Source organism: Sciurus vulgaris (genome assembly GCF_902686455.1).
Source record: "Sciurus vulgaris genome assembly, chromosome: 10".
Taxonomy (NCBI): domain Eukaryota; kingdom Metazoa; phylum Chordata; class Mammalia; order Rodentia; family Sciuridae; genus Sciurus; species Sciurus vulgaris.
Genome location: NC_136470.1, coordinates 82,261,998 through 82,406,176, shown reverse-complemented (window position 1 = coordinate 82,406,176; position 144,179 = coordinate 82,261,998). Strand labels below are relative to the sequence as shown.

The 144,179-nt window shown below is 34.4% G+C and overlaps 2 protein-coding genes across 3 annotated transcripts; one reads left to right on the top strand and one right to left on the bottom strand.

Annotated features, from left to right (window-relative positions):
* Positions 1-53,250: 53,250 nt before the first annotated feature.
* On the top strand, positions 53,251-94,369 carry OSTN (osteocrin). Of its 2 annotated transcripts, XM_079101562.1 has the most exons (5): positions 53,251-53,409; positions 65,692-65,790; positions 67,301-67,515; positions 87,108-87,204; positions 91,045-94,369. In XM_079101562.1, the coding sequence occupies exons 2-4, from the start codon at positions 65,692-65,694 to the stop codon at positions 87,190-87,192; spliced, it is 399 nt and encodes a 132-aa protein (XP_078957688.1). In that variant the 5' UTR covers positions 53,251-53,409; the 3' UTR covers positions 87,193-87,204; positions 91,045-94,369. The 2 variants fall into 2 exon arrangements, with proteins under 2 accessions (XP_078957688.1, XP_078957689.1); XM_079101563.1 differs by lacking the exons at positions 87,108-87,204; positions 91,045-94,369 and adding an exon at positions 69,956-70,049.
* Positions 67,467-117,487, bottom strand: UTS2B (urotensin 2B). Its single transcript, XM_079101564.1, has 5 exons — positions 117,369-117,487; positions 108,863-108,929; positions 104,665-104,763; positions 101,966-102,059; positions 67,467-67,490 (listed from the first exon to the last, which is right to left on the bottom strand). The coding sequence occupies exons 1-4, from the start codon at positions 117,450-117,452 to the stop codon at positions 102,016-102,018; spliced, it is 294 nt and encodes a 97-aa protein (XP_078957690.1). The 5' UTR covers positions 117,453-117,487; the 3' UTR covers positions 67,467-67,490; positions 101,966-102,015.
* Between the last annotated feature and the right edge of the window lie 26,692 nt (positions 117,488-144,179).

Here is a 144,179-nt window from a genome sequence, read left to right as displayed (position 1 = left end):
AGCTGGTTGGCTTGTATGTTCCTTATCATATTCCTATATTAATGTTACCTTAAAGTAAGCTTTCAAGATGTGTATGTGGATGTGTATATGTAACTACTTGTGTGTATGTATGTTTCAAATATATATTTTATCTAGCGTTTCAGTTGCTTCAGTCATGAGGGCCATTCCAGGTATTTAAGCTGCTATCTGATAAAATGTAGAAATGTCTCTCTTTCTATTACTAATTTTTTCTATGCTTTCCATCTGTTGTATAGAATCTAATGGAGTAGGTTTTTGTTTTGTTGATTTTTTAATTTCCGTGAACACTGGACCCAGTTTATTCTGCTGATCTACCACTTAGGCTTCTGCTCCTCATTCTTCTAACCTTCCCAGCAATCCTGAATCCAGAACCAGACCTTATATTTTTATCTTAGAACTTGTATTAGTCCATTTTTTTGTCACTTTAATGAAATGCCTGATGCAGGATTCTTTATAAAGAAAAGGGGTCGTTTAGCTCACAGGGCTGGAGGCTGAAAGTTGGAACAGGATGGCACTGGCTCTGGCAATGGGCTCATTAGCTGTATCACATCGTGGCAGATGGCAGAAAGATGGATCGCATGGCAAGATAGGACACACAAGGGAGCAAGCGAGAAGAGGATTTTCACAGCAATTGAATTCAGGATCCCAAGATAACTACCTAATCTCTTCCAAGGACAGTGTCACCAAAGACCTCTTACCAGGCCCCACCTCTTAAAGTTACCACCCCCTTTTAACATCACCACATTGGGAGCCTAGTTTACAGCACAGGAAACTGTGGGATAAACTCAAACTGCAGCAAAGCTTTTGAAAGAAGGAAGCCAGAGGGCAGCTTTTATTAACTGATAAGTGACTGCATATTTTCTAATCATGGTTTTGTATTTTTTTCTTTAGTATCTTGCCTTTTCATACATTTTTTTTTCATTAGATTTAAAACTGGTTTGCAAAAAGTGAAAGTTTTTCTCACTGAAGTTTTATTCAATAATTGCAGGATTTTTATCTCTTTTAATCAACTCTTCAACAGTTTTTTTTTTTTTTTCCTGAACTGCTAATGATTTTTCCTAGTGACTATGTCACTATTTTCAAAACAATCTATTGTTCATCTAAACTTTGAATTTTTTTCAATTAAATCTTTCTTGGAAAATGATTTTAAAATAACTCTTCTATATGTGTAGAATTTAAAATATTAGTTTTATTAATAACATGAAATTAGGTGCTTTTTTATCCTGTTCCCTAGCTCAGATCTCATCATTAGTTTCTAACTGACTTTGGTTACTTGCTAAATCAATAGAAATAATCAAGGATTTGAGTGTAAAAGGTATTTGACTTAAAATCTAGAGGCTAGTCATGACTTATGATAGTTCAATAAAAATAATTAAAAGAAGGCTTACTGAAAATAAAGAGATCTGGCAAAAAGAAGAATTAACAAGTAAGGCAGAGCTGACTAGCTGCTGTAGATCTAGGTGGAGGGCAATTCTGAATAAAGTCAGTAATCTAATAAATGGAACCAAAAGAGTAGCTGCCAGGAATAGCCCAAAGCAGGCATCAGTACTGATGTTAGAAGCTGTCAACACCAGCTAGGAACTGCTTTTGCTGAGGAAAACAGCTCTCAAACCAGCAAGAGCCCGCAGGCACACACCACTTCCTGATAAAACAATTATTAAGGCAGAAAAATCAAAACTATATTAAGTACCACTTTGTAACATTAGAATAGCTATTTTCAAAAATAAATAAGTCATGGGAAAGTTTGTGGAGAACTTGGAACTCCTGTATATTACTGGTCCGAATGAGAAATAGTACAGCTGCTGTGGAAAATATAGGGTGCTTCGAAAGTTAAACATTAAAGTTCTAGCAATTCTACTTCCGCGATATACCCTAAAGAATTGAAAGGAAGAATTTGAGAAATGTTTTTACACTCATATCATTATTTTACTCTAATAGCATTATTTATAATAGTAAGAAAAGGAAGCAACCCAAGTGTTTATCAATAAAAGAAAAGATAAATAAGACATGGAATATATATACAATGGAATATTACTCAGCTTAAAGGCAATCATGACATAGCCACATGAATAAATATTGACTACATTATGCTCAGTGAAATAAGCCAGTCACAAAAGGAGAAATATTGCACGATTTTAATTATTCAGAGAGCATAGAATAATCAAATTATGGGGACATAAAGTAGAATGGTGGTTGCCAGGAACTAGGAGGAAGGAGGAATGAAGGGTTAATGACGAGAGTATACAAATTTCATATAAGGAAAATAAGTAAGTTCTTGAGATGGATGATGTTGACAGTTGTGCAACAATCTGAATGTATTTACATCACTGAATTATACACTTAAAATGGTTAAAACGGTAAATTTACACATATATTATATGTATTTTTTTACTACAATAAAATTATGTTTTAAAAATTTAAAGTCCATGATCAAAGAACTAAGGAAAAGTGCATATGACCAAAAAGGCCCCACACCAAAAATATTGTTTATAAATAAGGATAAGGAAATAAGTAAACAACAAGTTAATGCGTAATTTGATGGGGTTAAAACATTAAGTTAATAAACCTAACGAGAAACTTATCTCGTCTTCCTTAGTTGCTTCAGCATTTCTCTTGGCAAGATACTTTACATAAAATAAGGGTTCAGAACATGCTTGTGATTCAGTAAGAGTTTAGTAAGAAAGACTTCTCTGTGTGCCCAGCTCTGTGTTCTGTGCTGCAGAGAATGCGGGAAAAAAAAAAAAAAATCGACTATTCCTAAGAAGTATTAAGATTTTGAGATGTTTGCATACTACCATCCCACATATGGTAGAATTGTAGGCAGAATATTTCTTGCCACCTGTTTTTCATTTAAGTTCCCCCAAATTGTGTGGAAATCCTTTTCCGAGGGTAAACAAAACATTGACATAATTACACAATACTAAGTTGTTATCCTTCATCAATTGTCACTAGCACCTTTACACTAGAAGCTCCTAAAAAAAATAAAATTGAGTAAAGTTTAAAATTGATTTTGTGACCAGGGTGCTGAGTCTTATGATCTCATAAAACAAAAATGTTCCAATAATTACATCTGGAAACCAAATGATCAGAACAATAGCCTGTCAAGTGCTGTACTCTATAAATCTAAATAGTCAATGTTATTTCTGAATATGCACAAATACACAGACAGAGAGAAATTATGCATATATGATCCTTGTCTGATCTTCTTTTTTCCCTTAGGTGACAAACAGACACATTTTTGTTTATAGATTTTTTCATAGGAAACAAACACTACCTAGAAAAAGCCTCTGAAAAGAAAGGTTTTTCTTCTCCTGGTTATTTCTAGCCAGCCTATCAAACATAAACTTTCTTCTCCCTAAGGCACAGTTTTGATAATGTCACTGTTCTGCAGACACTGTCAAGAGTAACCAACTGCCAAATAAAGCCCCAAGCCTCTTACTCAAACAGTCCAGGTCCCGTGGAAGTCTACAAATTCCTTTTTAAATTACCTTGAACTATTTTTCTTTATCCGTCCTCCTCTCTAAATGGGACAGACAACTTACTCTTCCAAGAAAAACCCTAAAATTTCCCTCTCAAGACCTGTTCTTATGCCACACTTCCTGACTGAAGTACAACTCCAAGGTCCACACTTGTACTTCCAAATATATTAGAAGCTTCTTGCTTAGCATTATACTACACAACAGGAAGGAGATTTACATATTTTGATGGGTTTTCCACCATTTGTTTATTGGTGAATACTAAATGCCTTGGTGGTGTTTATTAAAAACTTACAAAAAGCAGACATTTCAGCTTCTTAGGAATCTAGAAATTGCTATTCTGCATCATTGCTACTCCTAGGAATCTAGAAATTGCTATTATGCAATCTAGAAATTGCATATTCATGCATCGCTATGTAAATGTGTTTTTCTGGAAATAGATTATTAATTTAAAAGTTTGTTTTATTGTCCTCTTATTTCTTCATAGGTACTCTGACTTTCAAAATGTGCCAAAGAATTTTTTGCACAAATGTTGTTTATTCCATGAGCATTTACTGAATAACTTCTACATACTTCAAATTATAGGAGGCAATGGGAAGTGATAAAGAAATACAGAAGTTATTAAGAATTTTCATTCTTTTGGAATAATGAAGCATAACTATAATACAAGGTAGAAAGTGGCCCATTATAAAAAGAGAAAGAAAGAGATGTTAAAAGGGAGAAGAGATTACTCCTGCTTGGGAGTATCCCAGAAATGTTCATGTTAAAACAAAATGTTTCCATTTGTCTTCAGCAAATGTAGACCACAATGGAAAAACATTAAGACAGCTAAGTATAAATCCCTTCAACATGGATCTGTTTCCATGGTGTCAATTCTATATGTTTATATAGATTTTTTTCCTGTTCTCATGAAGATTTTAATAAATCTACACATGCACAGCACTGAAAACCACATTTGCCACAAAATACCAAAGTTCTTAAACATCAGTGATTTGGAATACGTCTATGTATATTCCCACCCTAGAAGACTAGCAATCTTTAAAGATTTAAGGAAATGTTTTCAGATTATTCCACCTTTAAAACTATTGATGCTGGATCACTTCATCAGCATAACGTTGTTTCCTGGGTAGGAATATAAATTCTTATTTTAAAGACTAAATTCTCTTTCACAAAATGAAAGGGATAGAAATATGAATCAGCATTAGTTTGTTTCAGGACTACTACTGCCTTCAATATTTGTCTAGACATGCTCTAGAAGAGTGTTTTATTACTATAAATGAATACATGGATTTCTGTGGTTGAAAGGAAAAGGAACAAAGAAATCCTTCTCAGTTAGTGTTGCTATTAATGAAGGCTAAATAAACCAAAGTGGCAATTATTTGAGAAGTCAAGCAAAGCAATGGATTTTTTAAATAATAGATGTTTATTTAGTATCGACAAGGTGCCACAGTTGTAGGAATGGTACATAGAGCCATAAAAAAGACAAACAAATGTCTTTGAATATCTCATGTTCTAGAAGTATGCAATATGGATTATGGGAAAAGATAAGAAGTAGGAGACAAGAGGAGATTAATTACATTTGACTGATAAACAAATAAAATAGCAATTTCCAAAGTATAATTTCAAATAATGATAAGTGCTATAAAGAGGATAACTTAAGGTGATTTGATAAAAATGGAATTGGCAGTGACTTTAGATTAGATTAGTTTCATGGTCCAAAGTGAAGCCAGGAGCAGTGAGTGGTACATGCAGTAACCCAGTATTTCTGGAGGTTGAAGCAGGAGGATTGCAAGTTCCAAGGCCAGACTCTGCATCTTAGCAAGACCCTGTCTCAAAATAAAAAAAGGTCTGGGAATGTAGCTCCGTGGTAAAGCACCCCCCAAGTTCAAAGTCAAACACCTAAATAAATACATAAAATTTTTATGTTGAAATCTTAACCCCCAACATGATGTAGTAGGAGGTGAGCCCTTTCAGGATGTTCTTAGATCATAAGGCTAGAGCCTTCAGGAATGGAATTAGACCTCATAAAAGAGGCCCAAGGGACCTCATTAGGCCTTTCCACTAGGTAAGGACACAGCTAGAAGCCTATGAACAAGGAAATAGGCCCTCACTAGACACTAAGTCTGCTGATGCTTTGACCTGGGATGTTCCAGCATTCAGAACTGTAAAAAGTAATATTTGTTGCTTATGAACTCCCTAGTCTGTATTTTATTATAGTGGTCTAGGCTAACTAAGACAGACAGACACACACACACACACACACACACACACACACACACAGAGATTTTGAGCTTATGCCCGAGTTGCCAATTTACAAAACAAAATACCATACAAAAATCCAAGCAACAAAGCAGCAAAGGCAAGGACCCAAGGTAGAAACAAGCTTAGAGTATTCTAGAAAAAAAACAAGAAGGCCAATATAACAAGCATGATGACTGAGGTGGGGGTTGTTGCAAAATGAAATTTTAAGGATTGGTGTCATAATCAATTTTCTGTTTCTATACTGGAGCAACACAAACTGGGGGATTTATAAAGGAAAGAATTTTATTTTTAATTTCAGAGGCTGGAAAGGTGAAGACCTAGGGCCTGCATCCAGTGAGAACTTCCTTCTGATAGGACTATCTAAAGGGTACCAAGAGGTTTCAGGTCATTACAAAGCAAACAGAAGGAACTTAACAAAGAGAGCTTGATTTCATATTAATTCCATCCTTTGATAACCCACTAATGCATGAGTGGATTCATTCATGAGGTCAGAGCCCTCTTGATCCAGTCACATACCACCTCTCAAATATCTTTAATGTATGACTTCAGAGAATATGTTTCCAATACATGAAAACTGGGATCACATGAAATTCAAACTATAGTAATTGGTAAGACCATTTAACAAAGATCATTTTTTTTTGTTTAGTGTATGGAAGCAGTTTAGATTTTATTTCTTAAATTGGGGTTTGAAATTATGGTAAGGATTTTTGTATATCTTTGCCATTTATCAGTGACATGAAAGTTAATTTTTATTTTGACTCAAAAAGCAATTACTGAGTTGCTACTATGTGCTAGGATCTGGACAGGTGAAATAAGGGACAGAGATAGACTTGGTACAGACAGTCCCTGACTTACAATGGTTTGATTTTAGAATGGTGCAAAAGTGATATTGTATTCAGTAGAAATCATACTTCAAACTTTGAATTTTGGTCTTTTCCAGGTTTGCAAGATGCAATACAATACTCTCAGGATGGTGGGCAGTGGCAGCAAGCACAGCAATATGATCACAAGAGTAAACATTCAACACAGTAAACTGTATTGCTCAGACGTGGTGTTTAGTAGATGAGGAGTATTCAGTGTATTTTCAGCTGGTCATGGTGGTACACACCTGCAATCCCAGGGATTTGGGAAGCTGAGGCAAGAGGATCACAAGTTTGAGAGCAGCCTAAGAGGTTTAGTGAGACCCTAAGCAACTTAAAGAAACCCTGTTTCAAATTTTTTAAAAATAATAAAAAGGTCTGGGGATGTAGCTCAGTGGTTAAGTGCCCCTGGGTTCAATCTCTGCCGCACACACGCGCGCACACACACGCGCACACACAGACACACAGTGTATTTTCAACTTATGATAGTTTCGACTTACAAAGGGTTTATCAAAACACAACCTCTTCATATGTCAAAGAGTACCTGTATTTGACCTTAAGAAGTTGTAGAATGATAAAAGAGAATGTACTAATTGCTCCAATTTAATTTAATTTAAGAAGTATTAAGAAGTATTGTGAATTTTTGTTTGCAGAACAGGGATCACAACAGGGTCTCATGAGTGCTAGGCAAGAGCTCTACCATTCAGTACATACCCAACTCGGAGAGTACAGATAGTATAAGGATATAATTTCCAGTAGGTAAAATGTTTGCATGTGATATAGCATGTAAAATAAGAGGTGAAATACAAGTATGGTTTGAGTGAGTAGAAATGTTATGGAATGGAGGGAATAGCATTTAGCCAAATGTTGTTGATATGTTCCATTTATGCAAAGTTGTGGTGGGAAATTCATTCAGTGAATACTTACGGAGGATGCATGATGTGGGAAGGGAAGTACTGTCTTACCTACTGATCAGTAAGAGATAGTCTCTGTTTTGTGGCTTAGTCAAGTAGGGAGAAACACAATAAATAAGTAAATACAGAGAACAAGATTGTGATAACTCTACAGAAGAAAATAAGTAAGAGACAAATGGAAGGCAGGTCATAGGTGGTTAAACTTATTGAAGGGTGGGCAAAGAAGGCCTCTCTAATGAGTTGACATGAGAGAGATGTGAAGGACATGACAGAGGACTCATGTAAACATTTGGGGGAAGGATCAGAGCAGAGACAAAACATAGGTTGAAATGTCCTGAAGTGACAGCATACTTGGAATGTTCAAGTAAAAATTTAAGAGACTTGGATCACTGAAATATTGGAGTAGGAAAGTGGCAGGAGATGAAATCAGAAAAGTGGGGTGGGAGGAGGGGCTGTAAATACACAGCACCTCCTAGGTAAAATGCAAGCTGCAAGTCCTTGAACGAAACAGTCCAACAATCTGGCTTTGATGTCCAGGGATACTGTGACTGCTTTATTAAGAAGAGTCAAAGAGGTTAGGACAAAGAAAGAAGCAGAAAAATCAAACAGAAGCAGAAAGATCATAGTAGGGGGTGGTGGGAGTGGTCAAATTCTGGGTATACTATCAACTGACTGGATTTGAAAATTGATCAAGTAATGCATAAGCAAGAACTCAGAATAACATTTTTAGATTTTTGAGTCCAAGCAACTAGAGGAATGGAATTGTCATTCACTCACATGAAAAAGATTCCAAGAACAAGCATTTGTTAGGTAATCTAGATGCCAGTTTCAGGCAACTAGTTGACATTTAGGCATTTAAGTTGGCAACTGCTAAAAAAAATTACAGTAGAGTGGGTAACTTGAACAGCAAACATTCATATCTCACTGTTTTAGAGGCAGAAAAGTCATGGCCAAGAAACTAAGAAGTTCTTGCGCACGGTTAGGACAACTTCAGAATTTGCAGGTGTGACAGTCTTCTCATTGTATCCCCACATAGTTGAGAACAGAGAAATACCTTGTTTCCTGATCTTTTCATAAAAACTCTAATCCTATCATGATAGACTCCCTTTGGAACTAATCTAACTCTAATTACTTAAAAAAAAAAAAAAAGCCTTACCTCCAAATGGCATGACTTTGGGATAGTATTTTAACAGATGAATTTTGAGGAGAACATGTCATTCAATCCATAACAGCCATCATAGGTTTGAAATGCCAATTAGTAACTAAGTGAAGATTTTGAATAGGAAGCTGGATATATGAGCCCAGAGTTCTAGAAAAAATGGAATGGGATGAAAACAAAAATTGGAAAATCATCAGAGGATAGAATGTATTTTCATGTCTTGTGACTGAACTTTGTGAATCATAGCGCACGTTAATTGAGAGAACAGAAGAAGATCAAGGATTGAGCCCAGAGACAACAAGTATAAAGGTCAGATGGGGGACATATTCACCAAATGAGAGAAGAGGCCAATGAAAAATAATGATAATAGGAGAACCAAGAATTATTAGTTTCCCAAACACAAAGTGAAACAGAGAGTAACCAACTGTGACAAATGCTTTTAATTAATTTCAGAACTGAAAAGTGAGCATTGGGTTAAGCAATAGGGAAAGAACCTTGGAAAGATCAGTTTGAGTGGACTAGTAAAAATTAAAACCTCATGGAAGTAGTGTCAAGACAGAAAAGATGGAGACTCAGCCAAGATTGATCTGTACAGGGTGGCAAAGAAATGAGGACGCGGGTAAAGAAGTCACAGTCAACAAAAGGTTTGCTTGAAATGAAGATATTTATTTGAAAGCTGGGGGCAATAACACAGCTGAGAGAGAGAAAATGGGGAGATAGAGAAGGAGGACTGCAGAAGTAATGCAATGAGTGTTCACAGAGGTTGGCATCCAGAGCTCTAAAGGTTTATCCATAGGAAGAAGAAAAGTAGAATGTATTGGTAGTGATGTTTCTATGTGAGTAAATATTTTCACAGATGGTTGTGAAAATTTTTTTCCTAATTGAAAGAAAAGATAACTTCATTAACTACAAGTAAGGTAGGGAATGAAGTAGTTGTAGTTGTTTGAAGAGACAGGAGGTTTAAAAGAGTCCTAGAGTCCTTTAGGAGAAAAAATAAATGAAGTACATTTCCCTGAGTAGATTGTGGTTCAGGACAAAGTGTCTGTTTGAGGTTAGCAAGTAGGAATTTTAAGTGGCATCAGTTAAGCAAGGTGTACATGGTTTTCTTCAGCATAAGTGATAGAAGGCATAAAGTATAAAATCAGACAAGACTTTTAAGTTCAAGACAGTTATAAAAGACTGAATATTGGGAATATGAACTTTTTCTGTGGATAACAAGTATTTACTGAAAGTGTTGAGTGTGTACTTTGAAAGGTTTCGTGTGTGTTTTGTAGGAGGAACACTGAAATTAAGTAACTTTAATTTAGTTAGAATATTTTCATAGGGAGCAGGATGACATACGTATAGATTCTAAGCTGGGTAGGTAACATGTGGGCTATAAATATGATGAACCTAATGAAGATTTTGCAATTGATTTGGTAATTGATAAAGTCTCATAATCATTGAAGTGAATGGTAAAGTTAAGATGAAAACAGTATCACTAAGATGAGGAAGAAAAGAAAATAGGATAAAATTATTAAATATCAGTAAATAAGTAAATAGGAAATAAGGACCCCAAGCTTGATCTTAGAATATTTGAGATGCTCTTAAATTTTAATAAGGAAAGTGTCAGGACTGGCAATTTGAAACAGGTCATCAGAGAGGAGCATGGAGGATGATTAGAATTAGGTTGCAACTGAAGGCAGAAGAAAAAAAAAAATGATTAGTATCCAGGCAGACTTCAAAGCAAAACAGATGGAGGCAAAAAAATGAGAAGAGGTATATAGGTGAAACTGTGCTCTGTTCTAGGTGTTTAAAAAAATACAATACAAGATGCATTGCTTTAAGGAGTTGACCTTCAAAAAGGGAGATAGGCATGCAAATAGATAATTTTGATCAAATATGGTGAAAAGTTCACCAACCAGTATGCACAAAGTATTATAGACACAGAGAAAGAATTGAATACTTCTGATGATTTTGCTATAAGAAAAAATAAAGGATAATGGAAAAATGTAATTGAAGACAAATATTTTAGCTGACAGGTGAGTATGAATTTTATAGGTTGAGAAGATGCAACTGGTCATACTAAGTAGAGAGAGGAATGAGCATAAAGTCAAAGAATCATAAGGAACATGACAAGTCCAATGTGTGATGATGTTTTGGATTAGACTAAGCATGAGTGTTAGAAGGCATATGGTAGGACATAGGCTAGACTTTTAAGTTGAAGACAGTTATGAAAATCTGAACTTGGACTTTTTTCTGTGGAGAATGAGTATTTACTGAAAGTGTTAAGTGAATTCTTGAGGCAGTTTCATGTGTGTTTTGCATGCAGTAAGCATGTGCACATGAGTAATGTTCTTCAGTGTCTAAAAATATGATGACTGTGCTAAGAAGGAAAATGGAAAACTATAACTAAAATTTTACTGTGAACATATACATACCAAAAAGTAAAAATGTCTATTTTTTCTACCTTGGGAATAAAACATAAGATCTAGGTGCTCAAGATGCACGTTGCTTAAAACATTAATAGGTTAACATTGAAGAGGTAAGTAATTTTAATGCATGCTAGTATAATTGTTGTGGTTTGAATCTGAAATGTTCTTCAAAAGCTCATGTGTTGAAAGCATGCTCCCCAATGCAGCAAAGTTCAGAACTGGGGATTTTAGGAAGTGAATGAGTCATGAGGTCTCTAACTTTACTGTGGGTTAATACATTTGATTGATTTAAATGGGCTACTGGAAGAAGAGAGAAGCAGGGCACCGTTGGAGGAAGTCAGTCACTGGGGAAATGCCAATGGGGACTAGATCATGTCCTTGGCCCCTTCCTTATTCTCTGTTTCTGCTTCCCAGTGCCATGAGCTGAAAAGCTTTCCTCTGCCATGCCCTTCCAACATTGATGTTCTGCCTCATTTTTGGCCCAGAGCAACAGAGTCATCTGAGCATGAACTATTGTCTCTGAAGCTGTGAACCACAATAGATCCTTTCTCCTTTAAGTTGTTTATGTCAAGTGTTTTGATCACAGCAATGAAAATCTGGCTAGGATGTGCATCTAAACTGACCTTCAAAGACACTGTGAACCACTGCTGGCTGGTCTGGTTAGCATAATTTTGTTAATGTTCAGTTCTTACTGAATGCATTTTATTTTAATTCAGAGGAATAAAACCAAAACTTTAAAACAAAGCCAGCGAGTTTTTCATCTGTTTATATGTTTATATAATTTTTGTGACAAAATGTTGTGACAAAACCACAGCTCTCATTGGGTGCATGAGGTTTAAGTGGTTTCACCTCAAACTGGAACCAGATGTAAGGAGTGGTGAAGTTACCAAATGTCATATTACAAAACCAAAACAAAACCACTGTCAATGTCTTCGTCTTTGCAAAGCACCAAAATGATGTGTTTCAAGGATCAACGAAGATGTGAATGAAACTTGTCTTCATCAGGAATTAGGATTTAAACTAAGAGTGGCAAAAGATTAAATCATTAAGGGATTTTGGTGAAATATGTGCCTCAGAAAATTCAGAGAAAACTCTGTTAACTATTGACCAAACTCAATGAGCCTGATAACTAATCCGATTGAGTTATTTTAACTCTATGCAAATACCATGCTCATATCCAATATGATATTCTGCTTCTTTGGTATCAACCTGAGAGACTATTGTTTGCTATTACCAATTAGTTTTGTTACTGCTTATCATTCATCATCCAGCTCAAATTCATCTATAGTATAGCACCTGCCATGAATGCTATACTCGTTCCTTAGAGCTCACCTAATGAAAACTGTATCCCTTAATTTTCCAAATGAGAAAAATGTGCCACAGAGATGAAAAGATTTAGTAAAGTCATACAGTTTACTTGTTTAGAGTTCCTCCAAAACTCTACAATTTTATGATCTATAATACAGTAAGTATAACTAGAGAAGAGCACCTGCCCCCTCAGTTTATGAATGTTTAATATGTCAATAATATACTTGCACGTTGAATATTGGAGGAGCCATCCATGAAAATCTCTAGTATGTGAGAAATGTTCCCTGACTATCACAGTCTGTTCTCTAGATTGGTGATTCTTTTCTAGTTCTATAAATTTGGAAGGGAATAACACTATTTCAATGTCTTTTAAGTGGTGTCAACATCTGAAATTAACATTTTAGTTTTATAGGTTCTCTATTATTGCATCATAAATCATTTTTATTATTGTGGTGTCTTATTCCATTCAGGCATCTATAAGAAAAATGTCACATATTGGGTGGTTATGAGCAACAAATATGTACTTATCACAATTTCAGGGGCTTAAAAGTCCAAGATCAAAGTATCAGCATGGTGGGCATCTGGCAAGGGCTCATTCCACACCAACCTTGCCTTCTTGCTATGTCCTCAGATGGTGGAAGGGGTGAGATAACTTCTTGGATCTCTTTCATAAGGATCCTGAAACCATTCATGGGGTCATTGCTCTCATGAACTAATCACTTTCCCAAGGCCCATCTCCTAATGTTATCACAATGGAGATTAGGTTTCAATGTATAAATTTTGGAGGAGAGCCAACATTGCATGTGGTATTCAAAACCCTGATATTTCTAATTCCTTCTTATCAATGATTCATCCATAAGAAAAAAAAAAAAAAAAGATAAATTTTACTCTTCTCTGGCCATGAATGAAGATTTCAAAATAAGTAACGTCCAACTTACTTGGAATCGAAAAATAACCTATGAGGGAAAATAAATGAGTAGTCTAAAATTTCTTCATGATGAATGAATATATATAAGTAAGTATATATACGAACATTCATATAAGCCTGTATCAGTTAAAACTCAGAAAACTAAAAGAATTTACATATGATCAGCTAGCATTTAGCTAAGTTCTCAGACCTCAATGGTCCAAGTCTAAGACCATTGTTATTCCCTTCACAACTAAAAGGGTTAGCATTGGCATTTATTTCAGTTCCTCTGGCCAAGATTCTATCTTCATCTTATCATTTCCTATCTACAATGTTGACAAATTCCTTTGAAGGCTATAATTCATAAAAGGTTCTAAATAGAAGGACAAAATAATTGTCTCCTCTCAACAATTTAACATGGCATGGAATAAAGACATACAAGTGACATCCAAATAGGACCAGATGAGTCAGCCTTCTTACTCACATCCTGAAAGCCATGCTCTGATGTATTCAGGATGTTGTTGCATCCTTAAGCTCTCATAAATATCACCTAAGTGACTGTTTACTTCCTAATTTCCCCTAAGGGTGATTGGCTCCAGTATGTAACCTTTCAGCAGATTTAGTGCACATCATGGTTAGCAATAGTCAAGTAGATTAAGGATTTAAGGTAATAACACTATAAACAATGAGGAGAGGTCATATATGAGGCCTTTAGGATCAAGGATGAACATTTGGAGATATTGACTTCTTGGCTCTTCTTTTTATTCTCAAATTTATAATTTTAGTAAGTATATTTCATTAAAATTATGTCAACTATTACTCAGCAAATATGAAATCAGCCTTTGATCCTTTTTTTCAATAGCTTATAGTACAAATAATAAGCACATGTTGATTACACAATACATAGCAGTTACCATGCTAACTTGTGAGAATACAAGGAGGGAAAAAAAAAAAAAAAAAAAGAAAAAGAGAGAGAGAGAGAGAGAGAGAGAAGAGTTTTACCTGATGGCAATTGTAGAATATTTTGATAATCAAAGACAAACTACAACTTGCCTCTGTTAATTAATCTGTAAGATAAAGAGTCAAAAAAAAAAAGCCTTATTTCCATAAGGCATAAATTTAGTTACAGAAATCAAATGTCTCCTGAACAAAATTTTTGTAAATTATTTCAAATCTCTTTGCAGTGCAGAAGATTTTTTTTTTAATTTGACTCCATCCCACTTACTAATTTTTGGTTTTATTTCTTGAGCTATAAGAGACTTGTTAAGTGGGTACCTGCACCAATATATTGGAGTATTGACTCTATATTTCCTTCTAGTAGTTGCAAAGTTTCTGGTCTAATTTGTAGGTCTTTGATCCACTTTGAGTTGACTTTTGTGCTGGGTGGGAGATAGGGGTCTAGTTTCATTTTTCTACATCTGAATATCCAGTTTTCCCAACACCATTCGTATAGAAGACTATCTTTTCTCCAACATTTTTTTTTTTTAGTGGGGGGCATCTTTATCATGTATCATCTGTATCTATGTGGGTGTGTCTCTGTGTCTTCTATTGTTTTCCATTGGTCTTCATGACTGTTTTAATGCAGATATGATGATGCTTTTGTTACCATACCTTTGTAGTATAATTTGAGGACTGCTGTTGCGATGCATCCTTCATCACTCTTCTTGCTCAGTATTGCTTTGGCCTTTCTGGGTCCTTTGGTCTTTTTATGACCACTTTTTTCTAACTCTTTGAAAAATGTCATTGGTATTTTCACAGACATTGCATTAAATCTGTGTAATTCTTTTAGTAGTACAACCATTTTGACAATATTAATTCTGCCTATTCAAAAATGTGGGAGGTCTGTCCATACACTAAGATCTTCAACTTCTTTCCTCAGGGTTTTATAGATATCATTGTATAGGTATTTCCCCTCCATGGTTAGATTTATTCTCTAGGTTGTTTTTTGTTTTGTAGGTTATTGTGAATGGGATATTTTTCCTGATCTCATTTCAACAGATTCATTACTGGAGTATAGGAAAAAGAGAGAGTTTACAGACTGGGAGAAAATCTTTGCCAGCTACTCCTCCAACAGGGGATTAAAATCCAGAATATATAAAGAACTCAAAAAAATTAATGCCAGAAAAAATAGATAACCTAACCAATAAATGGATAAAAAAAAAAACTAAATAGATATTTCTCAAAATAAGAAATACAAATGACCAACAAATATATGAAAAATGTTCAACATCACTAACAATTAGGGAAATTCAAATCAAAACTACATTGACATTTATCTTACTCCAGTAAGAATACAAATAATAATAAATACTAATGAGGACCTGGGGAAAATGCCACACTCATAAATTATTGGTATGACTGAAAATTAGTACAACCACTTTGGAAAGCAGTATGGAGATTTTTCAAAAGACGAGAAATTAAACCATCTTATGACACAGCTATCCCATTCCTTGTTCTATATCAAAAAGAACTAAACCTTAGTGCACATATACATGCCACACAATTCACAATAGACAAGTTATGAAGAAGCCCAGGTGCTAGTAAACAGATGAATGGTTAAATAAAATGCAGCATACAAACACAATGAAGTTTTATTCATTCATAAAGAAGAAGGAAATTATGAATTTGCTGGTAAATGAATGGAACTGGAGAACATCATGCTAAGTGAAATAAGCTGCAAAGGAAACTGTCGGTAATGTGAAGAGAGAGCCTACAGAATGGGAGAATATCTTTGCCACTCATACTTAGATAGAGCACTAATTTCCAGAATATAAAAAGAACTCAAAAAACTCTACACTAAGAATACAAATAACCCAATCAACAAATTGTTTAAGGAAATGAACAGACACTTCACAGAAGAAGATGTACAAGCAATCAACAAACATATGAAAAAATGTTCAACATCTCTAGTAATAAGAGAATTGCAAATCAAAACTACACTAAGATTCCATCTCACCCCAATTAGAATGGCGATTATCAAGAATACAAGCAACAATAGGTGTTGGTGAGGATGAGGGGGAAAGGTACACTCATACATTGCTGGTGGGGCTGCCAATTAGTGCAGCCACTCTGGGAAGCAGTGTGGAGATTCCTTAGAAAACTTGGAATGGAACCACCATTTGACCCAGCTATCCCAATCCTTGGCCTATACCCAAAGGACTTAAAATCAGCATACTACAGAGATACAGCCACATCAGTGCTCATAGCTGCTCAATTCACCATAGCCAGATTGTGGAACCAACCTAGATGCCCTTCAATTGATGAATAGATAAAGAAACTGTGGTATATATATGCAATGCAATATTACTCAGCCATAAAAAATAATAAAATTATGGCATTTGCAGGCAAATGGATGAAATTGGAGAATATCATGCTAAGTAAGATAAGCCAATCTCAAAAACCAAAGGACGAATGATCTTGCCAATAAGTGAATGATGACACCTAATGGGGGGTGGGAGGGCGGCAAGAATGGAGGAAGGACTGTATAGAGGGAAAAGAGGGATAGGGGGTGGGGGGAAGGAAAAATAACAGAATGAGTCAAAAACTATTACCCTAGGTAAATGTATGATTATACAAATTGTATGCCTCTACTTCATGTATAAACAGAGAAGCAACATGTATCCATCCTATTTGTTTACAATAAAAATAAGTTTTAAAAAAAAAGAAAGAGATAAGCTAAACTCAAAATTAAGGGTCAAATGTTTTCTCTTATATGTGGAAACTACAGTAAAATAAGGGGGGAAAAGTGTGTGTGTGTTGGGGGAGAATTCCATGAAAATAAAAGGAAAACCAGTGGAGTAGAGGAAAGGGATAGAGGAAGAGGTAGGAGAGATGGGAAAGAGGAGGATAGTTGAATGAAATGATCAAATTATGCTATGTATATATATATATAAATATACTACAGTGTATTTTGCCTTTCTGTTATCCTCTGGATGTACTTCATATATTTATATTACTTAACATACACACATATGTGTGTATATATATATATGTATATATGTTATAAATATGTGTATATACATCCTTTTGATGCACAAATCTTTTCTCAATTTTATACCCCCCCACACACACACACACACCTCAGATAATTCTCATTTTAGAGCATCTGGAAACTTAATTGTAGATTTTATATCAGTTTTCATAGTATTATTATTATGTAATCTATAATTTTACTGTAAATTTTACTGAGATGTTTGTCTACCAAATTTTACTGTACCCTACATCTTCCCTTTCTTGGACTAATTTTTTTTCCATATTAAGGTAAAATTTCAATCTAGTCCTTTAACATGTTGCAAACCCTTGATAATCTAAACATGCCTGTTTTGCTTTTTCTGTCCAGTGCTATTTTCAAAAACATTTACTCTCATAAGTATCAAGAAATGACTCCATGTTCTCTTAGAATTGAGGCTTGCGAGTAAGAAATCCAAGGCCAATCAGCTAGCTTTTTTGGTAGGTAACCTGTTGACATCATGGCTGTTGCTCTTTTGCGTGTGCTTTTTTGCTCCCTAAAAGGGTTCCCTGTAATTCCATCATTCTAACTCTTGTGCTCATTTATTCTAATTGTCACTAGTCATCTTCAAGACAAGTCATCAGCTGTTTTGTTCTTTCTTTCTTTTTCTTTCTTTCTTTCTTTCTTTCTTTCTTTCTTTCTTTCTTTCTTTCTTTCTTTCTTTCTTTCTTTTTCTTCCTTCCTTCCTTCCTTCCTTCCTTCCTTCCTTCCGTCCTTCCTTCCTTCCTTCCTTCCTTCCTTCCTTCCTTCCTTCCTTCCTTCCTTCCTTCCTTCCTTCCTTCCTTTCTTTCTTTCTTTCTTTCTTTCTTTCTTTCTTTCTTTCTTCTCTTACTATTAATGAATTCCTCTCCTTCCTATATTTCTTTGTCTCCCTTCAAAACTTTAAAAGAGTTGGTATTTCAGGATCTATGTCTACATTTTATTCACGTACTGGGGACTTTTTATCTCAGAGTGTAGACAGATTTTACAAAATGTTAGACACGGAGTCCTTTTCTGATCACAGAAATAAGCTTAAAGTTTTTTTTTTTTTTTTTTCTTCTTTAAGAATCTAAGAAGGGATGAATCTAAAGGAGATTTAAGAAGGACATACAGGAAAAAGTATCAGATCCCAAATTTGGATACCTAGGTGCCATCCAAGGAACAGTGCAGAGATCAACCAGTGACCTGCAAGCTCCAGGACAGTGGTCTGGAAAGAATGACAGAAGGACAACTTGTAATTTCCCAAGCCTGAGCAGGCCTTGGGCAATAATTCCAGGACAAGTGCCCAAGACCTTATTAAGCCAAGATAAAACTATAGTTAAGTTCTCCCCTAATTATCAAACTTCTGCTTAACCTCACATACATAATTTTATACCTTTTTAAATTTCATCAATTAAAGTGATGATCTCAATGATTCTTTAATTGTCTAAAACCAGTACAAAGTTCCAATTTGTGACAAAATTTCTTTTTTGAGCCTGTATAACTTTTGTTTATCACTTAAGGCAACACAAACTGGAAATTCTCTTGGAAAGGGAGTCATTAATTAGGCTAGTTTGGATTCATTTCACCTTATCATCACTCTAGTCTACATTTGCGAAGCCAGAAAAGTACCTGGTATAGCATTCACTGTGTCCTGCTCCTTTTAGGTAATGTTGAATGATTGCAGCAGACACAAGTCACATATCCTGCATAAGTTTTCAAACAATACAGCTGTAATTTTAGAAATGGCAGAGCAGTTACCCTTCTTGTTCTTCAATTAGCTGGGATGTTTTGGGCTGGACCTCTTTTTGGAACAATCCTTCATGCCTAGTTAGTTTTGCTTGTCAGTTTATATGATAGGACTTTGGATGCCAGATGGACATGTCAACCCCAGAAAACAATTTTATGAAGAAGTGCATTTAACTTTTGTATTTTTATTATTTCTACTAGTAAAAGATGTGTAAATTGGCATATGATGTCCAGTTTTACATTAGGATGCAATTGTTTGGTGGTCTCAAGAGTGAATAAAAGGGTGAATTAATCATAATCCTGTGCATGCAGTTTACATTGAGCTGACTGGCTTGAGAGCGTGGCATACTTTTGAATGTCAACTCAACTTGTAAAAATAACTTGGACTCTTAAACACTTAGGTCTGTATAATAATTTATAGACATCAGATCAGAAACCCATAGAGTGCTTTGGAAATTTATTTTGGTAGACTTTATTCCAGGAAAATCTCATCATGTCATTTTGATAGCTTAAACAGTATGCTAAATGTTCCAGGCAATTGCCTGCTAACTTGAAATCTTGTACACTCAATATGAAAATTATGACCACTGAATTTTCAAGGAAAAAAGTGACAAGGTCTTTATTTTCTTCTAACAATTACACAGTATATTTATACTCAAAGCTCATAGGTCCAAAGAATTAAGAGCAAGAAAGTTCAGATCCATTTAACCCAATCTCCATTGTTCATATATGACATTTTAAAGGGGGATAGTAGTTAATGTAGTTATGAAGACTTTTATTGAAGACCTAAGAATAGAATACAACTTCCTCTATCCAATACTCTTCAACTGCACAACAGATCATGCTGAGTCTAACTATATCTGGAATATACTGTGGTCCAAGATTGCAAACTTTCAACCTCCACTCTGGTATGTTAACTAACTAAAAGGAGACAAATTCTCTTTTCACTCAAATAAGACTAAGGCAAAGAAACAGTTTGGATAGAAGTTTATAATTACAAGCCAATTTATCATTTGAATGCTAATCAAATTAAGTTTTAAAATGATGTTTTTCAAGTAGAAAAGGAAAATAACTTTAAAAGAGAGGAATTAAGTAGCCATATAGAAATATTTATTTAAATTTAACCAGATAGTCTTTTAACACCAAAAAAAAAAAGGAAGAAAATGGCCTCTCCATTGAGGAATTGATTCGATTATACTCTCTCACATCTAGTTTTAAATGCCATCCTCAGCAATGTATGAAGCAGTTAACTTTTTTCACATTTTATAATTAAATTAGATTTCAAATTTGTTAAATTGACCACAAATCATCCAGTTTAATTTGGATTCAAACTGACTAAAAGTTATTTTAATTTCTTCTGTGGCAAGCTTTTAGAATAAGGAGCAGTTTATGTGGATTAACACCACCGAGGATGCTATTTTTATCAATTAAAGACTATAAATTAATATTTTATCATTTTTAAGTCTACAAAATGAACAATTGTCACTTTTTTCTAATTAGTTATACATGACAGTAGAATGCATTTTGATACATCATAAATAAATGGAATATAACTTCTTATTCTTCTGGTTGTACTTAATGTAGAATCACACTGGTCCTGTAATCACATATGCACATAGGATAATAACATCTGATTCATTCTACTATCTTTCCTACCCTCATATTCCTCTCCTCCCTTCACTCCCCTCTGCCTAATCCAAATTACCTCCATTCTTCCCTCTTCCTGACAGATTTACCATGAATTAGCATCCAAGCATCAGAGAAAACATTGAACCTTTGATTTTTTGGGGATTGGCTTATATCTCTTAGCATGATATTCTCCAGCTCCATCCATTTACCTGAAAAATGCCATAATTTCATTCTTCCTTAAAACTGAGTAATATTCCATTCTATATATATTCTTTCTTTATCCATTCATCTGTTGAAGAGCATTTAAGTTGGTTACATAGTTTAGCTATTGTAAATTGAGCTTCTATAAACATTGATGTGGCTGCCTCTCTGTAGTATGCTGATTTTAAGTTCTTTGGGTATAAACTAAGGAGTGGAATAGCTGGGTCAAATGGCAGTTCCATTCCAAGTTTTCTGAGGAATCTCCATACTGTTTTCTAGAGCAGTTGCACCAATTTGCATTCCCACCAGCAATGTATGAGTGTACCTTTTTCCCCACATCCTGGCCAACATTTATTGTTGCTTGTATTTTTGATTATTGCCACTCTGATTACAGTGAGATGGAATCTTAGTTTTGATTTGCATTCTCAAATTGATTAAGAAGTTGAACATTTTTACATATGTTTGTTGATTGATTGTATTTCTTCTTCTGTGAAGTGTCTGCTCAGTTCCTTAGTCCCTTTATTGATTGGGTTATTTGTTTTTTTAGTGTTGAGTTTTTTGAGTTCTTTATATATCCTGGAGATTAATGCTCTATCTGAGGTACCTTTGGTAAAGATTTTCTCCCGTACTGTAGGCTCTCTCTTTACAAATAATCATCACTTCTAAATGGAATAGTTATAACATACTTAATCTTTCTCCCTTTTTAAAAAATATGTTCAGACTATCTGTGTGGTTATGATTTTGAAGACAAGAAGCCTGAGAAAGATTCTGGAACATAAAATATAAGTTTCCATAAGAATTTTCAGAGAAAATTATTTCTACTTTAAAAAAAAAAATGCTGCTTGCACAATTCACAGTAGCAAAACTATGCCTGTTAGCAGATAAATGGACCAAAAAAAAAAAAATGTGACATATATACACAAAGGAATATTATTCAGCCATAAAGGAGAATGAAATTGTGGTAATTGCTGGTAAATAGATGGAACTGGGGACCATCATGCTAATGAAATAAGCCAGACCTGGAAAGTCAAAGGTCGAAAATTTTCTCTCACATGCAGCAGTTAGTCCAAAATAAGGGGGAAAAGGGAAAAAGAGGGGATTCCATCATAATAGAAGAAAGACCAGTGCAGTAAAAGAAGAGAATTAAAGGGGAGGGAAGAGAGATGAAAGAAGGGAAGAACAGAGGAATGAATCTGGCCTAACTTTCCTCTATATGCATATATCACAGTGAATTTCATCATTATGTATATCCACAAGGAACTAATTTTAAAGAAAAATCTGTAAATAAACAGCAGAAAGATTAGTGGAGTAGAGGGAAGGGAATAGGGGGACGGAGGAGGAGAGGGCAGGGTAAGTACCAGGGACTGAATTAGAGTAAATTATATTCCATGCTTTTACAATTATGTCAAAATGAATCCTAATGTTATTTATAACTAAAAAGAACTGATAAAAATAAATAAGAAGAAAAATGGAAAAGAAAGAAAATGCTGCTTGAGAATGGCAACTCCCTGAAAAAGAACTTCTCAGATATTCCCTTGAAGACAGGAGAGATTTCTGAGCCATGGCTGTGCTGAGTTAGGTAAACCTACAAATTCTAGAGCTTAGTTTCCCACAATATGTAATATTAAAAAGGAAAGTGAAGAAAGAACTTGTATCCAGGATTCCAGCTTCCTTTGTTTTCATGAATTTTGAACTTTCCTTTTAATTGAAGACCATTCAGATTCAAAACTATTTAATTTCATCTGATCCATCAAATTATGAGTGAAACCTAAATTGTAGATGATTTCCATATTATTTACATGCTGATTTATACAGCTCAAAGAACAATTTCTAAAAGTGCTCTCCCTTTTCCTCTTATTTTTTTTATTTAGCTTATGCAACCAACTCAAATAAATAATACAATAAGGAGTTTTCAATAGAAATTTTAAAAATTTAAAAACCTAGACTGACAAATTAACAAAATGGAAAATTAAAAAGTTGACATATATAAATACAAAACTTAAAATATTCAATAATCATTCTTAAACACATTTTCTTCTTTACCAGAAAAAAATTCCCAAACCAAAAGAATTTTATGATCAATTATCACAAATTTGGCATGAGCACATTGTTTTCTTTAACTTATAGAAAGGAAAAAGCTGTGTAATTTATTTCAAAGGGCCATATGAACCTCTGACTTAAAGTAAAATAAGATGGCACAAAAAGCAAACAATGGCCCAATATAATCCTAAATAGAAAAATTTATTATATAGATGTCTGTGAACTGTGGATTATTTTAAATATAGTTAAGATGGAACAACTTTGAAAGTATGGTTATTTTTTCCAGTTTTATTGAAGCATGATTGACAAATACAACTGTATATATTTAAGATGTAAAATGTGATGTTTTGATATACATATACATTGTGAAATGATTACTACAATCCAACTGACTGACATATCAATCACCTCACATAATTATGCTTTCTTTTTTCCCCTCCCATGATTAATACATTTGAGATTTATTCCCTTAGCAAATAGCAAGTGTATAATACTATAGACACCATACTCATCTTGTAATTAGAAATTTATGCTCTTTTATGAGTATCTCCCCATTTCCCTCATTCCTCCCAACCCCTGGTACTATCTACATTTAATCTGTTAGATATTTTTTAGATTCCACATATACATGACATCAAGCAATATTTGTTGTTTTTTTTAAATTCTGGTTTATTTTGCTTGGCATAATGTCCTTCAGGTTCATCTATGGTGTCACAAATGGCAGACGTTTCTTTTCTTAGCTGAAAAATATTCTACTATATATGAATAATATTCTATTATATATATTGCATTTACATTTTCCATTCATGAACACGTAGGTTGTTTTATATTTTGACTATTGTGAATTAGCACTGTGATGAACATGGGAACACAAACATCATCTTAATAAAGTAATTTTATATACTGAGAATGAGAATTGGTAGATAATAATAACATAATTGTAATTTCAGGTTTTTTTTTTTTTTTTTTTTGCGGTGCTAGGGATCAAACCCAGGGCCTTGTGCTTGCAAGGCAAGCACTCTACTGACTGAGCTATCTCCCCAGCCCAATTTCAGGTTTTTTGCAGGCTTGGTGGTAGTGCCTCATAATCTCTGCTACTCAGAAGACTGAGGCAGAACGATTGCAAGTTTGGGCCATGTGGGCAATTTAGCAAGACCCTGCCTCAAAATTAAAGTAAAATAAAAAAGAGTTGGCTATGTAGCTCAGCAGTAGAATTGCTCCTGAGTTCAATCCCCAGTACTGAAAAAATAATAATAATAATTTTTTGAGTAGCCTCCATACTGTTTTTCATAATGGTTGTACAATTACATTCCACCAACAGTGTATAAGGATTCCCTTTTTGCTACATCATCACCAACACTTTTTATCTTTTGCCTTTTAGAAAATAGTTACCTTCATATGTGAGAAGAGACATCACATTGTAGATTCTATTTCCATTTTCCAGATAAATGAGCACACAATCATATACTTTTGGAGCATTCAATATGTATTTTTTGAAGACATATTTATTCACTTCATTTACTCACTTTTTATTCAGCTTATTTGGAGGTCTTCATTGGTTTGATTGTTCATTTGCTTTGCTATTGGGTTGCAGAAGTTGTTTATCAGATATATGGTTTGCAAATATTTTCTTTAATTCAATTGATTGTCTTTTTTTTTTTTTTTTTTTTTTCTGTTGATTGTGCCCTCTGCTGTGCATTTGCTTAATTTATTTTTGTCACTGCTTTTGGTTTCATCTCTAAGAAATCATTGTCAAGGACATTTTCCCATCTCCTCATAGGAGTTTTCTGGATTCTTCGATTAAATTTAACCATTTCATCCATTTTAAAATGATTTTTACACATGGTAAAAGAAAAGGACCCAATTCCATTTTTTTGAAAGATAGCTTTCCTAAACTCATTTATGAAGAAGTCTATCCATTTCCTATTGTGTGTTCTTGGCACATTTGTAGAAGAGGAGTTGACTGTATAAATGTCGGTTTATTTTTAGACTCTCTATTCTGTTTCATTGGTAAGGGTACTTGTTTCTATGCCCAAACCATACTCTTTTGGTAATAACAGTTTATAATATAGTTTGAAATCAAGAAGCATGCTGTTTTTACTCTTGTACTTCTTGCTCAAAATTTCTTTATTATTCACTCATTTTTTACTTCTTACAAATTTTAGGATTGTATCCTTGTCTGAAAAATTCCACTGGAATTTTGGTAAGGATTATATGTTTAAATCTATAGCTCATTTTTAGTATTGTGGATATTTTAATGTATTAAATCTTCTTATCTGTGAGCATTGAATGTCCTTCCATTATTTGTGTCTTCTTCAACTTCTTTTATCATTTTCAATAGTTTTACTGTAAACTGTTTTAAGTGCTTTTAGAATAATAGTTTTTAGTGGTAATTTTCAACTCCTTGACTAAATTTACTCCTAAGTAATATATTCATTTTGTGTTAATGTAATTAGGATAGTTTTCTTATTTTCCTTTTTGGTTAGTTAATTTTAGTGTATGAAAATGAAAATAATTTGCTTGTGGATTTTGTAAACTGCAACTTTATTGAATTTGTTTATAATTCCAAAAACTTTCAGTGAAATCTCTAGGGCTTTCTACATATAAGGATGTGTCATTTGCAAACAGATAATTTTACTTCTTCCTTTTTAATTTTTGTCTTATATTTATTTGTTTTTTAATTTTTCCTACACCTGTTCCACAGAAGTGGTTACAATTTATAAGTAGAAAATCCAGGTGATGTACATGTGCAGTTTTAGCTAGCCAGAAAATATTATATATCAGTCTTAATTTTCTTGATGTCTGTCCTCAGCAGGAGGAAGTATGTATGCAGAAAAACAATTGTCAGGATGCTGACTTTAATTTTAAAGGGGTTGGTTTCTAATCTATTTAGTTTACCCCTCAAACTTGGGGAATTTGGAGCTCCAAGTTATTGTTAGATTGCCATGCTGCAGAACCCAAACACACGAACTCACATGCTTAACCCTGAAGGAGGTAAATTCTGAGATATTTAATAGATTTGTCCAAGGGAAGAGTTTTAATGTTAGTTCACATAAGAACTCTCTCTCCATAACCTCCCAGCTGTTTATTTTTGGTAGAGTTTAACAAATAACTCCATGTAAGTTTTCCCGTCTCTGAACAATTGCTTCTTAAGACATGGCTGATTGTTTACCAAGGATCTTTGTTTCACACTGTAGGAACATTGTCCCTTTCTTTGATCTGAATCCCCCGTCAGCAGGGGAAGTGAGAGTTTATGAATTAACATCAGAGGACATCTTTTTAGCCAATTTTAAGCAACAAAAGATTTTTGGAAAGGTTAGCTCTTGGGTCAGAAAAACTGAAAACTTTAATAACGAAATAATCCAGTCTGTATAGTAGATTTGAACTAATGAGCAATGATCTCTTTAGTTTTATCATCTTTATCCAATCAAAGAAAAGCAACTTTTCTGTAAAATGTAGTCCAGTCAGATCTACAGTAACGAGTGCCTGTCAGAGTCCTATGTCAATCGGGTTAATTCTCATTCTGGTAAATTGTTTAACCCACATGACATAACATCTTTAGAATTTAGGTGCATTTAACAACTAAAAACTTTGACTAAAATGTTATTTTACCAAGAACACACACACACACTTTAATTGTACTGTAAGCAGTACAATTGAGAAACCCTTTTTAAATATAGCTCATCTTATACATATTCTATATCAAAATCTTTAACCTTGAATCTGTGTTGAAATGCAGGATGAATAAAGCAGGATTGCCCATGTTAACTACAGAGACATAGCTCATGTCACCTAAAATGACTACAAATAATATGTAAGGCATAATTATGACTTAGAGAGCTCAGTAACTTAGCAAAATCGTTTAGTTACTTCTACAATGCATTAAGTCAACAATCATGGTTTACATCATTATATCCAGACTATCAGATTTCTAAAGATTTAGAGCATTTGTATAAATAAAATACAACACTTCATTGTAAAAATAGAAGTTCCTTTAACTAAAATTACAAAACAATAAGAATCTTTAAGTCAAGATTGGGGGGGTAGAGATATAGCTCAGTTGGTAGAGTGCTTGCCTTTCACGTATAAGGTCCTGGTTTCCATCCTCAGTGACACATACACACACATAAAACCAAGATTAGAACGAACTAGTTCTTGTAGGACTTAATTTCCTTTTAAGTAATCAAAAACCTAACAAAACCAGCAGAAAATATAGAAAATCATCTTGATAAAACATAAAATCTTTTTTCCTTAAGTCAGTTCTGTTGTAAATTTTGCTAAGAGAAGTCCAGTCACTGTCAAAGTGTTGGATTCTACCGATTTATGCATTTTAAACATCACTTTAAAAGTTTCTTTCAGAATTTGTTTAAATTTACTAGACTTTTAACATTAGATACGGTGCAAGATTCAGTTAAAAGCTTTGAGGGACATTTTAGGAAGGTAATGAAGTACCTTAGGATTAGAACACCATATAAACTCATTTAACAGCCATTTTTTACCCCAGAACACAGGAAGCATTGAACACAGTATCTTAAATACATAGAGACAAGTATCTCAATTGGTTGGCAGGCCAGAAAAACGGCACACTCAAATTGAGTAATGGGAAGGGAGTTTTCATGAAGTGATTTTTGGCAATGCTGACTCTGGTATAGAGAAATTTTAAGAGAAAGCTCAGTACTCTAGTACTAGTAACAGTGGAGTACCATTACTATCCTGTGTGCTGTGAGAGTAAAGTGAAGGGGTGGTTTGGGGAAGCAAGAGAGAAGTCAACCTGGATAAGAGCTGTGCCTTTCCTTGTAGATGGCCAGCCCATAGCAAACTCTCTAGAAGCAGAACAGAGGAATAGACTCTGACTTTACTTCCTGAAATGACTCATTGGTCAAAAACCAACATGATGCTAAAAAACAAAGGAACCACTTGCTGCACCTTACAGGGTCTGCCACTCAGAAAGGAAAAGAGCAGGCAGAAAAAGGGAGGTAGAGCCTCTGAAAGGACCAACAGAAGGTGTCCAACACAGAGACCTTACTTCCAAAAACTGAGAACATGGCCCACGTCAATATTTTTCTGCAGCAGGCAGATAAACATTTATTGTAGTAATAAATGTTGCATGTTGATTCTGAGTTTCCACATGATCCATCATCACAATTTCTATCTTCTAATGTCTTCTAAATGTCATTCTATCTTTCTAATGTCTTTTGAAATAAAACTGAAAATGGCATTCCACACACTCAGATAAAGAATTTCAGTCACCTGTCTTATTTTGATTTCCCTGTATTAGAAATTTGGGTGTACGATTCAGCTTCTGGTCAACAAAAATTAAGTCATAAAAGAATAAGATAGTTTTCTTTTCATCAATCATTTTCTGACCAGGCATTTCTCAGTGTTGCAAAGATGGATTTATTTCTCTTCTAAGCAGTTTCAAAGAAACACCTAAAGAATATTTTCTGTGTTGGCTTCTGGGGTAGGTGATCCTTCTGTGCCTGTATTACATGAAATTTTTTACCACGACATTAGTAAGTGCAGATGTTTTGAACTGACATCACATAAAGGCCAAAATTTGCCACTGACTTTAAAAAACAGGATCAAACTCCATTGTACTGCAATGCTTTTTTCATTAAGAGACATTGAAGAATTCTTGTTGTGATATTCAAATTTGAATGTTACAGAAATATTTTCAACTGGTCTTAAGACAGGCTGAGAGTAGAAGATATTCTTGCCACTGAACTAAAGTTTAGGCTGCGTGTGAAAGCAACTAGAATGCCACAGTATCCTTTCACAACTTCGCTCGTTTTTACAAGAGTTAACATAAAACATGTGCCAAATGGTGGTTCCTTGTAGTAAATTTTAGATCTTAAAATGTGTTTTCATTTTCTAGCCAGTTTATTTTCCCATCAACCCTTTCATGATTTCAAATGTGCAGTCTCTAATTCCCATGCATAATGCCTTTACTCTCAGCCACCAATGACTTTTCTCCAGAGTGCCAATCTGCAAAGTTAAGAGATGCCTGAACAATTCCTCTCGGATATCATGCTGGCCTCTGAAACTTCTTTCTATCTTCAATTTGGCTTTCATCTGAGAGTTCCTATCTCATTAAATGGCATATCTATTATCCAGTTCTTCAAAACAGAAACATGGGAGTCCACTGTACACCCTCACCCCTTATCTGGCTTTCATAGATTGGGCTTCCTGGGAAGCAAATACTGAGGCATAAATTAGTAGAAAATTATTTTGGATTACTCAGGATCAGCAGCTGTGAAAGGAATGAGAAACTTGTAGGACTGGGTAGAGAGAGAAATTGAGTTGAGATGCCATCCAATGGAGACCTCAGCTAATCCTATGGCCATTCCTTAGCAAATAGTTGCAACCTCATACTGATTAGTCACTGGATATGGGCCTCCCCAGAAAGGGTGCAATCTCAAGAAAGGGAAGGACTTTCTAGCTAAAGCTTGGACTTTTTAGCAGCAGTGTCCTAGGAAGGGTGAATTGAGTGACAGTATGTGCTGTAACAATAAATCACCTTATCCTATCATTTCATTTCTTCAACTGTCCTTGAATCAATCCACTACTTTGTGTTAACACTTCCACTACACTAGCCCATCATTAACATCTTTCCTCTGATGTCCACTTTATAAAGTGTAAAGGGTTTCAATATACCCAGTGCATCTTTCTTCTAATTTATATTCTACCAAGTCACGCAATCTCTACTAATCACTTACTGAACTCTCTCTCCTCTGCTTAAAAACCGTCAATAGGTCTTATTGCCTTTATGAGAGCATCAATTCCTTGCTAGAACCAATAATGCTCAAATGACCTTTCCTCTGCATTTCTCTTCTTTAACATGCTGATGCCACTCATCTCCACTCAAACTACCCTCTGGCAATTCTTAACTTACACTAAGTTTCTCCAGTGTACCAGGTCTTCATCTCTCAGATTCCCCACATGTCGCTTATCCTGCTCGTTATACATATCTCTGCCTCTCTTTACCTTTATGGCTGATTAGGCTTAGTCTTTTCCTAATGGAGTTATTCCTTGAATTCTTCCACTTCTGTTCCCTTGGGCCATTTTATTTCCTCTGTGATAAAATTTCTCCACTGTAAAAATGTGCTATAATTGTCTAACATTATTATTTTAATTTGTATACATTGCCTGCTCTAAATGGTCTCATAAGGATAGAGCTTGTGTTTAACTTACTAATCAACACTGCCCAGTCTATGGCACATAGCAAATGTTAATAACTTTTTATTGTAGGAACATACAAAGGTTCAACTGAAGTGATTATTGAAACTGTTATAGGAGAATAAACTTCTGAAACTTTGAGAACTACAGTTCAATAATGATTCCATTCTTATTTAATAGAAGATAGATTTTCAAACTTTTATCTTTTGTATTTTTATTTTTTTCTTTTTCTACATAAAAATTAAATCAATTTACAGAATAGTTTATAATAATAGTCGTGTTCTTTGGTAGACTTCATCTGTTTGCACACAAATATATTATCTACTGCTTAAGATTTGGGGAGGACTAAATAAATTCATCTAGAAAACATTTAGCACAATTTTGGATACATACATATGTATATATAGGCATTTACATGTTTGATATTGTTTCATACTTAAAGAATAAACTCTGAAATAGCATCCTATTGTGTGGATTTGCCTATTTAGTGTCTGACATTTCATAAGTAATATTAGTAACTTACAATCACACAGTCTTTAAAAGCTTACCAAGAACTTCATATCCATTATCTTTAATTTTCACAAGAACCTTGTAAATCATACAGGGCAAAGACTATTAACTTTTCTGTGACTCACTCTTCAATTCATTAAAATAAAACAAAATGTTTAGCCCAACACATGTACAAACTAGGTTAGATAGTGGTAGTTAAAATGGGAAGAATTGTGGAATGAAATTGACCAAACTATACTATGTAAATTATGAATATATCACAATGAACTCCAATTTTATGTATAACTATAATACACTAATTTTTTTAAAAAACAATAACTAGAAGGAAGACCAATATAATAAAAGAAGGGTTTGAGGAAGGGAGGAAGAAATAGTAAGAAGTACTGAAATGGAGCATTCATGAATATGTCAAAATGAACCCCACTATGATGTATAATTATAACACACAAATGAAAACATTTTTAAAAAGTTAAAATAGTGGTTAAATGTATATATTACATAAATTTGCATATATGGAAGATAAGTTTATATATATACATATTTGCTATATGTATAATATAAATTATTTTAATTATTCAAGCTGCCCTGTACCAATTCTTGCATCCACTATTTCAGGTCTCTAATAATAGCTATAATTAGTTTTCTGGTGTTTCATTTTGTTTTGTTTTGTTTGATACTGGGAATTGAACCCAGGGATGCTTTACCACTAAGCTATATCTCTAGCCCTTTCTATTTTTTATTTTGAGACAGGGTAAGTTACTAAGGGTCTCACAAATTCTCCCAGGTTAGTCTCAAACTTGAGATCTTCCTGCCTCAGCCTCCTGAGTCTCTAGTATTACAGGTATGCTCCACTGAACCCAGATATAATTAGATTTTTATAGTTTGTTCCTTATGCTTCTTTTTCATCAACCACAGACTCAGTAACAGGAGCTTTAGAGTTCCTTACCGAATGCTGATCTCTGGAAGTTTTGTTGCAAATGACTTGATATTTCTTTATATCATGTACATGATGGATACAATACCTAGGACATTGATTAATCAAAGCATGATGCAAATAAACTGGGAGATTTATATTTATGCTTTCTTAACATTCTTTGGTTTTCAAATACATTTTCTAAGGAATTTGGGGGTTTGCTTATTTGTTTTAATGATCTAAATGATCAACTGTGAAGAAATAACTACAACAGAAATGTAATGGGGTCTTGTGGGCAACCTGACTTTTATGTAGTACCTTTATAAGCCAGTCTCAAATTTCATAACACTAACAACAAACAAGTAAAAAGGAAATATTTTAAAACTACGCATACAAAAACAAAACACAAGTCAAAGTATTTCGTCATAAACAGTATTTTGTTGACGTTTTGGGGGGAAAATAGAAAGATTGAAACTGCATATAACTCATCAAATTTAAGAAATTCTTTTCCCTATGGCATGGCAGCTGTTGTCAATCACCATTCTCTCTCTCTCTCTCTCTCTCTCTCTCTCTCTCTCTCTCTCCTTACTTTCTGTGAAATCCCTCTATGTAGAATAATTTAGTCCTATTTATCATGTTCCTTGAGCAAGAAAATATACCTGAATTCCAATTCAAATACATTATATCGAGAGAGTTAAGATTCAGAATACCATGGAGATATTTACAAAGCTTATAACAATATGGAATCTCCACAACTGTTGAGGGATGTTAACGTTGATAGGAGAGTCTGAGAGTTTGCATATTCCCAATTACCACCCATTTCTCAATTACTGTTGAAAGTATGTTGAAATACTTATGAGTGTACATGAGATCGTTCCTCATTCAACAAAAATATGTCAGTGGTCTCCAAGTGCGAGTTTGGGGAAGACACGGAAGCAAACAAAAATACATAATCTTGAGTTTTATGGAGTTCTTTGGTTTTTCTTCCAAGAAAGGAGAAAGGAAATACATAAAATGAAAACTTAATTTAAAAGGCGATGTTACAGAGAACTTGCAAGAAGAAAATAAAACCGGGTAATAATAATAACCAAGTGGTCATTAGATTGGTTGGCCATGGGAAGTCTCCCCAAAGACAGTTAAGAAAGCTAAGGAATAAAGATTTGGCTTTGCAGATATCTGAAGAAAAAGTATTCCAGGCTTCTGGAATACTGAATGCAAAGGCCCTGAGGACACACTGTCATATAACCCCTTGCTATAAATTAGTTTCATTTTCATGCATAAAAACAGAAAAAAATATCAAAATGGATCTAAATAAACATTACTATATAAAATAGTGCCTTAGGGTACAAACACACACACACACAGAATAAATGGATGGAAATATAGTAGTAAAATGAGAAAAAGTATTATGAATCCCTTGGATTTTTAAGCCTAAGGCAAAAGTACAAATAAATATTAGACAAAGTCAATATTGTATTTCTACTGTACCCACCCAAAAATTAAAAAGTCTTTCTTTTAAGAGAGTAGAGAATGGAGTCAAGTAAATACGTAATCTACAGAAAAGAAACCAAATGAGGAGCAAGAAGAGAGATGGGATAAATAGAAAGCAAAATAGGAACATGACAGATGTAAATATTAAGCCTATCAAAGATGATATAACTTAGGACTTGCCTAAGTGCTCTGATGAAAAGAAAGATATGGCAGAAGTAATATGTTACTTACAAAGCAAGTCTCATCATGATAACAGCAAGTTTGAGGTTAAAGTTCGGGGAAAATGTGGAGTAAAAGCATAAACCAAAATAAAGTTCTTAAATTTTATGTTAATCAAAGTTAATTTTTAATACAAAAATTATTATTAGAAATATAGACAGCCCTCAAGAGGTTAAAGGTTAATCCATCAGGATTAGATAGAATGAAAACTTATAATGTAGGTATGTATAAAAAAATTAATGTCATTGTCTCAAAAAATATGATGAATAAAATAACAGAAGTATGGAAAGATCTAAATGAATCCATCGACAGGATATTTTAATGTAACTTATTCATAAACTAATAGAACAAACAGGAAAAAAGAAAAGCATAACTGGCAAAATTGTGAACAATATGACTAGCAATATTGACCCAATTGGAATATGTAGAACACAGCACTCAAACCCTGCAGAATGCAGGTTCTAAGAACACAAGGAATACCCACAGAATATTACTAAACAAAGTAAGTTAGAGAACATGCCTAGCATTTCTACTAAAATCAAAAACATATATAACTTATGAAAGTGGAATTCCAATCAATATAAATAAAAAAGTATACATGTAATTATAAAAGCCAAAATTATTCATAGCAACAATATTAACAATGGAAAAAAAACAAACAAACTGGGAAACCCCAACAGACCATAAGCAGAAGAGGAATGGGTATTTAACTTATAGCATATTCATTCAAGGGATTACCACACGGTAATGAAAATAAAGTTATAGCTAGCAGTAACATTGGAATCTCACTAAACTAATATTAATAAAAATTACTGTTATGAATGACATATAGTTTTTTCATGCATATTAAATTTAAAAAATAACAAGTAATAAACGCAAAAAAAAAGAGTTTTAGTGGGAGGGAAGGGATAGTTAGGTGGTGGGGAATGGGTATTCATTTATGGAGGTGTTTCATTTCTTGAACTGGATGATGATTACATAAATGTCCTTTCTGTGACAATTAATTGAACTCCGTAAACATATTTCTCTACATTCACTTCCATGTGTGTATTGTACATTATATGCTTATAGAGAAAGGTATCATTAAAGAAGTATCTGCCTATACATACAAGTACATATAGTCAGAAATTGTATTATAAAAAGCATATAACTTTATTTTTTCTTATTGAAGTCTACTTAGTTTCAACTCCCTATAACAACTGATAAAAGGTGGTATTTGACCTTGACAAATAAAGGTATCTCAGTCTCTTCTTTTTAAAAATGGTCTATTTTGGGTAGTCAGTCTGAATATAGCTACAGCTGTTCTTTCTTCTTTGGCTCAGATCCCTCCACCATCAGTGCTCAGTACCTCTTCTAAATTAATATTGAACAAATATTTAAAGGATATAATATTGAACCAGAGCTAAAATAGTAGACTTCATTATATATCTACACAACTCAGTTGTTCCTGTATATCAACTGTCTGTATGTATCTGTTTCGTTTCTCAAAATCAATATTATTTTCTTTAAAGGTAGGTTTCACATATAACTCTCCTGTTTTTTCCATTGTATAAAATAACATATTCCACAGACTAGGTATATTCATTAAACTTTCATGAATACTACCGAGGTCATATTCTTTTCAAAGTATTAGTATCTCCATTCTTCATACAAAGAAAATGAAGTTTTGAGAGAGAAATTAAACTACCCATGGACACACAGATAATCAGGAAATGTCAGAGTTAATATTTCAAGAATGATTCCAAAGCTGAGGTTCCATCTATCAAATTCTCCCTCCTCACAGAATTCAAACACCATTTTAGATTAACTAGAAGGTCCATTCCAATTCTGGTTTGATTTTGTTTTCTGTGTGTGTGTGTGTGTGTGTGTGTTGTGTGTAAATGCTGGTTTAAAATAAGAATACTACCAGACAGGTGCAGAGGCACATGCCTGTAATCCAGCTACTTAGAAGGCTGAGATAGGAGGATGGCAAGTTCCAGGTCAGCCTTGGACATTTAGCAAGATCCTGTTTGAAAATAAAAAATAAAAAGGTGTAGTTAGAGTTCACACCCCAATACCACAAAACATTAAAAAATAAAATATGATTAATAAATTTCAAAAACATATTTATTAATGTGATATTGCTGTGAACCTGTTAATGAGATTATTACCTAAAGCAGCTTGGCAATCAACAGCCTCAAGGACAAATCCAGCCAGCTGACAATTTTTGTAAATAAATTTTTCTGTAACCCAGCCTCTCCTATTCAGCTTGTATTGTCTAAGGCAGTTTTAGCAGAGTTGAATACTTGCAAAAGAGACTATGTGACCCACAAAGCCTAAACTATTTACTACCTGGCTCTTTATAGTAAAAGTTTGCCAAACCTAGTATAAGGATTCCATTATTTTTCACCAACATGTATCGGGCACAGTGAGTTTCCTAGATACCAAAATAAAAAGTAAAATAAATGGATTTCCATTATGCAATAAGATGGGAATTTATTTTTATATGTGATGCTTAATTTGTTACCTGGACATTCATGTGTTACATTGAATAACATAATAGAAAATGAGATGTGTCCACCAGGGAGCGATCAGAAGATTAAAAACACATCAGTCATTTACACAGAGAAATTTTAATATAAAGAATTCTTAACTATAAGATGATAGTTAACTATTAGAAGAAGTAAAAGAGAACACTTACAAGGTACAGAAGTGACAGGTGCAAAAAAGCAGCTCTTACTCCTCCCCTGAGAGAAGCACACAACAAAGGAATTAAGAATGAGCAGAAGGAGATGCCCCGAGAACTGACATGCTGGCCTCAGGGGCAGAGCAGGTCATGGCAACCACAGAAAGATACGAGCCTGCCCATGGCCAACACACCTGCCACAGAGTTCAGCTTAGAGTGGTTCTGTTGCAGTGGCCGGCCACTGCAGAGAGAATCAACAGGCCAGAGCTGATATTTGTAAGCACTGAGTTGCGTGGAAGTGCTTTCTTCTGGGGAAATATGGTCTGAGGATGAAGCTGAATTTCCCTTCTCTGAATAATAATAGTAGTGGAGGATCAACCAAAAGAAAAGAGTCTTCCTCCCTCCCTCCATCATCTTGCAGTTTCACTCCCGTGCCCTTTATTGATGACGACTGACTTACATTCCACCAACTGACAAAATTCACTCTGGTACCCTAAAGCAGGGCTAAGAAGCGTGTACGTAGATATGAGCTACAATAAGTTGGTAACTGGCACAGTTGAGGCAGAACAAATTAAGAGAGCAGATACAAATATCTTGTATGGCTCTTTTTGAAATGGGTTTGATTAACATTTAGGTCATAAGATTGATTAGCTTCCATGAAGGAATTTTTCTGGCAAGGACTAAATTTTTAAGGTACAGGCTTGTTAAGCTTCTTAGAGGCCTAATTAAAAATAGGAGTGTTTAGAAAATACGAAAGGATGAATTTTAAGTATGTTGTTGTCATTTATAGTTTATTTTTTCTTCACAGAAAAATCATCTTAAAGAAATTTAAAATGGGGACATGTAATATAATAATAGTATCAAATTATGCCCTGTTTGTCTTTTGTCTGGTGTTGTGAATACTTCCAGGATCCTTCAGACTCTGCCAACCAAGTGCTTGATGTTCGCAAAGGATATCATACTCGCGCTTGCAATAATAAAATTCCTCTCAATGATCATGTGCTATTTGCCACTTTTCTCCTCCACTGTTCCAGATAAATAAATGGAAAGAGATTGTTGCTGAGACTGCTAAAATCACCACTAAGCCACAGAGACATTGCCAAAGCAGCCAGTACTTCCAGTACAAGGGCCAAAATTGCTAGTGCCTATGCAAAAGATGACACGGTGCCTATATTACTGTCAGAATTGCCCCATAAATGCTAAAGCATGACATCCTCCCCTACTTTTATTCTGGCCCATTAGCTAGAGAGTTTTGACTTCTTGAGCCACTGCCCTTACCACTCCCATGAATTGCAATGTATTGTACATCATGTATGTCTTTTATGGGGATTTATAAACTTAAATCTTCCTTTTCTTTTATTTTTTCACCTTTTCTTAGGACTTGAGTATGTGCTTGCAAGGACTAACTGTGCCCACTTCCATTGTGTTAGGGACCTATTTTTTATATGCCTCATCCATTCTGATACTTGGATTTCTTTCCTGTAAAGCCCTTTGGTCTCTCACACAAAGAAATCCCAGATGAGTCCCCATTGTCGAACCTTCAGATGTGTCTGAACATATCAAAATCTCTAGTGTCTATTCACACTAAGATTTGTGAGTCCCTAAAATAAAGAATGAGGTTTGGTTTTCCACTCAAAAAACTGTAGATTTAACATTGCATCATGCAAAGTCTTATAGTATCCTTATGCAATCCATTTTTTATGTGTCTCTCTTTAACTGGTAAATTTCTTAAGAGCAGACTTTTTGTTCCTATTTTTACAATCATTTTCTAAGTACTTAACAATAAACATTAGTTAATGTTTACTGCTCAAGTTTTTATAGCAATGAAGTTAATTAACAAGTCAAGTCAAAAGGTCTAAAAGAGAAATCCAGAATTGTATCCCTATTATTAAGGCTCTTCATTTTGGCTTGCTTTACACTTAATAAATAATTATCTTGATTTTTGTCTCCTTTTCATGTATTAACATGTTGAAAAAGAAATCCAAAGGTCATGTCCACTAATCTGTGTGGAAAGGTTTCCCTAGATTATTGCATTTGCAAGGTTTTCTACTTTTGCGCTAAAATTTGGTAACTAATGGAACACTAGGGCCAGTAATTGCAGTTGCTAATGGAAACAAATCCCAAGGATAAACAGGAGGAGATCATGGGAAGTAGCATGGAGAAAATTGTAGAGTTTCAGGGAGGATATCAAAGTAAAAATAGAATAATTTAGAAATCACCATCTTTCTTTGAATGGATATCCTGGCAGTCAAAGTTCCAAACAGAGGCTACTTGAGCCAAGTCTTCCTTTGAAACCACTTCTATTTCATGGAAACTAATTTTTAAAATTCTCAGTGGTTTGGGAACATGAAGAGTCAGTTTACAAATCATCATCTGCTTCATGAAAAGAAAAAGAAAAAGAAATCATCAAGAATCCAGATTTTAAAACCATATAACAGAGTTAAACATTAAGTCATGTGACAAATTAGAGGAACGTTGGAGTAATTTCAACACAGTCAGATCATCAGCCCATGATCCTCCTAGTGATTATGCTCTCGACTTACATACATCCCTGCGTTACTGTGGTGTCTTAATAACATCTGTTAAAAGTCCTGACATGTCAGTAATGTGAGGAGAGGACATCCCCCAGTGTACCTATGCCAATAAGCAGATGTCTGTTCTAGTTACTGAGGGTTTGAGTCTTTTTGACTATATATAGCTCACACTTCTCAATCTTCTTGCTTCAGAATGGGTTATATTTAATAGCTTAATGAAATTAAGCCAATTGTGATCACTAACTCTAATTTGTGTGTCACTTTAAAAAGTAAGTCTATGATAAAGTTCTCTACTAATAGGCATGAGGCTGGTGTGTATTAAAACTAGACACGGGAAGAAAAGTACATTAATTTTCTTTCCAGTATAGGATTTCAATCAGCGTCTTGAACATGCTAGGCAAGCACTTCACCACTAATCTCTAGCTCCAAACCTAAAGGTACATTAATTGTATCTTAAATATGAGTTACCTACTTATTAAGATGACATTTTTTGTTTTTGTTTGTTTTCCCATTTCTAAGATTGAAAGATTATGTCTCCACTTACTTTATGCCCCAACTTTAATTTTTGCTTCTCCTAGAATATGCACTTTGATCAAGTAACACCTTTACACATAGTCTTTACTCATCACTTGGAATTGTTACACACCCTTCAAGTCTGAACTCCAGTATCTCTTTCTAGTATCTTCTTGATGGAACTTTCCTCCACTGCTCTGGGCCAAGGCAGTTAGGACTCTCTTCATGCTCCCCCTGAAAATGACAGTGTCCATTACACGTTAAAATAAGGTACTTATTTCTCTACTCCTCTCTTGGATTGCATTTGTCAATGGCAGTAGACCTTCTTGTTCTCTTTAGACTTCTGTTGTTTAGCACATCCTGGAACACAGATAAGAGAAATAGTGAATCGTTCAATGTGTGAACCTGCCTTCTAGATCTTACCCTACCACACCTTGTTCCTGTACCATATATGTAATTTATGTTTCAAACACATAGGACTATTTGCCTTTCAAATCTTTTCACATTTTTTGTCACACTAGCTTTATGCAAACAGTTAAATCAGTCTGCTTTGCTCTTCCTTGGCTGAGACAGAAGATATTCATAGACACACAATATAGGAGAGCTATTCCCTGTTGTATTTTAAGGAATTCCTGAGAACTGCCATGGCTGCCAGTAACTCTACCAACAAAGAATTTTCATTTACCTCACAACCCAGTCCTATTTTAATTCTCAAGTACTTCTGGAAAGATCAGACATTCGTCTGTATATACATATTTCTGATACTTTCCATTGAGTAAATTATCTGAGAATGAGAGAACAATTTTCTCAAAGTTTCAAGACAATCTCTGTGCTTCTGAGATTTTGAGCAGAACATTTAACTTCGTCTCAAGCCCTCAACTGAAAAAATTATGATAATGATAATAAATACCTCAGAAAATTACTATCTATTTATAAGTTTCAATTGGATGTGAAATTGTGATGATAGTCACTATCTATTTGCATTTACAGTTGATTTACATAAATTATTAAAGGTAATCATCCCTGTACCAGTACAGAATAAAATGTCCATCTTATACAGAAAACTTACTCCAAGTCATGATTGTGTGTGTGAGAAAAATATGACCAGTGTAGTCATCCAATCAAAGAGAGCTGGAATAGGACAGGGAAACAACTAGAATGTAAAAGGGAGATCAGACAACCTGGTTAATATGGGTTTTTACCAAATATAATGCTAAGGTTGTTAAGAAAATAAATCAGAAATCTGCTTTTAAGTAGAAGCTACTACTGTCTTTACAAAATAATACAAAGTCAAGACTATTTAGCAAATGCCAACAAGTTCTTATAGATGAAATCTCAAGAGACCATAAATCTTAGAAAATCTGAAAATGAATCATCAGTTTGATTAAGGGAAAATTTATCATTTACCTTAATACAAGTCAGGTATCAAGCAAGACCACTGTGATGAAAAAATTGAATATATAAATAACTTTTCATATAAATTCCATATATAGTTCTCTTTTCAATAGGGAAAAATTTTTATCTTGATAACTTAAAAGTAGACGACAGATGCCAAAAGTCATGTGCCAAACATTAATATCTAGTGGCAATTACAAAATTAATTGTCAAACTAACTATTAAAGTCACTTTTAACACTTTCAACATAGAAAAGTATTTCCAGCACATATTTATTTTAGGTCAATTCAATATGTCAACAATTCTTTTATTTTAAATCCTTAAATATACAGAAAGATTTCTCCAGGAGCTTTTGAATTCTTTTGGGATAAGGCAACAAATACTGGGTCAGATTTTATGGCCCTACCTCCAATTTTTCCTTCCTTAATCTGGCTAGCCCTGTTTCCAAAAATAGATTTGTATACATGCATATCATCAGCATATCCTCTTCTGCAGACTTTCACTGAATTTTCTCACATATATTTTTCACCCTAGCAAAGGTTTCTGGAAAATAAGAATACAAAGGTAAGAAACAAAAGATAGGTGTGTAACGAGAAATTAGAAATTTGGGTTTGGGCTCTGAATACATCCGGTTTGAATTCTACTTCTTCTGCTTACCAGTTGGATTAACTATGGTAAGTCACTTAAGGACTTCATTCCAAGGTGATCCCATTTTAAACTTATGGATAATAGTGATAGCATGTGAGAGCTAAATAGGAAAATGAATGTAACACTATTAGCAGAACTCTGGCTTTTAGTATATATCGATGTTAATAATTATTATCATTATTAGACTTCATGTTTTAGGAATATGGAAGAAAATGTGCCATTCTGTTTCATTTTCCTTCTACCCTAACATTACCTTACAGGAACAGAGAATCATAAAGTTGTCTGGATTAATATCCATAACTAAATAAATAGAGACTTTTTATCCAATGAGGCAAGTTTCAATAAATCATGATTTTTTTAATGGTGGTAGGCCAAAGGATCCAGGAATAAAATAATCCAAGGAAACATTTTGTTGAGAGTTCTGTTGCATAATGAACTGAGACTCTTTGAAAGCTGTTTTAAAACTTTTAATAAGTAAAGAACTAACTACTTCCATCCTTTTTAAAATTTTTAATTAAAGGAATAATTTTAACACAGCACTATTTAAACTTCAATGAGTGGTTATTTTATTTCATCCTGTCCATTTGTCTTATGTCAGTAATGAAATTTATTCTTTTTCCATTAGTATAAGGCATTTTTGCTGTTATTTCATGCTAGATTTTTAACATATGTAAAAAATAAAAACAAGATGGTAGCACTTCAGTGCTGCTTGGAAAAGACTGGATGAAGTTGGAAGTGTTGTGGAATGAACTGGGGAAGCTCTGCTTTCACCTACATATCTTTATTTTGGCAACTGTGCACCAGGTTAATTTGGAATTTTGCACTGATTTTCATGTTATCATGTCCACAATTTTAAATTATATTTCAAACTAAAGTTTACATTTTAATTAGAGCTCACCTTGGTGGGCCAGTAAATTCTAATACCTTGGCAGATGTATAGTAAGCAAGATCAGTGCAAATGTTGAAACAAGGTCACAATGTGAAGAGTAAGAATTTGTTTTTTTCTTTAATATTCTTAGAAATATAGAGAAATAATGCTAAGCAGGTGCAATTTCTATTCAAGGAAAAAGTTCATGGTGAAAATTGTAGATAGGTCATTTTAAGCCTGGATGTTGATTTATAGCTTCAAAATAAAAAAAAAGTTTAACATCCATGGAAGCTGAAAGAGAATGTGAATCTTAGATGTAAAAATAAAATTGCTGTTATCCCCTTAAGATTTTAATGATATAGACACTAAAGACCATTTCTAATCTTGGCCTGTGGCTGGTAAGATGCATCCTTATTCAAAAAACATGTGTGCACATACTTAATGTTAGGGTGAGATCTGTCAGCCACTCTTCAGGCACGCTGGCAACTAAAATATATGACAGAAGGTAAATCTCTTAAACCATTTTTAAAATATGCTTTCATAAATAATTATTTCTTTATTGTTTGTAAAGAACAAATTACATCAAAGGGCCACTATTTTTAAAATTAACCTCTCTTTTGCAAGACCTCAAGTTGCTTTATGAGAGCTATTTTCTTACAAACTTTATTCTAGAGTGACTGTCTCAGGACCAGGCACACAATGAACCCTAGGGAAATATTTGTGGAAGTGAGGCACACAATATTGTACTTAGTGTAGACACATTCTCAAATGAGCAATTGCTTGACTTAGTAAATCTGGAAAAGGCCATAGGGATCACATGAATAAAATTCTTATTTCACAGAAAAGGAACTGGAAGCCCAGAAAATGTAAGATTTATCCAAGACCAGCACTGGATCACAGAGAACCCAATTACACCAGTCTTTGCCTATAAAGAGTCCCTGATGCAAGGAAGTCATTGTTTTAGCAAATATTTTATTTCAGATCCACACACAAAAAAACCATGGGATACTCCTAAATTAATTAAAGATTTGCAACCAAATGCCAGGTTCTATAGAAAGATGTGACTAAAGACTCTTCATGAAGTAAAAGACAAATTGGTACTGCTGCTAAATATCTATTGACTTTTTGTTCACAAATGTGCATAACAACTAAAATTGTTAGTGTATATTTATGAAAGAGAAAGAGTAAGAGAGAGCAAGCTTTGGATGAAAAACAATACTCCCAAGAAAATTATATTAATTATTTGAAAAATCTAAAACTAAGTGTAGTAACCTTTACATATAAACACTTTTTTTAAAAAAAGGAACCATTATTTTCACCAACAGACTATTTTTATGATTACAACTTAATGCTATTAAAGCTAAAGTTGATACTTGTCAACAACTTGACGCAACACACTTTCTCTATCAATAAAGACTAATAGCCAGGCATGCGGCCTCTGTAGCAAATATAATCTGTTGACTAACTTCCGGATGTCTCAGTTAATCTATTTTAAAATGAACGTCACAGAATATTCACTTCATAGTATCATTGAGATAATCAAATAAACTGGTACATGTATAACACCTTAGAACATCTTGTGGTTCAAGAGTGCTCAATGAATGTAGCATGTGTGTTCAAACTCCGGGACACAAAGTTATGAACTCTTCAATGTGCCTTCTAATATGAAACATAAAATAAAAGGAAATTTAAAGTTAAAGGAAATAGCCAAATTACTTATAAGTCATTCCTTCTTGCTTCACAAATTTGAGTTTATTATTAAAATGGATAACAGAAAACTGTTTAAAATTTTTGTTTGATAAATCAATTAATGAAAAGTATTAAAAAGCAGAAAGTTTATAATTCTAAAACCATTCATCTGTGGCTTGAATAAGTCAACTGTAATTTAAAATATGGAAGCAACAACTAGAGAAATGAATGAAAATCACCCAAAGAATATGCCTGATCAGGATTTAAATTCACACCTACACCATGGTATCTTCATTTAAAATAAAAATATGTATAATTTTGTGAGAAACTATAGTATAATAATATACTTAGTTCTGAAGAAAGATGAATATCAAATCATATTTTATAAGTATGCATTTGTTTAGCTAACAATGTAAATTAACAATAGAGCAAAGATAAGAATTATCAAATGAAAACATTTTTATTTGCCTTGTAATGCCCCACAAACATGCTAGGGTATGAAACTTGTAGTTCAAAAAATTTTAATGGTAATAACTTTGATCAATGCATGATGAATTATTGAAACAACTCACTCTTTATCAATTTGATGTAAATATGTATATAATTTTCATTTTCATTTTTGTTTATAGAATAACAAAGCATAGAAAGGTGTCATTAGTTCCCTAATCTCACTTCTCACTTGTGATAATTCTTTCTTTGGGACCCCTTACAGATATACTTTTACACAAATACCTTATGGTGCAAGCATTCACTGTTCCTTGAAAGAAACAGTACTTTATCAAAAGTATTAAATAAAAATATAATTGGTAGTCTTTTGTTTCTATTTAATTCAAGCCTGTCTTCCTGTTATTTACAAACCAAGATCATTATGAAGATCATTATGAAAACTCTTAATAGTTTTGGTTTTTTTTTTTTTTATACCAAATATCCCAACATATTTAAATTGCCCTTAGATTAACTATGGTCCAGTCCCCATTCTGTCCTGGGTCCTATTTGGGTTCCTCACTTGTCTTTATATCTCTCTTGAACAATGATATAATTTGACCACTATAAAGCAGAATAGGACTGTTACTTCCATCCTTTGGATTTCATATCTATATTTTCATATCTATATTTCATATTCTGAAAAGTCTAATCAACATTTTCACAGTATAGATTTGCACTAGGTATATAAGCTTTTTGAGTTCTTAGAGAATTTAATTATCTTGTTGGTAGCATTTTTGTACTTGCTTGAGAGGTTCTAGTTTACTTATGTTAGCAGGGAAACATAAGTTACCTTGAAGATCCTGTCCATGTGTATTCATACATGTGAGTTTATGGGATGCATAGCTCACAGAGACACTACTCCTCCACATGGTGGAAGCTGACAGACTAAGCAGTTGCACATGAAAAGAGATAAGGACACTGAGCTGTTGAACTGAATTCTCAGTGCCATTGGTGTAGTACAGTTAAAATTGATGCTTAGAAAACGTTTGGGAGTAGTCATTCATGCACACAAATAAATCCCAGCTTTGATCTGTAGACCTGAATGACTTTGAACATATTCCAAATTTGGTTCCCATGATTTAATCTTGGATAATACCTGTTTTGTATGATGTTTTCTAAAATTAGAGGAAGAGACAATATCATGTAGTTGCTAAAAACATAAACTTTAAGATTGGAAAATTTTGATTAAACTTATGGGCTCTACCACCAACTAGTTTGTTGATCTCAGCTAAGCCTTGATTTGTACTTCTGTAAAATTAAGATAATTTCTGCTTCTCAATAAACTATTGATTATTATATTGACTGTTAAAATTTAATACAGTAGTGTCTAAAGGAAAGTAATCAATAAGTGATAATTTCCTACAGTTTCCTGTAACCATAACTTAATGAAAATAGTTTCTGACTCAACATATGAGTAGATGGAATAGATATGGTGACTGGTGAAAATGTTTCTGGAAAATCTGAAGAAATTCTTTAGGGAAAGAAACCCTGTAAAAACTATACAAATAAGAACTCAATAAGAAGAGTTGAATACCTCACAGAATGATATGAAAGCCTTCCTGGAATTATTTGCATTAAAATTTTGCCCTCCTCATTAAAATATATCCTCATAGAGAGCAAGTCCACTATTTCCATACAATAAGTCAAATTCCTTGTGTAACAAATAAGAAAGGTAAATATCATTCTTTAAACTTGTTTTCACATCTGTGTAAACAGATGGTGCTAATAACAGCTGCTCCATTATATAAGAGTATTATGTCAGCAAGAGAATTACTACTATTACAGTGATATAAATCATAATAAGATGTATAAATTTTAACATGTCATATGCTAACAGGTATCATTTTTAAAATTATATTACTGCCTCTCTCTAGGCAACTGATTTTCCAGGCCAACCTACATGTATAGTCATTACCTTTTCATTAGTCTGTGTTTGTACGGCAGTGTGTGAAAAAGAGATAAAATGGGGCATATATGAGCTGTTAGAATGTGATGGGAAGAATTCTTTAGTTAAAGTTAACTAGTTGGGGTGACCTGTATGGGGAGAGGGTGTAAAGGGTGGACGTATCAGATGGCAAGGGCATTTAATCCATCAGGGTCAGCAAATATTGTCTCCATAAAAAGTCTTGAAATAAGGCCATCAAGACTAATTGAAGCTCTTCCTCTATACAAATAAAGGTGAAAGCTAATGTGCTTTGGCTAAGAGGTCATCTGTAAACCTTTACATAAAAAAATCCACACCCAGTAGTTACATAAATTCAGCATGCCCAGACATGAAATATATCAAGAACCGGTACAAATTCAGAGGAACAGGAGTCCTATAGTAGTCCGCAGGTAGAAATTAGTTCCTCACCTGAAAAACCAGGATGAAATGGAAATATAGCTTTCTGGGCTTCACTTCAGAATAAATATAAGAGAAAATATGAGGAGGTGTGTGAGGGCAGTTCTCAAACCTCTGAATTCCATCATTAAAGGGATAATTTATACAGATGAAATATGCAGTACAAAGGTAAGATATAGCTAAAAGTCATGCTTTACAACTTATTTCTGTAATATGAATTTTTTCAAATCTATTTTCACATCTACTAGATTGGGGTGATAAAGACATTATCAGAAAAAATGCAAAGAGATTCAAAATATCTTATGCCACAAAATAAGCACAAAAATATTAGGAAAAAGATTTTTGTTTCCAATGGGTACATAGAAAAGTGCAAGACAATATAACTTCAAGAAAATCATGCAAAACCATAACTTATTTTTGAGCCCATTGAAAAGGTCACTAGACAATAAAAGATACTAAATTTCAGTTGGTTATAAGCCTTTCCAAGGAAAAGTGGTTCACAAACTGCCTCACCTTTGGTAGAGAATTTAAGAACAGGTTTCATGATGGTGATTTAACCACCATAAACAAGGTTAAGAAAAATAGCTGAAATTTGCACAGATTTTTAAAATAAATGTGTAGGCTTCATGAGAATTTCCTGGAAGCCCCAGACGTAAGTGAAAACTATATTTATATGCCAGATGTATAATATGCAAAAAATGCACATACATAAACACAAATATCAGAGATTGGATTCAGAAGAGAAAACAGTATATTTATTGAAAGCCAGGTCAAGAGAAACATTTGAATGGAGATACAGAGAAAAAGGAAGTATTGAAAAACCCAGACCATCCAATATCTGTGGGAAAGTATCAAATGATCTAACATATACATAACTAGAGTAACAGAAAGGAGAGAGAGAATGAGGACAAGAAAAAAATATTCCAGGAGGTAGTAAACAACTTTTCTTCTAATTAAAGACAGAATGTAATGAAGAAAGAGAATTTCGAGCAGGTTATAGAGAAAAACACAACTAAGTAGCTCAACTACAAACAGATAATAGCAGACTTTCCATCAAATAGTGGGCAATCCAAAAGAAAATAGAGAATTAATTTTATTTAAAAAGAAAATCTGGGGTTGGGGTTGTAACTCAGTGGTAGAGAACTTGCCTAGCACATGTGAGGCACTGGGTTCAATCCTCAGCCCCACATAAAAATAAATTTGAAAAAAATAAAGGTATTGTGTCCATCTACAACTAAAAACATACTTAAGAAAAAGAAAGAAAAGAAAATCTGGGCTGGGATTGTAGCTCAGTAGTAAAGTGCTTGACTAGCCTTGTCAATCCCAAATACCACAAAAGAAGGAGGAGGGGGAAGGAGGAGGAGGGGGAGGGGGAGGAGGAGGAGGAGGGAGAGGTGGGGGATGAGGGGGAGGAGGAGGAGGAGGGGGGAGGAGGAGGAGGGGGGAGGAGGAGGGGGGAGGAGGAGGGGGGAGGAGGAGGAGGAGAAGAAGAAAATCTGTCTGCTTAGAATTTTATAAGGAGGAAAAATACACTTAAAAATGGATGAATAAAACACTTGTTTAGAGATAAAACTAGGAAAAATGTTTAAAGAAGTTGAGAAAAATGAGGATGGCACTACTCTGAAGTGTGACTCTAAGCACACACGTACAGCAGCTTCAGCAAAGGTAACTGCATGTAAATACAGAAATTTCTTGAAGTCATGTAAATCTCTAAAATACCTATGTAAACCAAAAGCAGAAAAAAATTAATTGTGGGGTTATGACAGGTAAAATTAAAATGTATAATAACAATTCTGTAAGGGTCGAAAGGGAGAAATGGAATACTGCCAAAACATTGGCCTATTACATGTCAAGTGGAAAAACGTGAATTGAGGGAAGACTGTAGCAATTTGCATATTATATACTTAGAGCAGCAGCTTAAAAAATAAACATTAGTATAAATACCTTATGGTTTGAATGTGAGGTGTCCCCCAAAATCTCATGTGTGAGACAATGCAAGAAAGTTTAGAGGACAAATGATTGAGTTATGGGATTCTTAACCCAATCAGTGAACAAAACCCCTGTTGGGATTAACTGAGTGTTAAAAGAAGGCTGGTAGGATGTGGCAGGGGGAGATGGGTCCCTGGGGGTGTGCCTTTGGGATAGATATTTTGTATCTGGCAAATGGAGCCTCTCTCTGCTGCCTGATCATCATGTGAGCTGCTTCCCTCTTCCACACTCTTCCACCACCATTTCTGCCTCCCCAGGAGCTCCAAGGAATGGAGCCAGATGTCTAAGTACTGAGACCTCTGAAACCATGAGCCCCTAAATAAACTTTTCCTCCCCTAAAGTTGTTCTTGTCAGGTCTTTTAGTCACAGCAGCAAAAAATCTGACTAAAATAAAATCATAATCCAGAGTAAAGGAAAATGGAAGAAAATAAGGAACAGAAAACAGATGGGACAAAAAGCGAACAACTTTCCAGATAGTAATTATAAATCTAAGTACATCATCACTGGATTAAATATAAATGGTTGAATCATGCCAATTGAACTTCAGAGTTTGTCAGAATGTAGGGAGGGAGGAGCATGAAGCCATCCTACACTCTCTATAGGAACCTATTTTCAAATAAAAATTAAAAAGGAAACATACCATACCAACAATAGTAAAATTAAACAAATTAATATCAGGTAAAGTAAACTACAAAACAGTGAATCTTTATTAGAAATAAATTTCATAATGATAAAGGCATAAACACTGATAAAGAGCTTTAAAGTGGAGCTGATAGGACTGAAAACAGAAATAGAAAAATTTATAATTTTATCTGGTAATATCAGCAATCCTTCCTTCAATTATCGAGAGGAAAAGTAGACCAAAATTATTGAAATATAGATTTAAACATTACCAGTCAACTGAAATTAGGGGAAATTTATAGAATCCTCCACTCAATAACAACAAAACAAACTTTTTTTTTTTAAAATTCACATGAACTTCACCAAGGTTTGGTATATGGTCAGTCATAAGACAAATGTTGACAAATTTTAAAATTAAATAATACAAAGTACCTCACTGACAACAAAATAATTAAGCTAGAAATCAACAACAGAAGAATATATAGAAAATCACTAATTATTTGGAAATTAAATGACATGGCTAAATAGCTAATCATATAAAAATAATTTATAAAAAATATCTCAAACAATAAAAAATTAAAAACAGCATTTCAAAATATATAGCTAAGTGCAGGCCATATAGCCCAACTTGTAGAGTGCCTGCTTCGCATGCTGGAGGCCCGGGTTCGAGTCCCCAGTACTGAGCGATTGTGGAAATGACAAACAAAATATATAGCTAGAGTGGTGGGTGCTTGGAGGAAAATTTATAACATTAAATGTATATATTAGAAAAAAATACATGATCATTTAAGCATCTACTTAGGAAAATTGAAAATTATGCACAAGTTAAATCCAAAGGAAGGAAATAATTCAAAACAGAAGTCAATTAAATTAAATGATGAAAATAGTAGAGAAAAATCAGTGAAAACAAATGCTAATTATTTGAATAAATAAAATGTATAAAATCCTAAACTGAATGATCAAGAAAAAATGGGTAAAAATATAGAATTAGGAATAAAACAGGGACATCATAATAGCTCTGAGAGATATCAAAAGAAAAAATAATAGTATTAAGAACTTTAATAATTAATTAAATTGATATAGTCAAAAGACACAAGCTATGTGAATGCACTTACTTAAAAAACAGCTCAAATGATTAGCCCTGTACCTGTTAAAGAAGTTTAAATTTTCCATGAAATCTTTCCCACAAAGAAACAAATGGCTCAGATGAATTCATTAGCAAATTTTCCATATATTTAAGAAAGAAATAATACAAATTCTACAAATCTTTCCAAAAAAAGAGTTGAAGATATAATTCTTCCCATAAAGATGATCCCAAAACTTGAAGAGTATATTTAAAAGAAATAAAAGGTACATTTTCCTTATTGAATAAATATTCTTTAAAAATATTAGCAAAAGGTAAACACACTCGTACATCAACATAGGAAAAAGATAATACATCATGGGACAAGGGGAGTTCATCTTAGGAAGATAAAGTCATAATTCAGTCTATCTACAGACTCAAAACAACATCTTCTCAATAATCAAAGAAAAAAATTAAAAACTAGTGACATGGATAAATCTCAAAAGCATTAGTCTAAGTGAAAGAAACCAGACACCAAATACTATGTACTGGATATATTTCAATATTATGGTCTTTGGGAATAGCAAAAATTTGGTCACAGAAATCAGATCCGTGATTGCTAGGACCTGTGGGTCCGATAAGGGACAGACTGAAAAGGGACATGAGGGAAATTTGGAGGTTAATAGAAATGTCGTGTGTATTGATTACAATGAAAGTTACATAAAGCCTACATTTGCCAAAACTCATCAAAGTGTATTCCTTAAAAGGGTAAGTTATGTGTATGTAAATTAGACTTTAATAAACTGGACTTAGAAGAAAGAGGAAGCATTAGATAATAATACCAATAAGAGTGTCAATTCTCGTCACTTTGGTCTTTACGCTGTATGCCTCTTAGCACTGTTTTAAGGTTAATAAATGTCCTGGATCTCTTTTATTTCCCCTTTCTTAATTCCTTTTCCAGTGGATTTCACTAAAGGGAAACACAGGAAATCATAGCAAGGAAGTTGAGTAGAACCTCAATGTTCATTCTGTGTGTTCCCTCCCCACCATTGATTGTTCTTGACTGGCTTTGTCTTTTGATGTGAGGTCAGACTTCTGCTGGACAACTTTTTCTACCTGGATCCCTCTGTCTTTGGGTCCCTGTAACAATCTAATCTAATGACTAGGAGGTGTCTGGCAATTGTTGGTTAACTGTACTGCACTATCCCTTCTGGTTCCTATACACTATACCCAAATTACATTTCCCTCTATTTGAATGACCTTCTCTTTACTGCCAGAATCCAAACTGATACAAATAACAGGTTCAACCCCTGATCCCATCACTTCTAAGCTATGAGGACTTGGGCTATCTATTTAACAGAGTGGAATTTATTTTTTAAATTTATTACATATGAATAATACCTCCTTGGCAAGGCGGTCAGGGGAATTAAATAATGATATGTTATCTGAAAAATCTTTCATTAATATTTTCTCCCTTTCTCATCTTAGTTTCTTCCCCATCCATCACTGGATGTTTATTTTCCTCATCTTCTATTCATTTGCATGCCCTCATTTCTCCTCTCTCTTTAAAGATATTTGAATTTTTCTATCAGGTACAAATGCATCTAGTAAGTCACTTAGCAGTGTATAATATACAGAAGTCTGTATAAGTAGCTTAAATGTACCATGGTTGTGTTCCTGGAATAAACTGTTTCTATTTCTACTGCTGCAGAACAGTTAAGTCAAACTTTTGAATTAGGTCAACAAAATCCACAAATAGGGTGGAATCTTTGGACTGTCTAAGCAGGGACGGATCTGGAATAAATCAGCCACAGATATCACTTGTCAGCATGCGAAGGGAGGCATTTCCAATAAGGGTAGAAGGTACGTCATGAATATTGGCTATGGAAGCATTATGATGCGTCCTTTAAATCTATATTGAGAGTTTTCCATCATGTGGATTCAAACAAACATAATTGTTTTATGGCAGTAATGTCTAAACAAGTGTCCACAATTAGGTCGTATTTTTATCTTGACTTGTGAACTATCACTGCCAAATACTCAAATTTCAAACTTGTTGAGACATATGTTATCCCTGGAAACCTTTCATAAAAATGAAGCATTTTACTGTCCCACCAATTCAGTGTGCTCTAGTCAGTTTCCCTATCTAGTTCCAAATTAACCATGTAATAGTTCCTATACTAGTGAGTAGTATTTTAAATGGCTTTTAAGCAAAACCAAAAAGAGCAAATTTATTTCTGTTTGTGCAAAAACATAATCTGGTTTGGATTCTCTTTTCTTGCCTTTAACCAGTGAGTCAGAAATGCAGCTATGGGCAAAGAACTGGATACGGAATTAGGAAATCTGTATTTGAAATCTGGCTCTGATAGTAACCCCTAGCTGTATGTTCTCATGAAGACACTTGATTTATCTGAGCCTCAGTCTCTGTATGTGTTAAATGGGGACCTGCTGGTGAAGCAAATAAGCCAATGATGACCTAATGTCATAATATATTACCTTTAAAACTTAAGCATTTATTTTTTTACTAATTTGTGTATTTAAGGATATACATGTGAGTAGTAGGAGATGAAAATGGAGAAAACTTTCAGACAGAGGCAGGAATATTTGGATTGAAAGAAAATTAAAGTGCTGGAGAACAAGAGCAAGATAAGAATGATTACGATGTCTGCATTTTTAGCCCACATGTCACAGTTCGGTATTTATAGGTTTGCTAGTGACAGCCTTCCCAGTATAGCCATGTTAATTATGAAGTAGCTGCTGGTTTCACTGACACAGCACTGTGCACCTGACTGAGGCTGGAACTATTTATCATTTCCATGGACAATCATTTAATTTAAAGGTCCAAAAAACACACCAATAAATCAGTTTGGTTTTCTGATTATAATCTCCCTAAGTCTTACTTTGAAATGCCCTGGTGACTTTAACAAATCTTAGTGCATTTAATTTCCCAAATATGATTTGTAATATTCAGAGTTGGACTAAAACCTCAGGAAGAGGTGATGGGTCGGAAATGAAACACAATACTAAATGTAGACTTAAATTTTCCAGAGTTAAGCTCCCATTGCTACTTAAATGCCATAATCAAAGCAATAGATAGAATAAATAAAGGAAGAAAGGGAGAGAGGAAAGGAAGGAGGGAGGGAGGGAAGAGGAGGAAGGAGGGAGGGAGGGAAAAGAGAGAGAAGGGAGCTTGAAGAGAGGCTTGGGAATATGTTCAGTGGAAAATCTGTAGAAATGATGTAAGAGACAGCAAAGGCAGGGATTGGAGTAAGGGGTGTATGGCTGAGACTATAAAAACTCAGAGAAAACTCACCATCAGGGCTGAGTTTGGGAGAAACTGCACATACAGGACTCTAAGGTTAGGCTCCCCTGGTTTTTCACAAGGTAAGTTAAATGTAAAAATTTATAAAGATCTAGGGAATTATTTCTTCTTAAGTAGTATATTTACTTACACATACTTGTGAAATATTTTGTTTATGCCTTGATTTTGTTAAAATAAGAAATGTTTTCAATAATTTTTCCCTCTCAAAGAAGTAGAAAAGCTGGGATATTTTTATAGCACAAGCTTAAGGTGAAGCTTATGGTTTGCTCAGACACTATTTTTCTTAGATTGCTTTGTGCTTCTTTTTCCATTTCAAAAGAGAAAGAAAACTCAAGAGAATGATTCTGTCATTAGAAGTATTTTGCTTTCATCACAGAAGCTCAATATCAGAAAAATTCTAATACATAAAAGTGACCTAAATAACCTGGATAGAAAAGAAATTTTTCTTTTAACCTTATTTCTTCCAAAATTAGAATTTAAGAACATCCTAAATTAAATTCTCTATTCTATATTCATGAATCCTAAAACACCCTGTTTTCTTATTATAAAAATAAAATATGCAAATATGGTATTAATATAGTTGAAGTGATTTAAATCATGTGTATTTTTCAGTATTTGAAGTATTATTGCTATTTGGTGATTGACTTAATAAAATAAAATAAACATTTGAGTTCTGTTTGAGGAAAAACTTAAATTGTTGTTTCAGGTTGGAAATAGAAGCATATGCTCAATACATTCAGCTCCAACAATGTAAAATAGCACTCCTTTGAATTACCATAATAGATTCTATAGAATTAGGAATGTGAGAATTATTTGTTTTTGAGTAATCCTTCGAGAAATGGATTGTGGTGATTTTAATGTCCATATAAGTTATAGAATAGACAGTGGCATAGATAATGGTCTACCCAAAATAATCAGGCACATTTTGTATGTCCTTTGCTCTTTGATGCTACTCAACAGTCTCATGGAACTTTCCTAAGAGCCTTTTATAGATAAAAGTTCAAGTACACCCTCTAATTGAGTTGCTCTGTGGCTTCATTCAAGAAGTCCATTCACTGACTCTCTGAGCTAATCTTTAGATATGACCTCATTAACTTCTTTGCCAATACTCATTTATTGTAATTCCTCCCCACCAGAAAGCTTTTGCTTAGATTCCATGGCACCAATTGGAGGAGAACAAGCTTTGTTAATCCTGATAGCAACAGCTTTGTGACCCTGGACAAGTCACTCAGCTTTATTGGTGCTGCAGTCTATGGGGTGTGAGATAGGTGAGATGCAAGTTCCTTTGTAGCCTGGGACACCCTACTAAGCAGACCACACCACTTCAGCTGGATGATATCTCTGATTTAAGTCACTTTTTAGCTAAAGTTCTCCTCCTTTCTTCAAATAAGTGTTAGGACACCACTCTGGAGCAGAGCAGAGATTAGTGTCACGTGTTGACAGGTGCCTCAGTTGTTTGCACTGCTTGCTGGTCCTCCACATTTTCCTTGCTCTGTTCTAGTCACCAGCATGGGCTCAAGTCTCCTTACCAAGCACCTGCCCCTTCCTTAACCATGCCTTCGCCACCAACTTGCTCTGCCCCTTGCATATCTCCTCTCCCTTAAGCAAGTTCATTCTCCTTCTGTTTAGTGCTAAATTCGAAAATGTGTAATATCACCCTCTCCCTTCTAAAGTTCTGTATTCCTTTGATATGTGAGGTTCCAAACATGTGAAAACTGTGCTTTTTAAAATATCACATGAAATGATATTAAAAATTCATTTCAGTTAATAAATTAGAAGAGTAATTATGCTTTGGGTTGAACTGAGCTCTCTTCCCTTTGTTTTCTACCCTGGAAGATATTCTCTATTATTACATACTAATATTTTCATGGAAATATTATTACTGAAAACAATGACGATGCAGTAAATGCTACTTAGAACTCTCTCTAGTGAAATTCCTTACCCCAACTCAACATTATTTTCTTTATTATGCTTTATTTTTTATCACTATGTTGTAATTCTAGATTCTAAGGACTAATTTTATTCCTTGATATTAAGAATGCAAACTGATATTTTTTTCATAAAAGTAGAAAAGGTTTTTAAGTCACAACATTTGGAAGGCAATGTTAGGATAATATTATTATTTATTAATTGATTTATGTCAAACTCTTTACCTATATTATTTTTACTCCTCACAACAAACCTGAAAAGTATGTTTTCAACCCCATTTGCCTGATGAATATGTTAAAATACAGAGGCTAAGTAAAATGCTACATCAGGATACAAATCAAGTTCTATGCAACCTAAGATTTGACACATTTCTACTACTGCACATTTTTGTAATGGAAAGTGTATATGTAATACCAGAAGTTAAGAGACCAGGGTTCTAAAGTAACTCAGCTTAACCTTAGTTCATCAGTTTTAGACAAAATAGAATTATAATGCTTTACATATTGATCTATCCTGACTTGTGAGTTCAAAGAGCATAAATTAATTTCCAAATAAACACTGCAAATTATTTAAAGGTTGTTTATAACAGTTATGGCTGAAGGAAATGAATGCATTCCAGAGTGTCTATTCTTGTGGGAAGAAATCTCTGCAAGAGAGCAACCTGAAGGACCAAGAGAATAACTTCCTTTTGTTTATATCCCTGGTACCTGACATGCTGAGTATGCCTCATAAATGTTTCCTGTGGTTGAGTATTATAAAATTTATTTTTTTCCTTCTTTAGTTGTATTTTGAAGGGTACTGTTTCATTGATGATATTGGCTTGCTTAATGCTATTTAAATGTAAGATTTTTATTAAATGTTATACATAGGGTACAAAGCGGGATGAAGAGGGAAAGGGGTGGTGATATCCCACATTATCACCATAAATAACACATATTTATGTGTTACATTTTACTTCCTTTATTCACCTTTACCCTCTGAAAGCCTTTTAAAGCTCCGTAAAAATTACCTCTGTACTGAATAGCCAACCAACTTGCTTATGAACAACTCTACATCTTTTCCCTATCCATAGTTTTAAAGGTTCCCTCTTTTCCCATTTGTGAGCATAAGAATTAAGGAACAAATTTTCTTAGCAGAATTGTCTACAGTCATATGCAAATGTTCTTTTCGACTTGTACATGTCATAGTTTTATATCAAGAAATGTTTAGTGATTCAGAGATCTAAGTACAGAGTAATGTCTAATAAGGAGAGCTTTTAAACTCTGGAGGAATGATCATTGGAGAATGGTGCAGCATATTGCTTTCTTCAAGAATCTATGATGTGAAAAAGTAATGGCCATGTCAGGATTCTAGCAAGAACTTCATCACATTTTAACATAGATGTAAAGATTTGGATCAATCTTTATTCTAAACCTAGATGACTATTGATATGCATTAACAGTATCCATATTGATAACACTGGGATATTAATATCTGCCCTGCATGTTTGTTTTACCACATGAGGCTTCTTCACTCATTCATTCAATAGGTGATGTTGAATCCATGCCAGGTATTCAGCTAGGTGTTAAGATTGATTTGGGGAATATGGCATAGTCTTTGCTCTAAGGAGTTTACAGCCACAAATAAACCTGGTAAACACACAGATCTGGGTTTGCTAATAAATAGGATCTTTATTTAAAGTAGTATTGTGGGTGTCTGTCTCCTTTTTTTTTTTTTTTTTTTTTTGCAAATAAGAGACTAGTTGTCTGAAAATTCCAACTAAACAAACAACCAAAAAGAAAAAAAAACAGAGGCACTTAAACACAAAATTTTTGAGATTTTTTGGAAGGCAATAGCATCAGAAAAGAATGACGACGGTGCCAAATAGAACAAAATCAGATATATGTGTGCACTAGAAAATTATCATTCTTCCTGATTTGTGTCACACAGGGAAAGTCATTTTAAAAGACATATGTCCACCACATTAACAATTCATCCATAAAAATCTTGCTTTATACGAAATTAGTTTTGAAGATGGAAAAATGTTTTATACTTCCACAAATAAGTTGTACTTGAAAGAGCATGTAACTGGGAGTCTGAAAATGTAAGTTGTTGTTCTGGCTCTTCTAACTGGCTTTGTGACTTTGGAAAATTTACTACTGCCAATTGAAGAGCAATGAGAAATAGGGAAGAACCCATACCTAGTATTTTAATTCTTTAAATAATTGCAAAGTGTTAAATTTCTCACTTTCAGTTTGCACCTTCTTTTCAGAATCATATTCTCCATAAAGATGTCCATCGCACAATTTGTTAAAATAAAATTTTATAAGAAGAATCTTAAATTAGTAATTCTCAGATGTATTTTATGAAAGTGATATAGATGATATATGTGACAGAAGCTACAAGCTATAATTCTATTTCTCTTGATTCAATTGCTCCTCAGTGATTTAAAATCTCATATTGGAGTCTGTGAGGATTGTAAACGAGGTCCCCATGTGTAAAGGACTAAGTGGCACAACTATACTCAGTTGTGTTGTTTGTGGGCCCAACTTCACCAAAGGCTATGGAATCACACCTCCAATAAAGAGTCCAACAGCATGAGGTTCAAGGAAGTGTCTCAACCAACTAATTGGCTTCATAGTGAAGTAGACTGCAAACAGCCTTCTTTTAAATTCTATTCAAACATTGTTACTCATTGAAATATCAGGATTGTCTACATAAGGAAAAACTGTAATTGTTTTTCTTGAATTTTTAATACAAATTTTGCAGATTCTCTCTTTATGAATGGCTCTAAATTGTGTAGGTGATTGTTCACTGCATGTAACCTTTATGTTTTCTAAAAGAGCTTGGCTTCAAAGAGCTACCTTCAGCTTAATCATGAATTGTACAACATTTAATCAATTTTTTCATATCATCTTATGCTTTACAACTGTTTTCATGCACCTTTTTAAAGTTGCCAATGCAAATATTTTATCTATGATAAAATAAGAAACATTATGAGAGTTTTTCATAGGTAAATTCACATCCTTATATGTTTTTAATAAATAACATTAAATAGACAAATATGCTTATTGCTCTTACTTGGCAACTCTAAATCTATTGCATAATTTTCACTAATTCTAAGCCAATAAAATAATTAAATTTAACTAAAATTTATTAATTAAAATTTTGTGAATTAAAAAAGTGACTTTTATTTGACAATTTAAGGATCTTAGTCAAAGTCACCGAGTTGATAAGGAGCACAGCAAGGATATTTATCCCCATCTTTCAAATCTAATCTTGAGTTTTTCCTCACCATCCCAGAAATAATTTTTCTGATGTTATTGAATAGTTGTTCATTAACTGAAAGTTTTATTTTTAAAATACTCATTTACTCATAGCCAAGACTTTTGGAGTAACATTATATAGCAAATATATGCAGCTATAATTAATTATTTGATATTGGTGGAAAATTCTTATTATCGAAATCTTCTGATTTATTTCTTTTGGATAAATTCCAAGGAGTGAGATAGGTGGGTCATATAGTGGTTTTATTTCCTAGTCTTTTGTGTAATCTCCATAGTGCTTTCCAGAGTGGTTATACTAATTTGCATTCCCACTAACAGTATGTGAGTGTATCTTTTCTCCCACATCCTCACCAGCATTTATTATTATTTGTATTCTTGATAATCACCATTCTGACTGGAAGGAGATGAAATCTCAGTGTAGTTTTGATTTGCATTTCCCTTATACCATAGTGATACAGGCACATCAATGTTTATAACAGCACAATTCACATATCCAAGCTTTGGAACCAGCACAGGGGCCTGTCAACAGATAAATGGATAAAGAAAATGTGATATCTATACACAATGGAATTTTACTCAGCCATAAAGTAGAATGAAACTGTGGCTTTTGCCGGTAAGTGGAAGGCACTAGAGAACATCATGCTAATTAAAATAAGCCAGACTTAGAAAGTCAAAAGTCCAATGTTTTCTCTCAAGACCAAAATAGGGGAAAATGTGAAGGGCAGGGAATCCCATAAAAATAGAAGGAAGATCAATGGAGCAGAGAAAGGAGATGGAGGGGAAGGAAGGAGAGACAGAAAAAGGGAGGAACTGTGGAATAAAAATGACTGAATTATGTTTTGTACATATATGAATATACCATAGTGGATTTCACCTGTATGTATAGCTATAAAACACTGATTTTTAAAAACTATGAATAAATATAAGAGCAGTAAAGTAGGAGAAGGCAAACAGAGGTAGGGAGAGGGGGAAAAAATGGGAAGTACTGGGACTAAATTGGAGCAAATTATATTTCATGCTTGTATAATTACTTCAAAATGAACCCCAGTATTATGTATAATGATAATGCGCTAATAAAAACATAAAGAACTCTCCTGTTTTTGTATCCATCCTTTTGCATCCACTAAGATTTTTGATGTCTGAGAGCCTGTTCAAATAATCATTTTATCTTGATAGACTATTCCAAATGGTGAGGAGTAAGGCCTCAGTCAACTCTTTAAAATTATTAATTTTAATTATGTGATTTTAAAATTATATCTGATAATTGAGTTGAGTATCATACTACTATCCTTCCCTTCTCTGAGCCCAAAAGAGGGGACATAACTGTACTTTATGGCATCTTGAATCTTAATGCTAATAATTGTTTGTTTTGAAACTGTAGGGGAATTCATCTAGTGGCTTATCCATAATGAAAAAAAGGAAAAGTTTTTTAAAAAATTCCATGTAAAGTTTTGAAAGTTTGTGTTTGTGTGTGTACCCCATATTTTATCAATTCTTTCCTACATTTAACATCTCTGAATATGGAAGGAGTCTTATATTTGACAACATGTCACAATTTAATGAATAGCATTTTTCCTTTTTTAAAACACATTTTAAAAATAGAATATCTCACTATAAGTGACATCTTAATAGCAAAAGTTTGGAAATTCTTTCACCTAGAAATACCTAAAATTATAGAGGAGAATATTTATGTCAAAACCAGGATGCAGTCTTCTGCGTAGCGTCTAGCTTGATGTGAGGAACAGCAGGAAGCTTCTCCTAGCTAAAGCTGTACCAACTACCATCATTTCCTTCAGCACCTAGCTTTACTGACTGACTTTAAAAGCCAAAGCAACATCAGCGGTCAGTTATGAACTCTGTTTTATTTTGTATAGAGAAGAAAGGGTTTGCAAACATCACATCATTAAATACCAGCAGAGGCAGTGAGGAACCTCAACCCGAGGACTCCTACATCAGGTCTTTCTATCACAGAGAACTGCATGGACTTTGTGCTAAATATTGTTCTTTGTAGACCCTCTTTAAAATATATATAGATTGAGAGAGAGAGAGAGAGAGAAGACAGCAGAGTAACTGAAATTTATGGTTACTCTGCTGTCTACTATATCTCAAGCTTTTCTCTGTTTTCAAAAATACCTATGTGACTATAACTTAATGAAGTGGGTTAAGGGGTGAGTTGAAGAACTAACAGTTGTAGCGATTTATTGGTCATGATGATTCAATTTGCCTTTTCAGAGAAAAAAGCCTGGATGCAGTGTTATCAGCAGGCACACATGACCATTCCACGGTGTCAGAACTAGGCTCCCTTTGTAAAATGTCCTGTTAATTTTTTTTCTTTAAATGGGAAAAGAAGGTAAAGAAAAAGTGAAAGTTGAATTAATCTATAAATCTTTAATTAAGTACCTAATTTTTAATTTTTGTTGAAAATGTGGCTGGAGGAGAGTCTGTTTTGAATATATTCAATCACGATATTGGGGAAAATAAAAAATTCCCAGTTGGTATCAAGATTCACCCCAAAACCCGGTAGATTTGAGTTTCTAACATTTGTATCAACTATCCATATGTCAAATGTTAATTGCAAAGTCTCAGATTGAAGAGAAATATTTTTAATCACTTAAGTAGTTTTTCTTCAAATACAGATAATTTAAAAGTTTTATTAGTGTTAAGATGTATTAGGACAGATACTGGCTCACAATGCTTCTCTTTTTCACCTTTATCATCTTGAAATTTAGCACTTAGGTTCAGTTTGCTCTTTCTTATTTTCAAATAATGATTTTCAATCTATTTTTTTCATGTCCAACCACTTCAGAGATTTGTTGTTCAAAATAACGATGAATAATGATGATGCACTAATTCTTAATAATGAAACATTTTTCTTCATTTTAATAATCTCACTGAACTTTGGTTTAAACATATTTAAGGCAGTTTCTGTACTGCTGCACTTTCAGAGCAGCATGTCAATATGAACTATCACTGCTCTAGAGGAATAAGCAATATATGTTGCTTCCCCAACTTAAATGATAAAACTTCATGTCTTCCATCTTGATCCATCTACCACTGTTCCAACCTGAGTTTGGAGGAGTCTTTCAGGATGAAAATTCTTACATGTGGAAAAGCTATGAAACAGAGCTGAAGACGTTAGACTATGTGAAATATTTCTCTTGGATCTTTTGGAATATTATATGTACTTTCTAAACAATATTCCAGTTGTCTAAGAATGAAAAACACACAAAATCGTATAAAGTAAATCCTACGTTCACTTGTCTCTTTTGAAATTCTTCAATACTCAGAGGAATACTACTAAATAAAAATGATCGATGTGCTGAAAAAGTACACATTCTTACCCTTTGGTGAATTCACATAGTCAATGAACATCCCTGAGGTTCTCTCTGTGAACCAGAGTATACATGGGATTTAGGAGATTTTTAAACCATGTGCTATATTTATGCACTATCAACAAAATAGGGAAATGGGCCTAAAGGTAGTCTTTTCCTTTCCTCCCTATAATTTCCTCTGTTTCTAATTTTGTAGAAATCAAGTTTCAACTGGTTAATCAAATGTCTTTTGTGTGGCAGGTGCCAGGGTGCTTGTTTTCATTAGTGTACCAAATGCCATATTTAGGAACTTGGCCTTTTGGTTAACTGGCTACAAGCTTGGCTTTAAACCATTAAATGCTTGTATTTAACTCGGCATTTATTTTTACATCTCCCTATCCAAATAATCAGGATGTGGTTATCTGTTAGATGATATATTATGACTTTTTTCCTATACACACCCAAGCACAAAAATATATGCCTCAGACATAATCATCAATATGTAAACACCCATCATCCTGTGCCATTTATAAGATTACAGAAATGGAGAGAAACCTTAGCAAGATGTGTATAAAAATAGTTAAAGGAAATCCACATGGAAAGACTTATAAAATTGAGCAATTTCACACTTTGTAACCTATTTTTAACATAATAAAAATGAGGAAGGAAAACATCACAATTGTAGTTTATCTTTGATTAAATGAGAGAACTTTATTTTAAAAGAATATATATAAGAAACATGAGATCAGTTTTAAAAATATAGCTATGTTCTTGAAATATTTTCCTTTATGGGAAGAAAGTCGAAGAAACATCAAAAAGATGAGCGCAAATTATGATTAAGTGGCTGATTTTCTAAAGGAATAACTAAGGCAGTGTTTGGTTGGTTGCATTATTTCTCATCTATTTTCTCAATTTAGAGACTTAGTCATGATTTATTGTTTTTTTGATATTTAGCAAAAATACTCAAATCAAATATCAGTTTAGCAAAAAGAAAACAAAGAATTTACTGTTTCCTTCTAGAAAAAGATGGAAAAAACAGACTAGATAGTGAATAGCAATAAGTGTGAGATTTCAAAATAAATTATTTGATGAAATAATGAGCAAATAGTTTGGGCTAAACTATGTGAAAATTAAAATTATATTTAATAAAAATAAATTTTATAGGCAATACCAAAATATTTCTATCTTCATCAAATCTCAATAAACATGCTTAATACCAATGCCACACTTTGTACATAAAACATTTATTTATTCATATTCTAGCATATAACATATCACTAAGATTTGCACTGACATTTTAAGACAACAATTTTTTAAGGAAATGTCATAAAGAAAATCTTCAGTCACACCAAAATGTATGTGGTTATTAAAGAAATATTTAGTAATGCTCATAAATATTCCTTCACTTACAAATTATAAATACCACATAAAGGGGCTATGCATAAATCAATTCAATCCTCTCAAAGCTCTTATGAGGTGAGAATTACTTCTTACTTCATGTATAAGGTAAACGAAGCTCAAGTGGGTTAAATGATATATATACAAGGTTACACTAATACTAAAATAAAAAATGAGACTCAAACCCACAACTTCAGATTCCATGCTAGCATTCCTTTCTCTTTGCTCCCAGTAGGATTTTCAAATGATTGTTCTTTAAGGAAACAGAAGTGTACTGAGACTTCTCATTCATTAAGGATGAACCTTAGGGACTTTCCCAATGATGTGTATTAAAGGCAAAAACTCTATTCAAGCTGGCTCTTACCTGCCATCTTCCCTTAGTAAGGCAATGTCTCCTCCTGTACTGTGCAATGTTCAGAGTCCAGTATTCAAGCTGGCAACCAGCAAACTCAATATAAAACTTAGATGAGCTTTAATTGGCTATATACTATAAATCAGAAATATATAAATAACACAAATTTGTGCCTACTACACAGAATTATAAACTGCCATATTTTTACATATTTACTTTTTTTAAAGATTCTACATTAAAAATTAAGTACTTTATCTTTCCTCCATAATCTTATTCACCTTCCTTCCTCTTCCAAGGCACTTATATTCATGAATCATGTTCCATCCATTTACAGTTTAATTATATGTATATATTCCAAAAATATATGGAATTGTTTTATGTATTTCCAATTTGGGTATATAGTTTTATGACACGTTGTTTTAGTCAGCTTTTTCACTGCTGTGACTAAAAGATCTGACCATATCAATTGTACAGTAGAAAAAGTTTATTTAAGGGCTCATAGTTTCAGACATCTTAGTCCATAGAAGGCTGGCTCCATTCCTCCAGACTCCAGGTGAGACAGAACATCATGGCGGAAAAGTGTGGTGGAGGGAAGCAGCTCACATGATGATAGAGAGTGCCACTTGCCAGATACAAATATATACCCCAAAGCCATGCCCCCGAAGCCCCATATCCTCCAGCCACACCCCACCTGCCTTCAACTATCACTCAGTTAAACCCATCAGGGGATTAATTCACTGATCAGTTAAGACTCTCACAACCCAATCACTTCTCCTCTGAACTTCTTGCATTGTCTCACACGTGAACTTTTGGGGGACACCTCACATCCAAATCATAACACATGTATTGCTCTATAATTCCCATTCCTCTCCCAAAACTGTTTTATTGAAATATACAAATACACTGAAATAATTAAATAGTAAATATAAGCATATCTAAGTCTCTTGCTTTAAGTCCATAGTTTGAATAAATCTCAATTGACAAACCCTTATCTTTTGAATGGATGACTTGGGTTGATTCCAGCTTTTTACTGCTATGAACAATGAGAGTATGGACTTCAGACACCTGTCTCCTTATAAACATGTAAGTGTTTCTCAGAGATATATACCCAGAAGCAAAATAAAGGGTCTTAGGTATCACATGACCACTTTTAACCCTTTTGTTCATTGCCCAATTTTCTTCAAATATAAGGGTCCATTTCCAACACCTTTGGCATTTTTTACATTTTCTTTTCTCTAACATTATTCTAAACATCGGCAATGGTATCTTAAATTTTTTGCTCATCTGATTGTGTAAATGGTATATTCTTTCTCTTCTTATTTACATTAAATAGGCTACATATATTGTGGGATGTTTATTTTCCATTAACTTCTCTCCTTTTCTATGAAATGTCCATTCATAACTTTGGCCATTTGTATTTAATTGCCTATATTTTACATTTTATTTATCAGACTTATTTACATGTTTCTACTGCTAATTTTTATTTTAAATATTTATTAATATCTTTCATTTTGTTATTTGCCTTTTAATTTTGTTTATTAGATTGGATACAGAGTTTTAACTTGGATATATTTAAATTTCACTATTTTTCTATAAGAAAAAACTTGCATAAAAATTCAAAACTTGCATAAAAATTCTGACATAACAAGAATATAAATTTTTGAAATTTTTAATTTAAATGTTTTCAGATATACCACATTCTCTCTGGTGTAGAGACTACCGGGTCTTTTTCTCTTTAACCTTGCCAATTGCACATATTCCTCCCTAGGTGCAGGAGACTTCTATCTCTGTAATAGACAAAGAATACAGTTATATGACTTTCTTGGACCCCAAGTTATTTTGAATTTAATTATTATTATAGCTATATGAACCCAATCTAGGTTTCTGTGGAAATGAAGCCTTGATTGAATTCATTCTGGAAGATGGACAGCTTCTAATAAGTATTAAGTTTTGTAGAAATACACTTCAGTACACAGAAGTGAATAATTTGGCTTATCATGTGCATTCAACATGCTTCTTCGGAGATTTTGTTTTCTATATTTCTGTTCAAAATTAGTCAATGCTAACCCTGATCTATGTGACCCTTAGATGCTGGACTGGAGACTGGCAAGTGCACATTTCGTCCTGGCTGTGTCTTTGATGTTGTGGAGCTCAGGAAAAGTGCTCTCAGTGAATACAGCCACAGAGGTAATATGAACTAGCTTAAAGGACTTTATCTATATTTTTATGAACACGAGCTATTTTTACTATAGTCAGGAGGTACAATTAAAAAATATTTGGGACATATCTTGATAACACAAAATCGAGGAAAAAGGTGTTATTTCTTTTTTTTTATTCTCTGTACTTCTTAAATAACATAAAGTGAGAATTTGAAATGCATCTTACAAAAGGCTTAATCTTACATGAATTCTATAGTTTCCAATCCCCCCCTGAGAATCAAGGATACCTTAAAGAAACAAAACTCTATTTTGTATGTATATTAGTTGGAAGAATATTTTGTGGAGGTTGCTTTGGGAGATCATGTAAGACCTTTGCCTTTGAAGGTCTATCTCCTCCTCTTTTGGATTTCTTTCTTGCATTCCAGCCCTTCTTCAGTTTCTGTGTTATGACCAAGAATGAGATAAATGGAAAAACGTGATGAAAGGGAGGGAGGAGGAAAAGAAATCCCTGGAGCTAGTTTCCTCCCTTGGAGAAATATTCTCAGGCTCTTAAAAAAGGAGTAGTGTTTCCTATGCTGCAGAATGACAGGGATCCTTAATAGAAGCAGAGGATTTGTTTTGTTTGTTTTGTTTTGTTTTGTTTTGGTGGGTCTAGGAAAGGAAGGAAAAAAAAAAAAAAAAAAAAAACAGACTTCACAATCAGAGCATCCATACCTGTATTATGACTTTGGATGAAGTACAAAGTGACAATATATGTAACAACTAAGCAAACAAGGTATTTTATCCTGGACCTTGAAGTTAAATTGGGTTAGTTCTGACCCATTGTTGACACTCACAGATTACTTGTGAATAAATTACATGGATGGAGAAATTAAGTCCCTGGGCACACAGACCAACTTTTCTTCTTTTTTGTATCCCTTCTATGTAATGCAGAGTCTGGCATAGAGTGGACTTTTAATAGGTTTTATAAATAAATAACAAATGAGTGATTAAAGGGAAATAGCAAGAGGTTTATTTTTTTTTTTTCAGAGTTCGTTCAATAAATATTCATCAGTCATCTACTGAGTACTAATTCTGAGTAAAATACTGAGCTATGCATTGAATAGAAAAAACTAAAGATTAATCAGGCAGTCATTGTCCTCAAGTTATTTACAATCTGATAAGGAATACAAGTATATTGTAAGCAATTTAATATCAATAAGGTAATAGGTATATAATAGGTACAATGATGAAAAAGGTATAGATAAAACACTCTAGGATTCAGTCCTTCATGGTATAGAATCAAAACAATAATCTATGTTAAATTTTAAAGACAAGCCTGGAGTTTTTGTTTAATTTGTTTTTTCTTGGATATATATATTCTACCTTTGAATGTTTCCTTCCCCAGAAGTTTAGCTTTCTGTGTGATACATAATTCCATGAGAAATTATAGAATGTTACACAAAAGGCGTGTCATCTGAACACAGGAAGTATACACTAACTTTACCTATTTGGGTTTCTTCATTTAAAGATTAGAACCATCTTTCTCTGCTCTACAGGCCTTTGATTCCGGAGTCACACATGTGCAGTCACCACCCACAGTCCGAGAGGTGAAATCAGCCACTGACCTGGCTGCAAAACTCTTGCTCCTCGATGAGCTGGTATCTTTGGAGAACGATGTGACAGAGACAAAGAAGAAGAGGAGTTTCTCTGGCTTTGGGTCTCCCCTAGACAGACTCTCAGCTGGCTCTGCAGATCATAAAGTTAAACAGAGGTAAGCGAGTCCTTTGGAGAAGGGAAATTCGCACTCTCTGATCCTTTCATTCTAGTTTCCAAAGTAAAGAGAATTAAACATTAAAAAAAAAAAAAAAAAAAAAAAAACAGTGAAAAAAACTCTATGCCAACAGAATTGACCTGGTATTAAACTTGTGGGTTTAATAGTGTGATTTTGGAAGTAGTGATTAAGAAACAAAATGACTGCTGCTGTGTGCATTAGCATTCCTATCAGAAGGTTCCCTAAGGCGGATCCTCCAAAAGACAAGAACCATGGTTGTTGTAAGACATTTCTGTGTTTGGAAGGTAAAGGAGAACGTGTACATAATGGGATTAATGTTCTGATCACCTGAGTTTTCTACTTGATAGAAGCATCCAGAATACCATTGTTTTTATCCTTGATTCAAAGCTTTCCAAAACATGTGAATTAATGCATTTTCCTCTACCAAGAAATAGTGAAGAGCCCTCAGAACTTGAAGCTTCAAAACATGTGTTTAAGTCAAATTTCTGCTCTTTTCTAGCCTGAAAACTTTTAAAAGTAGCTTACCCTCTGTAATCCTCAGCTTATTTGTCTACAAAATGGGTGTGATTACCTATCTCTGTAAAAAAAACAAACATGATAATCAAATTAAAGTGCATTGTGACATTTTAATCAATGTAAAAGAATTAGAATAAATGCATCTCCCTCAATTATTGATCTCCCTTAATTAATTTATGTTTAAAGAATCAGCGAGTAACTTTACAGCATTAATTCTGAACTTAATTCATTTTTTATGCCCCCAATATCTGTTCTTTATGCTGTATATTTCATATTAGCAAAGGCACAAGAGACCACCCAATTACCATACAAAATTCTCTGGGGAATTACTAGGATTCCTTTTCTTACCCTGAATATCCTATTTATCACTAAATTCTTTAAAGTCCCATTTTTTTATTATCTATCTATCTTTTAACTGTCTTGAGAACCCTGATGGCAAGAAAGCATGTTATTATGATGATCAGGTCAAAAGGATCTGAAGTATGAGAATCTGGGCTTCAGTAAAAATATTAAATACAATGCACCAAATCAGCATAAATTATGTATTAAAAATGATATTTTAAAGCCTAATGGGTCTTCTTTACAGAACACTAATTTTCAGTTCATAGCTTTAAAAACTTGTAAATGGAGAGAACATTAATCTTTCCTTTCTTTTGAAAACTCCACTATTGATAGTAGATGTGAAATTTTCTCTTTACAGTTAAAATAATCAGAAAATGATAAAATGAGCAGATGCTGTAGAAATATTTTGTAGAAATGTTCTCTCTAATAAATGAAGAAAGAATAACAGAACTGGGATATCTTTATTTTGTACACCCTACTGTATATAGGATCTAGACAATGATCTTTGAATACTGCCAGCCTCACAGGGGAAAAAAGCAAGTCATTACATGCCTCCTGAAAGAAGCCAGTCCCACTAAAGAGAGCAGAGCGTTCGCAGAAAAAAAAGATAGTCTTGTCTCTAGATCCACCCAGCAATTTTCAGGAAACGTGAAAGACAGGAATGTTATCAGAAACACTACAAAGACACAAATAGCAAAATCCAGACTGTGGGAAACTACAGGACAAATAATCCAGTTTCTTCAAGAAATAATAGGAAAAAAGAAGAGGGAAAGAGAGGGAAGGAGAAGGGGGTTAAAGTAGACCTAAGAGACTTACTAAGCATTAATAATTTTTTTCTTACATTCTGATTCGAACAATAATATTTTTAAAAGTTAACATCTGTAAAAGATAGCTGTGAATGTAAGCAGTACCTATTTAATATCAATTATTATTTACTATCAAATGGGAAAATGATACCATCGTTCAGAATGAGAGACACTTCAGAAAAATAATTAAATATGAAAGTACGGATGCTCCTCAGCTTATTATGGGGTTACCCAGCATAAGATGAAAATATCACTAGTCGAGATTCATTTAATACATCCCACCTACTGAACAACGTAACAAGCAACACAATACATTGTAGACTATTGCTTATTTATGCTCATGATTATGAGGCTCATTGGAAGCAGTATCTTGCTAAAGATCGTCAGTCCCGAAAAAAGTAAAGATTCAAAATTCAAAGCATGTTTCTCACTAAATAAGTATGGCTTTCTCACCACTGTGAAAAGACAAAAAAAAAAAAAAAAGTATGTTGAATCAGTGTAACTGAGACAGTCTTTATTTATCTGAGATTTGCTTCAACATAATACCAAAGCAGAAGTGGACCAGATAAACCAAGGTTCACAATAAATTGGTAATTGCCTTAGATTAAGGAGTTCAAGGGAGTTCATTACACTATTCTATTCTAGGATGGGTCTGAAATATTTTATAACAGATTTTTGGGGGGTTACTGGGGGTTGAATTCAGGGAAACTCAACCACTGGGTCACATTCCCAACCCTATTTTGCATTTTATTTAGACAGGCTCTCACTAAGTTGCTTAACAGCTTCCTTTGACTGAGGTTGGCTTTGAACTCACAATCCTCTTGCCTCCCAAAACACTGGGATTTCAGGTGTGTACCACCACAACTGCCTATAGCAGATATTTTTGAAAACCAAACAATAAGATAAATAGCAGATTAGACCCCGCAAAAAGGTATATAAACCCATCCTAAGGAAATAATTCAGAATATATCAAAAAGATATGGACAATAGAATAAGAAATTGTAACATAACATTTAATCTAATAAATTTTGTAGGACATATATGGAATCAAAAAGAAATCAAACTCATAAAAGCAGATAGTGAAATCATGTTTCCTATGGTCTGGGTGTGCAAATGTTGCTTGAAGGGTTCAAAATTTCAGTTAGACAAGATTAATATTTTTGGTGATTACAGCTAATAATAATGTATTATATACTTTAAAATTGCTTAGAGAGTAGATTTTTACTGTTTAGTTATGTGAGGTGATACATGTTAACTTGATTCAATCATTTTACAATGCCTATATGTTTCAAAATATCGCATTATACACCATAAATATACACAATTTTAGTTGATCATATCTTACTAAAGTTGAGTACAGATTTTTAAATAATAAAAAAACTGAAAAATAAGTTTTGTGGGAGCAGAGGAGAAAAATTACCATTTGACAATATTGTGCAGATTTGTATATGGTTTTCAATAAATGCTAAATTCTTAAATTCAGCAATAAGAACAAATTTTGACAGGAATAACTAATATTCTTGCAGATTAAGAGAATTAGGAACATTATTCTGTTAAGAGAAAATCTTGTAAAAGATAGCTTAGAGACTTGAATATTTGGGATGTGGTATTGGGAGACCTGGATAGCATGGTGTGGACTTGATGTTAGGAAATTTTTTTAAACGCTGGATAATAAATGAAATCGGGAAGGAGAGTTGGGGTCACACAGGGATGCTTTTAGAATGCCCTCTGTACTGTGCAATGCAAACCTCCCATAACTTCATTCTATTCCTGGAGCCATACTGAAAGGTTCCATCCAATATTGTATAAATAGTGTTTAGCCAGCTTCTACATCGCGGTGAGCAAAATATCCAAGAACAACTTAGACTAGGCAAAACTCCATTGCTGTGGAGCCAAGTTGAAGCGGCACGTCATGGGGGAAGTGCCCAACAGAGAAAAGCTACTGGGGTCCTGGAAAGGTAAGGAAGCAGAGAGAGGAAGGGAGGGAAGAAGGGAAGTAGAAAGGGAAGATACACCTTTCCAGGGCACAATCCCAGTGACCCACTTTCTCCAACCATCCCCCACCTTTCTACAGTTACCACTCAGTCGGTCCACAAAATAGGATGGGTTGATTAGGTTATAGCTCTCATAATCTGATCATTTTACCTCTGAGTATTCCTGCATAAATAGGAGCTTTTGGTGACACTTCATTTGCACAAGACTGACCCATGAGCTTGAACAGTTGAACATTTTTTTTCTAAGCTAGACTCTTTATATTTTTATATTTTATTGTGGATGACTGATATTTTGTGCATTCAAATTAAAACTCCAATTGCATTTCCTGTGATATTTTTCTGCAACATTCTTTTTTTTAAACAAGAATTCCTGTTCTGGTCTTAAAGCAAAACTTAAATTTACTTTGTATATTAGAGAGATGCAAAACTATAGGAGATAAATAATAAATACTGCATAAGACATTCCTATACTCCTTGAGTTTTAATAAAATAATTTTATACTTCTTATAATGTGTAATAATTTTTAAATATTCAAGGTTAATATTTTACATTACAAATATATTTAAATATCCTTGAATATGTATAATAGAGTCACAGGACTAAAATATATATCTTCACATATTTAGTAACAATGATATATAGTTAAAAAATTACAGTTATTTTACAGGGGAGATTTCTACTAAGGATTATTGGCCTTGCTTTCATCTTAATAGATGGAATGATAGCTTTGGTTCACTATTTTTTTATTTCATAACACTGGAAATTTATTACTTTAATATGCATGAATGTAAATATTTTCTAATTTGTTTATAAACATCTGTGGTTTTTATGTACACACCATACATTTTTTTTTCTTCTCAGACACATGTTCTCCACCTTCTTACTCATAGAGAAAAGGTAACTGATTTCTGTCACCCATACTCTAGCCCTAACAATTGTATCCATCACTCAGCTGAGAGGTTCATAAGCTTTTTCTGCCATAGGTCATTTTGGCACTTTGAAGAAACCTATATCCCCTATCTCAGAATATTACTTTTGAATGGATAGAAGTCAAAAGAATTCAGCAGTTACGAGTTATTTAGAAACAGAATCATCAATTTGTAATATATTAATATATATGCTTATTGATACACAAAATAACAAGATTTAGAAATGGATCTAAAAACAATAATTTCAAGAAATGCTGAAATAAAAACATTTCAAAGTATAACAACTAAAATGTAGTCTGATAGTATTTGTCATTTCTGGTTGTCACAAAGTTCCAGGTGTAACTAATACTGTTGCGATTTGTTTCTTAAGTTCATGATTGAAGTGTTGTATTTTAATTACAGGATAATTAAACTAAAAAAAAGGTAACCTTTGCCCATCCACATTTATGGAGCCCGGAACTATATTAGTACATAACCACACATTAAAATCCCTAAGTCTGGAGCATATAAAATGCATTATTTTATTCTCAGTATCTACAAAATATCTAGGAAAAAATTTTTACATCTGCTTTTGTAAAGGTCCACCAAGACATAGGAACAGCATGATACATGAATATCTAGGAAAAATAAAAAATGACAATAAACAGAAACCGCTGAATAGGGCAAAGTCTGTATCAGATCATATTAAAAATTCAATGAACAGTGTTTATTTACCCCAGTTTTTCATCAACTATGACACTAGCTTTATTTTCAGATACATGTGCACATCACTTAATTCTCAGGGCAAAGTTAACTTTATGCTTTAAAGTATAAAGTATTTCCTCATTTCAGTTCACTTGTTCAAAAGTTAAAATTAACAAATATTCACCTCACTTGTGCAAATTAAAGGAAACAGTTCTGATTATATCCCTGGTAAAATAGTACCTACTTTCTGACTGATCCTTTAACATTAGAATATACTGATGATTGTTGAAATTTTTCTAACAAATGTTTTTTTCTAGCTCCTTCACACTTAGACTGAAAATAGTTTGCAAGTAATAATAATAATAATACTCTATATTTGATATCAATTGCTGTTAAACATTTTCACAACTATTGTTGCTTTAGTGCTACCATTAATATTTTGATATCAGCAAAGCAAATAATGTTACTATTATGTCAATCAGAGTACCAACAGGAAACACGTGGCAGCTTTCAAAAAGGAAATTTTGGGGAGAGTTTATTCACAAGATTACAAATGTTAGCATAGGCGAATCATAGTGGTTGGCACAATAGCCCAGGGTCCTGGCCTGAAGAAGCAAGAGGTTTCTGAAATATCAGATAGTGTGGAGAATCAGATGCCTGAAAGAAACAGTAAGCTTCATTCAGAAGCATAACTCACTAGAGGTGGTCTTACAAGGAGGAATGGTAGCAGGAAAAATTATCCTGACATCTCTCCTACTCTCTTTCTAGTCTTTCTTGCCAAGGAAACCTATTGCTTGACCCAAACCAAAGCCAGAGGTTGCAGGAACTTTTATGTAGTCCAAAAAAGTCAGCATCCTCTGACTAAAATTTTGTGAGAAAAGATAAAGATAAATGTGAAGAGCAGATGGAAGAGACCAGCACAGTTGTGCACATTCAATAGAACTGGGTCAATTAGCGCTTTGCTCCAGAATATTGTTATTAAAACCACTTAATTGAAAGAGAATAACTCTACAGAACATAATCAGGAAAACAATTTTACACCCTACCGCCTGCATGCAAGCCCACTCAGGGGGTGCTTGTTCCCTATCCCTTGGGAAAGCCAAAGGTAGACACTGTAGCTCTGGTAGTCATACTGGAATAATAAGAATCCATTTGCTTACTTTTAGTTGAAAAATAACTATCTTCCATAATTAAAATACCCAGTCTTATGTCTTAGCCCAAACCATGAAAATTATTAAAGCTTTCCTTTCCCCAGCCTTGATCCATTCGTGCTGGGAAGCTGCAGTGGGAAGGGCCTGTGGTCAGTTTAATCTTCACCCTCCTGCCACTACAGTAGGCCCCCTTTAGTCTCCTCCAGAATGGAGACTGGAGATGCAGAGAGGTGAAGTCTTACTTGACTAATCCAGTCATGATCTGACTTAAGTGCTCCCTGGCCTTTATAAACACCCAGAGAAGACTCCTTATCAGGACTTTTTTTTTGCAGATCATCACATAACCCCCACTGGGAACATATTTATAAACATTCTGGCCTCCAGATGTACTCCTTTTCTGACAGGATGTGCTCCACCCTCATCCTATCCTCTGAGCTTCTCCATTTGACACCACCACCAACATCCTGCTGAATTTGCTTCACCCATCACCTCTGGCAGAGAGACCTTAGGGCAATTTTCCCTTCATAGTTAATCTAGGCCAGCTCCATCCACATGGTCCACATCCTTGACTTTGTTTACTAAAAGGGAAGCTGTTCCTTATGTAGTCATTCCTCTGAGCTCTGGTATCAAGCCTACTCTCACAGCTTCTTGACCTTTAGATTTTGTAGGCATTGTTCCATCAGGTCTTTCATACTTCCTGGGTACATCTCACTCTGAGTGTTTTTCCCGAAGACCCCTATTTGAAGGTAGAGGATAAATGCTGCTCTTCGCCAATAACTCCTTCCCAAGAAATTCTTTCCTACTGACCTATTCAACCTCAATTCTTTTATTGGACTAAGGTTGGAAAAAATCAGTTTGCAGCAACATTCTTTGCAAATACTACATAAGTCTAGCACCTTACTTTAGAATGCAATAGGAAATATTTGCCGCCTACTTTTGGACCACAGCCAAAAACTGAAATAGAAAAAATCCTATTTGAACACTGATACATTATTTACTCTTTAACATTTTGTAACACTCTAAGAAGGAAGTGCTATGATTCCCATTTTATTGTGTACTTTCAGAAAGAAAAATGAGTTTCCTGAGATTACCTAACTATAAATGATGGATCAAATTGTGTGATTTAAAGTCCAATGACTTTTCCACTTAAAGCTACTTTCAACAAAGAAATTAAAGCTCTGTATGAATAAGGTGATTATCCGAGACCAAGAACAGTTCACTTTGAATGTATGCACTGAATAAATACTCTCCTGGCTTTCTTTCCTAAGCCAGACATAGGTTCAGAGTAAAGTTGAGAAGAGCAGTGCCAGATTTAATTTGTCAGATATGACTGCTCTTCTGGATGACAGTCCCAGAGACTAAGATAAAATCCCTAACATTTTATTTCCTTTCTAATTCATTGTAAATCCTGTGGCAGACCTAGGCCAACCTCTACATCTTATGATTTTTGCTGATTCTTTTTAGCTCTTATTTGGTGATGCCCAAAGGAAGTAGTTCAAAATGGGCTTCATTTCAGATGTGAGAAACACAGAAAAAGGATTCTGATTGTGGTGCCCTTGCCTCCTTCTTTCCTTCTAGTTAAAAAGCCTGACCATGAAATGAGAAATGCCCTTGAGCATAATGGTCTTGGACCATTCTTGCCAATTAATGCTCTTTATTGCCTGTCTCTTCTCACCTCAGCTCAACACCACAAAAATGCAACAGTCCTTTACCTTTTCTCCCCACCTAACTTATGTCATGAAGATTTAAACTTTCTTACAAAAGGGAAAATATTTGATTCAATACATAGGCTTTGCGATGTGTATTACTCATCCCTCCAAAAAGAAATTTTTATAATACATTTTTGTGTGAATCCATTTGTTGGATAGAAGTTTTAAAAGTTTCATTAGATCCTCAGAGAGGTTCATGAACCAAATAAATGCAGATCCCTTTGCCCTATCCTACTACTCTACAGGACTTTCCAAATTAAGCATACCTGGATCTTTCTACAACTATCTAAATTTCATTATTTGATCCCAGTGCTAATGGCTTCGTTCTGAATGCCTATTTATGTAGTTCATTCCTTGCGAAAATATTTCAGAAGTTAATATTTCTATTCTGCATCATCGTCATAAATTTAACAGCAAACTGTTTAAAATCGAATTACCACTTTTTTATTTTATTTTTTTAAATTTTGATTCATTGTACACAAATGGGGTACAACTATTGTTTCTCTGGTTGTACACAAAGTAGAGTCATACCATTTGCGTAATCATACACGTACACAGGGAAATGATGTTTGTCTTATTCTATTTTCTTTCCTTAAATTACCACTTTTGAGATAAAATTCTAAAAGTCAAAAGTTAACTTATGCTGAGTGAAGTAGTGTTTTCTTTCATCATTCTAAAGTTGCACTGCTGATTATGAAGGAACCAACCAGTTCCCTACTCCATGTGCAGAAGCTCTAATGAGGGAAACATTGACCCCTTCTTCTACCTGTGTTCACTTCTTCCCAGGGGAATAGCCTCTTCTGGTGATTGGTCAGTTTGGGAGGAGTAGTTGAGTATGTTCAGCTCATTCACTTGCTCCCTGTTTTTATTAGATAGCAATGCCTAGTTATGTAAATCTGTCTAAGCCAGGCAGAAAACATAAGAAAACCCTATGAAATGCAGATGTAAAGTCATATTCAACATTCAGTTTTGTCAGTAATAAAAATGGCATGTTGACTTCTATACATTGAACACATATTTTATTTCCCTATTACTTCTAAATGTGGACTTGGTAGTGGGGAGAAGGCTTTATGTAATAGCTAGTTAAAACCACATCATCACTCAGATTTAATGTGATACTTCATTCTAACATTCTGGAATTTGAATTTGAAAATCTGTCTTTCTGTGGACTTTTGATTATTTCCTTCTCATCCCTCACAGGGCCTTGCTGAGTACTTCATTTTTTACAGGTTTTTTACAGGTCAGTCCTTCCAAGCTTGTATAGTTACTTTTCAATCCTACTGTTCCCATTTCTTAATTTTACCCTTGAATTGTAAATTATAGTAACCACAATTACAAGATTCAGGGGTGACTATTTGCCTTATTATTTCCACATGCTTCCTAAGTTTTCCTGGAATTCCCATATTGTGTGTGATCTCTTGATACTGTTTGGTAATAGGTATCAGTTGTAATGAAACAAATTATCCAAAATTGAGCAGCTTAAAGAAAGAATATCATGCTAAGTGAAATAAGCCAATCCCAAATAACCAAAGGCCAAATGTTTTCCCTGGTAAGTGGATGATGATATATAATGGGGGTGAGCGAGTCATGGGTAGGAGAAGAATGGAGGAACTTTAGATTACGTAGAGGGAAATGAGAGGGAAGAGGGGCCAGAGGTATGAAAAAAAGGTAGAATGAGACAGACATCATTACCCTATGTTCATGTATGATTACATAAATGGTATGAATCTACATCGTTCACAACCATAGAAACGAAAAGATGTTCCCCATTTGTGTACAATGAATCAAAATGCAGTCTGTAAAAATAAAAAAAGGAATAATTTTTAAAAAAGGAAAGCAACAAGCTGAAGTATTCATTTCCAAAATGGCCCACTCACTGGATTGGCAGTTTAGATTCCCAGTTCCTCACCAGCTATTGGCAAGGCCTTAGTTCTACCCTATGAAAACCTCTTTAAAGGACTGTGAGAGTGCACTTAGGAAATGGCTGCTGGTTTCCCCACACCCTCCAGGCAGTCATCCAACAAAGCAAAGCAGGAGGTGCAGCAGCTTCCTCATTTCATGTGGTCTTTCCACAGGATCCTTGGTGACAGAAGTCAGCTCTGCCCATGTGCAAGGAGACTATATAATGATAGAATTATTGGGGGCCACAGCCCGGTCACTGCACATAGACACAGTACAAAAGTAATTCACCTCCTGTTTTACTAACCCAAATTACGTCCTCAGCCATTACCATTTATTCCCTTTTTGCATAGTACTGAATATTGATGGAGCTGTATGACTCTCTTGAAGAGGCCTAGCATTTTATTGCCTGTTTAAAGTGGAGCAGCAAATCTGACTATTGTTTTTAAGGAACATTCTCCATGCTCTGATTCCAAGTTTCTTTCCTTGGAACTCAAAACCATAAACAGGATAAGTCAAAGTTGTTGTTGTGTCCAACAGTTGGAGAGAAAACGTTTTAAATGCACATGAATCGACCTTTACACATGAAATTAATGAACTGCTAGTCTGGAAAATAAGCCTTACAAATTGTAGAGGCATGGTTTTCATAAAGAACTTGTTCTCAAACCACGATGCAATTAAATAAATAACAAAAGAAAGACCAAAAAAGAAGGCATAATCCTCTGTCATTTAATGAGATTAGAGCTGTCTGAAGACCAAAACTACTTATGTATAGAACAGGAAAGAAAATTATCATTATTAATGGCCACAAGTCATCCCCCCCCACACACAAAAATAACAAAACAAATAAAGGAATGTATTTTAAAAAGACAATGTAACATTATCATGTAGGGTCCACCACAAAAATATTATATAAGGTTAGTTTATATTAGAAAATCAATTAATGGAATTGACAAATAAAAGAAACAAGGTACATCATCTCAATAGATGCAAAAAAGCATTTGATAAAATTCAACATCCATTCCTGAGTGAAATAACCAGTAAATTAATAATAAAAGGAAGCTTTTGGAACCAAGGAAGGGACACCTATTAAAAACACCTACTATACATATTCTTAACTGACACCACTAACAACAAATCCTACAAACTGTGAAAGATTTTTATGGAGAAAATTATTAACAGTTCATTCAAGGCATTAAAAATAACCTAAATAATAAATGCTCTTGAATAATCAGTCTCATTATCATGAAGATTTTGATTCTGTTCAACTGACTTACCTGTTAGATTCAATACAATTTTAGTCTATATTACGATAGAATTTCCATAAAACTTGGCAAGCTGAATCTATTATTAGGATAGAGATGATTATTAAATGAGGTATGAAAATATCACTATATATTATTTTCATGAGAAACACAACAAGAAATATTAATCACAGATGGGAGAAGATATTTGAATATATATAACTGACAAAGTTTAATATTCAGAGTATTCCAGGCCCTCCTACAAATAAAGACTTAAAGGAAAAGCAAACCAATAAAAACAACAGACAACAGACTTAAGCAGGCACTTCCAAAATAAACAAATGAAAATGTGAATAACCTCATTAGTATTTAGGGAAAATCAATTAACAGCAAACCACATATGACTACTGGATACATTAGACTGGCAAAATCAAATTCTTACAATACAAGTGTTGTCATAAATTTGAAATAGTAGGAACTGTCACATACTGCTCTCAGGTGTGTAAATTGGTACAACTTTGGAAACTTTGGTCTATGACATAAAATGAAGTATAAGCATAGCTGGCAATTCGACTTCTGTAGAATTCTGTGTAAGAAAAAGTTCAGCAGAACAGTCTATAATAACCAAAAGGAAAATACCTCAATTTTTCATTCATGGTAGAATGGACAACCCATTTTTTATTCATGTGATGAAATCTTATACAGCAACTATAAATAACTACAGCTACACATGTTAACATGGAAAATAACATAATATCTAATCTCAAAATACATAATACATAATATTTGTTGAAAGACAAAGATCATACATAATTCCTTTTATGATTGATAAAACTTGTTTATAACATGACATTTTGATGTGATTATACACTGGGAAGTTGTTGTCAAAATAGAGCTAGCATATCCATCTTTTCACATAGTTACCTTCTTTTTTTGTAATGAAATACATAAGATCTACTCTAGCCCATTACTGGCATAGGCCTGTAATCCCAGGAAGCTGAGGCAGGAGGATCTCAAGTTCAAAGCCAGCTTTAGCAACTTAATGAGGCCCTAAGCAATTCAGCAAGACCCTGTCTCTAATAAAATATTAAAAGGGGCTATGGATATGGCTCAGTGGTTAAGTGTCCCTGTGTTCAATTCCTGGTACCAAAAAAAAAAAAACCTACCCTACTAGCAAATTTCAAGTATATAATATATTCAAACAATAAACAACCATTATTAATATTAACATTAGTACTATCAGTACTAGTAGTAGTATGAACATCATTATTATTGACTATGTCACCATGCTGTACATTAGGTCGGCAGTACATGGTTCATTTTAAGTACAATTCCAGAACTATCTAAAGTAAATATCAGATTTTTTAATTTTTTATTTGTTCTAATTAGTTATACATGACAGTAGAATGCATTTATGCATTTTGATAAATCATACATAAATGGAGAATAATTTCTCGTTTTTCTGATTGTACATGTTGTAGGATCACATCAGTCATGCAGTCATATACATACATGAGGTAATAATGTCTGTTTCATTCTACTATCTGTCTACTGCCACACCCCGATTCCCTTCACTCCCCTCTACCTAAAGTAATTCTATTCTTCCCAGCGCCCTCGCCCCATTGTGTTTCTTTGGGACTGGCTTATTTCACTTAGCATGATATTCTCCAATTCCATTCATTTACCAGCAAATGCCATAATTTCATAATTTCATTCTTCTTTAAAGCTGAGTAATATTTCATCATATATATATCCATATATATATATATATATATATATATCACATTTTCTTTATCCATTCATCTTTTGAGGGACAACTAGGTTGGTTCCAAAGTTTAGCTATTGTAAACTGAACTGCTATAAACAGTTGACACGGATGCATCACTGTAATATGCAGATTTTAAGTCCTTTGGGTATAAACTGAGGAGTGGGACAGCTGGGTCAAATGGTGATTCCAGTCCACGTTTTCTGAGGAATCTCCATACTGCTTTTTGAAGAATACATACATAGATAATAAGATTAGGAAAAGCAGAGAATGATTAGGCTTCAGTCCATACATTGCCTCTGGGACTGAGCCAGAGAGGTATGCAGTTTGCACGTGGGACACTGGAATGTCAAAAGTGCTGGATAATATTCTATTTCTTGTGCTGGTGCTAAAAATAGTAGAATCCCTTTCGTTTTCTTTACACAGATTATAAATAAATTTAGAGTCTTTATATGAAGTGATTCCTGATAAAATGTTTAAATGCAAATTTTCTAAATGCCCTTTTAGAATGTTCAAGTACCTTTAGAAATGGAATTATCAAAGAATATAAATTTTAAAGAAAATCCTATTTAACATCAGAAGTCAATATTTTAGTGTACACTAAACTATATAGTTTAATCATGTTTAAAATCATGTTTAAAAGAGACAATCAAGCCCAGAATGGCTGCTCACCATAATCCCAGCAACTAAGGAGGCTGAGGCAGAGGATTGCAAGTTTAAAACGCTGCAGATTATAGAAGAAAAAGTAGGTCCAGATCTTCAACATGTCGGCTTAGGACCAGACTTCCTCAACAGAACTCCCATAGCACAAGAAATAAAAGCAAGAATCAATAACTGGGATAGATTCAAACTAAAAGGATTTCTCTCAGCAAAGGAAACTATCAGCAATGCGAAGAAAGAGCCTACAGAGTGGGAGAATATCTTTGCCAATCATACTTCAGATAGAGCACTAATCTCCAGAATCTATAAAGAACTCAAAAAACTCTACACCAACAATGCAAATAATCCAATCGACAAATGGGCTAAGGAAATGAATAGACACTTCACAGAAGAAGATGTACAAGCAATCAACAATCATATGGAAAAAAATGTTCAACATCTCTAGTAATAAGAGAAATGCAAATCAAAACCACTCTAAGATTCCATCTCACCCCAATTAGAATGGTGATTATCAAGAATACAAGCAACAACAGGTGTTGGCGAGGATGAGGGGAGAAAGGTACACTCATACATTGCTGGTGGGGCTGCAAATTACTCTGGAAAGCAGTGTGGAGATTCCTCAGAAAGCTTGGAATGGAACCACCATTTGACCCAGCTATCCCACTCCTTGGCCTATAGCCAAAGGACTTAAAATCAGCATACTACAGAGATACAGCCACATCAATGTTCATAGCTGCTCAATTCACAATAGCCAGAACCAACATAGATGTCCTTCAAATGATGAATGGATAAAGAAACTGTGGTATATATATACAATGGAATATTACTCAGCCATGAAGGATGATAAAATTATGGCATTTGCAGGCAAATGGATGAAATTGGAGAATATCATGCTAAGTGAGATAAGCCAATCTCAAAAAACCAAAGGTCGAATGATATCACTAGTAAGTGGATGATGACACCTAATGGGGGGGTGGGAGGGGTTAGTGTTAGGGTTAGAGTTAGGGTTAGGGAGGGGGGCAAGAATGGAGGAAGGAAGGACTGTATAGAGGGAAAAGAGGGGTAGGAGGGGTGGAAGGGGTAGGGGGAAGGGAAAAAAATAACAGAATGAATCAAACAACATTACCCTATGTAAATTTATGATTACACAAATGGTACACCTTTACGCCATGTACAAACAGAGAAACAACATGTATCCCATTTGTTTACAATAAAAAATTTAAAAAATTTTTAAAAATTAAAAAAAAAAAAAAAAAAAAAACGCTCAGTACCCTGTCTCAAAATAAAAAATACAAAGGACTGGGGTCTAGTTCAGTGGTAAAGTACCCCTGCGTTCAATTCCCAGCATGGAAAAGAAAAATAAAAACATGAAAAAAAAAATCATTCTTTTTATATTAGTTTGACAAATATTCTAAACCTTTAAACTACTTACAGAATATTTTAGAATGAAAAAGATGGATTGTTTCAAATGCATGTAGAATAAGCCATGTCATACCATCATTTTGTCACAAGAGGGACTAGATACTCAGAAAGTACAGCTTTCCTTTTTGATCTTAAGAATGTTTCTCTAAGGACTGGAGTTGTAGCTCAGTGAGAGAGTGCTTGTCTAGCATGTGTAAGACACTGGATGATTTTTAGCAATGCCTAGAAATAGATACATTTAAAAAATAAAGGTTCACTGACAACTAAAAAATATTTAAAATATTAAAAGAAATACTGCTCTAACATTTTTATACACTGTGTATTTGTCAATGCATGTGTTTCATAGTACTATTATACTTTTATAATAACAGCAAAATAACTTCTAGCTTACTATTTTCCTTCTGAATTGATAAAAATTATATAGAAATTCTTTAAAATACTGAACTATTATGATTTTATGTACTTTTAGAAATAAAAGTTTTGTTTTTATATGAGCACTAATGTTGAGCAGATGTGTGTATATATAATATATATATAAAATATATATTTATATAAACAATATATGTCATATATATGCTTTATTTTTAAATTCAATTTCTATATACCTATAAGCATTTGCAACCAATCCTAAATTTGATAAAATAAATCAAGTGCTTATGAATCTATTGTTGGTCTCCACTTTACCCACTTGTCTACTTCCTCTGCTCTGAGGAGCCTTAAGTGATTCTAGAAGCTCTTTCAGTGGTCACTATATATGGACAGGGAGAGGTAACTTACTGATATAATTCACTTAACACTTTATGTATTATTCTTTTTTATAAAGTTTTTGTGTTTATAAAAGGTAGACTATAAATAGTTTGAAAATCGCTGGATTAGACTGTTAGAATAGTATCAGTTGGAATGTGTAAAATGTTTTCATGTGCACTACCTCAATAGCTGTTTTCAAGGTGAATTGTGAACTCTGAAAGGTAGCATATCTTATTCACCACTGTATCCTCATTGCATAGAATAAATACAAATACAACTATTACTTAACAAATAAATATATTAAATGAATAAACATCTCCAGGAGATAGGAACAACAAGTATTATCTAAATTTTATCCAAAAAAAAGAAAAAAAGAAAGAAAAAGAAGCTGATACAGACTTGCAAAGGATCACATTAACAGTAAGTAAAAGAATCAAATAAAGCCCAAGTTCTCCATCTCCTGGTTCCTAATACTGTTTGGATTAAATCTGGGGAAAAGAAGGGAAGAGAAAATGGGGGGAAAGGGAATCTAGAAAGGAAGATAAAAAGAAAGGAAGGGAGGAGGAGAGGGAAAGAGGAGAAAACCAGGTTTATTTTGCATTCAGCACCATCTCATCTGCCTCTATCACAGTCTGATATCTCAACGAAAGATCATCTATAGCAAAGCAAAAAAGAAAAATATTATTTCCATTTCTTTTACTTTTGGTAAAAATATATTGGCAGTAGGGAACAACAGTACTGTTTTAATTTATATGATTTATGAGAACATCACACTTTTTAAAAAGTAAAAGTTTTTTTACATGACATCTATTCTTAAAGGAGATTTGGGAAATCAGTATACATGTCATATGAATCTTTGTCCCAGCTGCTATTTCCTTCCCCTTTTTGCAGTCTTCTTAACACCTGGAAGGGTTTGTTTTTTCACTTCCTCTTCCTATTTGTCAGAGACTACCGGGAGCATTCTCTCCCTTCCTGAAGTGGCTTCTGTCCCATTGGTCTCCTGGAGTTACAATGGTAGAATAGTCAGTAAAGGGATTTAGGGTGAAAGGTTAAAAATCACATTGGTTTAGAATTTTCTATATATTAACCCCATATATTAACTTAAACCTTAAATCACATAGAGAAATGTATTTGGTTTTGCATTGCTATCATAATAAATTGCAACAAAAGTATTGGTCATCTTAAAATTCTGTAGGTCAGAGTCCAGTATATTCTCACCACACAAAGGTATATGATTCTGGATAACTTTTTCCAGGCTCAGGCTTCTTTCAGTTAGATCATATGGTCAATGTGATCATATAAGTCATGTAATCCATTGCTAACCAAGGGTGTCCTATAAAGTTCCTCCTGCAGATTGCTCTGTTCCATCCTTCCTGCATTGTCTTCCAGCTAGACAAAGAGGAGGTCTAGATATCCACAAACTGTTCCTCTTTCCCAGAGTTTCTAGGGGAGAATTGTCAGCAGAATTCAGTTCCTTATGGTTTCTCAGATCCCTGTTTTCTTTCCAGAGCTTCAAGGGGCTACAACATTCCTTGATTCATTAACTTTTCCTTCATCTTCAAAGCCAGCAATGGTGGGTAGTCCTTCTCAGTTTGCTGTTCCTGTCTGACCTAGTATCCTTCAGTCATCATCTACTTTTAAGGAATTCAGTGAGTAGATTGGGAATACTCAGATAATACAGCATCATCTTCTCATTTCAAGGTTCTTAATCTTAACCCTGTGTGAAAATTCTTTTTGCTATACAATGTGACATATTTGCAGAATCGGCAAATTACCATGTGGACATCTGTAGAAAATTATTTTTCTGACTACCACAAAGAAAATAACTGCATAAAGATAATTCAAAATGTGAGACATTATTTTCTTTTAACAGCAATTATTTGTAATTATATCAAATGGTTGAAAGCATAACTGACATGCCTAGTTTCTTATGAGTGTTAAACATGAATTTTAAGCTAAGTTTACAAACACCAAGTTTCCCATTTGGTTTACAAATTGACAAATATGTAGTCAATGTGCAATTTTTAAGAAATCCAGAAGTGCAAACAACAGACATTATTTCAAGAGGTAATGTTTTCCAGAAATAATGAAAGAAAGTAGGAGTGTAGAAATGTTAAAAATAAGCAATAAGTATTTTTCTAGATTTTCCCATACCTAATTAACTAACCAAATTGTTGCCTAGAAGACCAATCTTATAAGCAATACATATAATCAGTTCAGATAACAAAACCAAGAGCCAACCCAGAAAAGAAGATGGATGTGAATCAGCAGAAAACAAAGTTAATTAGATGAAAATATAATATTCCTAAATATTATTTGAGGGTAAGTATATATCAGGTCCCCTGTATGTTTTTATCATCCTTGTACAGATAGCATGAAACATAGTACCTGGCATGTAGAAGGCACTAAATATTAATTGCCTATAAATTAATTATTTTAAATAAATGAAGCAATATTTATAGATTTTATGTGCAAAGTACAGCATTAAAAGTTCTTCATATTTCCTTTGTTCTCCATGCTTTTCAGAGCCATTTAATAAATTATTTGCTTCACAGTACTATCAGGAACATCATTAAGTAAAAGCTTGATAAGACCAAGAGATGTAAGCTTTAGACAAAGAGATTTTTCCTCTATAATTTGCATTAAATTGTCATCGCTTCTGAGAGTACTTATCTGAAAATTTTTGAAAGTAAAGACTATTTCTTATCTATCTAAGTCAGGCCAGCCACAAAAACAACCTTATACATAGTAGGGACACAGTAAAGTGTAAATCAATTGAATGACCATAGGATAAAATCTCAAAAATCATTGAGGTTTTCATTCATTTTTAGCATTTATGTAGTAGAGATTAACTATCTAATGGAAATAGCAATGAATTAAAGAAGATATTGAAAATATTCCAAAGAATATTAGCTCTTTTAAAGAGCCAATGTTTAAAAAGAGAGAGGGAGAACTAATGAAAAGGGAGGTACTGGGAAATAAAATGGACCAAATCATGTTATATTGCATGCATGTACAAATATGCAACAATGAATCCCTCTATTATTATATATTTATATGTACCAAATGAAGAACCAATGCATAGAATATATAAACTGGAAGATGTAATAGGCCTCTTATAATCCTGTGTGAATATTTTTAAACTCCATTTTAATAGGAAGCTTGCTTAAATTTTTCAAACAATATTTGATGTTGAGAATATACACACAACACAGACCACCACATGTAAGGCTTCTCTGGATGAGGTCTACATGAAGGCATGAGCGGCCAACTTCCTCTCAGCCTTCATCTCTGCACCCTTTCCTCTCCCAACACCATACTTCCCCAAAGATCCATTCTGAGGCAGAGTTTGGGGAAAACAGTTCTGTTTTCCTCAATAAACAGAGGAATAAAATCTGAAGAGGGGGAGAGATTTACCCACTTAGCACATCAGTATACCAAAAAGACCTGGTTTTTCACTTGGTTATTTTGACTTTGGATATGTTAGCTTCTCTAAGCCTCAGCTGTCTGGTGTGTAAGATGGTTGTGGTTATACTCACTTCCATAGCCATTCAGAGGGTAAGACTGGTAATGGGTGAATGTAACTATCATCTTTATTCTAACTGCCAAAGAAAACTCCCAGATCTTCATGAAATAAAAGTACACAAGTAGTGGTTAATAACTGGGACTTTAGCTTAAAAATATTCTCCTTGATTTGTTTCAGGAAAATAGTAGATCATCCAAAAAGACGATTTGGCATCCCCATGGATCGGATTGGCAGAAACCGGCTTTCAAATTCCAGAGGCTAATTGATTTCAGTTGTGAGTAAAATTTGAATAAGTAGCAATGCATGCAAATATTTGGTTTCACATTTCCTAATAGACTAATTAATTCATTCTTGCTTATAAATCACCCTTTTGATTTCTTAGCTCATAAGTTAACTTTTTCAAGCATTTCCATATATAATTAATACATTGCTGTTAAGCAGTTTGAGAGACATTTGGAAAACAGAGGAATGTGTTAGACCTTCTTCATCCTAAAATACAATTTTCACAAATTTCTATGTAATTACTAAATATTAATATGCCTAAAGGTTACACTTATAACAAACACAATAAATCATCTTCATAAATATGCATGTGCATAGCAATCCCTTTGTTATAAAGGGCACACATTTTATTGATTATTATCAGTGAAGATATTACTAGGATTATGATAATGAGGAACATAGGAGAGAGACTAGTATAGTAGAAAGAATATAAGTCATGGAATCAAAACACCTTATTCAAATCCTGGTTCTCGCTCATTCATTATCTTGTTTCTGTCAATATACCTTATTTTTATATATCTTTTACATTAAACAATAGTATTGTGGTACTGTGAAGATTAAATCAGATATTTTTAGTAAACCTACAATATATTGCACACACAATATTTACAAGTGACAACAATGTTTACTACAGTTCTGAAAGTATACTCTGTGTTAAGCCTTATACTTAGTGTTTCACATCCATTTCTTCCTTGAATCATTCCATCCCATAAAGTAGAACTATTACTATCTCTGGTATCTTGAAAAGCAGTGCAGAGGGGCTGGGGAGACAGCTCAGCTGGTAGAGTGCTTGCCTCGTAAGCACAAGGGCCTGAGTTCCATCCCCAGCACCGCAAAAAAAAAAAAAGAAAGAAAGAAAGAAAGAAAAGCAGTGCAGAATATGGAACAAAGGTGCCAGCCAGGGAGACCAGGTTTTCTAAGTTCAAATCCCAGGTCATCTACCTGTTAGCTGTGGTACCCACCTTAAAGTCTGAAATCTTACTCCATAAAATGAGGATAATAACAATTTCTAATGCATAGTATTTTCCTGAGGATTAAATGAATGGATACATTCCTGATTTTACTTGTCAAACACTTTATTTGATCATATACATTATGTTTTAAAAACTAAATATTTCTTGAATATGAAATCTAGGCAAAATATTTTCTCTCAATATGGCTTACAGAGGTTCATTCTTCCTCCCAAATATTTAAGATAACCTGTAACTGCTTTTTCAATATCAGTTTAGAGAAGAGGTAATTCTACTCTTCGCTTCTGTCACAATAATCCTCGGATCAATGACGCAGAGTCTCCAAAAGCAGACCACTCCCTCTTACTTTAAATGACCCCATTTTCATTCTCCTCAAATGTTCTAGTCACAATGAGGAATAAATATTTTTATCAGAATGACTTAATTAAAATAAATTTTGTTTCCTGGGTATGTGTTGATTAATGATGTTCTACAATTACTGAATGCCCATAAATATAGGAGTATTTATTGAATAATACCTTTTTAAATTTGTTCTAGTTAGTTTACATGACAGTAGAATGCATTTGACACGTCATACATAACTTCTTATTCTTCTGATTGTACATGTTGTAGAATCACACCAGTCATATAATCATATATGTATACAGGGGAATAATGTCCAGTTCATTCTACTGTCCTTCCTACCCTCATGCTGCCTCCCCTCCCTACTACCTTTTGAAAAGCACCATCTTCAAAACTCAGAATGAACTTTTTCTTCATATCTAGAATATACCAAGTACACTCACTCTTCAGATTTGTTAAACATTGCCACATTACATTTGAGTAGAAAGTAGCTAATCACTATTAAAAGCCAAGTAATTCATGGAATGAGGGTCACAACTCCAGTTTTTTAAAGAATTAATTGAATGGCACTGAGATTGAATTAGTTAACAATCAATTTCTACATGTAACTTTGCCACACTTAATCATCACCCACTTTAACATTTCTAAATTAAACCAAAACAAGTATGATAAGCAACTATACAGGAAATTCATGTGCATATGAATACACATATGAAATCCTAGACCATAGAAATTCTGGATAGCTACTAATCTACAGAGTTGAATTAATGTTTCCTGAATCACTGTTGGGTCAGATCCAAGTTAGTACATTATATCCTTCTCTTAACAAATTTTGTTTAGCATTTTGAAAATTGCTATTTTTATTATTAAAATCTTAAGATGGCAATATCACAAGGGAATGTTTTAGAAAAGAACTTAGAATCTCTTTTCCTTTTGTCAGTCCTTGTGGATTCACCTGCTCGACCACTGTGTTACTATACCCACAAATATCCCCAAGGTTTCTAAGATGCTTTTTTACTTCCTCATGTGAAGTTTTGTGTTTCATATGATAACAAAACCCGTAAAATAATACTTATAACCTCCAAGCAAATTTTCGAGATGAGTTTTGACATCTTCTTTCCTACTGTGACTACGAACCTTTGAAAAAGCAGGCAATATAACATGTACCTCATTTCCTAGATAACAAGTCATTAAATAATGTTCCTATAGTCACACAGCTAAGTAGTTGGAAATCCAAGAACTTAGAGTCTTTTTAATCCAATCCCAGTTTTTAAAGCAATTCAGAAAACAGATGCTTTGAGAGGAAATCGATTTATCCAAAATTTTGCGACCCCTTGACCAAAGCAATATCTGAGACTCAGGCCTTCTAGGACAACACTCTCTTAAAGGTCCATCAGATCTTCGTGGTGCTAAACTGTCATTGTTAAATACTAACTTCACTGGTCACACATGTCTAAAAAAACAAAACAAAACAAAACAAAAAACCCCACACAATGTCTTAGACATTCTGAAAATTTTTGTTTCACTTCTGTAAGGGTGGAAATATTATCTTTTGAAGCAAGTGTAGTTGTGGGTTTTCACCTTCTGAGTTTCATTTAAGTCTTCACACTCAAAGTGAAACTGGTACCTAATCATGGAAGTTTTGCTTGGTTTGAGGTCAAGTCTAGACACAGCTGCTGTGCACTACCTAGTTTCCAAACTGATGCCTGTTTTAGAGAAGATAATCCAATATTTTCACAATGTCTTCTTCACATGATTAATGTATCATACCAAAGTTTTGAGTTTTTAAATGGGCCTTAGTTCTAATCAACTCAAATTCAGAGGAATTCTACGTCTAAGTACCATAGTTTCTCTAGATGGAATTAGCAAGTTCTGTATCTCTGCCATCAATATCTACCTGATAAAATTAGCAACATGATAATTAAGACACATGCATTAAGATTATTGTTTTAATAATGTGATAAATATATTGTGGTTTTATGACGACAATTTTTATTTTAGATAAATTTTGATAACTAACGTTCAAATATATATAAAACTCTCAAGTACAGCAGGAAGATCATGTATAAGTGCCAGTATATGTTTGGATCATTTTAGCAAGAGCAAAATAAATGGCAAGTATTGATATGATACCACAACAATAAGCAGAAAGTTGTAGACAGCTTTTCTTTTCTTTCTTTGGTTTGTCATGGCAACACCCTTTGAACAAAGATTGAAAATTCAAGAGAATAAAATATAGTAGAGATATATGAAGAAAGGAGTTGTGACAGAAACTTTTTATAGTTTTCACACATGAGCACAAGCAACTAGGACATACACATTTTTTAAAATGTTCTTTAATGCATTTTGACCTAAAACTATTGTTTTGCATTATCTTCAAAAAGTATGCCATATAAATAAAAACTACATGAAACATCATATAATTAGAGGTTTAGCTCATCTTTATTAAAGTTGATGGATTTTCACCTGAACTACAGAATTCTCATTAGTTTCAGCAATTTCAATTTTCATATTTTCAGATGCAACTTCCTTGGGTGAAATGTCACAGAAATGTGGAAGATGCTTCCGTGAAGTTCTTCATACTCTTTAATGATAAAATTTTAAGGAACTGGCCTTCTGCAAATATTTTCCAAAGCTTGAACTTCAGTTCATCACATCACAGTATTGTTTCTGCTTCATTAAATTATGCAAATCACTTCAATGCATGTGTATTTTTAAATATGTATGTTAATTATTCAGGCATGGTTACCTGCCCACCAGACTTCACTATTGAATAACTGTCAAAAAGTGTGATATAGAAAAATACCTTCTACATGCATGTACAAGTCATATTTTTTGCAGCTGAAGAATAGTTATAAAATACAGATTTGATTCTTAAAATTGGATAAAATTTGTTCATTCATTATTGGGAAGTAAGAAAAGGCAATGATGTGTATTTTCCCTTGAGTACATTTACCTGTCTCTTTTTCTTTGTCCATAAACCTTTTGGTAATAATGATAAAACTAGACTTTTCTTATCATATTCAAATTTTATCCAGTTTAACCAAGTAAAACACAGCCCCAGTGAGCTGTGAAGCCAAAGTGGGGTTAGAATTAAGGATGTTAAGGATATTATTCGTTTGTTAAACTTCAATATTTCTTAATCTCTAAAATTTCTCTAAATTCTAACCGATAGTTAATTAAGCGTAGCAGTGATTCATTATGAAGGGAACAACTAAACACAGAAGTAACAGATGAAAGCAGATGGGAAGTTAAAGAATCAATAAACATTAAACCAGTAGCCCAGTCCAGGACCAGTACAGCACAGCACAGCACATTGCAGCATAGAAAATAAGAAATATTTTTTTAATTATTGACTCATCTAGGAAATTATTTACCCTGGTTCAGACACTGTGCTTAAAAAGGCATTGAAGAAAATAATGTATTTGGGAGTGATGTCTTTAAAATGAGGCAGATTATTTTTAAAGGACCTTATCTGGGCATAAGATTTTGTACTTTAGAAATCTCAGTTCCCATTAATAAGTGTGATGTTACTGCATATTAGGTGCATAAGCCCATTGTGTGTTGGAGATGCTTTCAAAATACAACAGTAACATTACTTGGAGCAGAGATTCAGCATGAGTTATTTGGCAGAACTGTGTGAAGCATCTGTAGAACACTGCTCCTTCAAACTCTAGCAAAATTTACCATCCAACAGGCCTAATATACTTATATGGTTCAAAGAGCAAAATAAACTCAAAAAAATATCATGGTGACAAAAATGCATTTGAAAATAATTGAATGGATAATTGGCCTAGATTAAAGAAAAATTAAATTTTTAGCTGTCCAACGTGCTTTTTAGAAATCCAATTTATAAGATCTAAAAATAAGTAAAAGATGATAAATACTCAGAATACATAACTGTTTTGCATAAAACTTCTCAGTTTTCCTGGAAATTTTTCAAGTTGCTGAAAATCTTCAAAGTTTAGGGGAAAACAGTAGATGAATGCTTCTTTTAATTGTAATAGAGAGCTACAGCAAAAAGAAATGAATTTTGAGAAAGCTAACCAATTATGTTCTTCATAAACTTGTTTTAGCTATCAGTAGCATATGGGTAAATATTCTACAGGGCTCAAAGTTTGAAGGAATTATTTAAGAAGTAATGATTTCCACATTCAGAGAAAACATTCAACCTTTGACTTACTTTTTGGTACTGGCTTATTTCACTTATAATGATAGTCTCCAGTTCCATCCATTCATCACCAAATACCATAAAGTCATTCTTCTTTATGGCTGAGTAATACTCCATTGCGTATATATAGAAGATAATCCAAAATAAGGGGAGGGATTAAAAAAAGAATAGAAGATCAGTAGAGTAGACAAAAAGGAATGAAGGAAAGAGAGTAAGAATAGGATAGGGAAAGACAGTGGAATGAATGTGACATAACTTTCCTTTGTACACACATGAATATATCACAGTGAATTTGACCATCATGTACATCCATAAGACACTAATTTTCAGAAAAGACTGTAAGTAAATAGCAGAAAGATCAATATAGGAAAAGGAACAGGGGGAAGAAGGAGAGAAAGGGAAAGGGAAGTATTGAGAGCTGAATTAGGACAAATTATATTCTGTTTTCATAATTATGTCAAATTCATCCTTTTGTCATGTATAATTAAAAAGAACCAACTTAATTAATTAATTAAAAGAAGTAATGATTTCTCCTGTCCAATTTCCCCAGTCTTCTGATGAATGATGGAAATGTTCTGTGTACCTTGGAAGTTATTTCTTTCCATTTTATTCCATTTGAATATTTGTAAGCTTCTAAACCAAGTAGGCGCTACTTTGTGCTTTGACAAATGGTATTAAAAACTTTAGCCTAAATATTTCTTATGGTAAAGATTTGAAGTTGGATTTCAAAAATAGATTTCTATGTGTATTTTTAATTCAAGATTAGGTTATGACATCCAATTTAAATAAAATAAGCAATCACAATCAACTCACTGATGTTTATTTTGATGTGCAGTGCATATGTCTCATACACAAAACTTCAATGAAGAAAAAGTGTTTTCTCCACCTATAATTTTGTTCTCATATTTTACCACCACTTTAGACAAAATAGAAAATAAATCAGCAATATAGCAGTTTAAATAGGATCATCTTCTAACATAAGTATAAATTAAGACATCAATTTCTGTTAAGAACATGACATCTTATCTCTCTGTTCAATGCACTTGCCTAATACTATCTAACCATATTTCACTGGAAAGCCACCAATTTGAAGGATTGTTTAGTTTCAAAATAATATGTTACCTTTTTAACTCCATGCTCCTCCTATGCAGTGCTTCATAAAGCAAATGAATACGTCAGTATGGATTTCTACCTTCTGGTGTCAATTATATAACCAACTCTTTTATAAGAAGACATTGACTCCTGGCTGTATTATCTTAAAATTGACACTACAAAAAGTCTGTCAAATTGTACCTTTAGTCTATATATATCTCCATGGAATTAAATTTCTTAAAGCAAATTATTTTTTAAAAATCTTCTAAAAGAAAGAGGTGTCAAAAACTTTGTGAATAACATTATCCCCTTGTACCTAAAGATTTAAGGTGCTTGGATATTGCTCAACCTTTCCAAAGTTAATAAACATGAGATGATAAAGACGTTTTCATCTTTCTTTTTGGTAACATTATGTTTGTGTTTACAGCTGTTGTGAATACATGGAAACATCTTCAGGCATTACTGTGCAACTAATATTTATTAATGTATACTTGAATGACTCCTAAGAAAGTATATTGGTAGCATTATAGATATATTGCTCAAATTGATCTGTTTTGTATACCATTTTACTTAATTGGGTTTAAGAAATACTGTTCCTCTTTTGAGATCTTATCTTTAAGTACCACACAATGAATATATAGATAAAAATCCATTTCTTTCCTATATTGTAATGTAAGGGAATGTGCGTGGGCTCATCTGGTCAGCTATCACATACTAGTCAAGTCATTAAAATTCTTTAGCTATAAAGTTTCTTTGATAATACCTGTGTTCCAGCATGGGTGGCAGACAGAATTAAGGTTAAGTTTTCAACTCTGGGTTAACCGAATAAGCAAAACTAGCTTGATGTATAGATGGAAAACAAAGCCTGGAGATGTAGCTCAGTGGTTAGAGTACTTGCCTAGCATGTATAAGTCCTTGGGTTCAATCCCCAGTACTGAAAGGAAAAAAGAAATAAAAAAGAAAAAGTAGATGTGAAACAAAAACCTAACAAAGGAAAACCTGTGAACTCTTGGTTTTTGGTTGGTGGTTTTTAGCACCCTGGGACTAGCCTCTTATAAGCATGCTGGGAGTCTCAAATAGTTTCTAATGTTGTAGAGGAAGCAGAGATGAGATGTAACAGACAGATTGTTCTGTAAAAAAGTTTTCTTACATTTTATTTCAGGGACATCTAGTATTACTCCTAGAGTTCAATAAATCATATATTTCTGCTTGTTAGTAATATAAGTATTTTTTCAGTAGTCTCAATGACAATTTTCCAAATTAATAGAAAAGAAAGGGTAGTCAATACAATCATAAAAAACATATATTTTCCACATAAGTTGAGACAATATAATTTATTTTAACTTTCCAAGATGTTTTTTAAAATATTTTAACAGCATGGTCATCACAGGACAAAACTGTAAGCAATGAATTTATGAAAACATAAATAGATACAGCACTTTCAACTTTGGCTCAAAAGTCATTTTGATAGTCCCATGCAATTCATCAGTGCAAATGATTTGTCATTATTCACAACATAAACATTAAGTATATAGTAACCCACTTAGTAACAAAGTGTTAAAAATAATATGCAGAATAAGTGTCATAGTTTCCTTATGTTTGAAACAGTTGCAATCTTTAAGCAATAGAGGTTTTGTATATATATAGATAGATAGATAGATAGATAGATATTTGTCTAACATTCTTTTTTGCATCCATAGAAAAAGCTTTAGACACAGTATTTCCAAAAGCAAGCTAAAGAAAAAAACAGACAAATTCTTTATTAGAAGTGTATTTTATGAAACCTTTTATTTGAATAAAATGTGTGTACTTCAGGGAGCGGGAGGGACTGCTTTATGAAAAGGATGGTTCAATACGGTAGGTACTAGTTTTATGTGGGTCTTCAAATTAATTAAAATTAAATAACTGAAAATTCAGCTTCTCCATTATACCAGCTGCATGCCAAGCCCTTGGTAGTGACTTGTAACCAGGGTCTACCAGAAGATCAGTGCAACTTAGAGAATGTTCCCATCACAGAAAGTTCTATTGGGCAGCACTGTTATATACTATGAGGCATGTAATTCAATCCAGAGAACATAGTAGGTTGATCTGTTAAATTCACCCCTCTATTTTATACTTGGGGTAACTGAAGTCTCAAAGAGGAAGTCACATAAGTAAAACACAATGCTAAATTTGCTTCTACTTATTGAGAAAAGAGGAAGAAAGAGAATTTAAACATCACTTTGCAAACCACCAAATGATGTTTAAGTAAAGTCAATCTTTATCACACTGAGCTTCAAATTGTGATCATAAAATGATGCTTTAGACCAATCAATTGAAATTTAGCATCATTTAAATCTTTAACTACACAAGTAAATCATTTTAAATCTTCCATAGGTTGTTCCTGATCTATCATCTTTCTTACAGAAAGTTCATCTAGTTGATTATAAATTTCTCTAATTTCCTTGTATCTAAATGTGTATAAAACCTTTGGGAGATAAGTCTTTGGTTCAGAACTAATGAGATGCACAATGAAAAAGAGTTTAAAATCCCATAGTATAATTTGGCCACTCTCTGAAATAAATGATCAAACTATCTGCTTTCCCAGTTTCCCCTCCTCAACTAAACTCACTTTAAAAATTATGACTCCTGTGCTCAGCATCACATACATACAATGTATGGCATAATGCTAAAAGTATACTTTTCGCCGGGCATGGTGGCGCATGCCTGTGATCCCAGTGGCTTGGGAGGCTGAGTCAGGAGGATCATGAGTTCAAAGCCAACCTCAGCAAAAATGAGGCACTAAGCAACTCAGTGAGACCCTGTCTCTAAACAAAATATAAAATAGGGCTGGGGATGTGGCTCAATAGTTGCCTACCCCTGAGTTCTATCTCTGGTACCCCCCGCCCCCCAAAAATGTATACTTCTCATTTCTACAAGAGCCACAGCTTTCTTTAAACAAAACTAAATCAGAAGTTTATTTTCAGACATGGAACTGAGGAGCTTGGCCCACAAATCCAATTTTCTTTTTATAGTATGCTTGGAAAGTTATCATCACTGTGCCTTCTGTCCTTTCAGAGATCTTTGAATATCTCTATCTGGCAGAAAAATATAAACCTACACTTAGCCAAGACTTATATCACATAAACAGTTCAACTATACATGCAATGCAATACAGTTTGGAGAAATTTGGGGACCTAGTTGAAAGAAATTGCCCATGAGGGGGTATTGCCAGTAGAGTCAGCTCACCAATGCTTATTTATCATTTATCATTTACATGAAGTAAAACTCCAGCCCACATTCTGGTGTCCCCTGATGTCTCATTCATTTTCCTATTTCCTATTATTAATGCTATGCTCAGCATTGTGCAACTATGTTTTTAACAAGTATACATTAACTATATATTAAACAATTTTTTGAAGTTACAATATTTGACGGCAAGTGTACATTCTTACTGCCCAAACCTGAATTTCTGGTTCCATTTCACCTTCAAATATTCTTATATGTGGTAGTCAGTCTCTACTTATGTCAATAATACTCACTTCACACATAATGTGCGTTAAGTTTTTGGGACCTGATCTGGACATTTATTCCATATATTCATTACCACAAATATATGCTTATTTACTGTGACATACAAACATGTTTTAATATCCCCTTGCACAAAAATCAAACAACAAAAAACTTCCATGACCCTCTTAAATAATTCTAGTTAATGTCCCAATTTTTTCTACCCTTTATAACAAAATTCCTAAAAAGAGTTGTCTATTGTCTGTGGTTCTAGTTCACTAATCATGTTTTCTTTAACCAAAAGTTCACCAATTATTTTCAGGGTCATTGATAGCCTTTTGGTGCCAAATTCAGCCAGATGGTCTCAATTCTTCTTGCTTCTATCATGGCTCTTTCTTTCTAGAAACCCTTTCTTCCTTGACTTCTGGGCACATTTTCTTTGTTGCCACCTTCCATGGTGGCTGTTCCTACTCAGTCCCTTTGACTAATTCTCTTTTATCTACTCAATCTCTAAATTTGGAGACACCTGGATCTCTGTCCTTGGATATATTCTCTCTATATCTGGAATCATTCTCTCAGTAGTCTCATCACAATGCCCAAGACAGAGATGCTAATAAATACCAAATTTAAATCTCCAATCCGAGTTGATTTCCTAAATTCCAAATTCATATTATCCAGTGACCTCCTCAAATTACTACTGAGATTTAGTTACACATGACATAATTAGCCCAAAATGTCTGTGATAGAATGGAACTTTCCAACTATTCCTTGTATTTCTCTATATTTTCCCAGTGCTCCCAATCTCATAAAGTTAGAGTCGGATCATGTACCTAGTTCCTGCAATTACGAGCATGTTTACCTCCTTCCTTTCCTATTCTGAACACAAGGGACAGCATGTGTTCCACATGGTGGGCACAAAGTGGAGGGGACATAATCAATATAGGTTAGACTTCAGGTAAACTTAGAAGAAAAACATAGAGGAAATTGCACCTCTGTTATTTTAATGCTACTTAGTGAATGTAGTATATTCTAATATGCAAATTGTAACTCAAAGTGGGGAACTTCTCCAAGAAATACATAATATATGACAGAGTCTCAGCAACTCATTAATAACAGAAAATGTAACTGATAAAATGGTTTGGAAAAATAAAGAGCCATTTCACAAAACAGTGAAATACGTGGTACAGCTGGCTTGGAATTCGGATCATGCATCTTTTTATCTTCTACACATAAAGCTTGGAAAATGGAAAATAAGAAATACGTTTGGATCTTTGGGGATTCATTTAGCAAAAACTAACAAAAGATTTATGAGTTTGGGAAGGAACTAATATCTTTATGAACAAATGAAAATGGTCTAAACAGAGTTTAGAAGTACAATGTCTTGAGATGTTAAAAAAGTTAACAACTTCTAGATTCCAAGCATTATGAAATGAGATTTTAAAATAACTTCAAATGACAGGTTCAGGAAATATCAGTTGGAATAAAGAGCTGATGGGTAGGGGGATACAGACTAAGCAGGCAGGCTTTAAGGGATATTCCAAACACTTTCAAGGCAACGGCTATTAAGTTGGGGTGAGAATGCAAAATAATAATTTATAATTGTTTAAAGCTATATGATGTGTATGTAGAAAACAGTGGATAAGCTCTCTAAATTTTTGAAAAGTGTCATTGCCAAAGAGGTCATAAACCCTTGAAACAAAAATGTCTTTGGCCTTTTGAAACAAAATAAAGCTTGCACGTCCAATTTTGCAAGAGTTTGAAGAGACTCAGGAAAATGGTGCAATTCACAAGAAGGAAATATTCCTTCTAGTGGGACATGCATTCAGAGATAATAATGGAAAAACAAAAACCTCAGAAAGGGTGGAGCCAAGAGAAACCAAACAATGGACGAAGGAACTTTCCTAATAACCACCAGACCCTACTAATCAAGAAAACTTTCTTCATCCCCAGGGCAGGGTCCTTTATAATAGTTGCCCCAAGAGATTTTCAAATTGCAGGAGCCACCATTCCAGACATTGTCATCTCTTACATTCCTTTAAGAATGAAATTATTGAGTATGGTTATACTTTCTCTGTTCTTCTGCCCATTATTGGGTTTGCATGGGACAAATAACTTTTCTTTTTATTTAATAGTTCTGTAAATGAAGAGTAGACATGTTGTATTTAGCGAAGACTTGGCACCACATCCACAAGCCTGATTTTGGTGCTGTGTACCCTCAGTGAAAGGCATTTGGAATTGTCTCTAATGAGAGTGGGATGAGTGGGGTCTATGTCTTTAAGAAGAAAATAAAGGACTGACTGTGTGGAGGCAGAGCTCATCAAGTTCTACAAGTTCTTCCATGTATTTACCAGTTTGTCTTGCTGATAGGTTGGTGGCAGCCCAAGTACTAATTCTAGCTAAGGTACTTCAGTAGAAGTGATGCACATCACCTCTGACCTGAGGCAGTTGAGAACTGAAATGTGTCCTCTAAGCTTTTCCTCCACCCTGGCAATCTTGGATAAAATAGCTACAAAATACAGAGGTGCTGTGCTACATGCATTGGACTTTATTACGTTAACCTCTGAGATTTGGATTAAAATTGTAAACACGTCAGAGCTAAGACATATGGGCAAAGGAAAGGTCCAACCAATTTGTTTCAATCCTTCCCCCAAATTTTTCCTCCTCCAAACATTCTCCTTTAGTAATCTGGTTCAATAAATCATAGAAATTGCCCTTGTTTCCTAATTTCTCAGAACTAAAGCCTTGGAGTCACTTTTGACACCTGTTTTGTTTTTACAATCCATCTGTAATTCTACAGCAAATCTTGTTGACTTTCTGTTAGGCATATACACAGAATCAGAGTCCTTTTTAATTTACTACTGCCACTCTAATCCAAGCCACTACCACTTATCTTCCAAACCATTCAAGTAACTTTATTAACAGTCTCTGCTTCTGTCTTTGTGATTTTTTTTTTTTGCAGTTATATTTTCTATTAAGCATCAAGAGTGATTCTGTTCGATTTATTTCATATCAATCACTGATTTTCTTAGAACTTTCTATAGTTTCCTGTGTGACACAAAGTAAAGGCTCAAGTCCATAAAAAGACCAAATGTTCCCTCCCACTCACCCTACACCTCATCTTATAGCACTTGCTCCTTCAGAGTCACTAGCTAAGTCACTTAGTGGTTGTGTTATTTCAGGCATTATTTTAATTCTTCTAAAATATAGTTTTCTTATTTATGAAATAATCATGTATCTATACTAGAAAATAAAAATTACAGGAATGATTTTCTAAATGATTTTTAAGTAAAGCTTACATAACACTGTGTATTAGGTATTATCCTAAATTAAACTAATTCATTTAGTCCCCCAAATATTTCCATGAAAATTATTTTTTTCTGTAAAGATGAATATTGATAGTTATTTTATTCTCTGTTTTGAATTGTTTGCTTTTGGGAAAAAAAATAGCAAACCTCAATATAAAAATTGAAAAAAAGCTTAAAATGGACAACCTTAAAATGTCAATAAGTAGGCAAAAATCTGAGTAGTAAGGTGTTTAAAAACCATCAGTGAACCTAAAATATCAAACAAGGAGACAAAATATTGTTGGGGCAAGGATATATGGAGGAAGGGGCTGGGGCTGTAACTTTTCACATATGAGGCACTGGATTCGATCCTCAATATCACATAAAAATGAGTTTAAGTAAAATAAAGGTATTGTGTCTATCCACAACTAAAAATATATTTTTTTAAAAATATATCAATGGAAATATGCGTTGGCTTTCAGTAGGGTAAAAATCAACTTAGTACAATAACCTAATAATTCAGTTGTTGCAACAGTTGCAACTCCTTGAAAATTTTTATATGCATTTTGGGGGCAAAGAAAATGAGGGTAGGAGAACAAATAATCGTCCATGGTCACATGGGTAGAAATGTCAAAGTTAAGATTTAAATCCAGGCAGTCTAGTTTTCTGGGTATAAGTGCTTAACTACTCTATTTTGAAAATATAAAATTAAAATATAAAATTTCTGGTTTATGCTAAGTTTTTGGATACTAGTTTATCCTCTTTCTTTTTAATAGTATTGTAAAAAGTTATTTTTAGAGAATTTAAATTCACATCTGAAACAAGGATACAAGTAAAAAATAAATATAACCTAAGAAATTTCACATCAATAATGGATAGGGAAACATGGAGTGCATTTAATTTTTTCACTAATAAGAAATGAGTCAGCAAAATCAAGAATTTCCTGGAAAAGCTGTGAAAATTTAGAGTGACCCAAAAGAAAAATCTTCTCGTTTAACTATTATGAATCAACTTTGGAGTTCAGAGCAAGTATTACAGCAATGGCGTTCCCTCACCTCAAGGAAGAGGTTCTGAAGATCTGAACTGACTCAAAATTGAACTACCTTTATTTTTGATTCTCCTAGGATCAATTTTTAAGCTAAAATAGCAACAGTAAACCTGAAGTTTTAAACAATAGGGACCTTTTTCATTGAAACCTGGAAAGTGTGACCTTTCAACAATGACAGCCCAGATTCACTCCAAGGGAACACTTTCATTAGAATTGCTTTTCAAAACCATAAGTCGTGATCTTGATCACCACCATCAGATTAAAAAAAAATGTCCACTTAATGTCTTCCCTCTCAGAATGAATTGTGAAAATAATCATTGAGAAGTCAGTTTCAAAAGTTTGAAATAAAAGTTTACCTCGTTTGATAGGATGGGGAGAGGATAGAACATCTGTGGCATAGGACATCTCAGCATCTTTTGCTTCCATAAGCTGTTCTTTTAGTTTTTCTAACTGTTAAAAAAATGTAAAATGATGATTAATTAGCCTTTAATAACCACCATGCTAGTCTTCATTGAAGAAGAGGAAGGATAAAAACAAGAAATAAAAAAGAAAGATGGAAGAAAAAAGAAGAGAGAGAAAAAGAGGAAAGGAATAAGAGAAAATAAGCAAAAAGATATACATGAAAAAAAAAAAATAGGAACTAGGTGTGGTGGTGCATATCCATCATCCCAGAGACATGGGAAGCTGAGGGAGGAGGACCATAAGAGGTTAGCCTGAACAAATAGCAAAACCCTGTTCCAAAAAGAGAAAGAAAATGTCTGGGATGTAGTTCAGTGATAAAGCACCCATGGGCTCAATTTCCATCCCCTTCACAAAAAATTGAGAAACTGTCTGAAGAAAGGTACATGACTCAGGCAGAGATGAAAAGAAATAGGGTTTTGGCAAAGGAAGGCAGCTCTGGGTGTAAATTCACAGGGAAACTGTAAGTGTAGCTTGAGTAGCTGGACTCAATTTTATGTCACCTACAATGAGCAGTACCATCAAGGAGCTCCAAAGAGTTATATGAATACCTGGATTTCCTGAGATCTTTGTCCTTTCTAATGGGAAAAGAGAAATATTTTGAGGACCTAAAGTTTCAACCCAGAAATCCACCCATCTCAGTTTTTATGAGACAATTGCCTAACCCCTCTCTCAAAGTAGGGTTCAGCTTGTACCACTGCATGCTTCTACATCCTTGTTGCTCGGAAGATAATCATGGGCATAATTCTCTCTCCTCAATGACAACACAGTATGCAAAATAATGAAATAGCATCCAATTATAATCAAGAGTGTTTAGAAATCATGTAATTCAATGATTTTCAAATGATCTTCATAAAATACCAAGGAGTGCACAGGATGGGGTTGATAGGGGGCTCCCTGTCAAGAAAGCCACACTGCGGGCTCTCCAAGCCAGCTGCGTGAAGCGGAGCCTCTCCATTCTTAGAGGCTTCATAGACTGAGACCACACATTTTGTTGGGACAAAAAAAATTCCCATGGTTCAAAAATAATAACAAGAGAAAACACCAATTTATAGCCTCCCATTTTATAGATGAGATTTCTAGAGAATTTTATTTGGCCCAAGTTCTCACACTGGAGAGTTAAAACTGCAATCCAGATTTCTAAACATTTTATACTTAAGATCATATCAATCATAATTTTGTTTTGTGTTGTGTAGTATAATTATATTTCCTAAAAAAATTAATTTCACTCTCTAGCAAGAACAAGTGTTTCACAATACAGTATTAATAGCTCCTCTAAAAAAAAAAAAACCATTATGTGAAAAAGAAATTGCTTTATAATTGTTATTAAAATTGAACATTTAAGTATTGCACATTCTCACCTGGTTATGTTCTTCCAACTTGTTGGCCAGTTCTATATCTGCAAAAAATATTTGTCATATAAAAAATGTACACTGCAAGAAACATTTAATTCACTTCAGGACACACATTCAGAAAATTACATGGAAGGCAAAGGTCTTTTTCATATGATTTGAGGTTACCCACCAATTCCTAATATGAAGACTCAATGTATTTTTCATTACCCATAATATTAAAATTCAGTTAAGTCATGAGAAAATATGTCTTTCCTACAATAAGCACAAATTTTTCTAACATAGATCAATAGTTGCAACATTGACTTTATTTAGAAATAAATTCCTCTAATTTTACTGGCATGGGAAAATTCTCATGAAACAATATTAAATGAAAAATCAAAAGAACAGATAAAATTCTACATATAATTCTACACATAATTGCTTTAGAGGAAAAAATGCCCCCAAAATATTAATAGTAACTCTCCAAGTTTTGTAATTTAGATATGAGTTTTTCTTTTTATAATTTTTTCATTTTCTCCAATAGGAATGTCTTACCCTGAACTCTAAAATCTTGCTTTTTAAAAGAAGTATTAATTAAGGCTCTTTTTTTTTTTTTTTAAGGAGAGATAAAACCTAGGGCCTTGGACATGCTGGGCAAATGCTCTACTGAGCTATATCCCCAGTGCTAAGGTATCCTTTTAGCTAATTTTGTCCTATAAAATACAAACCTTAAAAAAATTTAAAACCCACTTCAGATATTGTCTGAGAGAGTACCACATTGTTGTATTATGACATTTTCTCTTAGACTAGACTTGCTAAATATTTGACAAAATCTCCATAAATTCTTGGAGAGCAATTTGATGCATATTTGTAAACCAGATTCTCCTAAACTTCAAAGGAAAACAATCTCAGTTGATGTATCCTCAGTTTCTAATTTATAGTCTCTATTTCAGTCACTTTCTAAATTGCAATTCCATTTAGGACCTTCAAATATAACAGAAAAAACTTTAAATATTTTAGTAACTCCATGGTTATCAGCATAAATATGAAACAACACCATGTAGGGATATGAGGGATATTTTATTATTATTATTATTTAAATTGTTAACTTTTTTGCCATAATTGGTACTGAATCCAGGGCTTTGTACATATTAAGCAAGTACTCTACCACTGAGCTACATCCCCCAGCAGAAATGAGAGAGCAGGTCTGAAGACAGAATATATTGTTTAATAGTAGCATCTTGACTTCATTCTTCACTCACCAGTGTTGGAGGGTCTCTGGAAATCAAACTTTTTATTCAGTAGAACCCGCAATAGTTCCTCACGATTCATATCTTCTTTATGTGGAAACAGTTCATTTCCTGTAATCATCACATACCACCATTTTCAATTGGAGTCAGTCACTGAAACTATTTCTAATTAAATGGATTTTACTGGCAACTCTCAATGTGTATATTTCACCAATGAAAGAGGTGTGCAATTCAAAGATACAAACCATTTTAAAACTCAGCAACTTGTATATAAAAAAAGAGAGATTATGTGAGAGATAGAGTATTACATGGAAATTTTACCCCACTCCTTTACCTATGTTCTTTTGTGTAGTCAAATTGTAGGTAAACTCTACTTTCCACTTTATAATTTGTGTTTTTGAAACATGTTATTGCATTTAACATAAGAAATAAAAACTAAAAGTTGTTTTTAAGAAAAAAGAATAACATTTGATTTTTTATTTGATCTGCACATTTAAATACAAAACCATTGAAATGCTACCTACTATTTTCATATTGGCATCTTTTAATCTTTCTTGATTTAGCTCACAGCCATTTATTGCTCGCAACTGTCCTAGCACTATAAATGTCTTTATTCTGGAGTAGAAATTGGGACAACAGACTTCATTCAAGGTGTTAAATATGAAGATTTGACGAAATTTCCACTGATAATGCCATTGAAATAATAATTACATAATGCAATGAACTTTAATGAGTTTACTGGAAAAATCAAAAGTTTATTACATATTGTCTATAGGATCACTTCCCCTCTCCTTCTCTCTCACAATAACTGCTACAGCATGGGCAGAAGGTAGAGTACCCAGATTGAAAGTTAGGAGGGACAGTACTACAGTTTTAGCTAAAGGAATGGCCCATATCTGACTATACTCTTTAAATCATCTTTTTTCCCTGTGTCTAAAAAAATGTCAGTTGATGAACTAACTTAAATGACTAATTAAAGGAAGAAAATGATTATTTGGGGACAGTGAGATCATCAAAGTTTTCTACACTGACCAAAAATACTTAATTGCAATTCAGTTCTTTCTTCAATTTCCTTTGGTTAATAGACATAGAAACTATCTGCGTGAGGTTTTTTTTTTTTTTTCCTTTTAAGTATTTTAAATATTAATAGAAAATTAATGTAACATTTGCTCAACATTAATTATACAAAGATCCACAAGAGATAGTTTAGTTTAAGTGAAAGATATGGTTATATAATGCTTTTTATTCTAATCATTCATTAAAATGTTAAATTATAATCTTTAAAATGTTTTCATTTGATTAAAAAAAGGTGTATTTTAAAGGCAGATGACAATGACTACTCATTTCTTAAAGAGAACAGCTATACTGAGATAAGAGAAACAGATTAATTGCTTTCAATTTAGAGAATTTATGTGAGTAGGAGGAAGATAACCAGGAAAATATGAATTGGAAGCTTTCATTTGCTTAGTGCATAGTTCATTTCTCTACATATGTAAGTGGAACTTTAAAAAAAAAAATGAATATATTTGCCTTTATCAGTTTTGCTTCTAGTGATGATACCTGCATGACTATTTTATCAGTTTTGCTTCTAGTGATGATACCTGCGTGACTATTTGTCCTCAGAAGTTCTTTTCACTACTTTTAATAACAAGCATCTTTTTTTTTTTTTTTTTTTTTTTTGGTACCAGAGATTGAACTCAGAGTCACTCAACCACTGAGCCACATTCTCAGCCCTATTTTAGATTTTATTTAGAGACATGTCTCACTGAGTTGCTTAGCCCCTCACTGTTGCTGAGGCAAGACAATCATCTTTTAATGGAATCTCTAAAGACAAAGCTTAGTTCAAGAAATTACATTTTATATCTAAAATAAAGAAAAATATTGCTAAGAAAAATAGCAGAAAATAAGTCTCTTTTTCTTATTTTCATTTTCAGTTTTAAAACACAGCTTTAAAACAGAAAATATGTACTTTAAAAATGTTTCTACCTCCGAACAGCAGATTAAGATTAAGTATTTTCTTATAAAATATCTAAGCATAGATAACCTTTGCCATAAAGAATGGTAAAGTTATTCAGCTGCTAGAGTGAGTGATTTTGCAAACACACAGAAAATATTGACTCATTACTACTCTCTACATACTAAATTGGAAAAACCTTAGTTATTCCCTTGCTTCCGATGTGACGTGACGTTTTTAACTGAACAGAGTCAAGCTATTTTATCAGAAAGAAACTTAGAAACTCTCAAAATTATAATTTAACAAAAAATAAATTTTCCATAGTCTTCTTGGTTCTGATCATTCATCATTTTACCTTGGTGGAAAGTGATTTTCCCACTGAGGACTATTCACTGAAGCACACTTTCATATGTCCCCAGGAAATAAAGGCAGGAAGGAGAACGCCCTTTGTCTTAGATGTTATCTACCACGTAGAGAGAAGGTTGGCCACCCCAACTTTATAGTCTGCATTAGCAGATGAACACTCACTTGAAAGACTAAAGTCAAATATTTGGTAGCTTTCAGAAATGTGTGTGAAGAGAGAAGCTCGCTCTAGTCTTGAACAATTTAGATCAGAAAATAATCTTAATAAAACACTTAATCTTCCTTATTTATGTATGATGACACTGAGCTCAAAGGGGATGCTAGAGATGTGCCCACTATGCTACTGGTGAGTTAAGGAAATCACTGTGTGGAATTCCGAGGTCAGAGGTATTATTTAATTGTAATGTAGCAAGTCTGCAGAGCTAGTGTTTTAAAATATATTTTACATATATCTGAAATCGGAAGTTACAGTTATCACTAACGTATACTAATTTTGTGACTTTCTCAACAAATGGCCATATTTTCTCTCATATTTTCCCTGTGTTGGAAATATTGGAAATCTAAATATTTTGCAGAAAGAGACCTACCAATTGTAATGGTTTTGACTGGACAAAGACAAGATGTGAATGCCATGGATAAAACCCAGAATCTTTGACTCCCAGACTTGTATTTAAGTTTCTGATACAATCTGTTTTTCAAAGTGAAAACTCTCATAAATAAATAAAAAGACTTATGCAATTTTATTTCTACTGCCAAAAGAACTGTTCTAATTTTCTTTGACTTTCAAAACCACATTGGAGATAACAAGTCCTAGTAAAATTGAATTAGATCCAAAAATGGGAAGCTTGATCCCTTTTCTCAATCTGGTGTCACAGACAAAATTTATTACATTCTGTCTTGACCCCCCTCTGTGAAAGAGTAAGGGAGATCCTTCCTGACAAGGACATTAGTGAGATGAAAGAAAACCCCAGAATTTCAAGCTGGAAGGGATATTATTTGAAGAACATTATTTTATTTTAAGTAACTATTTTTAAAACATAAAATATATTTTTATATATGAAATATATAAATGTTTCAAAAAAGTTGATTGCCTACTAAATCAGCACAAAAATCTAACCCTACTGATTTTCACCAGAACTACTTCTATAGAATGCACTAAAAATTGTAAAGAAAGATCAGAATGTTATAATATGATAAGATCGGGAATTTATTTTCATAAGTTTTGCCATGGTATATATTATTACAAATGTCATAAATTATTTTATTTAGTATAACTGTTATAAAATTGTTAGAAATCTGATAAGTACAGTCAATGCATAATATGAGTGTTAGCATTGCCCTCCTGAAAGTACTATGTTTTTCTCATGCACTATTTTTTTCCCTTTTTATTGGTTCTTTTTAGTTACATATAACATCAGGATTCATTTTGACAGAATTATAAAAGCATGGTCCCCAAGCACTATTATTCTTAAATTTCTGCAAATACATTTTTATCTTACTGCATTTTTTCCTTGAGATGCCCTCTTTTATAAGTAATTCACTAATAATCTTGAACAATGAAAATCTCCTTTTTCTTTCTCCATGATGGAGAAGGAATACGCATAGATTATATCACTGACTACAATACTGTTATAAAAAATAATTGCCCCATTATTAGAACAAATAAAGTATAGATGAAATTAACTTATACAATACTAAGTAAAATTGATTCTGTACACTTAATTTGACTTACTTTACTTGAGAGGAAAACATCATAGATTTTATTTACTTCAGAACAGCAACTTTTCAAGGAGAGTTTTGGCAATTAAACTGTATCTTTGTCTTAAAATCACATTGCAATAAGAATTTTTTAAAAATCAAAGTGATGTAAGGGGGAAGATTAGGATTACTTACCCACCTGTAGGATTTTGGATTCATGTGCACATACCTTGGGTAAGATATGGCCGTCCTTGCACTGATTCTAAAAAGATCATCACAGATACCAAGATTAGTCCAAAGCAAAAAGGGATTGAGAATATCTTCATGTTAAAAATCTTCTTCCCTGCTAGCAGAGAAACTGACTTTACAAACCAAGACAAGTATTTCAGTGCAGCAGAGTTCACTTTTAAAAGGCAAGTGTGCTTCCACTACAAATCTTCTAGATGAAGAAAAAAATTCATAAAATGTAATGCACCCTGTCAACATGATTTAGTACTTGGAGAAGTGACAGATTATACAGTCAATGGCAGGAAAAACTGGATCAATATATTTCACACTTGCCCATTTCACTAAAAGCAAGCATTCCTATGCACGCCCACACACTCAAACAAATGCACAAGCATAAAGTAAAGACTTGTAATGTAGAAGCTGTGGGTTGAATTTTTGTAATTTATTGTTTAATTTCTTGACTCCAGGATCAATTAATCCTACTAAGGTTGAGAACATAGAAGGAAGGTAAAAGCAGGGAAAATGCTTTCTATTTCTCTAAAACCAAAGGATGGTCTTTCTGATAGCAATGTGACCATCATTTCATTCTTAACCAACCAAATAAATTGAAGTTGGGAAGAACTCAAATTTGAAATGAATCATAATGGGATAACATTACTGTTTCACTGCACTAGAGAAGGATGGTTTCATTTTGCTGCAACCAGCACTTTTATAAATTCAGGCTCAATTTAATTAATTCAAAGCTGGCAAATGTCCCATCAATTACTCTCTTTAATACTCCCCTTAATTGTGATGGTTTTCTTTTTTAAGTCAAAGTCTTTCTTTATATCTCCAATTCCAATTTTATGGCTCCAGAGATGTTATAATGACCTCTGGTCTTGGCATTTATGACTCCCAAAGGATTAAGATGCATCGGCTCTAAAACTGACTCAGTTCCAAGTCACACACTGCAGCACATGATGACATTAATTAGGGGCAATAACCAAACTTTCTCTAAACCATTGCTTTAATATTTTCCTGAATAAAGTCTAAACTACTTAGTTTGATATTTAGGCTTTTTTTTTTCCAGGTTCATTTTCCACTCCTAATTTCTGAATATACCTTTGTACTTGCTTCACTCCAGAACTTTGTTGACATGTTTCTGTCTGCCTCACTGAGTTGCTTAGTGCCTTGTTTTTGCTGAGGCTGGTTTTGAATTCACGATCCTCCTGCCTCAGCCTCCCCAGCTGCTGGGATTACAGGCATAAGCCACTATGTCCATCTATGTTTCCTTATTTAAAAGGAACTTTTTAAATATAAATAAGATTTTCTGAAATATGAATAAATTTTAAAATATAAATAAGGTTTACATATTTATATCTAAATATAAAAATTATTTTAAGTTTTGATATAAATTGCATGATGAATAATTTTCATGAATTTTTTTTTTCAGTGATGGTACTGACTCCAGAGCTTTAAACATGCTAGGCAAGTGCTCTACCACTGAACTATACCCAGCCTATGAGTGTTTTTATGAAAGTGGCAAGATGATTTAACTATCCTCTGAAAATGTTGAATGCTGATGAGTCTTTATTGAACAAAATGATTCTTGTATTTTTTCACAAATTTTGTTCCACAAATTTTTGTTTTAGGAAATCTAATGCATCTCAAGAATCTTTTCTGTTATATTTTAGGGGATCTTGACAAAGCAATGAAAAATAAGTCTCTAATTGTCCTTCAGAAATGAAGAGAAAAAGATTTTCCCAGACAAAATCTGTCAAAAGTCATCAGCATCAGACTTGTTTGACAGAAAATCCTAAAGGGTTGAAGAAATGAAGACTATTATGTAATACGTGAAAGTATGAAACTCACAGGTAAAAGTAAGCACACAAATTCAAAATACTTTACTATGATGACAGTGCGTAAATCCCTTATAACCCTTCTATCTTTAACATAAAGGCTAAAAAATGAAACTATTAAAAATAATAGTAGCTACAATAATTTGTTGGAGGGTAGACAATATAAGTAGATATAAATTGAGACATCAGAACCATAAAATACAAAGGGAGCATGGTGGAAATATAGTTTTGTTTTATGGAATCAAGATTAAGTTATAGCACCTTAGATAAATTTTATGTAAACATCATAACCACAAAACAAAAAGACAGATCTATAGTAGATCAACAAAAGACAAAAAAATATATGGATGCAGAAAGCGTATCACTAGAGAAAAATCTCTAATCACCAAGGAAGAAGGAAGAAAGGATCTACGAAGCAAATGGAGAGCAATTAACAAAACAGCAGTGATAAATCCTGACTTACCAGTAATTACCTTGAATTTAAATGGATTAAATTCATTAATCAAAAGACATACATGAATAGATTTTACAAAATAAGACTAAACAATGTACTGCTTCTTCCATATTTAGAAATGTTATGATTTGGATATGAAATTTCCCACAAAGGTTCATGTGCTGAAGGCTTGATCCCAATGCAGCAGTGTTCAGAGGTGGGGATTTGGGAAAGTGATTTGCTTCTGAGGGCTTTCACCTTGTCCATGGATTAATTCATTGATGAGTTCATAATTGAATGGACTGCGGAAAGATGGTGGAAACTGTAGGAGGTAAGGCTTACTTGGAAAAAAGTAGATTGCTGAGACCATACTCTAGAAGGGTACGTTTTGTTCCTGGACCCTTCCTGTCCACTCACCCTCTCTCACTGCTTCCTAGCTATCATGAGGTGAGTAGATTTCCTCCTTTATGTTGACTTCCTCAGGTATTGTGTCACCGTAACAAAAAGCTGCCTAACACAAAGAACATACTTAGATTGAAAGTAAAATGATGGAAAAAGATTTCCCATACAATGGAAACCAAAAGAGAACAGGTTGGCTAAATATATAGAAGATAAAATGAGCCTTTAATTCAAAACTGTAAAATGAAAACATATGGTCATGAGAAAAAGAAATAAAGGGTATCCATATGGTAAAAGAACAAGTTAAACTTTTCCTGTCTGCAAACTATATTGTCATGCATATAGAAAACCCTAAAGACACCACCAAAAACACTTTTAGAACAAACAGGAATTCAGTAAATTTCCGGGATAAAGATCAACAGAGCAAAAATCAATAGCCTTTCTATATACCAAACAATTAACTATCTGAAGGAAAAAATTAAGAATATAGTACTGGGGCTGGGATTGTGGCTCAGTGGTAGAGCACTTTCCTGGCACTTGTGAGGCACTGGGTTTGATTCTCAGTACCACATTAAAAAAATAAATAAATAAAAGAAAGGTATTGTGTCTGTCTGCAACTAAAAAAAAATTTAAAAAAAGAATACGGAGTCATTTAAAATAGTACCCCCCCAAATAAAATACTTAGACAAGATTTAATGAAGGTAGTGAAAGACCTGTACAACTGAAAACTGTAAAACACTGATGAAAGTTATTGGAAAAGACACATATGTTCATGGTTTGTTCAGATAGTACTGTTAAAATGTTCTTAACACTACCAAAGCAATCCCTGTGCAAATTCCAATGACATTTTTCACAGAAACAGATAAAACGGGACAGGACTGGTGATGTAGCTCAGTGATAGAGTGCTTGCCTAGATTTGATCTCCAGTACAGCAAGAGGAAGGAAGAGGAGGAGTGGAGGAGGGGGAAGGAGGGAAGAAAGAAAACAATAAAATTTTAAACAATTCCAAAATTCATGTGGAACCTCAAAATCCCAAAATGGCTAAAGTTGATCTTAAGCAAAGGAATCTTAGCTGCAGGTATCATACTGAGTTAAAATATACAACAAAACTATAGTCATAAAAATAGCCTGGTACTGGCATATATGTATACATTGAAAAATGAAGCAGGATAGAGAATCCAGTTGATTCATTTAAGATCAACTGATTTTTCAACAAAGAAGGCAAAATAGGGGAAAGGATGGTTTCTTTTTCAATAAGAGGAATTGGAGAACTGGATATTAACATGCAAAACAATGAAATTAGATCAACTTAAAATGGATTAAAGACTTAAATACGAGACCTATAAGTATAAAACTACTGGAAGAAAATATAGTACAAAAGCTCCATGACATTGATCTGGGCAATAGTTGCTAGGATATTTCCTCAAAAGCACAGGCTTCAAGAGATCTCTTGTACAATATTATAACTTAATAACTATGTATTGTATCATTGAAAAATCTCCTAAATATGTTACTATGATTGCATATTCCAATTATTCAAATAAAAGCAAAAATGTTATTGATTATATTGAATGGAGTATATATATATATGGAGTTAGAATGTTTGTTTCTGGGGTTCTTGGTATACATCACAGTAATATACAGCAATACTATCATTGCCATTATTGAGCAATAATTCATTTCAGGCCCAATTTTAAGTAACCACAAAACTAGTACCTTATTTAATTTCTACAGAAGCCTATCAAGGATTATAAAATTATTGTGATTTTTCACCTTTTACAACAAAGAAAGAAAGTATGGTGCCAAAAGCGAAACCTTTATCTACCCAACTTCAGAGATGCATGCTTAACCCCAAGTGGTCTCTTGCCCGCATACCACAGTTGGGGAAACCCAGGGTTGGAAAGCAATTCATCATTTCAAGAGCAGAGTACCTCACTTTAAAGAAAACTTACAAGCATTTTTGCTTTGTATTTTCAATTCTTTGATCTTAGTCCACATGTCAGTTATGACAAGTAATATTTTAATGAAGACATTGTAAAGTTATAATATACAGAGAATAGGGCTGTGGTTGTAGCTCAGTGGCAGAGTGCTTGCCTAGCATGTGTGAGGCACTGGACAGATCCTTAGCATCCCATAAAAATAAACAATAAAATAAAGTCATGCTGTCCATTCACAACTACAAAAAAACAATTTTAATGATAATTTACAGAGAATAGATAGCTCTAATTTTAACTTAGATCTTAAAGGTTTCTTGTAATGAGTGACAAGAAAAGCAGAGAGAGTGAGTGTCCATGTGGTGACTCAAGCTAATTTGAACAATTACTTTCAGACTCTATTAAGCAAGAGAACATAAGCAACAAAATTGAATGATTTCATTTTGATCTCTCTTATTTACTTATAGAATTCCTAACATATAGTTAAATGAATGAATAGAAACAACAGGAAGAAAATAAACCAAAATAAAGGCTCTTTTCTCTGTCAAGATAGCACTTGTATGTTTTTCATTTAAGAGTTCAAAATGACTTATATTTGTCAAAACAAAATAGAAATATTTATTCAAATCCTTTGACCATTTTAAAACTTGTCTTTTTAAGCTGTATGAGTTTGTTAAATACTAGATTCGAGTTCCTATAACATGCATGATTTGCAAACATTTTTTCAGTCTGTGGGTTACCGTTTCACTTTCTTCAAGTATTTTTGAAGCACAAAATGTTTTATTTATGTGAATAAAGTCTATTTTTCTATGCTTCTAATTTTTAGTAACATCTAAAAAAAACATTGTCTAGTTCAAAGTTATGAATGCTAATGGTATTTTATAAGAGAAACTCTAAAATGCAGATCTTCAACCTATTTTGATTTAAATTTTGCATCTACTAGGGTTCAAGCTTTCTTATTTTGCATGTGGATATCTAAAGGTGCCCTAGCACCTTTTATTTATTCTTTCCCTAACTGAATGGTCTCAGCATCTTATCAAAATTAATTAGTATAGACGTATGGTTTTCTTTCTGAATTCTTAAATTCTATCTGTTTCATTGACCAATTTGTTTATCCTTATGCCAGTAACCACACTGACTTAATTAATACAGCTTTGTAGAAAACTTTGAAATTGAGAAGTTTGAGACTTCCAACTTTTTCCTTCTTTTGCAAGAATGATTTTCGTGGATCCCTTGCATTTCCTTACAAATTTTAAAATCATTTTGTCAATTTGTGCAAAAACAAATGAAGGAAGGAAGAAAAAAAAGAAATTTGAGATTTTTGTGAGGATGGGGATGGCATTGAATTTCTAGGTAAACTTGGGAAATATTGCCTTCTTAAAATCGAGCCTTTCAATCATGACCTTGGGTTATCTTTCTATTTAGATATTTAATTTATTTCAATGTTATTTTGTTTGGGGGGCAAACCAGCTAGTTTCACACCTCACTTGTTCAATTTATTCCTAAACATTTATATTTTTGATCTTATTATAAGTGAAATTATCTTCCTAATTTCTTTTTGTGTTATTCATTGCTAAAACATGAAACTACAATTGATTTATGTATACTGATTTTGTATCTTGCAAAGTTACTAACCTCTTTTTTTATATCTAAAGTTAGTTGCTTGCTTATTTGTTTGTATATTCTTTATAATTTTCTACATAGAAAATGATGTCATGAACAAACAAAGATAATTTTACTCTTTCCTGTTCAATATGGGTGCCTTTCATTTGTTTTTTGTCCTACCTTACTGCCCTGCCCTGGCTAGAACCCCAAGTACAATGTTGAACAGAAGCGCTGAGAATAGATCTCCCTATCTTGTTTCTGATCTCAGAGGGGGGAAAACTTTTAACTTTTTTTTTAAGTGTGACAATAGCTCTGGAAATTTTGTAGATGCCCTTTATCAGACTGAGAAAGTTCCCCTCAATTCCTAGTTTGTTGAGGGTTTTCATTGTGAACAGGTTTTGGATTTTGTTAAATTCTCTTCCTCCAGGTATTGAGATGATCTGAGAATAGTGTTCCTTTCCTTTTATCTATTAACATGGTATATTACGTTGATTTTTTTTTTTTTTTTTTTTTTTTTTTTCCAGTACTGGAGATTGAACCCAGGGCCTCGCACATGTGTTGCAAGCACTCTACCACAGTGCTACATCTCTAACCCTTTCTATTTAATTTTGAGACAGGGTTGCTCAGACTCAGGTCAAATTTATAATCTTCCTGCCTCAGCTGGGTTTACAGGTATGTGTCACCATATACAGCTTTAACTTGTGTTTCTTAAACAGACCTTTTGGTCATGGCGTATGATCCTTTTCATATATTGCCGGGTTCACTTTGTTAGCATTTTATTGTGGACTTCTGTATCCAAGTTTACAGGGGATTTTGTTCTATAGTTTTCTTGTTATGTCTATGTCCACTTTTGGTATCAGGGTAATCAGTCTAACTGAATGAATTGAGAATGGTTCACTTCTCTTCAGTTTTTGAAGAGTTTGTGAATAATTGGTTTTCATTTCCTCTTTAAACATTTGGTAAAATTCAAATCTGGATTTTCTTTGTGGGAAGTTATTTAAAAATACTAATTTAATTTTTTTTTACTTCTTATAGATCTAGTCTATTTTTTTTATTTAGTTTTGATAGTTTATATCTTTCTTGGAATTTGTCCATTTCATATAGGTTTTCTAATTGATGGCATATAATTACTCATAATATTCTTCTGTAATCCTCTTTTGACTTTGTAACATTATTGATAATATCCCCAACTCTTGTAATTTAATTATATTTTTAAAATATGGAAATAAGCCATTGTCACAATTTTATTAAGAGGAGCCATGATATCTAAAGAACTATCTAGTATAGAGGAGAGTGATAGTAATAATAACATATACACTGATTATTAATTACCAACCAGTAATAACTTCTAGAAGGGGCTTTGCTCCAGTGGGTGGACTTGGTGGCACGAATTACCAAGCACAGACATACTGTATGTGGAAGTTTAGTCAGTTTTCAAGCATCATCTTTCACTGTGGTGTGGAACATGGAAGATGCCTAAGTAGAAGTGAATACAGAGTTGGGTGCAGTAGCACATGCCTATAATACTTGTGGCTCAGGAAGCTGAGGCAGGAGGATCACAAGTTCAAAGCCAGGCTAAGCAACTTAGCAAGGTCCCAAGCACCTTAGTGAGACCTTAGTGTCTCAAAATAAAAAATAAGAAGGGTCGGAGCCCTTAAGAAGTGTTCAGTGGTTAAGAGCCCCTGGGCTGAAACACTACTCCACCCGCCCCCCCCCCAAAAAAAATAAATGAATACCAAACCAAGTTTCTGATTTAGCCTGGGAACTTCAAGTCCAGAATCAGTCCCCAGAAGCAAGAAAGAAGCAGAAACTAGATTCAAAAATACCAAGTTGCTTAGAAGATGTAAAATTAAATTAGCTGTGTCTGTAAAAAATTAAAGATTCTCTAAGCTAGGATGCTGGAAGTAGCAGAAAACCAGGCTCAAAGAAGAAGAAACTGCAGAGAAAAAAAGGGTTTGGGATTAATTTAAAGGGTAGACTCCTTGGTCAACAGGGGCTCTAGGATGTAATAAATGTCCCTATTCCTGCCTTCCTTCAGTTACTAGCATGATAATACTTGTAGGAAAGATCTATACTATCCCAGAATCAAGATCTCTGAATGTGCTTCTCCAATCTTCTTAGGAGTGTTACGTTATCAATTATTCCTTTTATAACTGTATCTTTAATTTCTTTCTCTCTCCTCACTCCCAAATTTTCCCAACTACCATGTAGATAAAACTTGTTCTCTCCCATCTTAAAACAAAGCAAAACAAAAACAAACTTACAAAGTTTTCTTCGTTCCTTCCCCTCTCCATTTCACCAAGGCCAAACTTGTCAAATGATTTCCTGTCTCCAGTTCTCTCCCACATATTTGCTCTTTAGCCCATTCCAATCTTGCTTTCACTTTCCTGCACAGCTCCACCTAAACAGCCTTTTCCCAAAAATCTCACTGCTTGGGAAATCCAACACATTTTACTGTCCTTGTTTTCCTGCCCATCTGCACAATCTCTGCGGTTGATCTCACCCTTCTCTTGGAAAAAGACCCTAGTTTTTTCCTACTTCTGGTCACTACTTCTCAGTGTCTTCTACCATTTTCTTCTCTGACCTTTAAAAGATGAGGTTTCTCAAGGTCTGTTTCTATATTCTCTTTGACTGCCATGCTCCAGTCTAAGGAGATACAGAGATTTAATTACTATCTACATACCTGTGATGCCAAAATTTACAGCACTCTTCTCCCCTCTCTTTGAGTTCCACACCTGTGAGCCAAGGACACGTCACACCTGGATTTCTTACAAGCTTCTCAATCATGTCCACAACTGAACTATCCATTTTTACCTCAGTGTTTCGCTTCTCTTTCTGCTTTCACTAGCTTCAAAAATGTTATGACCTTTTATACAGTAATTAATTCAAGAACTCTCTTCTCTTTTGCCCCTCCTTTTCCAATCAATTACAAAGCTTTATGTATTCATCTGAGTATTTATATATACTGAGACTTGAACCAGGAGCACTCTACTGAGATATATCCCCAGCCCTTTTTATTTTTTATTTGATTTTATTTTTAATAAATTTTAATAAATAAAAACAATACAATATTTTATATTTTATTTATTTTATATTTTATTTATTTTATTTCTTAGGTTGGTATTTAACTTGTGATCCTCCTGCCTCAACCTTCTGTCACTGGGATCATAATATATGCCACCAATCCTGGCCAATTGGAAAGTCTTTAATAAAACCTTCCTTTTATTTGTTCTTTCTAGATAAACATTACAGTAGAGTGTAGTTTGACATATTATACATTCATAGAGTAAGTATAACTTGTTCCAATTAGGATCCCATTCTTGTAGTTGTAATGTATATGGTGTTGAGTTACATTGGTCATGTACTAACTCTTTCTGTTTCTTCCTGCTTCTTACCAGCTCTCTCTACCAAGAACAACTTAAATTGTATTACTGCAATCGCCTCATTAACAAGTCTCTTCGCGTCCACTGTTCCTCTTCATCCATTCCCCACAAAATAGTTAATCTTTTGGAAATGCAAATACCTAGGTCTAATGCTCCTGCTTAAAAATCCTTTAGTTGTTTTCCATTACCCTTAAGAGAAATATTGAAAGTCATAATATGGGGTGGAAGATCTTACATTACCTTCTTCCATCCACTTCTCCAGTCTCATCCAGATCTCTGTTCCTCTTACCATAATTCAACCACGATGACCTTTTTTCAGTTCTTTAAAAATTTCAAGCTAGCCAGGTGTGTTAGAGCTACTCAAGAGGTTGAGGTAGAAGGATCACAAGTTTGAGGTCAACGCAGGCAACTTAATAAGATTCTGTCTCAAAAATAAGAATTTTTCTGAAAGGGCTTGGGATGTTGCTAAGTAGTAGAGCACTTACTTGCCTAGAGTGAGTGAGACCCTGAGTTTAATCCCCAAAACCATCCAGCTGTCTTCTGCCAAAGAAACTTTTCAAAAACCTGTGGGGAGACATAATCCATCCTATCCACACACACATTCCATTTTAAGCTTTAGTTAAAGTTTTTACTTCCTCAAAAAAACTTTGTTGATTTCTCCAGACTAAGCGGAAGTGGGTCATCCTGTCCTAGCCTTTCACTGAGTTGTGTGTGTCTCCTGAAAAGCTACTGTTCCCTCTAAATCAGTTACTTGTATCTTTTTGTGCAGAGTCTGTCTCCAATGCACTGTAAGATTCAACATGACATAGTGTATAACTTGTTCATAACTATCTATCTCCAGCAACCAGAATTTCGGGTCCAAATATGTCCCCCCAATTATCTAATAATTAAACACATTACAAAAAACAGGAGTTCATTTGTGGTTCTTTCTGTGCTTCCCAACCTCCCATTAGTTTGACTTGCTGGAGGGAAGAAGTCTCCCTGATTGCTGAGGGTTACTCCAAGGAAAGTAGAAGGACAAATACCTCCAAAACCAGCCAGGACTGAGATGGTCAGATTCAGAGTCACATGCACAGAGGAAAACAGGACAAGAGAAGAAAAGGCTGGTGTTTTTGTTTGTTATTCCCCTAAGTGCAGGAAATAGCTGGCATTTTATGAGTGAGGTGGACAGGAACCAAACATGACTTTGAAAACGCTGTAATGACATGCTCATGTTGTTAGGTAGTAGTAGCTAACAATGAGCAGTGAAAGGCAGGCAAGGTCACAGGTATTCATTAAATTATTTTAGGGTCTTCTTTAACTATTTCCAAAGTAGATGAGAAAGCAAAGAGTGATAGTTATTTTTTAAAAAAAAATAAATAAACAGAAGCAAAGGGCCTAAAGGGAAAATATGTCAAAAGAAAAGGATTGATAGGACTACCTCTTGACGGGGTCCATTGATGTTGATGTGAAGCTAGAAATTATGACCAGAGGTGTCTCTGTCTGGGAAGGAAGATTCCTTATGCAGCACAGGAGCACTAAAGTTTCTTCTGACCAGCTATTGATCCCAGTGCCTACATTAACATGGGATTGATGTGTAGATGAACCCCTCCTAAATAGGATGGCCACCATGACAGTTCCAGAGAGGACCAACTAAGGTAAAAAACTCCACCACCCCACATAAAGGAGGAGTTAAACACCTGATTGGCAAAGAGTACAGAAGGTGGTTCCCAATTCTTTTGGTCAACATCAAACAGTAATAACTTGGGAGACAGTGATGTCTCCTTTGTCATTCTCTATTCAGAGACAGCCCACTCTCTCTCTTGAAAGTGCTCTCTGCTTAAGCCTCACTTTGCTTTCACTTATAATAAAGTTCTCTTGCATGACTTTTGGTGTCCGACTTCAAATTTTCTTTCGTTGGAACACAAAAATGGAGGTTTGGAGTTTCAGCTTCCTGCCTTCCTGTGACAGTGTGCTTGGGAAATACTGTCCATATCTGTGAGGAAGAACAGCGATGAAGCTGCAAGATGTCAAAAGGAAAGTAGCAGGTCCACTGCCAATTCACTTGGGCTCTGAAATCAAGGATCTTTCCAGAGGAGCTTGGATGCCTGTTTGTCTAAGAGAGTATCTTCAAATGATGGGCCTCCCTGTAATTTTGTGCCTTTTGAATTTGGACCATGGAGAGTTGAAAGGTTTTTCAGTGTATGACCCATAGAATACACATCTCTCTTTTGCTACTAATACCGGTCTTGAAAATCAGGATGGGGTCCTTATTTTCCTGGTGTGGAAGAAACACCAAGACAAAAGCAAAAAGCAAATTTTATTTCAAAGATATAATAGAGTCGGGTGGGGGAGAGGAGCAAGGAGAGGAGCCAGGGCCCAGAGATGGAGCCCATGGAAGTGGAGAGTGGGGGTGTCTTGCTCCTTTATAGAGTTTAGGTTTCCTTTCTTCTCATGCCTACATGACTAAAAGGCAAGAATAGAACTATCCAGGGAGTATTGTGTTGGAAAGTGTGATCTTTCCCCTCCCGCAGAGGCTGTTAGCAACCAGTTGATGGGAAAGTGCTATCTACCTATTTCCTTTTCTTTGATAATCAGGTACCTGTCCTTTGCCCTGATCTCACTACTTTCCTGACTGTTATTACTTACTCTCTGAGTCCTCATTTCTCTTCTCTGACCTTGATTTTGACACTGACAGTTGGCTTAGAACTTGCCTTGCAAGGAAGATAGGAGAATGCTTTCAAGAGACCAGTCCTTTGTTCACACAATTCACTTTGTCTAGAAGATCCTTATCCTTCATTCATTCTACCTGAAAATTTTATTACTTTAAAAACTACAAGTCCAACTTTACATTTCCTAATCTTTTCCTTAGGGTGGAACTAATTGCTTCATCTTTCCTATTCTTGTGTCCTAAAATAATATGTCATTTTACCCATTCCATTCTATTAGTAATTAAGTTAAGATCTGGTCCTTCCTCTAAATTCTGAGTTGCTTGAGAAAAAGGATAGTAATTTCTCATTTTTCTTGTACCACATTCCTTCTAGCCTGTGATGGGGATTAAAAAAATAGATGTAAAATATTTAACATGGTAACTGGCACATAGTATGTGACTGTAAATATTGTTTCATATGAATACTATCCATTGATTATGATCATTTAAATAATCTATATTTACTAAGCAAATCAATTTTAAGAAAAACCTTATTCATTGTGATAATGCCCTTGAGATATTTACATTGTCATTCGGTCAGTTAAGTGATTTTTGCTCACCTACTTTAGAAGATAACACTTTCTACCTCTATCATATAATGTTGGCACTTACAAGCCTTGCACTTTGGTCTCTCCCTTGTTAGGATGTTGAAGTTAATTATATATATATATCTTTATCCTTGAAATATTCCTTGGCAATATTCTAATAAACACTTTATCACCTACTATTGTCCAGTTGTAGCATGTATATTTATTTTTTTAGGAAAAAAATAATTCAAATTCCTTACCATAAATTTTAACACTCACCAAAGTATCTATAACAATAATAGATCCACAGTAATCTTATGAAAAGTTCATGAATTGAATTACTAAAAAAGTCACTGCTTTGTTTAACTTTGTATTGCTATTCTTTTTTCACTGCAAATCTATTTTTGTGTACATTTCATTCTGTTACTTTCTTTTCTTTCACTTCCTGCCCTAACCATGATATGTCACCTTCCTCTCCTTGACTAACGGTCATTTCCTCTTCTCTACGTGGGTTCTAATCATCTTTCTAGCTGGCTAAATAGATTCAAGAGTTCATATAAGCCTTAGTCAAAGGAAAGAAGAATTTTTTTGTCTTGGTCTAGCTTGTGGCCTAAAGAATTAAGCGAAAAACAATAGAGCAGTGAAAAAATAATAGAAGTTGGCTCCACGTAATGCAATTTTTTCAGTCCTGGTTGATTCACAGTGCTACCTTGCCCTCCACAAATTTCACTTTGTTTCTCACCACAATATTTTTCAAGGTTTCACTATGAAAAATCTGCAATGTCATCCATACAGTGAGCAACAGATGAAGTAATTTATTGAACAATTCAGATGAATTTTATTAACTAAATTCTGGTAATATTAATACATCTGCAGAACCCCTGTTCAAAGAGCAGTGCTATAGGGAGAAATTGCCATTATCACAATGAGATTTCTTTCTCTGACAGAAACCATTAGATGGAGTCAATATTTATAGAGCTTTTACCCTGAGTTGTATAATTTGTTACTCCTGACTGGGTATGACTTTTCAGCTCAGCTGTTTGTTAGTCCATTAACTACTATAATAGGATGGACTCAGATTTATTGGCACTACTGAGAGCTTTGCTAAGAGGTAGGGGTTGAGAGGAAAGGATTCTGGAAGGTGGAAGATTTAGAAAGAATCAATTTTGTTGGCCTCTGAGGTTCACCTCCACTCATGGCTTTGCAATAAGATATCTCCATCAGACATCTCTTCAACAGATGAAGAGAACATTGGCAAGGGAAAATTTAAGATAAGAATTTGGGGAGTAGTATTGAGGAACATAATACCTTTCAAAAAATTCATAGTCAATTCTTAAGTACTTTTTTTTATCTCCAATCACATACCTATCAGTGAGCTAAGTGTTATGGGGTAGGTAAAATTATTAAAAAAGCTTCCATGTTGGAAGGAAACTGTTACAGGCCTGCCGCAGAGGGCTGCCACAAAGCTGAGGCAGCTGCAAAAGTCCCCTTTTCACTATTTTTTGCAATCATGTCAGAAAGATTTCATATACGTCATTCAGAATAGTAGGTATGAGTTTACTAAAAGGATAGGAAAAGGGAAAAGGGGACACTTTCAAGGGGAAAAGTGGGTCTTCTCAGAGAAGGGAAAAACCGTATGCCTCTCTTGCCCTCCAGTTAAATTTTCCAGAGAGTGCCACGTAGATCCACATTTTGACTTTTGACTGAGAATAGGAATTTCATGAACTACCTCCAAGAAAGGATGATATGGTATGAGGAGAATCCTGGGGTGTACCAGGCATGGATCCAAGGTATGGACTGGGCTTGAGCACAGAACACTGGGCTCTCTTCATGTCACACGAGAACACTCTGTGATGACCCAATGCCTCTTGGGCCTTCCTGGTCCCCAGTAGAAGTCTGCTCTTCCCTGTAGTACGGTATTGTGAACATGTAACCTGAGCAGTGGCCTGGCTATCTCATTAAAGTGATTGGTTCTCATTCCATATATAAACTATTGCACTTCCTGAATAAATTGAGTCTGCGTCACAGAACCTGCTCCCGGTGTCTGAGCTGAGGGGCACCGAGGCACTCACTCCCTTCCCGAGAGGCCAACCCACATCTGACAACAATGGTACTCACAGAGTTGGAGATTTTAAGCAAAGTGAGTCCCCCTCATTTTTGCCTCAATTTCTTGTCCCCTTAATCAGTTTATTACCCTTTGTATAGACCTCAGCAAGCTTTCTTTGTGAGGGTCTTGATGCTTTGGTTGTCACAGTGATTGGGGGTTGTGACACAATTGCAGTGATAAGTCAGGATCCAGGCCACCTGGAAGGGTATGACATGATGGTTTTCCTTAAAGAAATGTAATTATGGTTGGGGGATATTTTGATATACCAAGCCCCTATCTTCCAGATGTTTGCTTGTCATATAAGACTGTCTGTGGTTTTCAGTCTCCCTCCATTGTCCTTTCCCTGTTCAATCATTCATGACTGACCAGGCACCTAACAGGGTCCTTCACTAGAATTCCTAAATTCAAGGTATGATGCACTACTCATGAATGTTATGATATTATTATTATTTGGGGGGGGGGTTACTGGGAATTAAACCCAGGGGCACTCAACCACTGAGCTACATCTCCAACCCTTTTTTGTATTTTATTTAGAACCAGGGTCTCCCTGAGTTGATTAGGGCCTCAGCCAAGTTGCTGAGGCTGGCTCTGAACTCGCCATCTTCCTGCCTCAGCCTCCCGAGCCACTGGGATTAATGGCATGAGCCACAGAGTTTGGATTGTTATGACATTTTTTGAGTACCAATTTCCTTATCTTCTGCTTCCTCTTCCACTGTTCTTCCTAATGTTTCAGGTTGACAGCACAATGAATAATTATCTATGGAGTACCATATGATTTTGAGTCCTGCTCATGCTTTTGGGGATTGTAGTTTTCTATTTGGCCAGACATAGAATAGGATGAAGAGGCACACTTGTTTAGTTTCAGTTTTGTACCAGTCCTTCACTGGGGAAAAAATGTAGACAAACTTTGCTAATGACTTTAAAAGCAAATTTAATAGAGTAGACTTCATTCAATAAAAGACAAGGACTTAGAAAATAAATACGCTGGCTGCCTCAACTTTGATTGGGACAACACTGTTACCTTGAGCTCCCTCCAGTTGCCCACAGTGGTAAATAGTTTAATAATGGACTCTCTTGGCTTCTTTCCTGTTGTGTTTGCATTTCTACTCTCCTCATTCTCTCCTGGTACTTCCTCCTAAACACACTGCTTCTTGAATCCTTGTCAGAGGGTGTGCTTCTGCAGGAAGCAATTAAGAGACCACTATACAATGTGAACACTGCAGCAAAGCTTTAAATTTGCTCTTTTTTCTCTAAAGGTTCAATAATTTTAGTCTATAAATGAACACACTATGCAGATTAGTAAGGGAGTAAATCATACAAATTTACTGCTGTACCTAAATGCAGAAACTACGCACAAACAACATGATACTCAAAGGATGCTTAGACAGTTGAAGCTAAACAAAGGGATCTGGCCTTGGGCTCCTGGGAGTAAAGGAGGTGGTGCAGACAATGGAAGGTGAAGTGAGTGAGTGAGTGCACAGCCAGCAACACTTGCTTGTCTTCGTGCAAAGTCTCCCAGGAAATAGCCACTTGCCACAATCTCTAGGTAATCTCTCGGTCAGGTATCAAACCCCAATCTCTTCTTCCTGTGAAAAGATCTCTCTTAGGCAGAAAGGGACATGTAAGATAAAAAAGCCTGTTTACATCCCCTTGCTATTTATTTTACTAATGTAGGTTTCCTTTATAGACGTAAACCTCTTTTGTGAAAGGGCAGCCTTTCAGAGCCATTCTTCTGCTTGCAGAGATTTGCATTTTCTTTGTACAAACAACTCAAAATATTGCATCTCTTTTTTAACCTCAAAACTCCATTGTACAGCAATTCATCCAACACTAGTTATTTTCATATTGTTTCTCCTTTCCCTCACCAGAAGACATAAAGACTACATTTCTTAAAATCACGAAAGGCACAAATGAACTTCAAAGATATATTTAACTGGCTTGAGAATTTGATCATTTCTAAATTAGACATAGTAATGGTTGAAATCTAACACATTTTACAATTTGCACATCGATTGATTGATCATCTATTTTATTATTTATCTTCTTATTTTACCTCAAAAATATGTAAGTCAGATATATACAATACAATGCTCACCAGATTCCCATGTTGGTTTTGAAAACTGCCCGAAGCATAGAGCCATTGATAATGGACATAGTACAGAAGGTCTGTTTGGGGGTTCTTAAACTTGCTGAGTATCAAATAGTCCCTCTGTTAAGAAGGGGAAAAGTAAGGAAGTGAAATTTTCTTGCTGTGGTTGCTGCAAAAGCAAGAGGGCCTTTATTGCAAGCTTTATTGTTCGGACTCAACAGCATTCACTGATGCAGCAGGTACTGGCTCAGACCCCCGAGTCTCCATTCAGCAGGAATTTTATGAGCTCCACAGTAGAGTGGGAAATTTGAACAAAGCAAAGTACATGACTGGCTAATCTTTCAACATGTGTGGTTTGGCATGTTTCCGTTGGCTTAGGGTACCCAGGTCTTAACATATTGACATATATGGTTTGGAATGTTAGGCATTGGCTTGTTAGCTCCCGATTGGTTGTTTGCCAAAGGCCAGTCCTAATCTTGACTCATGTGGTATGCTCTTTGTTCTAGCGGCCTTCCTGGAATCAGCTATCTGAGCTCCAGGAAATAGAACGCAGCCTGTCATGGCCACGGTTCAGCTCCCTTTTCAGTGAGAATTGTATGTATATATATATAAATAAATTCAAAGCAGGGGCATAACGGTTTGGATAGACTTGACGGATCTGATTCAAACAAGAAAAAAAGCCTGCGAATGCTTTATCTATAGTGGAACACACCCAAGGGATTCAGTAAGGAGCTTCTTCAGGAAAAGAGGATAAGAGTGGGGAAAATAGGTTGTTTGGGACTTGGCAGGTTATACCCTGTGTCCAGGAAGGTGTGTTTGAACCTAGAGCTGTGAGTTAAGGCAGCGCCAGCATGATCTGGGCTTTCTCGAACAGGGGAATTTCAACCAGAAGTTCCCAGAAAAGTAGCCTCCCTGCCTTATGTTGGCTCAAACAAACCCATAATTTATACATGCTTCCAACTAAAGAAAGTCTAACTCCTGCAACTAAATAAAAGCTTCATAGGGATTATGTGAAGAAAAAGAATCAGCAATATTTGTTCCCCCATTTAATTAGCTAATGAATGCCTGGACAGGCACGGAGTCATTTTATTGATGTAGAGTGCAATTCCTTCCACTCTGTGTGAACACAGAAGCATACATCCTTGGAATCTAAACATCCTTTTAATCCTTAGTTTGACATTGAAGACTTTCCATAATGTGACCTCAACTCATCTGTACAATCTCCTCACAAACTTCATTTCATAATGCCCTCCATTTTCTGGTACCTGAGGCAAAACTGCATGCTAATGCTCTATGGAGGCAGACAAAGGAACACAGGAGGAAAAAGAAGAGTGAGGTATGGATGAGGGAAAGCAAATACAATGTGATATGCTCCTGCTGGCCACACATTCAAAGGAAAACAGGCAAATGCCGAGTCCTGCGGTGTCAATCCAGACTGCACCTCAGCTCAGTCGGTGGTAGAAAGCATAGGATTCTCCACTACTTTCTTCTCATCTCTTGTTTTTCATTGGTCTGCCCCATGGCACTTAGCTCCCTTTCTCTTTCAGGCTGTGTTGTCACCTTCCCTTCCTTTAAGGTGCCCAGGAGGAAAGCTGGAATCTTCTCAACTCGATTTTATTAATAAGCCATTTTGAAGTGGCCTCCTTCTGCTAGTCAGTATCTTACATAGAGGCTCCTTCGTCGGTGCTGGTGGGATAAGCACAAATAGCTGGGCCTTTATCACTGTGGGCATGACAAGAACTACAGCTAGAACCTCTGTGCCTTGGAAAGAAGGCACATACCAGGGCCAGAAGCAAGGGTAAAGTGGAGTCACATGAATGTCTCAAATAGCAGGGCAGCCTTCACTACACTATGGATCAACATAAAACCCTCTTTTCTACAAGGCCACATTCAAAACATGCTCTCTCAGTCACTCAATTGAAGGGTCAAATCTGTATTATCGGTTGCTGTGAATCTGACCTACAAAATGCACACAGACCCAAGTGCACTTTACTTTTTGTGGTTTAGAACTTGCAATGAATAATATCATATATACTGCTTTAAAACAGACTTTTTAAAATCTTGGCACTAAGAAGATCTGGGGTTGGATAATTCCTGGAGGGACTGCCTCATGCATTTTAGGATGTTTAATTACTTCTCTGGCCTCTACCTACTTGTTGCCATCTCCCTTCTGACTGTTTTTGACACCCAAAAACATCTCCAGAACTTACCAAATGTCTCTTTGAGATAAGATCATCCCTAGTTGAGAGCCATTGGTTTATAGGAAATGTCCCAGATCATTACTCTTGAATCTTTATGGGGAATATTTGTGTCTTACTAGAACACTGAGGATACTTGCCACCCCTTGTTTACAAGCTCTATGTATATAATACAATTTGTCTTCCAAAGGTTAATGTGCTGGAAGCTTGGTCCCCAGTGTGGCAATATTGAGGGGGAAGAAGCTTTAAGATGTGGGACCTCGTGGAGTGTAATTATGTAGTAGGGGATCCACCTTCATGAATGGATTAACGCTGTCTCAGAAGTGAGTCAGGTCTCACAGGACTGGTTTTGTTCCCAGAGAGTGGGTTGTTAAAACCTGACCTTTGTGCAGTCGCTCGCTTCCCTCCTCATACATATGCCCCTTCTGCATGTGGTTATTTTTCTTTCTCCTTATCCACAATATTGCCAGCAAAGGAGATTCTTTTCAAACATATACACCACGTGGTTTGGATTTTCCAGGCAACAGAATTGTAAGTCAAATAAACCTCTTTCCTTCACACATTATCCAGTGCTGGGTATTCTGTTAAAGCAACACAAAATTAATAAAGGCACAAGTCAAATCAGAATGGTGTTAGCCGTAGACTAGACAAGCACGACATTCTGCAGAATGTGAAAATGATCAGCATAGTCAAGGTACCCGAGGACTGTACTTCAAGAGATTAGGAAAGGTAACATAGCCATGTAAAGGCAAACTATATTGGATCTGTCACACTAAGGAGATCATTCATTTGATGACAAGCAGATCAATGACACTATCTAGGTTAATGTGCCTCAGCAAAAATAATACATCTGCTATTGGGAGTCATTCTTCAATGAATGCCCCAAATTTCTTCACATCTTGTGAGCAGTCACTTACTTCCTTTGTTCCAGACTGTTTTTGAGGCCATTTGTTATGCCTTAAAGAGGTAGCTACAGAGGTAGCATCTCCCTTCAGAGTAAAGAGTAGGTTTACTTCCAGTACATAGTAAAAAGATAATATCTTCCATTGAGGCAAAGTCCAAGCAAGCATACCGACTATTATAAAAGATTCAGTGTCCTAGGGGAGGGGACAAGGGAATGAAAGAGTGGAACAAGACAGACATCATTACCCTATGTACTTGTATGATTACATGAATGGTGTGAATCTACATTGTGTATAACCATAGAAATGAAAAGTTGTACCTCATTTGTGTACAATGAACCAAAATGCAGTCTGTGAAAATAAAATTTAAAAAAAGCAAAGATTCAGTGTCCCTAAACTTGAGTATCCTCTCTTATAACACATCCCATTGAGTATGCAAAAGTTATTTGACCCCATTCTTATAACCCTTTGTGACCTTAGCTTGGGGACCTGGTGAAACGTTGATGTTCTAGCTACTGTTATTTTTGTCTCTAAACAAAGAATCTCATGTTTCCTGCCAAGATCCTTGAAATTGGTAAGCTAGCTTATTTATTTGCAAATGGAATAAAATCTCAGAAACTTACAGTTCTTAAAATCAGACACAGAAGTGATGATTAGAGTTAAAACTGGTTAAAGTTTTAGATGTCTCCCAATCTACCTTGATCCTACTCTTTTCTACAGAGATCAAACATATGAGCCGATTAGGAAACCACTAGAGAATAGCATTCCTACATATTTTAAATCTTTCATGGTGATTCAAGTCTCTTCACTTCCTTTGAAATATTATAGTATTTCTTATTTATTAACCATTTATTATCTTTGGAGTGGGGGATGTAGTTTCAGATGCTTCCAGATGTCACCATGAATTGGCTCTTATTCCAAAGTCAGAAAATCAAATCAATGTGAGTTCCATCAACTGCTAAATGTGTGAATCCTGATTATATACTTGTCTGACTATAATTCCTTTGTTACGGAAAACCCATCAAATCTGAATTTACTTTATTTGAGCAACTCTTGCAACTTGATAATTGCAAATGTCTCTATACCAATCAGTTGTAACAACCACATGACCCTCTAATGATCCTTTTTTTTTTTTACCTGCACTTCATTCTACTTAACCCAAAGTGAAAGCTTTAATAATAATTATTATTATTGCCCTTCTTCTTCCTCTCCTTCTCCTTCTCCTCCTCCTCTCCTCCTCCATCTCCTCCTTCTTCTTCTTTTGACACTCCCCATAGCAATAGAAATGGAACGAATCTTCATGGCTTCAAGAACATGGGTGATCCCAAATCAAAACGCTCTGTGAGGATTAGCTCTTGAGGGTCACTCATATCAGTTATCTTCTGCCTGGGGCCATTAGAAAAGAGAAACTGGCAAAACTTGCTGCATGCTAAAACTTGACTGGGAAGTCTCAAGGAAATAGGAGTTAAAAGGAAAGGAAAATGAAGCAGAAAGAAGAGAAAACAAACACAATTTTCTTTGCTGACCACATTTTTATAGGAAGGGCAGGACCATGGGATGGGTATATTGAACATTAGTAACGAACAGTTTTCTAAAGTGGTAGTTCTTTCAACTATTATAAGGTGAGTTCTTTTCTCATTAAGTTGCCTTGGCATCTTTAAGGAAAAATCAGTTAAACATAGATACAGAACTTCTAGATTCTCTATTTTCTTCCACGGAATTATTTCTTTATAGCAATATTGCAGTCTTGATTACTAGAGTTTTATAGTACGATATGAAAACAAGTAGTGTAAGTTAACCAACTTTATTCTTTTCTAAAATTGTTTTGACCATTCTAGTAATTTCATTTTTTATTAGATACCAAATCAGTACCAGGCACAATGGTACAGGCCTACAATTCCCTTGATTCAGGAGACTGAGGCACGAGTATGGCAAGTTCCAAGACAGCCTCAGCAACTTAGCAAGAACTTCTCTCAAATTAAAAAAAAATAATAAAATAAAGACTGGAGATGTAGCTCAGTGGTGAAATACCTTGGGTTCAATGTCCAACACACACACACACACACACACACACACACACACACACACACACACACCACAGAACTCAAACAGACTTGTCAATTTCTCCCCAAAAGCCTATTGGGATTTGAAATAGAATTATATTGCATGCGTAGATCAATTTTTGAGAGAATCAGCCTCTTAAACATATTGTTCTTCTAAACCATGAACACAGAATGTTTCTCTACTATTGAGGTTTTTAATTTCTACAAGCAATACTGTTGTGTAATGTTCAAATTTGAAGTCTTATATATATTTTTTAAACTTAATCCTAAACATTGTATGCCTTGTAGTAGTACAGTAAATGAATTTTTAGTTATTATTATTTTTTGGTAGTGCTTGGAACTAAATCCAGGATCTTGTGCATACTGGGAAAGTTCTCTACCCCTGAATTGTACCCCTGGTCTTAAAACTTTTATTTTCTGCCAGGCATGCCTATAATCCCAGTGACATAGGAGGTTGAATCAGGAGAATCACAAATTTGAGGCCAGTCTCAATAATTAGCAAGATCCTAAGCAATTTTAGTGAGACTACCTCAAAATAAAAAAATTTAAAAGGGCTGGCGATGTGGCTCAATGGTAAAGCACCTTGGGGTTCATTGCCAGGTACCCACCCTCAAATTATTTTCTAATTGTTTGTTACTGCTAACTAGAAATACAATTGATTTTTGTATACCTTATACTCTGTGCTCTTACTTCATTATTTCTAGTGGTTGCTTTTTGGATTTCTTAGGATTTTCTATCTAGATAATTATATCACATATATATATACATATATATGGACATATATGTATATTATATATGTTTTATTTCTATTAGTGTCGCAGTATAAAAATGTTGAGTAATAGGCAGAGTTGATATACTTCCCTTGTACCCAATCTTAGAAGAAAGCCATGAAATATTTCCCCACTAAGTATAATAACAACCATAAGGTTTTCATAAATGCTTTTTATGATATTGTGGAAGCTTCCTTCCATCCTCAACTGCTAGATTTTTTTGAAATTATAATTTATGTTGCATTTTTATCAAATCTACTGAGATAATCATTATGTTGAACTACATTGACTTGATTTTTGAATGTTAAATCAATTTTTCTGGGAGTAATCCTTACTTGGTATTTATCTATTATCCCTTTTGTTTATTTCTAGATTTAATTTGGTAATATTTTGTTAGAGATTTTTTTGCATCTCTTTTCATCTGGCTATTTTCATAAAATATCTCAGGTTTTATATTCAGTATAATAATTGACACATAAAATAAATTGGGTCATGTTCTCTCCTAATACATGAGAAAGTCTTTCATACTTCAAACTCATGAAAATTTAATTTCATTGATTCACTCACTTTTTATTCTGTTGTACTTATCATGAAATTTTACTTCTCATTCTTTATAAACACTAACAGTTGTTATAATTTGCTTTAAGGAATAAATTGTCATTTAGCAAAAAGAAACTAATATTCTGAAAAATTATTCTCATAGTATTCATTCTTTCCTTTAAACTTCAAGGTTTTTTTTTTTTTGTTTGTTTGTTTGTTTTTTTGTTTTGTTTTGTTTTTGTTTTTTGTACTGGGGAGTGAATTCAGGGGTGCTCAACCACTGAGCACATACCCAGGCCTTTTTCGTATTTTATTTGGAGACAGGGTCTCATGAAGTTACCTCGGACCTTGATAAGTTACTGAGGCTGGCTTTGAACTTGAGATCTTCCTGCCTCACAGGACTGCTCTACCATGCCCAGCCTTGGTAGTCTTTTCTTAAGCCTCTTGAACATCTTTTTCTTCTCCTTTTCCTTCTCCTTCAATAGAAGAAGAACTTCTATTGAACTTCTTCAACAGAAGTTTCCCTATGTTGCCCAGGCTAGCCTCTATCCCTGGGCTCAAGGCATCCTCCTACCTAGGCTCTGGAGTAGCTGGAACTACATACCATCATGCCTGGCTCCTCATGAATTTCTTTTTTTTTTTTTTAATAGTACAAGTCTGTGGTTACAAATTCTGAATTTTTGCTTATCTAAAAATTTTTTACTATTTTTCTTTTCAAAGGACAATTTCATTCCTTTTTTCTTTTTCTTTCTTTCCTTTTTTTTTTTCATACTGGGGATAGAACCCAGGGTGTTGCACATGTTAAGCAAGCACACTTTACCACTGAGCTATATCACCTACCTTTTTTATTTTATATTTTGAGACAGAGTCTCATGAGGCCAAGGGTGGCCTCAAATTTGTGATCCTCCTACCTCAACCTCCCAAATAGCTGAGTTAAGCATACACCACCACACCTGATATTTATTAAATTTTGAATACTGATTTGACAGATATTTGCTATTACTGCTGTTAATAATTTAAAGTCATAATTTCATGATTTTATGACCTCTATTATTTCTTATTAGAAATCTGTCATCCCTCATATAGATAATCCCATGTATATCATATGTCTTAAAGATTTTTTTCTTCAGTGGTTATCAAGATTTTGATTAGAACGTCTTATGAATTTTCTTTTATATTTCTTCCTTTGAAATTTCTTGAACCTCTTAAGCATATAAGTTGATGTTCTGAAATAAAATTAGGGAAATTTTATCACTATTTCCTCAAACTCTTCCTCCCCAGTTCTGGGGATTAAATCCGAGGCTTTGTGCAAATTAGGCAAGTATGCACCACTGAGCTACAGCCTTTTTAGTTTTTATTTTGAGACAGGGTCTCACTCAAACTTGAGATCCTCCTGCCTCAGCCTCCCAAGCAGCAGTGGAGATTATAGATATGCACCACCATGCCCGACTCGAATATCACTCCCTCTCTTTCTCCCCTTCCTTCCATCCCTTTCTCTTTTATCATCCGGTCTTCAGGCACATGAAATATAATTGATATAATATTGTACCATTGTTACCTAAAGATTTTTGGTCGGTTTTAATATGGGATCTCACCCAGGGTGGCCTTGAATTACTGGAATCATGTGATCTTTCTGCCTCAACCTTCCAAATAGCTAAGATTACAGACATGTGCCAACATTCCTAACAAGGTTCTTTTTGTTTTCAATTTGTTGTCTATTTTGTCAGGTTATTTTCTATTGATCTGTGCTCATATTCATTGAGTCTCCACCTCATAATCTCTAATCTATTACTGAACCCCTTCAGTGATTTCTTTTTTTGTACTCTAGAGTTTGTTGTTGGTTGCATTATTTTCATTTATTCTTTTAGTTTTCATTTGCTGAGTTTCTGTATCTGATCATTGCTTTCTGTATAGTTTTTAATTCTCTACTGAGATTCCATAGCTGAGAACACATTATATTTCATTCTAGATACTTAAAAATAAGTTTAATTACTGCTTATGATAACTTCTTTAGTTTCTTGGCTGCTAACTCCAGGAATAAGTTCCTGAGTTTTGACAGTTCTGAGCACTGAACAAGTTCTCCTTATGAACAAGTAATCTTATCTGACCTCCTACAGTTACTCTTTGCCTTCATATCTGCTCTCTGCCTTTGCTCTCAGTTCAGTCACCTAAACCCCTGTGACTGCCTTAACCCTTTGTTAGTCTTTCTGTAATATATATGTTATATATAACTATATATGTGTGTGTATAAATATATGTGTGTGTGTGTGTGTATATATTTGTGTAAAGTGTGATGTGTGACTTGAACGTTATAGACATTGGAATGTTAAGATTGGAATAAAAGAACTTGAACTTGTGATCACCCACTCATGACCACCAGGTGACCCACAAGTATTCATTGAACTGCCATTGAGGAAAACATTGTAGCCTGTGAAAAGACACCAAGTATTTCATCTACATTAATGACAGCATGCTCATGACAAACACATTTCATTTTCCCACTTGCATGTCTAGCAATACTTGTCTGAATGTTGAACATTGTGCTGATACACTGTAAGAAATTTGGATTAGACTTTCCTTTTGAAAAAAACTTGAAGTTTCTTCTGATTGGCAGATAATTTTACTTGAAACTCTCACTTGGTTTTAGGCTTTTGTTAGTTTTGCTACAGAGCCTTTACAAGTAGGCCTTCTGCAGAAAATGCTGTGTGGTTTATCCTCCAATCATGGTTTCAATATTTTGTAGATTAAAAGATCTAATTAATATCTCCTTCCATAAATAACTGTTTTATCTTTAAGGAAACTTGATGAAAAAAATAGTCACAAATCTTACAATTTTACTAATACTTGTAACTAAATTTGTATTTATTAAACTGCCCTTGTATTCACTTAAACATTTGAAATATGCTTTATGACAGATCTATAATTTATGTAGTGTATAGATAATGCTTGATGTACATATGAATCTGTGGAACTTTTGACAGTACCTGTAGCATCAGATGCTTGTAGCCCAGAGATTAGGAACCTTTCATCATAGCTCACACTCTGCTGAATTGTTTTAGCTGAATGTTAGTTCAAAATCCTTGTATAATGCTTTTGCACTAATCAGTGTTTATGTCAGTATGCTTAATATGCTTGGATATGAAAATTTAACAAGGACTTAGAGATGCACTGGCTAAAAATACTGACTCTTCAGTTGGGTCTGCAAATGCTAACTGAAAATCTTGTTGGTATCTCTACCTGCATTTCACATCTGCCTCCTTTGCTCTGAATCACCACGGATTCCAGGAGCAATAGGCACAATCAATTTACATCTTGTGTTAAGTTGAAACTACCCACCGGGCAACAGAAGCTTTCTTACTCCCAACAATCATGACCAGTCCTGAGATAATGGTCAATCAGACCTATCAAGACTGCTTAACTATGCATATTTAATCTGACTATATAATCTGGGAGTTCACACCAATACCCCTAAAGACAAGGCTGGAAATCCTTGTCCCCTTTGTTTTTCTGGCATAACTATATGATTAAACTTCTTTTCCTGATTTTCACCATTACATTTCCATTTGGTTACTGAGGTGAGTGGCCATACCTCATTTGTTGGCACGCTGTTGGTCAGACCTCTGACCAAGGGCTCTGGTAACAATAACTGTTGACTTCCTACCCTAGTTCCTGCCAACTCTCTTTGCTAAGATTCCCTTTACCTCTCTCCATATTGGCTTACTTCATATTGTCTCTTACACTCTTTTAGCAGTCATGGAAAATATCTCAAATGACAGTAGGACTCAATAAGTTTATGTTTTCTTCTCCTTTTCCAAACATGCAAATGTTTGTAATAAATGCCATTTAAACAAAAACTAGACTTCATGGCGGTTGTGATAGTATGAAATTTACATTCAATTTTCATCCCTGTTTCCTGGCACAGGACTCATAAAATTCTTGGAATCTCCAAAAAATGATGTGTCTTTTTGCATGCTAACCAGTTGATTGATGACTGGAGCTTTCCTTGGGATAAGTACTGGTTATAGGAAAGATCAAGGCAAGATAAGAACTTTGGGACTTTTCAGTCCCATATCCTACTCCCAGCAAAGGGAGAGGTTCTGAAGATGGATAACCAATGGCCAATGGGTGATGCAATTAATCATGCCTAGGTAATGAAGTTCCCATAAAAATAAAAATAAAAAGACTGTGCTCAGAGGGTTTCCAAATAGCTGAACAGGTTAAGGTTCCTGGATGATATCATGCCCAGAGAAGACATGGAGGCTCCATCCCTTCTCCCATATCTCCCCTAGTACATCTCTTCTATCTGACTGCTTTATTTAAATAATATTATAATAAATTGGTGTTTCCCTGAATTCTGTGAACCACTCCAGTAAATTTGTTGAACCCAAGGAGGAGATTGTGGGAACCTCAATTTATAGCCAGTTGTTTAGAAGCACAGTCCATAACCTGTGAATGTAACTGGTATCTAAACTAGGGGTCAGGGGTAGTCTTGTGGGATTATGGTATCTGACACTATTTCCAAGGAGACAATTTCAGAATTAATTTAAATTAGAAGACACCCAACTTGTCCAATGGAGAATCTGCTTCAGAGTTGCTTGAGGGGGAGGGGTACATTCTTCCAGGGTCACAGAAGTGCTTTGTATTATGAGAATATAGTAGGAGAAACTGAGTTTGTTTTTCCTTCTATTATACAAAGGATAAGCTAAAGTATACTCAGGGCAAAGCTTGAAATGTCTCTTTTTAACCTGTTGTTTCTTTAAATCTTTTAAATTATGCCTACTATCTATTAAGGTCTAGATTCTTTCTTAAAGACTTATTTCTTAGAAACTAATTTTTCTTAAAATTTTAATTTAAAAATTATTTGATCAGCATTATCATGATTTGATTTAATAATTTAAAAAAATTATTGTTTAGTGTTGAGGTAGAGTCAAGTTGCCCAAACTGTCTTTAAACTTGTGATCCTTCTGCCTTAGCTTCCAAGTAGTTGGTATTACAGGTGTGTACCACCATGCTTGGCTTCCCTTAATAATTCTTTATCAAATGCTTTATCTAATAATTTGTTCATACATATATATGTATGCGTACATGTACATAGATTGATATATATGTGTGTATATATAATTCTTTTCTTTTTTTTTTTTTTTTCCTTTATTTTGGTGCTGGAGATCAAACCAAGGACCTCATGCATGCTACACAAGTACTACACCACTAAACTACACCTCCAGTCACTATTTGATACATATTTTAAGAATAGGTATTACAAGTTGTTTTAGGCTGCTTTGTGTTGCTGTGAATAAATGACCCAACCAGGGGTGGGGAGATAGCTCCGTCGGTAGAGTGCTTGCCTTGCAAGCACAAGGTCCTGGGTTCGATTCCCAGCACTGCGAAAGAAAAAAAAAAAAAAAAAAAAATTGACCCAACCAGCACACTTGTAGAGGAGGAATTGTTTATTTGAGGACTCATGGTTTCAGAGGTCTCAGTCCATAAAAGGCCAGCTCCATTCCTTGGGGCTTGAGGTGAGGCTGAATATGGGGAAGCAGCTCACTTGAGATCAGGAATTAAAGAAGAACTTCACTCGCCAGATACAAATATATACCAAAAGCCATGCCCCAATTCCCACCTCCTCCATCCACACCCTACCACTTCAGTTACCACTCAGTTAATCCTTATCAGGGGATTAAATCACTGATTGGGTTAAGACTCTGACAACCCAATCATTTCTCCCCTGAACCTTCTTGCACCATGTCATATGTGTGCTTTTGGGGTATACCACATCTAAGCCATAACCCACGCCAACACTGTTGTATGTACTAAAGATACAGAAGTAATCCACATAAAGATCCAGTCCTCATGAAAAACTGGACAGATAAACAAACAAAAGCATACAATACCTGCAGGAATGGCTAATTTGTACAGAAAGAAGAATGGGCAATATATGAAGTGACAGAGATTAGACCCTGGGTATGGTATGTCACGCCTGTAATCCCAGCGAAATGGGAGGCTAAGGCAGGAGAATTGCAAGTTTGAGGCCATCCTCAGCAACTTAGTGAGGTCCTAAGAAATTTAATAAGATTATGTCTCAAAATAAAATTTTTAAAAAATGGAGAAAGAGAGAGAGAGAGAGAGAGAAAGAGAGAAAGATTGAGTGATTGAGTTGCTATTTTGTATAAGGACAGGGAAGGTCTCTCTGAGAAGGTGATTTGAGAAAATTCCTGAATTAAATCTGAAGAGTACATCATGTAGTTATTGACATGTGGTAGGGGGCAGGCTTACTAGGTAGAGGGTTCTATTGAATGAAAAGGCCCTGAGTCAAAAATATGCATTGATTATTCAAAGAATATAACGTGTAAGTGCAACAAGAGGTCAGTGGAAAAAGGAATGAAAGGAAGCAAAGATAAGAGGTCAGCAAAGAGGGAGTGGCCATAAACAGATTATGAAAAACACTTTGGATTATATTCTGAGAAAGGCAAGATGCCACTAGATGTTGATGTAGAAATAAATAACATGTTCTGCCATATTTTAATTTACTCCAACTGTTGGGTAGATAACAAACTCTAGGAGGCCTTGGGCAGGAATAAGAGATCTGGAAAGGAGATTATGACAAAAATCCAGGTGAGAGATGGTGGGGTTTTTCATCTCAAATGAATATGAAAGTGTTGTCAGTTGAGTACATAACGTGAAACTCAGAAGAGAGTTCGGGTTGTAAAAGAATTTTGGATTATATGAGTTGCTAGTTTTTTATTTTGTTTTGTTTTAGTCAAAATGATTCTATACTGACAATTTCACTTACCCTAATAATTGACAAATAATAAACAGATTGAATGAATTCTCCAGAGTAAGAACTATTAGGAAGTAGAACAGAGAGAACTAGAGTATTGTCTCAAACATTCTAACATTTAAAATTCTAGGAAATGGGACAGGAATTCCTAAAGAATGTGACACAAATGTGTGGGGTGTGTGTATGTGTGTGTGTGTGTGTGTGTGTGTGTGTGTGTGCAGGCATCCATTCTAGGGGTGAAGAATTCTTGAAGAAGATTAGGCTCCAAAGGAAACTATTACAGAGTTTAAGCTGCTTTGAAAAGTCTCGGATGAACAAGAAAAATTTTAAATTTTACAGCATCACTAAATGAATGTTAGTAATAGGTTTTCAGTAGTAAAACTGGGAGTATTTGACATGTATGCAGATATGAAGGATTTCCTTGTTTGAACAGGGAATAAGAACCAAAAGTGCCTTCCAACTTCTACTTTTTGCAACGATGCTCAAGGCATGATTCCAAAATAATGTCTGTGTTTGTACAAATCTTTTATGGACTGTGTAGTCAGAGTTCATAAAAGGACAAGGAATTGAGAGTTTATCAAGTTTTCAGAGAAGGTTTTATGACTTCTTTGTACTTGGTTGGTAATAAATGTGGGCGTATGTATGTGTGAGTGTATACATTTGTATGTATATACATATATATATAAATACACACATTATATATATTATTTATATATGTTATCTGCAATATTATGCATATGTAATGTTATGGTTTTGATCTATACATGTTCTCCAGAAACTTGTGCTTTGAAATCATGATTCCCAAGGCAGAAAGGTTCAGAAGGGCCTTTTAGGCAATGATGAGAACTATAACCTCATCAGTGGATTAATTCATTTGATGGGTTAAAAATTTGAATGAAGGGCTGGGGAGATAGCTCCTCTGGTAGAGTGCTTGCCTCGCAAGCACAAGGCCCTGAGTTCAATCCCCAGTACCGCAAAAAAAAAAAAAAATTTTTTTTTGAATGAAGCCGGGCACAGTGGTGCATGCCTGTAATCCCAGCAGCTAGGGAAGCTGAGGCAGGAGGATCATGAGTTCAAAGCCAGCCTCAGCAAAAGTAAGGTGCTAAGCTACTTAGTGATACCTTGTCTCTAAATAAAATGCAAAATAGGGTTGGGGATATGGCTTAGTGGTTGAGTGCCCTTGAGTTCAATCTCCAGTACCAAAAAAAAAAAAAAAATTGAATGAACTACTGGGTGGTGGGTGCAGGCTAGTTGGGCAGAGCTGGAGGAAGTAGGTCCCTGGGGATTTTAACTAGAGATTTTAACTTGTCCCTGGCTACCCCTCCCTCTCTGGTTCTGCTTCCCAGCTGCCATGAGCTGAGCAGCTTTCATCCACCATCCCCTCCTGCTATGATGTTCTGCCTCTTCAAAGGTCCCACAGGCCCAGAGCTATGGAGACAGCTAGAGCATGAACTATACCTCTGAACCCTGGAGCCCAAAATAAACTTTTCTTCCTCCAAGTTGTTGTTGTTGGGTATTTTGATTACAGCAATAAAAGTTGGTCAACACATGTCATTTTGCAAGTCTATAAATAGGTGGGCGAAGAGTCACGGGCCTGTAATCCCAGCAGCTCAAGAGACTGAGGCAGGAATATCATGTATTCAAAAACAGCCTTAGCAACTTAGGCCCTAAGTAACATAGTAAGATCCTGCCTCAAAATAAAATATAAAAAGGGTTGGGGATGTTGTTCAGTGGTTAAGTGCTCCTGAGTTAGATTACTGGTACCAAAAAAAAAAAAAAAAAAAGAGTCTATAAATAACGTGTGTGTGTGTGTACATATTCACATATGTAAACATTCATTACAACACACACACACATGTGTGTGTATGTGTATGTATTAATTTGATTTCAGACTTACTTTATTTGTAATCTGCTAAGGATACCAGATTACCTAGTTTTTAAATCTCTTCAATAATTGGCAAAAGACACTATCCAAAATAAGCCAAGAGTTGAACATTAATTAGTTTAGTAACTTCTCACCAGTACAAACAGTGATATAGGACTGTCTTGAGAGATAAAAGAAACGAACAAGAAATGAAACAAAATAAAATAAAAATGATAAGCAGGAATCAAAACAATGTTTCAAGAACAGAAGTAGGCTCATCTAGGTTAAATGGTGACTACCACTAGCCAATAAGAGGAGGACCGACAATTCATGTCTGCATTTGGCAACATAGAAATCATTGCTAATGCTAATCAGAGACTCTTTGGAATAGCAGGGACAAAAAGTATAGAATGGCTTCAAGAAAAAAGTGGAAAGAAAATGGCCTTCATAAAAATAACCAAATATTTCAAGGTCATTTGGTGAAACAGAACCTAAAATACATGGTAATAGCTAAGGGGAATTTGGGGACAAGGGACATTTTTGTGAAAGTGGCAGAATTATAGAATGTTTGAATATATAAAGTGTCTATAAGGGAGGAATAAATAATGATGCAGTAAAGTGAAGATAATTTATGGAGAAATATCCTTGAGAAACTAGGTGAACTGGGTCTGATCTGGAATGATATTCACTAGATAAGTACAACTACATCCATAATGTTCATTAAAATAGTAACATATTAATGCCCAGTCTGGTAGCTCATACCTGTAATTCCAACTACTAAGGAGGTTGAAGAAAAAAAGATGATACTTTTGAGAAAAACCTTGGCAACTTATCAGTACCCTGTCACAAAATAAAATAAAAATGGCTGGGGGTGTAGAGCACTTGCCTAGCATGCACAGGTCCTGGGTTCAATCCCTAGTACCAAAAAAACCTATATATTAACAAGTGTCTATACATAATATGTCTCTCTCTATAAAGATAATATAGTTTATACATATATAAACATATATGTATGTGTGTGTGTGTGTGTGTGTGTGTGTGTGTATGTATAAAATCAGCCTATTCTATCAGCCATCTTAAAGGTCCCACCTCTCAGCAATCCTGCACTGGTGATTAAATTTCAATGTAAATTTTCAAAAGAACAAACATTCAAGCCATAGCTCATACTTGCAGAGAGGTTGTAAATAACTGTTGTTCTGGGTCCACTGAATGCCCCCAGCCCCACCTAGACTACACGTTTTGTCTTCTGGGACTCCCTGGACCTACCCACCATCCAGAAAGTAAAGAGTAACAACTGGAACAGTGAAAAACTCTGCAATCTGCCCTGGTGGAATGTTTATTCTACTGCCATTCTGGTTGTTAAATATTTTAAATATTGCAATATACCAGTAGATGTGTTAGTCGGAGAAGAATATACGATGTGAAAGTCCTCTTTTTAATGCTTTTGTTTTCACAGGAACCTAAGAGACTAAGAGTAAAGAGGGTAAAGGTACTTTATAGGCTTAATGGAGAAGATGTGCAATTAATGCTCCCTGGATTAGGAAATTAATTGATAAGGGCAATATGTATAATTCATAACAGATTGGTTATGGTGTTGACATTTCCATGCACATAGAAATGGGGAAGACATGCAATGTAATTAAGGGTATTTAGTAAGGAGTGAGTATAAAGGTGAGACAGAATTCAAATCAGTTCAATCCAGCAGCTCCAGAGACTTAAGACCAGAGAATCGCTGAGTTCAAATCCAGTCTCAGCAATTTAGCAAGGCACTTAGGAAGTCATTGAGACCCTGTCTCTAAATAAAGTATTTTAAAAGGATGTTGCTCAGTGGTTAAACACCCTTGGGTTCAATCCCTGGTACCAATAAAAAAAAAAAAAAAATCAAGTAAGTTCAGAATAAAATGGGGGATAGAAGCAGTTGAGAGTCAGTAGTAAAGGAGGAGAGCAAATGAATTATTGGTTCTGATATGGTTGTAGAATCACCAGAGTTGGGGTTTAGTAGGAGGGGATTTGGGAGATAGAAGTGGTAGGTGGAGAATGAAGTGTTTATGGTTCATGAAGAATGATAGTTTAATAATGGTAAATTTTAGGGAAGAGCCTTTTGGTAGTGTCTGAGATAGGGGGAGTATAAAATCATTGAGTGTAGCATGGTTTGAAAATGGTTTGATCCCTCTGAAACTCATGTTGGAATTTAATCCCCATTGCCAGGTATCAAGAGGGTGGAAACTTAATCCAAATACCAGTCTACCGTATTTAGAAGAGGGACCTTTTGGAGTTGATTAAAATTAGATCAGGTCATCAGGATTCAATCCCATGATTAAAACTGATGACTTCATAGGAAAAAGAAGAGAGATCAAAAGACGTACACACAACACACACACACACACACACACACACACACACACACATGCACGTACACATGCATGAACAGACACACACTCCTTATCTCTTGCCACGTCATGCCCTGCACCACCCTGGAACTCTGCCAGCAAGAAGGCCATCACCAGATGTGACCCTTCAACTTTGGATCAGATCTATGAACCAGAAGAAATCTCTTTTATTTATAATTTATGCAATCTGTGTGGCATTGTGTTATTAGCAGCAGAAAATGAACTAAGACAGAAAGTCAGGGAAATAGAGATCTGGTTACCAGGAGGAATGTCTTTGCAATCATGAGAGTTACGTGATGATGACAGTAAGAAAGAAGCTGTTATCTCTAAGGAATGAGAAGTTATACAAAAGTATAGATAATTGCCAAAAGGAGATGCAGTGAGTGATAGGATGTAAGGATAAGGAGTTTTGAAACAGCTGAAAATACTTAAGAATAGGAGAAATATATTCTAGAAGAGTTGAAAATATAACAAAGAAGATAATCAAGGAACCTCCATGTTCAGTGGGGTATTGGGTGTACAAGAAGAAATAGCCACTAACTTAGAGGGCTGCTGGAGAGGCAATGTCCTCAGGTGAAAACCAGGTTTCAATAAGGAGAGAAGAAAAGAGAACGTTCATAAATGAGATACGGGGATTTTGTGGATAATGGACCATGAATTCCATTGGATAGGGTGAAAGGGCCTGGGCAACTGGGGAATTTTGGGAGCCTGCCTAATGTTAATGACCTTCCACATAGTATAAGGGTCCAGATGAGGCATGGCACAAAGATAAACA

What these genes read in the sequence shown, in the direction of transcription:
- OSTN (XM_079101562.1), top strand. Translation starts at nt 65,692, where the DNA reads ATGCTGGACTGGAGACTGGCAAGTGCACATTTCGTCCTGGCTGTGTCT. An exon ending in CAGTGAATACAGCCACAGAG is followed by an intron (nt 65,791 to 67,300) that starts GTAATATGAACT and finishes TCTGCTCTACAG; the next exon opens with GCCTTTGATTCCGGAGTCAC. An exon ending in GATCATAAAGTTAAACAGAG is followed by an intron (nt 67,516 to 87,107) that starts GTAAGCGAGTCC and finishes GATTTGTTTCAG; the next exon opens with GAAAATAGTAGATCATCCAA.
- UTS2B (XM_079101564.1), bottom strand. Translation starts at nt 117,452, where the DNA reads ATGTGGGAGAGAACTGGAGACAGGAAATCATTTGACAAGTTTGGCCTT. An exon ending in GAAGGAACGAAGAAAACTTT is followed by an intron (nt 108,930 to 117,368) that starts GTAAGTTTGTTT and finishes TGATCTTTTTAG; the next exon opens with AATCAGTGCAAGGACGGCCA. An exon ending in ATCCAAAATCCTACAGGTGG is followed by an intron (nt 104,764 to 108,862) that starts GTAAGTAATCCT and finishes TGATGATTACAG; the next exon opens with GAAATGAACTGTTTCCACAT.